The sequence below is a fragment of the Gossypium raimondii genome, chromosome 12 (assembly GCF_025698545.1).
Source record: "Gossypium raimondii isolate GPD5lz chromosome 12, ASM2569854v1, whole genome shotgun sequence".
In the NCBI taxonomy this organism is placed as follows: Eukaryota; Viridiplantae; Streptophyta; class Magnoliopsida; order Malvales; family Malvaceae; genus Gossypium; species Gossypium raimondii.
In genome coordinates this window covers 48,829,403-48,970,374 of record NC_068576.1, presented here as the reverse complement: position 1 = coordinate 48,970,374, position 140,972 = coordinate 48,829,403, and the positions used below count along the sequence as shown (strand labels likewise).

Here is a 140,972-nt window from a genome sequence, read left to right as displayed (position 1 = left end):
TTAATAGATATTTACATTTATATTAATATTTATCATTAAATTTAATTATTACGATACAATTAATTATTAAATTCAAACTAACCAAATAAAATAAATTTAATCAAATCCACACATTTTAACTTAGAAACTTGAAATTCTAACACCCACTACATTTATATGAATATTTTATTAAAATATAATATGATAAAAAAGAATATTTGGATGTGTTACTTTGACGAAAAATGATTTATGAGAAAGTATATTTTTAATATATCCATGTGTTTACTTCAGTAAAATATTTGATTCACAAAAATGACTTAAACTTTATTTGGCTTTTGAATAAAAAACATTTTTATTTCCGTCAGTTATGAAAATCAAAATTAAAAAATAGAATTTTAAGCTCTTAACTTTCGGATATAAAATTATCAAAATATTCTCATTTATATCATTCAAACTAAAAAATTTAATTGATTGTCACATTTATTTTACAACTAAATAAATACATAGCAATCAAATGTATACTTAGTATTTAGCAATCAGCATGTAATTAATAAGAAAAATCTTAATTTTCTTTAATATGGTTTATATGTTTAAATTTAACTTTACAAATAATTTATATAAATTGTTTAAAAATATTTAAATTTTATATTTTATGTATTAGGATATCAAATGATTTAAATACCATTTAAGTTAACTTATTTTTACTTCTCAGCATCATCTCTAAAATCAACATTTTAACAACAATAGATAATACATTAAACTAACAAACCATTTTTTTTCACAACAATTCTCAAAATCACTTTTGAACCTTAACAATAATAGAGAACTAGCCCTTATTAATAAAAGACAATAAACTCATTTTCCTAGAAAATGGCTTCCTCTTTGAAAAGTTTAAATCATTTTTAGAAAATAACTTTTTACGAGTAACTTAAGAAAGTCAAATATTATTTATTAATAATATATTTTAAATTTAAAATTATTAAAATATTAATCTAAAAGATTATAAATTTCAATGTTTAATCATATAATGAGTTATTAATTAAATCAATATTATTTTTATTTTAATAAAATTATTTAATGTTTACTTAAAAAGTAAAAAGTAAAATAGTTAAATTAAAATTTTATTTTGATGGTAATTTTAACATTAATAATAATCTTAAATTTTAAGTAATATTTTTAATATTTTATTGAAATTGTTATATTAATATTTCATAACAATTTCAATAATAAATGTATATTAAAATTTATAAATATTTTATAATATAAAAGATGAAGATTTTAATAATATAAATATGAATATTTGTTTTAATTTTGCTTAATTTTAATGTTTCTTTTCCAGTTTCAATGTGTCATATCCACTTTTATATATAATATATATAACTTCAAGTTAAATTTTAATTAAATATTAATTATTATTAAATCTATATAAAATATTTTTATTATAAACTAATTTTTATTTTCAAATGAACTGAAAATAAATTTCAAAAAGTTTATCAAACAAAAATATATATTACGAAAATTTATTCAAACATAAAAAATATTTATTTAAAAAAATTAATTTTTCAAAATCCATTTTCCGAACCCCTAATTTGATGACTTGAGCTCTACACTCTTACCTGCTCTCCTACTCTCGCATCCATCTTCCAACAAAACCTCTTTGGCTTCCGTTTAATCTTTTCTTCCCACCAACCTGGGTAATTTAATATATTAATTATATTTGGTAGGTCATTTAATTTAATATATTTTTATGACATCATTTTAATAAGTGTCATTCCAAATTTGTTTTGCTTTCTTCTTCATATTAATCTGAAATTTTCATCCTACAATATTTTGGTTTAAATTTCGATTGCTATCAATTGTATCGGTTTTTATTAGTCCATTTTGCTCCTATCATTCGTTACAGAATTTTTTTAATTTTTTATTTATTTTAAATTTATTGAATTGGCTTATTAACATATAAAATAGTCTGTTGAGTATGACTCATATTTCAATCAAATTTAAGAAATAATCTTCCAGTTAAATTTTGTTTTAGTCTAATTTATTTTATTGTTATTTGACTTACTTAATTTAGTTTATAAATAGGTTCTTTTATAACCTTAGAAAAACATTCATTAAATATTAGAATCCATAACACTTTTGGAGAATTTTGTGTTTACGTTTTGAGGGTTCTTTGTTTTCGGGTTAGTTTTTATCTCAATCTTTTATATTATTCGTTCTTTTTCCATTATAGTAAAATTATATTTACCCGTAGTTTTTTATAGGGTTTTTCCACGTTAAATTTGTGTGTTCAATTTCTCAATTTCTTTCGCTATATTTACTTATTCGTTACTTAATCGGGTCGATTCCCAACAAGTGCTATCATAGGTAGTTTAGTTTTTGTAGATTAGCCCATTCAGAGATGGCAACAACAAGGTTTGACATTGAGAAGTTCGATGTTTTCATAAATTTCAATCTGTCCCAAGTTCGGATGATAACAATTCTAGTTCAAACCGGCCTGAAAAAGATCTTACAGTTGTGCTTGAGAATCTAGATCATATAGAATGGGGAGAGCTTGATGAAAAGACAATATCTGCAATCCAGTTGTGCCTCACGAATAGGGTAGCAGGAGGTATTGGTGGAGAAAACCTCATCCGCCTTGTGGAAAAGGTTAGAAACTCTTTATGGGACTAAGTCTCTGGCTAACCGTTTAGTGTTGAAATAACGTCTATTTACATTTCACATGAAAGAATGTGAGCTTCTTAGAGATCACATTAATCAATTTATTACTCTTTTGAATGATTTAAAGAATGTTAAGGTTAAAATTAACGATGAAAATCAGGCTATGCTATTATTGTGCTCTTTACCATCTTCATACAAGTCTTTTAGAGAGACCCTGATTTATGGCAGAGACAAAATCTCATTTGAGGATGTGAATGGTCATTTATTGAGTAAAGACAAACTCAATAATGTGTTTGGTTTGGATAGCAAGCAGATAGGCAAGTTTTCGTTTTGGTAGTATCAAACAAGCGAGACAAAAAGTGTCATTATTGTAAGAAGTTAGGTCATGTCAAAGCAAATTGTTATAAACTACGAAATAAAAGGTTGCTGAGAGTAACGAAAAAAATGTAGCTGGTGCTAATTTGGCCAACGAAAGCGGTGATAATTTCTTGTTAGTGTCAACGAGCGATAGCTCTGAGCTTACGTCTGAGTAGATCCTAGATTCGAGATGTTCTTTCCACATATGTCCCAATAGATAATAGTTCTCCACATACAGTTCGGTTGAAGGTGGAGTTGTGTGCATGGAAAACAATTCATCCAGTAAGGTAATTGATATTGGTACTGTTAAAATTAGGATGCATGATGGGACAATTAGTACACTCTCAAATGCTAGGTATGTACCTGATTTACAAAAGAATCTCATCTCCTTGAGTATTTTAGACTCGAAAGGTTGCAGAATCAACATCGAGTCGAAGGACACTAAGGTGTCTCGTGGGCTCTCATTTTGTTAAAAGGTAAAAAGACCGACAGTCTTTATATTCTAGAAGGTTCTACAGTGACCGGTGAAATCGGATGTCCCTCGTCCGTTATAGAGTCGAAGTCAACTCGTTTGGAGCAGAGGCAACTTGGTCATAGAAGAAAAAAATGTATGATCGTTTCGTTGAAGAGAGGTTCTCTTTTGGATGCTGGTTTTGAAAAGTTAGGGCATTGTGTTCGTGAAAATCAGACCCGAGTTAGTTTTGATTTGGCAGTGCACAAAGTTAAAGGCTAGAAGTCTTCCAGCCTCTTAAGTACAAATTCGACTCAGTTAATTCCTTACATAGTTCAAGATAGGCTCATGGCGGGTTTTGACAAAGATGGCGTTATGGAAATACGAGTCAAAGTGGAGTTTTGTTGAGTATGACTCATATTTTAGTTAAATTTGAGAGATAATCTCTCAGTTAAACTTTGTTTATTTGTTTCAGTCGAACTCTGATTAGTCTAGATTATTTTATTATTTGACCTACGAATTTAGCCTATAAATGGGCTCTTTTACAACTTTAGAAAAACACAAATTAAAGATTAGAACCCATAACACTTTTGAAGAATTTTGTGTTTACGTTTTGAGGGTTCTTTGTTTTCGGGTTTCGGGGTTTAGTTTTTATCTCCATCTTTTATACTATTCATTCTTTTGCTATTATAGTAAAATTATTTTTGCTTGTGGTTTTTTATCCTCTTTGGAGGGTTTCTTAATTTTTCAATTTCTTCCGCTATTTTTACTTGTTCGTTACTTAATCGGGTCGATCCCCAATATAACTTTTTTTTGTTTATTTTGAATTCGTTTAGAGTTTAAGAATTTAGACAAAGAATTCTACTTTTACCTTCTAGACAAAGGAAAATTGAGTTTCGGTCAAAAAATCGACTAAATCACATTAATATACATTTTCCTAAGAAATAAAAACATGTAAATTACTACGTAACAATTAGTCCAACACAATATAATACAACACAAATTCTATAGACAATTATGTTTTGGTAATAGGTAAAATTGGAGTGAAGAATTTACTTGGTTTAGTATTTTGATTTCATTTTAGTAATTGGGTTAAAGTTTGATATGAAATGGGTTTCGATTTATATATTTTAAAAAAATAAAAAAAAATATTTAAAGTTAATTAATTCGATTTTGATTTTCCAAAATCAAAATTAAATTGATTTATCGTTTTACTCGGCTTTTCAAACCAACTTACAACCGAATCAACCCAAAAAAAATGAAATCAATTGAAATGATCGATTAGTTGGTTTGACCTGACTTTTACATACTTCTACACTCTCTACATGCATTGCATAACACCCTAATATACGCATGTCAAAACGACAAACCCCTAACTATAAGTATCATCCGTTTAAAAAATTGATAACAATGAGAGGTATATGGTATGAAATAGGTTATCAAACTTTTTGGCATTAACACACATTTGACCAAGTGAAGAATCTATGCTCTAGCATTACAATCAATATCATCAAGTGTTGGATTCTTTGGGAGATGCTTGAAACTAGTCTTTAACCATCTCATTTTAATTTGATGCCTTTGGAAATCAAACTTAAGGTTGGTACTAATTTTGAACACTCAATAAAGGACCTCACCTAGATTGTGGTTCTTCTCATTATAAGACGCACCGCTAACAACACTACATCTTTCATGGCTATTATTGCGTTGTTGCATGAGAGATGAAACATATTGATCACGAGTCTCCATCATTCAATTAGAACAAATATGAGTGACAACACAAAAGTAAGTTTTCCAATTCAACTAGCGTGATAAAAATCAACATTCGTCAACTAAGTAACAATTCTATTGTCAAGCAAATCTAAACACATATTACTGTGAGCTTGAGCTACAAGAGAATACTCCAATATTGTTGCATTCTCGGCAACATGTCATAAGGATTTCAATAAGTGAACAACCATTACGGTATGCTTGGAAATTAGAATTTGGAGATAATAAAGTATGTAGACTACAATAGAATGTAGAAGAGGATACTAATAAGTTTGGTTGTTTATTTATAGGTTTTAAAATTAGAGTACTTCTACGATAGAATGTAGAATAAGACTAAGTTTGGTTGTGTATTTATAAGTTTTAGAATTAGGATTTTAAAACTAAACTCGACACCCACGAGTGTCGAGGTCTATTTAAATTTTCGTTAAATTATTTTCATATTGCATTATTCTTATTCTTTAAAATATTATTCAAAACTCAATATAGTGAACGTCAAGTTTAGAATTAAATTATATTGTTATCATTTAAATTTTAAATATTTCACAAGAAACTCGACACCTACATGTGTTTGAAGTACTATAATCATTTTATAATAATTACCTTGATCTCAACGGAATAGGTGTTAATATCTTCACTCAATTCATATCCTAAAAGAAACATATTCTTAAAAATATTTATTTGAATAAATGATATTAAAAAGTGAGAAAACTAATAAGTAAGTAGTATGTATAATGTTAATCGTCTACTCAAAAACTTAATTGCTAGATAATTCTCCACACTCAACCATATATATATGAGAAAATGCAGATCCCAACTCCAATAAAACCAAAACACTTTCCACAAATAATACAAATTCTTAGACCAACTCCAATTGGTTCTTAATTTAACAACTATATTTTATTCCCATTTCTTCCCACTTACCTCCTCAATTCCACTCCAACTTCACCTCCCATTTTCTGAAAATTACTTCTCTTTCCATCACTCTAATTCATTTTCGTTTCCTCCAAGGAACCATGGAAATTTAACACCATTTCAAACCTCTCAGCTCAAGAAACCAAACCCATTGCTATCAATGGAGATTGATGATGCAGCTCCTTTCTCTGACTCAGTCACCATTGCCATCTCTCTCTCACCTTCTTCTTCTTCCTATTCCTCTTCCTCTTCTTCTTGTAGTGCTAGCGTTGTTCCTCTTCCCTTCTCTCCGCTTCAACAAACCGCCGAATCACCGCCGTTCCGCCCCCTCCTTATGTCGGAGAGTGGAGGGATGTTATCGTTAGCCGGCTGGTCTCACGACGGCGAACGGCTGAGGTTCCTCGACGCAGAAGGGAACGAGTGGGGGAATGTAGTCAACCGATTCAACCAGCTGGCCACCGTTAAAGGCGGCCGAAATGGGCATCAAGAGGTTGTGAAATGGTCGGATTTTGGTTCTTGCATAGGTGAGGGAAAAAAAAACATGAAAAGGTTAACGCTCAGAGCTACTTGCTAGCTCTCATAGCGACACGTAAAAAAAGTGCATGTGAAAGGCCGGCGGCAGATAAGCATGCTTTGGCCTTTTACTTAATATTCTTTTTTGTTTTTATGCATTTCACCGAATTTTAAGACTACACATTTTCATCTTATTATATAAAAAAGAAAAATGAAATTGATTTGGACGTAGTATTCAGTTTAATTTAAAAAGGGTTTTAATTAAAGAATAAATTTCAGTGCACATTAAGGATGGGTTGAAAATGTGATGCAGGAATGGGGGAAACGGCGGAATTTGGAAAAGAGGTATTAAGAGCAATGAGAGGAGGAAGAAGGGATTGGAAAAGGGATATCACCAAAAGTGAACTTCACAGTTATTGGTGTCGCATGACCGATCCTTGGTTGGATTCTAGGATTCTTTTATTCTTTGACCTGTAATTACCCCCTCCTTTATCATTATATATTTAAATTATTCCTTCTGAATAACAGTGATATAATTGGTTTTTGGTAATTTTCCTCAGCTGTGATAGAAATATGGATGGAAGAATTGATGAGAGGGAGATGAAGCAGGTGAATGTACTAATTTATTTATTTATTTCTTTTCTTGTATTTTCATAAATTTACAGAAAAAGACTAAAATCTTCTAACACAAATTGTATAGGTTATCTCGTTAATTTCACCTATAAATAAATTGGCAATAAAAAATAAGGAAGCCGAAGAATACGCTGCTTTAATCATGGAAGCCCTTGACCTTCAACATCGAGGCTATATCCAGGTATTTCACTTTCATCTCACCATTCAATAATATGGAAATATAAAGTAACACAATGTGATAGCCCCATAATTTTAAATTGTATTATCTTTTAATAAATTTTATCATCCCTGTCCATAACTGTTCCATTAGCTATTATTAAGCTTTATTTTATAACTACTCCTACGGCTTTAATCATTATTTGTTAACCTGCTCTTTAAGTCTAGTCTTGAATTTGACAATTGTTCACATATTGAAGTCTGGACTTTAGGCAACTACTACCACATTAGGACTTGAACTTGACAATTATTCTCACATTGAGCTTAAAATTTCAAGTTTAGAGCCTAGTTAGGATAAATAAAAGTTCATACCCTATTGTAAAATAACAATTGCAAGTCCAAAGCACGACTTGAACCAAACAAATAGTTACCTGTATTTATATACTATTAATCTCCAATATATAATATACATTTCTTGGTTAGTTCTTCAATTATTTGGATTTTTGTACTAAAATTTTGGTAAATTCATAAATTATTTAAAATTTCTAAACATTGGATGCGAAATGACTTTATTAGAAACTAAATAGAAATTATATGAGATTTTTTAATCAAAATTAATTAGTAACAATTACTTAAAATTTATTTATTAATATAGATTCTAAAGTTTTAATTTACCCTATTTATTCTAATACGTAACACTTGAAGTTAAAAATATATAGTATATATTTTAGATTATTATATTTTGTACTAAAATTTTGGTTATTTCTTAAATTATTTTAAAACAATATTATATATTAATTTAATTATGAATATTTAATTTTCTCGAAATGACTTTATCAGCAACTAAATAGTAATAATTTAATAATTTATTAAAATTAGTTAGTAATAATTATGTACAATAATTAAGTTATTATATAGATGGTAAAATGCAAATTTATGTTATTTATTGAGGAGTTGAAAACACATTACGTATTTAAATATGGAGTAGAAATGTTTATGAGACGGGTTGAGTTTTTATGTAATATTAACATTTTTATATTTGTCCTAGTTTTGTTCGGCCTGAAATATGAATTACAAAATTTATCAATGTCCACTTATATTTGTAAATGGTAAACTCAAGTCTATTTTAAGTTACTTATATTGTTTTTTAATTTACACACACATATATATACACTACATTTTAGTTAGATATTTAATAATTTTAGTTTTTTCATTTATTTAAAGTTTAATTATAGACAACTTAACATATTTTTTAATGTTTACATTATAGTATTATGTATTACTATAATTTTAATTTTTATGTATTATAAATTATATAATATATTACAAATTTAAAAAATGAGTCAAGTCAAATTAGACTCAAGCCTTGATGTTTTAGCTTAAGTCGGCCCATTTTTTAATGGTTTAATTTTTCGTCCTAAGCCTAATTTTTAAACTGTTTAAATCCTCTCAAATTTCAAAAGAAACTTCGGATTTCAGTGGGTAATTCGACCCACAGGTCAACTTGAGTGAAACTTGCATGTTATATTATTTAGAATATATATAGTTGCAAATATTTGATTCATTATTGCATATTAAGATACTATGGATAATTCTGAAGTGTGAATATTAAAATTAATCTCTACAATAAATTTAGAGTAGATGTATATATTAAATGTCATATATTTATTACTTGATTTCATTTTACTTTAATGAATAAATATGGATATATAAATTTGAATTCAAATTCATTATTTGTTATACTTTTTAATTTTTTTTTAAATAATTATTAATCATATTTAATTTGAATTTAAATAATAATACTTAAACTTAATACAAATAATAAATTATACAAATTTGAATTTAGATATTATAAGAAAATACAGATATCATACAAAAAAGTTCACAATATCAACTTTAGGCATTACAAAGTTAACCATATCGCACAAGAACTTATGATTTAAGTATTGATTTTTGCAGGCATCGGAATTTGAAGCACTTTGCAAAGCAAGCTTACCAAAAGGCTCATCAACAATTTCATATAAAAAGAATCATGGTCAACAGCAAGAGCCAATATCAAAGGCGGAGATATTGTTTCGTTCATATTGGAGACGAACATGGATTATTGGGTTGTGGTTGACGATTTGCTTTGCACTTTTCACGTGGAAATTCATCCAATACAGTCATCGAGCAGCCTTTCAAGTGATGGGTTATTGTTTATCCACTGCAAAGGGAGCTGCTGAGACCTTGAAATTCAACATGGCTTTGATCCTTCTACCTGTTTGTCGAAATACAATAACATGGCTGCGGAACAACCCTGGCCTTAACTCCGTTATTCCATTTAATGACAACATCAACTTTCATAAAGTAAGTCATTGTTTCTGCCTATTCAAAGCTTGTTAGATTTTGCAAAAGTTGATGTTAACAATTATTTTGCAGGTAATTGCAGGAGGGATAGTGATTGGTATTATCCTCCATGGAGGCACACATCTGGCCTGTGATTTCCCAAGAATTAGTGGATCAGATCGGTCTGTTTTTCGACAAACTATAGCAGCTAACTTTGGGTATCAGCAACCATCATATTTCCAGATATTGTCCACAACTGAGGTTGCATCAGGGATTGCTATGGTGGTGTTAATGATGATAGCATTTCCATTAGCCACCAAGTGGCCTCGTCGCCAGTCTCCGTCCCTTCCGAAATCCGTCAGAAAGGTCACCGGATACAATACGTTTTGGTACTCCCACCATCTGTTTGTTCCGGTTTATGCTTTGCTCATTGTTCACTCAATGTTCCTCTTCCTCACAGATAATTTAGTTGAAAAAACGGTAAGCAATAGTATGTCCTGATTTTATAACATTATTATAATATATAGCAAATGTTATGCTCACCCTAAATCATTGCTGTACTAAATATAGCAACTTCTTGTCAACTTTGAAGCATCCATGCCCCATATCTGTATCCGGTATTATGATATTGACATGGATATGCAGACATAATCCTCCAAAGATTCTAAAAGTACATGAAAACCTTGAAAAAATTATTAAATATACTGTGCCAAACATATAATCATCATATCACTGGCATCCGTGTTCGAGTAATACAGTTAGAAGCCTAGGAAAATTGATTGCAAGAGAGAGGGTAGCTAATGCAGTCAGTTAGTGAAGTATGCTATCTTGTTTCGACTCTTCATTATTCTTAGAGTACTCGTGTTTGACACCTATGACATGTATGATCTTCCAAAGACCTCCAAATATACACCCGAGTCTGAGTACATAGGAAGTATAATCTCATAGCATTGAATCCCTGTAATCTCCGAAATTGTATTTGATTAACTATGACATGAGTTGTGATGCTAAGAACGTTGTTTTGTAGACATGGATGTACATCGCCATACCGGTTTTATTATATGCTGGAGAGAGGATAACTCGAGCTATAAGATCAGGGTTTTCTGCAGTAGAAATCTTGAAGGTATATAGTTTCTATAGAACTTTTTTCTTTTTGCTAATTTTTCTTTAACAATTATTAGATGCAAAGAGAAGAATTATTACTTTCATAAAATCCATTTTGGTGTTTCTGAATTGCAATGGCAGGTAAGCTTATATCCAGGAAAGGTGTTGTCTCTCAAACTGCAAAAACCAAAAGGTTTTAGGCACAAAAGTGGCATGTATATTTTCATCCAATGTCCTCAAATTTCACCCTTTGAATGGTAAAGTACTTGATGATGCATGCTGTCATAATATTTTACAACCTAAGCTAGATGTTTCAAATGTAGAGATTAATATTCGGTTGGTTCAGTTTCAATTTTAAAAATTTGAAAACTAATTAAACCGAATTTAATTGCTTCAATCAATTGGCAATAGCTAACTTGTTGAATAACATTTCAATTTTTTTTTTTATTGTGCACCCCTCTCAATGATATTATACTACTACTTTTGGTCCTCAGGCATCCATTCTCCCTAACTTGTGGACCAGAAGATGATTACTTGAGTGTGCATATCAAAACTCTTGGGGACTGGAGCTGTCAGCTATATAGTCTCTTCGAGGAGGTAAATGTGTATATATATTCAGATTTGGGTATAAATGTCAGATATAATTATATGTCTGGTTTAGGTATATTCAATCCTTTCTAAGTTTCTATTATTTGGACTCAAGAGCAAACATCGAATACAGATGTATGTTCAATATGGATATATTCAATTTTTTTCATGTATTTGAAGAACTTTTGAAGGAATATATCTTTAAATCATATCCAAATATGTGTCAAATAAATATTCAAACATAAATACTTCGGACAAAATGAAGAGCAATAATGAAATGAACTTCACTTTTTTTTTTTTTTTCAGGCAATACTAACAGGACTAAAGCAGTATCCAAAAATATATATCGATGGACCTTATGGTGCTTCTTCTCAAGACCACATCAAGTATGATATTGTGATAATGGTTGGTCTTGGCATAGGAATCACTCCTTTCGTTAGCATCCTCAAAGATATTGCTACCCGCCTCAAAAAGTCCTCCATTAATCATGTAATAACTTCGTCTTCCTGTGTTCTTCAATACGTTCTTATGAAATTTAATTCAAGTAGACTATGTTATTCAGACTTGAATTGAGTGTTGAATACTGATATGTGTTTGACACTGATCTAAATTTTTTCATATATTTCCGAACATGACTACAAGTGTCAAACACACAGTTTTGAAAATACAAAGGGTCTAACTTCTAAGCAACATAGCAAATAAATTCTCATTCTTAGATTGACTGCAAGTGTTTTGAACATAATGTAGGCAGCTTGTGGAGAAGGCAGCCTTGAGAAAATTCCATTAAAAGCTTATCTTTATTGGGTTACAAGAGAACAAAGCTCTTTTAATTGGTTCACGGATGTCATGAAGGAAATAGCAGACGCAAACCAAAAGCAGGTTAATCTCTAGTCTCAACAGTATCCTTGTTAATTCTATATATATCATTGAAAAAACCAGATTGAACCGGTCAATTGAACTTATTCAGTAGATGACTAGTGGTCTATACGATCTCATACATCTTTAAAAAGGGGAAATCCGATAAAATAGTAGAAAACCGATTCAATCTGTAAAAATTTTAACCTTGAATCTCTGGGTCAGCTATTAAAGATCATATCTTTAATCCAAATACGTATTGTTAATTAAATAATTTGTTAGACCGATTGAACCGATGATTAAGAAGTCATACCAGTTTAACTTCCGATCCAATTTTTTTTATTTATTGTCTTTACCCTGTCCCAAATGTTAATGATAACAAATTCAGAAACAAAAGGAAATATTTTACTTAGAAGCAATCCTAGTTATTATGCTTAAACTGCGTTTGATAGAAAATCTATTTATTTAGGCTGTTGTAGAGGTATTCAATTTCCTAACCAGTGTATATCAAGAGGGTGATGCTCGGTCGGCTTTAATCACAATTATTCAATCTCTGTATCAAGCCAAGTATGGAATTGACATTGTCTCTCGAACCCCGGTGAGTATGAACTCAATTAAACTAGGTTCATATCGTGTTTCTATGCCATATTTATGTAGACTTTGACATGTTTATAATTTATGTTATATAGATTTTGACATGTTCATGCATTAGTTACTTTTTATTGTATTCATGTCATGTAATTGTGTCATGTTAGTCAATTATTATTTTGTGTTATTTATAATAAGAATCTTGAATTATTATATGATAGGTAAATTTATTAGGTTGATGTAATTAAAACATGAGATGTTTTATGATGTGAATACGGAAACAAAATATTGTAATTTAAAAGTGATAAGGTATTGCAGTTACACACACAATTTGGACGACCAAATTGGTTCAACATCTTCTCAAAATTAGCTAGAAGACATAGAGGGGCAAGGATTGGTAAGAAAACCTCAACTTTCACTATCTTAGGTTTGAATACAAGCCATGTAACCATCTATGTTACTTGTAAATTTTTACGTGAGTATCGAATATTTGTACATTTCCGAGACATCTTAGTGTATGTGTCGGTAACAACGTGGATTACTGTTTTTTATATATATATCAATCAACTGCTGAGAAAGTTGGGGTGTTTGGTGTTTGGACAGGGGTTTTCTACTGTGGACCAATGACGTTGGCCAGAGAGTTGGAGAAGTTGTGCACCAAATTCTCCACCAAAACCAGCACAATATTTGTGTTTCACAAGGAGAATTATTAGCTGATTTCCATCTTTATGGGGTTTGTTTTCTTGACTTTCTATTTCTACCTTCAATATGAATATATTCTTTTTGCAACATAACCTAGAAAATTATTACGTTAAGGAAAAGGAATGAAAATGAAAATTTTCAAATATGTAAAATAGTTTACATTTTTATATACCCAATAATCTTTTTAATTTATAATACACATCAACCTGAATATCTATATCCTAGAATTGACAATTCATGTATTTATATATTTTTATTTATCATAATAATATTTTCAAGACATTTATTTATATAAATTTAAACACAAATAATTCATATACTCTTATTGCATTCATATTATTTTTCATGTAAGTTATTGTACATATTTGAATTATATATTTTTCCTGTTCAATGATGAAATATGCACCAGATATATATGTTCAATTTTTTTGAGTCATGCTATTTTCATAGGTACTTGAAAAAATGAGGATTATTGTCATTTACTATTGAGTTCGGAAAAATACCAAAATAAAACAAGAGAAAGCTAAGTGAATATTTTATAGAGGGGAAAAATAAAAGCAGGATATATCCTTCCAATATCATTGAATTTTCAGTGTTGCATGAACCAAAAGGCTAGGTGAAACAATCGAAAAAAGTAATTTTAATTCCCAGAAATGAAGATTTAATACTGGGGGAGATTATTGAAGAGCCTCAACAAAACACTCAAAAAAGCACAAGTATAGAGAAAAAAACAGTGCACAGACATTTTATTTCATTACCGTCCGGAAAAATCTAGCAGTGAAAAATATTTGAAATTAACCTTCCAGTGCCGATGCTCCAGATATAATCTCAATCAACTCCGTGGTGATTGAAGCTTGACGGGTTCTGAAACACAAATATGGCCAAAAAAACAATCTACTTCAGCTATGAAAAAGGAATAAAAGGTAAAACAAATGTGGTTCCATGCAACATAAGTGACAACAGAATACTAATGAAGTGTATAAACCAATTCATATGAAAGTTAATGTATATGAAAACGAGGGAGGCAGGAGACCTGTTATATGTAAGAGTCAGGCGATCAAGCATGTCGCCGGCGTTTCTGCTTGAGCTATCCATAGCAGACATCCTTGCTCCTTGCTCACTACAAGCATTCTCCAATACCGCATTGAACATGACCTGGGGGAAATACAAGAATGCTTAGATGGCAAATTACAGAGACTATAGCACATTCCAGTAGAAGATAAGGTGGTTTATGCATACTCAAGATGACGGATTAAATTGCAACTGTTAGTACTTGTTCATCCAGATTCCTTAGACAAAGAGATGATAAAGGTTTTGCCGCGGCAACACTGGCCAGAAGAATTAACAACAAGGAAACATAGAGCTCTATAAAAACCATAGGAACATGACCAATTATGCTTTTATTTTTATCTCTGAAATCATAGGAATCATTTGTATTAATCTTGTCACCATAAAACAACTCTCAATGACTTAGGGTATCAATTAAATTCAAAATTCTGAAACATTTTATTTAGTCCTATAGTTCATGCCTTCATGGTATGACTTTCATGCAGAATAACAAGAAATAAGGACATTTCTTTCAAACAGCAGGGACTTACACAAGAGAACTGGAACTCAGCCAGATTTTGAAGTATTTCACCCTTTGTCTCACCACCCTCGACTTCATAGGAGTCTAGTTCACCAAGCTTTCCCCCAGATTCAGATTCCCTTTCAACAATCTATACAAATAAACACCAAATTAAAAAGAAAACAGAGAATAACCAGAGCAGCAACTAACCAGGGTTAAAATAACTATCAATCTGAAAGATTTACTCACTTCAGGTGATAATACAGTTGAGACTGTCGGCACAAATGAAACTACTGAGTGAAACTTGTTGAAGACAATCCTCAAGGCATCATACTCCACATTCTTTAAGATCTCATCAGCAAGAACAGAGACCTGAAGGTGCAAATATTTGTAAGTATGGCGAAAAGAAATAGAAAAGGTCCATAAAATGGAAATCCATCTCCATCAGAAAATTCCAGTCCATCCAAGAGATGTTAAGACAATCAATTGAAATCTACAGCATTGAAAAGAAGACAGATATTTATCAAAGACAAGGTGATTCCACAAAAGTAGATTGAAGAAAGTCAAGATTAAACTTCAAGAAAATTTGGAATTGCCGTCTTTATTATGTTAGATGATCGGAGTACTATTTAAGCTTGAATTGATATCAGTTTGTGTTAATGTTATGTTTCCCTTGGTCTAGAATTTGATACAAAAGGTCTATATAAGGTTTCCTTCCATTATTATGTTTTCCTTTAATTTACAACTCCATTCAATCAATTTTAATAGCTCCTACTTCGGAGATCAACTCAGAGTGAGAGGACAATAGCTGAAAAGCTAATATAAACATTAGCTCATTTAACTGATAAAGAACAATTATATAAGAATTTGCTTTGGCTTGGGTGAAGAAATTGCTAACCCTATATGAGAGGGCTATTAAGGCGTTCATTGTGAAAAATGAGATCTAGGATCAGCATCTGTCCTCCAAACTTCAATGCTACCTTATATTACTATTGTGTATATTATTCACATCCCAGGCCAGCAGGTCGATTGAACCTTTATGTGTATTTTTTCCATAAAAAGAGAAGCCTTGTTTTTTTATACCAACAAACCTTAATTATCTTCAATTATCACATTAAACTCTATAATTACAGGTTCTTGCCAATCATATGACCAGATTATCTCAATTTGGCACCTTCTGGGCTAAATCACAAGGAAACAGTCGACAACCAGTGCATTTACTGAAACATAAGATATTAGGTCTAAATATCCTGTTCCTGCATGACCAACAGAAGGCCTTAAAGAATGAATCGAGCATTCATTATAGCAATCAAATTTTCAACTTGCACTAAAAGGTTCTTCCATTTGGGAACTGCCGAATGCAAATGAAAGCACAGTAACAGACCTGAGTGTAGCTCAAAGGATTCTTCTGCAGCTCAGTTATGATCAACTCAATGTCCTTCTTTGAGTCACGAACCAATTGAGCCTTTGCCTTCTCTCCCAGAATTACATATTTTGTTTCTTTTTCAGGGCCTACAGAAATAAAGATATTTAACTTATAAGAAGAACCCAAAAGGCACCAAATAAGGGGGGGAAAAGATTAAAAAATAGAAATTATGAGTTCCTTTGGAGATATACCAGAGTTCAACTTATAGATCCCTTTGCTTATCTTGACTGATGTAGAGTTAATTCCACCACAGAGACCTTTGTCAGAAGAGATGGTTACAACAACGTTCTTCTTGACATCAACACCTAACAATGTCACAAGATATATTAATAAAATGAGGCTGACAAGAAAAAAAAAAGATACATTTGATACAAGTAAAACTGTAAAAGATCATTAAACAATATAGCAGAACTGCACAAGGATAAAACAAGATAGTAGGCAGGCAAAGACCCTATAACCTTATATTTCAAAAGCATGTTATTAATGGTTAATTAACAGGTTAAAACTAAAACACTTCCCCATTCTATGTTGCTCTGACTTTTCATTTTTCTTGAAGAAACCATGTCCGACACCTATGTCCAACACATTTTCAGACATGGGTATAGAGGGATATGACCCTTCAAGAACACTACATATACATGGAAAATCTTTTTAACAAATTGAATATACCCAAATTGGACACACCCATATCCGAAACTCACTCAAATCCAACTAACGTAGCACCTTTTAGATGGGGAGTATATATTTAGCATCCAGTTTTCTAAAACTTCAGTTATATTCACTACTATGCATAGGTATCATTGATCGAGCTAATACTAGCCATTAACTGATCAAGCTAGTATTGATAGGGAGTCAATGTTATAACTAATCAGAGCCTCTTTAAACAAACAAGTGCATACAAACATATTCATGATTTTATGAGAATATATTCACCTAATTTTCAAACATACACTACGAACCAAAGAGGAATTTTTAAAAGGCAGCTAGTCTGCCAAAATTGTTCTGTTATCAATCAAATATATAAGTTACATTTGTGTAAACCTTCTAGATAGAGAGGGTAGGATGAAAAACTAAGCCACTGCCCCATACAATTCAGAACATGAGCATCAGCTCAACATAAATGGAGCAGAGAACAAACTAGCAGTAAACAACTTGATAACAAACATTAAGCAAAATGCAATGAGAACACAACCAACTTCAATTGAGTTTGTTCAGCAAAGGGTACATATCAGAGGCTTGTTAGTGGACATACTGGGAAGATCACCAAGAAGTGCAGTAAATGGCTGCCAGAGGCCTCGGGAATTCTCAGCTTTAGTTTGAACTGCTCTCAACTTTGAGGCAGCAACCATCTTCATAGCCTTTGTAATTTTCTGAATATTCTTAACACTCTTCATCCGGTTTCTAACTGCATAAATAATTTATCAGAATAATAGATCACCACCCAAGTTACAAGTACAACCTTCAAAAAGAACCCGGACTGTAAAAGAGAAGGCAACAAGCAAGTATGTATAGCATCATATAAAAAAACAAAAAAACAAAGAGAAAATAAAACATATCTTACCGACTTGGGTTGAAATATAACGAACACCAATCGGACCCTCATCTCTGTCATCCAAATTAATTTATTTAGTACTTCACATCACATAAAAAAAACCCGAACATATGAATTTCATTATAAATCTTATAAGGTTCAATCAAAATTTTGATATTTTCATCTTTTTGTCCATTCTTCAGGAAAATAGAATAATTGAAAACGCCACTACCAACTGTTTAAACTTTATTTCAGATACGTATTTCATCGCAAAAGAAAAAGAAACGATCACCAGAAAATGTAAACCATTAATTTCATTACAGATAAATGAAACCATACTTACTTTAAAAAAAACGTTCATTTTTTAAAAAATGGGGGAAAATATACACAAAATTAGAAGGGCAAAAAACTCGAAAAGTACATTACGCAAAATTTTATTCGCTCGGAACAGTGAAAACTGAATCACTCCCAGACGCGAAATAGAATATCTTCCGTTTGGTTACCAGGAAAGAAATTAGGGAAACGGGATAAAAAAAATCAAAGAAGTTTGTTTTTGCCTGATTTTCTAATCATAGAACCAGAAATCAAGATAAAGGATAAATGCGATGAAAATGTATGAGAGATGATGTGGCGAGAGATCAAGAAAATGAGATCGGTACTCGTGAGTGGGAACGATAGGAGAGGATCGGACAGCGGTAATTGGACGGGGAGCAATCAGAGGGGCGAAACGCCTCCCTTCGCGTCTGAGAGCAGCCATTGCCATCGCTTACTGATACGGAAAAAAAAACCCTAGAAATCCTTCGTTGATCAGTGTTTTTTCTTTTGGGTGCTCTTTCTGAGGTCAGTGTGTTTTACTGTTATCGTAAAAATGAAAATGAAAAAAAACAGAATAATGAAATGGAAGGATTCAAGCAAACCCTCATACGACATCGTTTTCTCAATTCAAGTTGTCCGATCAAACTGGGGAAAGAAAAGCTAAATAAACAATTGGATAAACTACACTCAAGGTTACTAAACTATTAATAAGTTTTTAATTAAGTCACTAGGCTGTTAAGTTTTTATTTAAAAAAAATTCACCTAGTGAGCTCCAAACGAGAATTCGACAATTGGTATGGTGGATCAATACTTATCAACAAGTAGAAGAACATTCCTTAGATTCAAGCCGATTTAAAAATCAATGTTAGAGATTAGAGAAAAAAACTATTTGATTTTAGTTCACAGGTGACATTTAAAATTATTTCATTAAAAAGTTGAACTGTAAAAGAGAAAATTTCAAATAATGTAATGACTATTTTGTAACGTTTTGAAGCTGAATGAGTTATATGTAAACTTACTGTTAGTTTAATAACCTTAGGTGTAGTTTGCCCATAAATATTCAAATCCTAACCCGACTCATAATCCTCGAAGACAGCGGACCGTGCGGTGCAACAGAGTAAGACCCTAAACCCAACTGAACAAAGTGATAATTTTTTATTACAGCAAACCGGGTTGTCCTAAAAAAATTTTCTTCAATTGAATTTTTTCTTTTGAAGTTTAAACCCTAAACCCTACTGAAAAAAAAAAAGTGAAATTTGTTTGTAATAGATTCAAAGAGCAAAGAGGAAGAAAATAGAACTCTGAAACTTCGATCTTCAAATGGCGAATAAAAGCTCAACTTCAACCAAATTTGATGCCCCATTGTCTCATTCAACCAACAAAGCCACTCACAATCGAGATCAGTTCTTTGGTAATTAGCTGCTTTCTCCTTCCTTTTACTGCTGCTTTGCTCTGTTTGGGAAATAGAAGAAAAAGAAAGGAGTTTTACTCGTTTTACCTCGGTGCAATGCTCTGTTCAAACAGAACAAATACATGCAATTGGCCCAATTAAGTTGTTTGTGATTCATTTGATTTCGTTATAGAAAATAGAAATATAGCATTGGTTTTATAACTTGAAATAGAACATTTGTTCTCCCCCCTTCCTTGGTTTTCCTTGTTGAAGAAATGGGATTGAAGTTTTGTTTCCAATTAGTATTTTTGCAACAAGTTCTTATCTGGTCTTAAGAATGAAATGAAATACCCTTTTTTATTTTTAGTTTTTCCCGACTTAGTTTCATTGATGTCTTATAATGGGCTTAAAAAAAGAAAATGCTTAAATAATCTGTGGTCTATGGATTTCTTTTTTTTTTTTTAAATGCACTTTTATGATTTTGATATAGTATGGAGAGAGTTTGTATGGGGAGCCATTGCGGGAGCCTTTGGAGAGGGGATGATGCATCCCATTGATACCATAAAGACAAGAATTCAAAGTCAAGTTCTTCTTAGTGGAAGTCAGGTATGATGACATTCAATAATGGAACAGGGATTTACAGTTTTGGAGGGAATATCTTATATTCAATCTTTGTTTGGGGTCGTGGTAGGGGATGAAAACAGAATTTTCTACCAGATTTCTGTTTGTCTCCAGTGCTTGTTTGTTGATACATTTTTGTTTCTATTGCTAGCAGAGTCAAAAGAGCATAGTGCAGATGGTTCAAACTGTCTGGGTTGCAGATGGCTTAAGAGGTATATTCAGTCACTTAGCTTATTTTGTCTGTGGTCATCCGGTTACATTTTGCAATGATTCTAACATTTCCAATTAACTTATGCGCTCCATGTAGCATATTTGAATTGGATTTTGTGTATTGGTTCCCTTCTTTAATCATGTACTATACATCTACCATGTTACCCAGTTTGTCTGGACTGATCATATTTGTAGGCTTCTATAGGGGTATAGCTCCTGGAATTACTGGATCTCTAGCTACTGGAGCAACATACTTTGGTTTCATAGAGTCCACTAAAAAATGGATTGAAGAGTCACATCCTAACCTTGGGGGCCACTGGGCACATTTCATTGCTGGAGCTGTTGGTAAGCTGTTCCGGAACGTTATTTTCATTTAGTAATATTCTTCCACCTAATTTTCTTGCATAATAGTTACAACTATGGTATGATTAACATTCTAGTCATTGCTCACTTTCGGATCGCCCTTCTTGTTTCTTATTTTTTTTGCTCCAACTTCGACAATGAAGTGCACTTTCTGATACTAGCTGTTTCAATTTTAGTTGCTTTTGATTTGAATGAATAAAGCTTTGGAGGGCAGAACACTTTCATGTTTTATGATTTCAACTAATCAGCAATTGAAATGCATGAGTGAGCTCTGATTTCTATCTTGTAATTCTCCTTGATTTTCAGGTGATACACTTGGTTCTTTTGTATATGTTCCATGTGAAGTGATGAAGCAACGCATGCAGGTTCAAGGCTCGAGTAACTCTTGGAATTCTGCTATTATGAAAGACAAAATGCAAATGAAATCCGGTGCAGAAATGTATGGTTATTACACAGGAATGTTCCAAGCTGGGCATTCAATATGGAAAGAGCAAGGACTTAAGGGATTATATGCTGGGTAATTATTTCTTCCCTTTTATATTATATTTACTGTTAGATAAATACTTGGATTTCCACATGCAAACAAGTATGCCGTCCAACTCCAACCAAATATGCTTATAGATGCTTGATATCATATGTTCATCATTTCTGATTTGAACGTTCCTATCCTTTTGAGGATTTTATACGACCTTACATTTTAGATGGCCTGAGTTCGCTCTAGTTATATCTCCCCTCTCTTCCCTATTCCTTTTCATCTTGTGTTGTTTGGCATGTAGGGGCATATAACAGCATGTCTCCTTAAATGCTATAGTTCTCCTGGATTGGATCCGTGCAGAACTTGATTTTAACCTTACTGTTAAAGATAGTTTTCCGAAATTGGGAGTATTCTAAATTTTTGGACTATTGATGAAATTCATTCTTCTTATTGTTCCTTTTCAGGTACTGGTCCACACTTGCAAGGGATGTGCCATTCGCTGGTCTTATGGTACGAAAAGTTATTTCAGATTTATCTGCAGACAGTATGTATTTATTCTAAGTTTGCCGGTTTTGTTCTTATCTTTCAATGTTTGATAATATCATAGGTGACTAAAGTGATTATCAAGGTGTTGCCTATACAACATACCTAAAATTGCTTTGTCTTCAATTTTCTCTATCCAACCCCTCCCCCCCCCCACACACACACACATTCTTTCTCCATGAATGGATAATGAGCTCATCATTAATATTGCTTTAAGTTTGTCAGCATTTATAAGTATGATTTTCTAAATGCATAAACTAAATCACCGGGTTGATTACTTCTGTGTCTCAATTGAGGGATAACTGACTATTGATATCATTTTCTCTTTTTCATGGCCCTTACTGTAATCATTTTAGTAACAGAATTCCTATGAAAGTGTCCAGCTTATGTTCACGCTATCTGCATCTTTTAATTCAATATTAAACAGAATAAATGACCCACCATGCAGGTTATGTTCTACGAAGCCCTGAAAGATTTGACCGAGAAAGGGAGACAAAAATGGGCTCCTAATTTCCATGTTGATGGTTCTATGGAGGGACTCATACTAGGAGGATTGGCTGGTGGTATTTGTCTTGCTTTTGCTTCACCTTCTACCATGCAGTTTCCATTTCGTCCTTTTTAATGATTAAACACACAATTTATCGTGCCTCGAATACTGTGAATACTCTTATATTATCTGCAGGGTTTAGTGCATACCTTACCACTCCCTTGGATGTAATAAAAACAAGATTGCAAGTACAGGGATCATCCACAAGGTATCAAAATTGTCACATTTTTATTAATGATCTGTAGCTACAGACTTATAATTGTCTCAAACATCCGAAACTTTGTTGGGATTCATAGATTTCTAACAAGGGCAAATCTTTAGCCATCGATAACCAAAATTACCACATGTATAAAGATGTTTACCATTTGTTCGGTATCTCAGTCCCTTACTCTTTCCAAGTCTCCTCATGCTTTTTTTGGGGGGTTATGTTTAACACGCCCACTATGGTGCTATATTTGGATGTTTAACAGCTATAATGGCTGGCTGGATGCGATGAATAAAATCTGGAAAACTGAAGGCGCAAAGGGAATGTTCCGAGGAAGCATCCCCCGGATCACATGGTATATTCCGGCCTCGGCTCTTACCTTCATGGCTGTCGAATTCCTAAGAGAACAATTTAACAAGAAACTGGACGACGACAACATGCAAGAAGTCACGAGCTTGTCAATCGAGAAACCGAAATCTTCTTTTAAAGAGGTAGCTTGAATTTTCATTCAACAGTTTTTGACATCCAAAGAAAATCAAGGTTTTTGACTTTGCTTTGTTTAATGGTAATATTTTTGAAGCCATTACAGAACTAACACTAGAATTGTATACGGATCGGGCCAACCCGAATTATAATTAAATAATAAAATATTTAAATATTTTTAGATAGTAATTGGTCGGGGTTTAGCCTGCCTGATTTGAGCCTAAGAATGAAATTATTTTTGGCTCGTGGAATTCATGAACAAGTCTACTCAACACAATCTTTAAACAGAAAATTGAGAAAAGGATCTTTGGTTTGCAGGTAACGAAATTAGAGCAATGACAATTTCGAGATGCTTAATGTTTTGCAGACATTAACTAATTAGCTCCATTACTTTGCCATTTAAGTATATTGTCTTCTTGTAGTTTTCAGCCATTTAAGGAAAATAAATTTATTTCTTATACTTAAATTTTAAATTTGATTTTTTTTTTGCTGGTAAATTTAGTTAACGTTTTCTTTTTTTCTTTTTTCTTTTTGCGGATGGTATCGATCGAAATTTGCATTGGAACAAAACTTAGAATTTATTGTTTCAATTTACAACAGCGAATCAACTTTATAATTTTTTTCATAATATATTAATTATTATTTTACACAATTTAAGTAAATATAAAATTAAAAATGTTTATAAAAATTAATAAAGTGTTAAATAGATTTTATAACACTTAAAAATTTTATATAAATTTATATAGCATTTTATAAATGTAATTGGCTATTAACTCTAAATAAATAAATAAAACTCAAAAATTGCGTCAAATGGACTTATGTGTTCGATAGCAAATATTTTTATCCAATAATAAATATATAATTATATTTTAAAATAAAATATGTTTTAAAATTAAAATATTATTGTATTTTAGAAATTTAAATAAAAATATTTTTAAATTTTTAATGAAATAATTTTAAATTTAAATAATGTATACGTAGGGGAATTGATAAATGTTTGTAATTTTCTATATATTTATCTTTTAAGGCTTTATTTTTAATTTGGACTTTAAGCTTTGAACTATAGTTATTTTCTCATTTTGGCAGCTAAACATTTTTTATTTCATTTTGATATTTGAACTCTCTCGTGTTATTCGTTTTGCAGCGTAAAAAAAAATTGATCGATCAAAACGTACCACATCATTGATTACATTGTAGTTGACTGGCGATGTGGTAGGTTGACTGTTGACCGACATTAATTGACTATTGATGAACCATTGATTATTCAAAATCATTAAAAATCTTTTAAAATTGTAAAAATATATTTTAAAATGAAAAAGAAACTTGTAAAAATTATAAAATTAGTAAAAAGACCATTTAAAAATTTAAAATTTATTTAAAACTGTATAAATATATATTATTTAAAATTTATAAAAATTTATAAAATTGTAAAAAAGATTATAAAACTTGTAAAACATTATAAAAATGAGTAAAAATCATTTAAAATTTAGAATTTATTTAAAAATGTATAAATATATACAATTTAAAAATATTAAAAAGTTCTAAAATTGTAAAAAAATTTATGAAAAATCTTAGGATTTGTAATTTTTTAAATATAAAAATACTGAAATCATTAAAATTTTAAAATGAATAATACTATAAAATTACAATCTAAAATTATATTTTTTAAATTATAATAATTTGTATAATTTTGTAAAATTTAAGAAGATAGTTTTAAGAAAAAATAGAAAACAATATTTTTAGATTGTAAAAATTATAATAATTTTACAAATTTTATTAGTTTTAACTTTTTATGATTTTCAAATTTTCATATTTAAAAGTTACAGTCTTTATATATTTTGAATTTTCATGAGTTTTAAAATATTTTCAAATTTTCAAATAAATTTTAATACTTTTATAAATTTTTAAAAAATTAGAACTTTTGATATTTTTGAATAATTTTATATATTTATATATTGTTTAGATAAAATTTTAAATGAATTTTTACTAATTTTTTATATTAGAAAACATTTTTATAATTTTTAATAATTTTTGACTAGTTAACAATTGATCAGTGACCAACTTGCCATGTCATCAGTTAATGTGCCACATTATCGATCAACTGCCATACTATTAATAACATGGCACGTCCTGATTGGCCAACTTTTTTCTAAAAGATGGTTAAGCTTTTTATATCAAAATGGGTAAAGGAGTAGATTTTAAGTATCAAAGTTTATTACCAAAATGATAATAAGGAATATAATTCGGAAATTAAACTAAGAAAGGTATTATCGTCCTTCTCAGTGAAGTAGAATTGCTGTGGTTGAATAACAGTCAAATATACCAAACACTAAATACAAATTGCTTGAAAAGTGAAGGGACCTGACCTGGAAAACCAAATGGAATAGGGATCTTCTATAAAAATATTAATTATTTAAGCGAGGCTTCCTTTATGTTGTTGGGGTTATATTTAGTTTCTGTTTACGGAGAGAACCGGGTTTGCCACTGCCAAAATTTTCTTGGCCGCCAAGCTCCCACGAGCTAACCGACTCAATAACTTCATTTCTAACACACATAATCTACAGAGGAAGGAAAAGAAAGGTCTTGGGTTTCGTGGGATTCAATCGCTGATCATCCAATGGCGTCTGAGAAACGGTGTCTATATGAGGTTTTAGGTTTATCCCGTGACTGTTCTCAAGATGAAATTCGCTTCGCCTACAAAAAGCTCGCTCTCCAACGCCACCCCGACAAGCTCGTTCAATCCGGCCTTTCTCAGGCTGAAGCCACCGCCCAATTCCAAGAGCTGGTCCACGCTTATGAAGTCCTTTCTGATCCCAAAGAACGCTCTTGGTACGACTCTCACCGCTCCCAAATCCTCTTCGCCGATCGCAACACCTCCGCCAATTCCCCCGTCCCCGACCTGTTCTCTTTCTTCTCCAATACCGTTTATTCGGGTTACTCCGACTCCGGTCGGGGCTTCTACAAGGTTTATTCTGACCTTTTCTCTAAAATTTATGCCAATGAAATCAACTTCGCTAGGAAGTTAGGGCTAGGTTTAGATATCGTAAAAGAAGCTCCTTTGATGGGGAATTTAGAGAGTCCGTACGGTCAAGTTACGGCTTTTTATAACTATTGGTTAGGGTTTTCTACGGTTATGGATTTTGTTTGGGTTGATGAGTATGATGCTATGGCCGGACCAAACCGGAAATCGCGGCGCGTTATGGAGGAAGAGAATAAGAAGTTGAGGAAGAAGGCAAAAAGGGAGTATAATGAGACGGTTAGAGGACTGGCGGAGTTTGTTAAGAAGAGGGATAAGAGGGTTATCGATATGAGTGTGAAAAGGAAGGAGGAGATGGAAAGGAAGAAAGAGGAGGAGAGGGAGAGAAAGAGGAAGCTTGAGAAGGAGAGGTTGGCAAGAGTTAAGGCTTACGAGGAGCCTGAATGGGCGAAAGTCGAAGAGGAAGAAGTGGACAATTGGGATGAAATGGACGAGAAAGAAAGAGAGAAGGAAGAGTTCTATTGTGTGGCCTGCGGGAAGAAGTTCAAGAGTGAGAAGCAATGGAAGAATCATGAACAATCGAAGAAGCATAAGGAGAAAGTGGCGGAATTGAGGGAATCGATAATTGAGGAGGAAGAAGAGGAAGGGGATTTAGAGGTGGAAGCGGATGTGGAGGAGAAGTTTAGGGAGGGTTTAAGGATTGAAGAGGAAAGGGAGGATGAAGGAGAGAATAGAGTAGGTGAGCTAAGTGAGGGGGATGATGGATTTTTTTATGCTGATGCAGGGGATGAAGATGAAGAGGAGGTTGAGGTTGATAGTGCTAATGATCATGATGAAGAAAATAGTATTCTTGAAGCAATGGTGTCCGGGCAGAAAGATAAGAAAAATGTTTCTTTCAAGAGCGAGGGTATGGTTTCGCCTACAGGATTTCATGTCAAAGATGAAAGTGATGAGGGAGAATTTATGAATTACGGTAACCGGAAAAACAGAAGGAGAAACAGAACAGGGAAGAAAGAGAAGGGTAAAAAGAATAGCGATGATGCCATGAAAACTGATGTTAACGAAACTAAAAGCAAGAACGAAGAAGCTAGCGTAAGTGATAGAACACTGCATGGGGAAGAGAAGCAACTTGTAGAAGATGAGGGCAGTAGTGGTGAAAAGGATGATAAATTGGGAAATGGTGATAAGGTTTCAAAGCAACCTACTGATAGAAAAGGGAATACAAAGAAAGAAACAAATACCAAATCAAATAAATCATCTAAAGGAAAGAAAGCAAAGGTATGCTTTATTCTCCATTTTTATTGATATTACCTTCTGATGAAACCATTGCTAGTTACCTCCGTTTATAATATGTATATATGCATTGATATATGTAGTACATGGAGAGAATACAAGGAACTAAATAATTGCTTGCTTCTTTACATGCATCTGCACGCACAAAAAAGGTTTTAGTTGAACCATTAGTTCATTGCAGTATTTATAGTTAATATCATGTACATATTATTGCCACAAATAACTTCGGCTTGGAGACTTTCTTGATTATAGTAATTGTTGTAATCGTTGTCATGTGGTACAAAATTAGTTGTTAGCAGGGGAAGAATATGACATTGGAATAAAGATGGAAAGCTCGAAACAACGGATTATCTAACTAGTTCTACTAGAAACCTTTGAGCACATTTCCATAAGATAATTTCATGTACTTAATGCATTTTGTTTGGAATGTACTAGTACTAATGACTTATGCTTGTATCTCTAATTTCTTGGCTTATTGTCAAAATATGCATTCACATCCAGGCAACGGCAAAGCATTCCGGCAATGTATGTGAGACATGTGGAGAGGAATTCCAATCGAAGTATGTGAACGTTATATTTTGATTGCCATTTATTAAAAAATAAATATAGAAGCATTTGGCATCACACTTTTCATGATCGTATTGTGTTTGTGGCAGGAATAAATTACATAAGCATTTGGGAGACAGTGGTCATGCTACGTTGAAATTCCGATGATAACAATGAGGTATCCTATATCACTATTTGATTTGTTATCAAATGCAGCTAATCCAATAGTAGCATTTCTGATTTTGGATTTTATTTTTTATTTTTTCATTAAAAACATGAACATTGACCAGGTCTTGAATCGAAAGATCTATTCGTGTAAAATGTTACCCTTATTTTGAGTTCAATAGATTGAATGTGGCTTTAAACAGCCACAAAATTCTTTAGTACCCTGCTTGAAACGATATGTTCCGATGGTGTTTTCTTTTAAGTCAAAATATGCGATGATAAGTCCTTGTGCTCTTCATAAATTTGGAATGTAGTCTTTATACTTTCATTTTTAAGAATTTAGTCCCTTTATTTTTCAGATTTTAAAATTTTGATTTAACTGTCAACTCTGTTAAAATTAGTTTGTTAAATTTAGATTCATTACAACATTTTTTTTATTGCATTGCTATCAAATGAGGTTTTTGTTTTATTTCAGAATGTCAACACCAACCAATTGGAAAAAATAAAAATTGAGAAGTGGAGGAATTAAATTCCTGAAAATAAAAAAGTATAGGAACTAAATTTTTAATTTGTGAAGAGTACAGGGACTTACGGCATAATTTAACTTTTTTTATGTTCAGTCAGCAACTGTAAAGGAACGACGCTCCTGCAATGTATGTGTATTAAAGAATCAAAGATACTCGAGAAATATGCATTAAGAGTTATAACTGCAGTTTTTAGAATATTCAGAATTCGAATTCACTTGATTTATTTGATAATTAAATCGTATATATGTTTTTTAATTTTTGAATAATATTATCCGAATTTGCGTATCCATCAAATTTCAGAATTTATGAAATTAGTTTTGAAGGCAACCCTTTAAGTCATTATGGGCACATCTTGCTTCCATCAGCTCATTCGGCGCACGCGCTCTAAATCCTTTAGGTGCATCAAATTTTATAGTGCCGTTCATGTGTATGTATATATATATATATGCTTGTTTTGCACATACAATCTGCAACAATTACATATGGAGAAAGGTTCTGGAAAGTGTTCTTCAACCATTTCATTTTCAAAGTGCCGCCCTTCATCTAAATACTCGATGGTACCAGGCCAAGCATTTCGAGGCAAACTGTGATAGGATTATGTTCCGAATTTTCACAAATTGGTTCACCATCGATATGGAGTGCAACGTCAGCACGGTAAATAATCAAGTCAAACGGTGTACTTTTAGCTATATGATCAAATGAATCTAAAATGTCGGGTGGTGCAAATTAGGGCTCGAGAGACCTCAATCTTAAAACACATTCTTTATTTCATTAAAATAAACTTTATTATATAAGATTATTTTCAACAAAAATTTTATTTTCTTAAACATCTAGTAGAGATGTGCGACGCGTACGAGGATCATGACAACTATTCCATTTTTTCAAAATTAAAAATTTGTAGCATACAATAATTGAAAATGCATAATTCCAAATCAAATTTCAATCTCACCTGTACTCATTTTAAGAGTTGAATTAATTTTATCAAAATTTGATATCACAAAGAACTAATTTAATAAAGAGTGTACTTCATGCTTTATCGTTATTACTGTTATAGAAGATTAATGTAACACAAAAAATTAGCTCTACATCAAATTTGGTAATTATAATAAAACGCTGCTATAGAGTGTGACTGATATAAAAATAATTGGCTATATGTTGCTTATTTAATCTTTTATAAGAATGTTCATTTGACCATTAAGTGTCATGAATATGTGAATGCATTTTTGCAATCGTGCATAAGAAATAACCCAATTAAACACAAGTATGCATAAAGATCCAAGCATCTAAGCAAATCCCTTTAACACCAATATACATGCATATATATGTGATTGAGGAGAGGCAAATTCTATCTAGTGAAGTTGGCAAAGCTTTCTTTGTTAAAAGCCAACAAATCACTAATGAGTTGGTATTGTCTCTAATGATGGTTTTGTCTCACAATTTTATTAGCGTTTGAAGAGCCAACAATTTATAGAAGAGAAGTCTAAGAATGAAAAGTATATACCTCAAATTCACGCATAGTTATAGAGTTGTTTTTTTTTTAAATACTAACAAAAGCATGAGAATAAAATATTTTTATTAGAAGTCGATAATTCTTGAAGTGAAATAGGACGATATAATAGCTTAGGTGTCAAAATGAGACAAGATATAAATATCAAAATGGGAAAAATTAATAATATAAGAGAATAGACTCTTGTTGACACCTTAATAATGTTCAAATCATGTTGATGTAATTTATTCTCTTAATTTATAATTTTACTTTATAAAAAATAAAAAGAATAATTCAAAAGTTAATATATATATATATATATATATATATATATATATATATAATTCAAGAGTCAAAGCCTAAGCCTTTTCAATATTATTACTACTAGAATTTGTGTATCCTGGAATTTCACCATTTATTAAATTATTATTATTAAAGGATCAAAATTAAATATGTAAAAGACGTTGAATCATGCGTCATGACCTTTTTACATTTTTCTTGCATGTTTATGTAATGGTGTGACAGCCGAAAAGCAATATAAAATTTCTGGTTAAAAATATAAATTTGCCATCATACCGAAATATTGAAGTTTGCCACTGCATTATTTTGGTTAAATTTACCCCACAATTTTTAAGTGATTGAATTTTACAATTATACCTTAAATTTTATTAAATTTTGCCATAAATTATGATTTTAATTAAAGATAATTTATTTAACAAAAATATTTTATAAATATTAATAATTAATAAATTAACATAGAATTTTTATTTAACAAAAGACTTGAAAAATAAAAAGTTAACTTTACCCTTTTATAAATAACTGCTTTTATTAATTGTTGAGATTATATTACATTATTATTTTTAAATTTTTTATAAATCTTCCTTCAATTTATTTTAAATTAAAATTGAATCACAAATCAAATTTTAATGACAAAATTTGATCAAAAAAATAAAGTGACAAAATTCAAAATAAAATTAAAATATGGTTAGAATTTATTTTTAACTCAAAAGTACAATAACAAATATTAATGAATCAAAACAAAGATAAATTTTCACATTAAGCATAAAATTTTTGTAATTCTAAAAGCAAAACAAAAAACTAAGAATATAAAAGGAATAATAAACTAAGTAATACGGATTAATGCTAAGCGGTACAAAAAAGGAAGCGTTCTGATAGTGATATGGTTTTTGTTTTATCCCAAAATGATGGGTGTTAGTACTATCGCTGACTATGTGGGTGAAAATATGTGTACAGGCTTTACAAATGTATTACACTAACTTGTTCTTTACTTCAACAACACACAAATCTATCCGCCTTGTCTTCATTTCGAAAGAGCCATGTTCGAAATCCCTACCATTTTTCCACTTACCATGTCATCAGCTTCACCTGCATCTTGTGTATGAGAAACCAATGAAGGAAGCTTCTGATGTTCCTTCACTCGGCGGAAGACTCCACCAAAAAACTCCTTATTTGACCCGGTAAACACACCTATGAATGTAATTAAAATAGTACAATGAATGTTCCCTGGACAACTAAAAATGAAGAAAATATGAAGGAGAGTAGTATTCAAAGAAGAAATAATCTGTATTACTCGGACTCGTGTGAGGGTTGGACACGGATATATCCATGTTAGAATAAAATAAATTTTGAATATATAATGCCTTTTTAGTGCTGACTCTTCGTTTTTCTTCAAGTAGCAGTGTCTGACACCTTGTCAGGCAAGGGTATGGGAATATGACCCTCAAAAGACTCTTCAAATACATAATAAGACTTAAAGGAAATCAAAGATATCTGTGCTAGACGCATTCCAATATCCAACACTCACACTAAACAAACTGTTCTGAAGGGAAGCCCTCAGAAAGCTAGAGACTTACCCCACGAATCTGCATGTAACTGTTCAGATGTAAATATCAACAACTCCAAATCATCAATGTAACTTATCATCACTGAATTTTCCTTCCCCATGAGCTGAAATAGTTTGTTGTAATTCCCTTGAGATCTACATTTCCAAGATGACATGGAAGTAAGATAAGTTGAAAATCGAAACTTTAAATTAATTTAATCCATAATTTACACGTTGAAGCAGACCTTTCCATGTCTACTGGACAAAAGTATAAAGCAATGTCAAGAAGATCTAAACAACCATTCTGGAGTATATGAGAGTGAAGGTGCCACTGTTGAAGCAGATTAACCTGAAGAACTGCAGGCATTTTCTTCGAAAACTCATATGCTTTACGATGAACTCTGCATGGTGGTAGAGCCAGGAAATCACCATACAACTCACCCGTGGTATTGAAGAATTTGAAACCTCCCCTAAAAGAGGAGGGGAAAGGTCAATACTGTGAAATAAAACATACTGAAAGTAGCAATGAATGCAAACTCTACATGCAAATTGCATGCTAGAATACATATGTAGAATAGAAACTTATGAAGTTTTCAGGCTTCTGTTGTTCAGACTTCATTTTTCTCTAAAGTACCAGAGTTTTGGACATGAGCTATGAGGATACGACTCTCCAAATACATAGAAAATCGCAAACCCGTATCTGACACATCTGAGTCCGAGTAAACATAGTTTCAAGCAGTATAGGTAAACTGAGACAGACCGCTTTAGAGTTTTGATGTCATAAGCATAGAAGAGACACTAATATGCTAAAAATAACAGCATTATTGAGAGTGATGAATGCTTGTTTAAAAGCCTTTTAAACAACTATAGATCAAAGTAATTAATCCTCAAGAAATCCATGCCATTGTTCTATTATATGAATTATCTTGATAGAATTCTCAACAGGTTGAAATTTTGGGAATATAATAAGAAAGAATACTGTGCGTGCAATATCGGTAAACGGCATGCTAACTTACATCCAGGTAGGATGTAGAGAAGGAGCATGTGGTCGATATAAGGAAACCTTAAGTCGACTCCAGGTTTCTGTTTTCGGGACATCAGAGTTCTCAGGTTCAGCAGCACCATGAATGTTTTGACCTGAGAAGGAGTTTGTTTAAAGAGCATGTCAAACATTGATCAACTAGAAAAAGTTTCAATATAATCAGTATCACCACCATAACCTGAAGATGATAAAACCTGGATGATAGATGCCATACAAAATTAGAAAATCAAGTTTAGAATTAATTTTGCCTGAACTCATAATAGTTGTATGATGCCTTGATGGTGAAGGTCGGCTCGATCTCATAGCATCCTCGGTCTTAGTATGAAGAACTGTGAGCTCTTTATTAGGTAGGATGGTATCTGATATCTTCCCTTTGCAAACATTCTCTTTGTTGGGAACAAGATGGGCTCTTTCTACTGAAAAAATAACATACAATACGAGCAGATAATTTGCCACAAGAAGCTAAGACTATAATGTTAATCAAGTAGCTGACAACTGCAATATAAGTGAAGGATAAACTCAAATAACAAACTACAGCAACAGTAGCTTTATAAAAGCCAATTTGGACCACTTTATTTACTTGAAAAATCAATGCTTCTTATCATGTAGCACCATGCAGATTGAAAACTAAGCTCAAACATTGATTTGCTAAGACCAGAAATATCATCACATAAAAAGGTCTGGCATACAAGTAAATTCCAGTAAAAATTAAGCTCAAAATACAGTTACATGGAAGTCATATTGATGAGTGTTAGAAACTGAATCCTAATTACAAGGTAATAGGTATAATACATAAGATCATAACTTTACAGCTACTATCATAGAAGTTTGGAACAAAAGATTTTCACCTTTCTAACAATAAAACTTTTCCAAAGCAAATCTTGGATTTATTGTTTTAATTTAACGAAAAACACATAAACTAAAAAACATGTCAAAATGATATCAATTGAGAAAATTTCTTGCCTGCATTGGCAATAGACAACGTCTCTTTCATTGTGTTCGTTGCTTTAGAATCAACATCACCCGTGACTTCATTAGCAGCCATAACAGAAGATACTGGCTCTTCATTACTACCATACTGCTTTGCAGGTGTCCGAGAAGCCTTTTCTTCATCTTCTGCATTGGGGCATAGAAGTCAACATTACTAAGAGAGCCCCATATAAGGTGCTGTAACACACAAGAAAACGATATGATATCAAGAAAGGTCAGCTAGCTGCAATCCTTCTAAAGTGCTAACGCCTATAGTAAGGGGCCCTTTTCTTGCTCGTTAGCGCTTTAGTTTGAGGCGCTAGCTTACTAATAATATAGGGCTTTTTCAGCTTGATCGGAATCGATTCTATAATTGAATATCAGAAGTGCTACTTAGTAGTAGAAACTCGGAGAGACAGACAGAGAGGGGACTCTATCATACCTGCAAATTCCTAGGATGAGAAGTAGGCCTATTATTCATGCAAAATAAAATGCAAGGACACCATTTTTTTCATTCCTATACCAAACCTGCCAACCATGCCTATACAAGTTTTTGTTTCTTGAAAATAAAATTAACATAAAGTTCAAGTGCTTTATTTTCTCATTTTCCCAACAGGAAAAGAAACCTACATTTTTGTCAAAGCTGAAACTTTAGGAAAATAAACAAACTTGATTTAAGACATAAGGTATCATAAAGAATAACAAAAAATTGAAATCGTGTAGTATTGACTCCAGCAAAAACTCAAAATATATCATGATTTCGTTCAAAATATATTTATCATGATTTATACCAACCAACTCAAAAATACGCCTAGTCAATCACAATGTTTATCTTGCTGTATCCTGAAGAACCTACTCCAGCAGCTTGATAGAAAAGTTAAATTAAAGGCTTTTACATGATTACATCTAATGTACATAAACACACCATGTGGAACTTCTTTCATCTTTACATATTTCAACATTCTCAAGACAAAGTTTATGCAAAAACAAAAGAATTAGCAAAAAGTCAGCGAATTTATCACCTTTTGACTTGTTTGGCCTTTCAACTGAATGTTGATGCCTAATAGATGCACTGATCTGCCCACCTCGGCCTCTAGGAACGTTATCAGATCCTAACTGTAGAAAAGTAGGATTTCTTCTTACCTTTATTGGGTTATAACAAGGGCCAGCGTATTTGGATCCCATAAACACCCTCTTCGATGGAGATAGAGTGAATTTTGCAGGCACAGGTTTTAACCCTGAGTTACTATTTGAAGGAAATGCCCTTTTTGGTAACGGTAAGAGGGATGATAGCTTAATGACTTCCTCAGTAGGAAGGAACTTCACTTTCCCAGTTTCAACAGCTTTTCGCCTTTTACGTGGAACCTGTCCCCATAAGTCAAAATAAACTTTTGTAGAGGAATCCATAACATTTTCTGCCTGGCCAGAATTCAGAGAATTTATATCATTCTTCGAAAGGCATCCTTCACATATCCAATCTTCCAAGTCATCCCTCACTACAACCCTCATGCAATAGCTTCCAAAGAAAAAGAAAGAAAAGAAAACATATCAGATTCAGAACTGAGAGTTGAATAAATATAATATATAACTACACATGAAGCAATCAGTTTCAGATGTTATTATTCTAACCCAGGCAAGTAATTTAGGGTGATACTTGATAGTAGTTTCAGAATCAGATGCAGCTGATTCTGAAATGTAATTGATAAAAGTTAGGAAAAGGAAACCAAACAATCATGACAATAACATAAAAACACAAAAGGAAATAAAAGCATATCAAACATGAAAGACTCTGCTTGTTTGCAAGAATGGAAAATATTTTACTGTAATCGTTAGGTTCCAATGCCATTTTCCTACTTTATCACATAACTATTAGATTAAACATTCTTTTTTCCTTATCTGTTCTCCTCCCGAGCAGGCAAAAGCTTTAAGATCAACCGATGGTTATCATACAAATGACATCCAACGGTGCATTGAGAACATATAAGGCTTAGCATGTTTGGAAGAATGGAACATATTTTACTCTTATTGGTAGGTTTCATAGCAATTTTCCTACTTTATCATTTAACTATTAGATTAAAACATTCTTTCTTCCTTATTCGTTTATATCCCCCAAACAAGCAATGCCTTAAGAGAGTAATCGATTGATATCTTACAGATGGCGTCCCATGGTGCATTGAGAACAGCTTCTAATTAGTTCCTCAAAACCAACATCACCACATATATCACATATCTTGTCCTGTAGAAACATGGCAACCCCCTATAAGAATTTCGAAATATCATTGGCCACTTAATAACAAGCAAATAATCAATACAAATAAAATGAAGTTGAAAAAAGCTTTGATTACAATCAAAAAATTCAATTAAACAACACGGAACCTTTGCACAATCATTAGGTATTCAACATCATGTATATTACTTCAATAACAGAAGTGCATTTGAGCATTTGATATAAACCAAACATTTATAATCCCACAGTTTAACTAGGACAGCGTGAACAATGTATTTCTTTTTTTTTTTTTTTTGAAAGAATAAAATCCCATCTTTACAACATCAAATATATTTCATTGTTTAACAAGATCAAAAGGTTGACTTGAAAATGGCCACCGCCACCCAAAGAACTTTTCCTATTATTGTTTCTAACAGTACACTATAATAACAATGAACACCATGCCTGAAACCAACCATGCTAAAAAAAGTACATTGGCAACTTTTAAAAAAAAAAAGTCCAGAAATAGAGACGATGAATGGAAAGTTTCGAGGTTGTTGAGCATTGTACCAAGTGGGTTTCTCTTGATTGTCCCATGCAAGTTTCGTGGTGAGTCACACTGTATATAAATTGTTTTTTTTCTTTTTGTGCTGACTTGTTTTGAGCTTTCGGGTTTTGGGTTTTTTTATGCGTTTTCTCTGGTGGAAGAAAGAGAAAGAAAACACCCAAAGGAAGAAAGATTAGTGCAACCCCTTCCTTACAAAGGAAGAAGATGAGAAATTGGAAGAAATTGAGAAGAAACTCGGTGGAAAAACAGTGGAATCCAAACAGTGGAATCCTTTCTTTTCTACTAGTACCAGTCACGATATTAAAAGTAATATTAAAAATATTTTATTAAATAAATGAGGTTTGTGATGATATTTGTTTTTAATAGATTTGTGATAATTTTAAAAGTTTATGATTATTTCATTTCTAATATTAGTATATAAATATAATAAAGTTTATGAGAATATCTTTTTTAACTTTTTTTTTAATAAAACAATATTATGCATTAAATACCAAACTTGAAGAAATAAAACTAAACAGCTGATAGAAACGATAAAAAAATCTGAATAACATAAAAATAAAAACAAAACAAACTTCTTAAGAAAATGAAACGGCTTCCCTCTGTAATTTCATGCTCCAGTGCTGGTCACCAACGTAAATTGAAACAATTTTTTTCCCACTCTCTTTGATGACGGTGTGACTTCGTTGACCACAACCCGCTAGTGTCACGGGCCAAAGTGCAAAGCCCGTGACCATGGCACAAGAAACGCCCCATAGAGGTCTATCGATTAGATGGGGGACATTTAGCCCACAAAAACTGGCCCGATTCAGAGAACTATTGAAGAAGCCTGTCAGATTGAAGCCTCGTTGGCCCGATGATAAAGACATGGCAACTTAGGCTAATTTTGATAACTAATCTTAGAAGATAGAGAGAATCATATCTTGTAAAGATTAGATTAGATTTGATATGGCAAATCTTGTAAATCCCTAAAATCAAGGGATATAGTGAATATCGTCCATCGATGTAAATGTATCTTGACCGTCGGTTTTGGGGGAGCTCAACTATAAATAGAGAGCCTCCCCATCATTTGTACTCATCCATTGTAAGGTGAATTCTTAAGAGTAATAGAATTCCTTGAGCATTTACTCAAACACTTTGTGTGCATTCTTTCTTTGGCTTTCTGTTGTTCTTTTGTAACTTCTTTTGGCACAATCGCTTCCGCTATACAAATTGGTGCCTTGAAGGAGTTCTAAGGAATCCTCACTTTTGGGCGTAAAGGCTGACTTAGGCGAGTTTGGAGCAAACGGATCATCTAAGGCCGCACGGATTGCGAGACGAAAGGTCTAGCCCCGTGACAAGTGGTATTCGAGCCAAGTTTGAACCAAGTGATATTCGAGTTGGTTCGAAGGCACCGTTGGAATGTCGAAAGAAGTCGTTGGTCAAAGTGAACCAATGGAGACCCGTGGGAGAACCAGAAAAGCTAGTCGCTCGAGGGAAATGCTGACAGCTTTGGAAAATCGAGTGGTTAATCTCGAGGAATCCGTAGGGAACGTGAAAGAGACGCTTGAATTGGTCGAGGGACGCACGGATGGGTTTGACTCGATGGAAGAGCAACTCAGAGATTTTGTGTTGGATTCTCTCGATGCAAATAGGGAAAAGATAAAGGAATTACTCGAGTCCACTGAGGAAAAGCTGGCAGAGAGGGATGAGTATCTCGAGGATATGGTGTTAGCCATGAAGAAAGAAATAGAGGAGCTCAAGGGGGAGCTCACGATTTACAAAGCCGCTTTGAGTAATGGGATGTTGTCTTCAAGACCGAAGCAACAAGCAATGGATGTTCCCAAACCGGAGAAGTTTAAGGGTGCACGATCCGCAAGGGATGTGGACAACTTCTTGTGGGAAATGGAGCAATACTTCCGAGCGATGGGCATCGAGGATAATGACATTAAGGTAAACACTGCTTCAATCTATTTTACTGATGTAGCTCTCTTGTGGTGGCGTCGGAGGTCCACGGATGAGAAACGTGGCGGGAACACGATTGGGACTTGGGAGGAGTTCCAAAGAGAGTTGAAGAAGCAGTTTTACCCTCAGTATGCCGAGAAGGAGGCTCGGGCAAAGTTGCGTCGTCTCACGCAACAAGGAACTGTTCGGGAGTATGTGAGGGCATTTAGCGAGTTGATGCTTCAAATCTCCGACTTGAGCGAGAAAGAAGCTTTCTATTGGTTCGAAGATGGGTTAAAGCCGTGGGCAAAGCATGAGTTGCGTAGGCAAGGAATCACCGAACTTACTGTAGCCATGGCCGAAGCAGAGTTCTTTGTCGAGCTTGGTCCAACAGAAGACAAGTTCGAGTCATCTAAGCCCAATGGAAAGGGCAATGGTGAGAGAAACCATGAAGAAGATGAAAGGGGACATAGCGATGGGGGCAACAATACTGATAGTACAAGTGGCAATGGGAAACCAAGAGATGCGAAGCGGGGATTCAACGACCCAAGGGACAAGAGGAAGAGAATAAAATGCTTCATTTGTCAAAGACCACACATGGCGCGAAAATGTCCAAATAAAGTGATGATTTTGGCAACCCAGAAGAAAGAGGAGCCGAAGGAAGAGACGAAGCCTATCGAAGAGAAGACATCAAGGGTCAATTCGATGGTGCTCATTCCTGGGAAGAGGAATGGTGAAAATGGGTTGATGTTTGTGGACATCAACATTGCGGGTCAGAAGCGGAGTGCTCTTATTGATACGGGAGCATCGGACTTGTTCATGTCGGAAAAGGCTGCGAAGAAGCTTGGCCTATCGATTAGGAAATCGAATAAGAAGATCAAGATAGCAACTTCCGAGAAAGCCCCAACTGTGGGAGTAGTTTGTGATGTGGAACTACAAATCGGCGAATGGAAGAGCAATGAAGAATTCGAGGTAATCCGATTACATGATTACGATTTTGTGCTTGGCTTAAACTGCCTTGTCAAGATTCAGGCAACTCTGCAACCATGGGCCGATCAAATCCATATTGTCACCGGCCCGTCAACAAAAAGTGTTGTGCCGGTACAGCGGGATGTGAAGGTTGGGATTAAGGTGTTATCGTCAATCCAACTAGTCGAAGATGTTTCGTATGGGAGAAACATTAAATCGTCAAAACGGAATGCTACGAAAGCCCCTTCAGAAGTGTTAGTGGCGCAAGAGACCTATATGAAGCCTGCGGGATCTACTATAGAGCCGACACCTTTGGGAAATGTGGGTTGTGCATCGAGCTTCGAGGGGAAAGGAGCGATGCAAAAACAGTCGAGACGAGTAAATGCTACGAGTAAGGTACATTGCAAACACTCTGATAGTGTTTTGAATTCTGACTTGTTGGCTTGGCAAAGTCGTAGGGGCCCTTTCAAAGTTCATAAGCAAAGAGGCCAAGGAACTGTGGGCGGGACAAAGCCGAGATGTGAGAATCCAGGGGATTCCAGTGGAAACAAGTCGAAATTGGGGCAAGTTAAATCGAAGACTTCTTGCCAACAGAATGTACCAACGAGCGCAACGGTTTAAGATAAGAGGCGACGGAAGCCGAGGCATAGGTTTCGAAGGAAGGGACAACCCGTTTGCAAGACAAGTCGGGAAGAAGCCGAGGCAACGAGAAAGTTCCAAGGTGAATCAAGTCAGTGTCATCCAGAAGTCGCAACGAGGGCATTGCGAGAATGAGTAGGGGAGAATGTCACGGACCAAAGTGCAAAGCCCGTGACCATGGCACAAGAAACGCCCCATAGAGTTCTATCAATTAGATGGGGAACATTTAGCCCACAAGAACTGGCCCGATTCAGAGAACTATTGAAGAAGCCTGTCAGATTGAAGCCTGGTTGGCCCGATGATAAAGACATGGCAACTTAAGCTAATTTTGGTAACTAATCTTAGAAGATAGAGAGAATCATATCTTGTAAAGATTAGATTTGATTTGATATGGCAAATCTTGTAAATCCCTAAAATCAAGGGATATAGTGAATATTGTCCGTCGATGTAAATGTATCTTGACCGTCGGTCTTGGGGGAGCTCAACTATAAATAGAGAGCCTCCCCCTCATTTGTACTCATCCATTGTAAGGTGAATTCTTAAGAGTAATAGAATTCCTTGAGCATTTACTCAAACACTTTGTGTGCATTCTTTCTTTGGCTTTCTGTTGTTCTTTTGTAACTTCTTTTGGCACAATCGCTTCCGCTATACAAATTGGTGCCTTGGAGGAGTTCTAAGGAATCCTCACTTTTGGGCGTAAAGGCTGACTTAGGCGAGTTTGGAGCAAACGGATCGTCTAAGGCCGCACGGATTGCGAGACGAAAGGTCTAGCCCCATGACACTAGTTTTAATATAAAAGTTTAATAAATATATATGTTTACATAAGTTGTATTTTTACCTGTAATAATCTAATACTTACTGATGTGATGTGGAGTTGAATTAGTGTCGTAAATGATCTCAATACCGACTTAATAAATGAAAATATTAAAAAATATGTAAAGAATATTTTTATATTTTCACACTTTTATATAAAATTTATAAAACAAAATTTGAACTTAGGAAAAATATACAAATAATGATATTTAAATCTAAACCACCAAACATCTTAAATATTTAATTTTACCATTTCAACCTTAATTTTTGTTTCAAATGATATTTTACAAATTTTTCATCCGATCATATTTCTACGTATCAACACTATTGTTTAGGTAAATTTGCCTCTGAAGTCCCTCTATTATATGGACAGGATTAATTTAGTCATTTTATTATTAAATGAATCAATTTAATCATTTTACTATTAAAAATATCAAATAATGCCAAAGTATACCAAAGTTAACATATAATGTTTAAAAAATGACATGAAAACTATTTTTCATCTCCGGTTTAACTCCAAACAAAAATTCCATTTGCAATACCATAAAAACATTCAAAATATTAACCATGTTAATCGTAAATGTCAATTGTTGAACAATAAATGATAATTTTATTGAAATTTAGATTTCTTTGATTCTTTTTAGTAGTAGGACTAAATTGATCCATTTGATAATAGAGAGATAAATTTGATCCAATTTCGATAGCAAGGGACTTTTCAAGTACATTCGCCCTATTGATGGCTTGGTGTCACCAACTTAATAAATAAAAGTACCAAAATATCATATTTTAAATAATTAATAAATATTATAAGGTATTTTCATATTTTATACCTTAATATAAAAATTAATAAAAACAACTTAAAATTTGGAAAATAAAATGGGTAAAGTATAGAAATAGTCAATTATGTATGGTTTAAATTATGTTTTTGTTATCAAACTTTAGTTTGTTACAAAATGGTCACTAATGTTAACAATTTGCAATATTTTGGTCACTAAACTATTAACTACCACGTTAAATCATCATTCGAATGAAAATTTTAAGTCAAATTGCATATCTAATCCCTATACTATTTCATTTTCTTTATTTTCCTCATTCTTTTTCTCTTTTTACAAGATATTTGAGAAGTAAAAGGAGATAAACTTAGTTTGTTGATTAATATCATTGTATGTTAAGACTCTACAATTATAATAAAAGTACTCAAAATCAAACAATAAAATTAAATTCAAATCCAATTTTTAAAAATTAAAACCAAAACAAAATTTAATTCATCTAAAAAATTAAATTTTAAGAAATTTAAAATAAAACCTAAATCGTCAGTAAAATTTTATGTATTATATTCCATCGTTCTTACTCTTTCACCGCCTAACTTAAACAAGTTAGAATTGTGTTGGGAAATGTACTCATATTATAGTAAACATGTAACTGTTTTTTATGTATTTGAATGATAAATAAATAAATAAAATTAATTTCACATTTCACTATTATATATTTTGTGTTTTTGTCTTTCATGTTTTGCGTGCATAGCATAATTGTGACAAATAAATATTAGCTCATTGGTTATCTAAGTTAAAACTGATGATAAGTGGCACCGTAAGAACGTTTACATTGCGAGAAAGACAACTTACTTCAATAAATAATTTAAACATGTCTGTAATCTCGTAAAAGAATAAAAGTAACCATTTAATTCAAATACTTAAAAAGATTATTATGTTTTCTATAATTCCAATTGGGGAGATGGCTAGTATTGGCTATCGTAACAGTTGACTCCATGGGTAGAGACATAGATGTATTCATGGGAAGAATGATACATTGGATTGAACCAAGTTGAATTAATCTTGAATCTGTTTGTGAATTAATTCACTTGTCACATTCATGGTGTGATTTATCTAAATCCTGAGTTAGTCACCGATCATGCGTATATAACTCATGTGCTTTGATATAAGTGGTGGCTTATGCTCTAAAGATGAACAAGTGCATAGCAAGTATGTTGGGTACATGATTTGTGTATGACATGACTTTACTAGTAACAATGGAATTCATAGCTCATTAGTTAACGATATCCTCTCATTGACATTGTGTTGATTGATAAATATGGAACGTGGTCACGGGTTGCTTGTTCTCAAACGAACAATTTATCATAATCATTTGTTGACAGCGATCATATTAATAATTAAAAAGATACGATAGTGACAATAGGAAAAAATAGGATTGTATTAAGTGAACGAATTTAACTCAAAGGAATTAAGAATGTCATATAAGGGTAACACACACATGATGAGGTCATTAGACAAAACAATTGGATGAATTGCTTTCGTAAAAAGTATACAATAAGGAGTTTTCAATTATGATACTTATTGTGGACTGACTCCATGATTAAGTAAATTGCGAATTATCGGAACGATACTGCTGAACATAATTACAACTACTAGAGTCTAATTATATATGTTTGATTGGTCTCTCCATTAGCTCAACAAAAACTCGATCAGACTAAATTTAAATCAGAAGAAAATTATACGAATTTGGAACTAATTTAATTGAGTCGATTTAATTTATATGAAATTAAATTGGTCGGTCGTGAGAATTATTCAACTAGAAATTTTGATTAAAGAATTTTATTGAAAATTTAATTTTAAAAACTTTTAGTGATTTTTGGGAAAATTTTGATCAAGCATAATTAAATTAATCAAATTAATTAAAATAAATATGATATTTTTAGAAATTAATTTTCTAAGTCAAACAATTGGCTAATGGGTAATTGAACTTTAAAATTGGATTTAAGATTGAAAATTGAGATCGAGACCCAAAATTGGTTGAACCAGGCTCAATGTATGTGAAACTGGACCGACAGTTCAACCGATGGCTGAACTGGACCGATCAAACCGTCATTGGCTCGAATCAAACCAACATCATCAAAATCGACTCGGGGTGTCATGAGGGTGTTGCACCTGCGACAACATCATCAGGCATGACGGTGCCAACGGCTGCAACGACGATATTCCAGTGGTTGGCGATAGTGGTTCTTCGACGGTTGAGTAGCAGAAGAATTACACTTCTACTGGGGCTCTACCGGATAATTTGATTTCAGATTAACTATTACAAAATAATAATATTTTAATAAATTTAATATTAAAATAATTAAGTTTGATCGTAGCTGAACTTTCTAAACTCTCCCTATATAAAGAGAGCTTTGACTCATTATTTCTCATAGACTTAAATTCAAGAGAAAGTTATAGAGAGAAAATTCTCTGAAAAAAATATTTTAGAAGATTTTTAGAGATATTTTTTATTTACAACTTGGCCTAGAAGTTTAGAAAAATTGTGAAATTACCTCACTAGCAATTTTGTGGAAAATTTTCTAATTCGAAGCGAGCCCACACTCTCAGACGTAAGCTTAAGGATAACATAAAAGACTACTCGGTTGAAGCGTTTATTTTAAACGAATCGAAAAATTATAATTTTGATTAAGTGTTTATTATTTTAGATATCACAACCAAATTTTTATTTTTAGAAAAAAGTTTAAAGCTCTAATTTTCCTCTTAAACTTATTTTCTGCTACGTTTTTCATACTTGTTTTCTAACCAATTGAACCAATAAACCTAACACGGTCTGTTTTGCTCATCACTAATGAGCAAAAACTCACATCCAATGGGTGAGTTAATTTGTACGAGATGAGGCTTAAGAGAAAAGTGAAACCCCAACATAAAAACCAAATAATGGGAATTGATAAAAGGTAAGAGAACAATATATTTTTTGCGTATAATATGAGTATATTCCAAAATTTTTTAAAATTTTATTTCTTTGTACTTTTTCATGTTTATTTCATAGTTTATGTTCGGGTTTGTAGCAACCCTCCTAACTATATATTTTTAAGGTTTGAACTTAAATATTTACCTTTTAGATGAATTAAATTTTATTACGGATTCCAATTTTAGAAATTGTATTTGGGTTTAATTTTATTGTTTGGGTTTGAGTAGTTTAAAATATAATAATATCAATCAACAAGTTAAGTTTATCTCCTTTATTTCATAAATATTTTGTAATGAAAAGAAGAGAAAGTTTAAGAAATAAAAGGAAAAAAAAAGAGAAAGAAATGGAAGTGAGTGTTAAAAAAATAAAAGAAAAGAAAAAGAATTAAATTGCTTTAAAAGAGAAAAAATAGGGATTAAATGTGCAATTCAACCCAAATTTTCCGTCTAATGTAACACCCCTCACCCGACTTGTTAACAAATACGAATAAGGAAGGTCACATCAAAATTTTCAGTTACAATCTCCAACTCTTGCTTTCTTTTCTGATTTTATCGAGATTCCATATGATATCAAATCTCTTTCTAAAAAATTATATTCTTTTATTAAAATTTCAATTAAAGAATCTTAAATTCTTTTCCGAATAATTTAAAGTAATTTTATGATTTAAAAAATGTATCAATACCTCATTCATAGTATCGAATTTGAACATGATTACTAATTATTTTTAGCTTCAAAGTCTTCATGTATTGGAACCACATGCTTTTTTGCATCGTAATTTTATTGATCATATATTTAGTTTAATTTTTTCAATTTAATCCTTTCTTAAAGTATACGATACTAACTATACTTTTCCTTTGTTAACTTAATCAACTCTAAATCATATTTCTTTTTTAACATATACTTCATAATATAATTATGTATTGATATTGTATATAATTAGATATTATATATATTATAAAAAATTTCTTCTGTCTCTTGACACGCTTTTTCTACTGTCTCTTGACACGCTACTTTGGTTTTTTTTCTGTTCTGTCTCTTTTGGGTTTTGTTTGTCTCTTAATGGAAAGTTCAATGGCGGGGCTTTCTCTGGATGATGAAGAAGATGAAGTTATTCATTTGGAAAGGGAGGTGCCAAACCAAGAGATCTCCTATGTGAACTGCTTAGTGGGAGTTTTTCTTACTTCTAGTGTTGTTCATTTCCAAGCAATGAGATCGACGTTAGCAAGTGTGTGGCATCCTATAGGTGGTGTTTCAATCTCTGATCTAGGGAAGGAAAGATATTTATTTCGATTTTACTACGAAGTGGATGTGGAGAGGGTAATAAAGAACGGGCCTTGGAATTTCAATTCTCATCTTCTGATTTTCCATCGGTTGCAACAGGGCGAGGATCCTTTGTGTGTTCCGTTGCACTGGGTGGATTTTTGGATACTAATATATGATCTCCCTCTCGGATTCATGGCAGACGCAGTGGCACACCAACTGGGAAACTTCATTGGGGAATTCATTGAGTATGATTCTGCTGCTGCTCAGTTGGGGTATAAACGCATTATGAGAGTTAGGGTGAAAGTGGATATTCGGAAGCCTCTCAAAAGAAAAAAGAGAATAGCGTTGAAAAACGGTGAATCGGTTTATGTACGATTTGAGTATGAAAAGCTGACATTATTTTGTTTTTTATGTGGAATATTAGGACATGGAGAGAGTTTTTGTCCATTAAGAGTTATTCAGCCACAGTCAATAGATGTTTTCAAGTGGGATATCTCCCTACGAGCCCAATCACGAAGAAACCAATCATGAAAGAGTAAATGGATTGTGGAAGACGATGGAAAGAAACAGGCTAATTTTGGCAATACGGGATCAACGGAGGAAAGATGGAAGGTAGGGATTCCGACATCAAATATGGGATTTAATGGAGTGAATGGGGGGATTAGCCAAAAAGATTCTGTTTCTATTTTGGTGTAAGATAAAGGAAAGGCTGTTCTTAATATAAGCCCAAAGGCTGGTGTTAATACAGGCCCAGTTAATATTGGGGTGAGGACCCAAGGAAATGCTGAATTCGACGTAGAGATGGTAGCGCATGAAGAAGCCAATAGTCCAATAATGTACAGTGATGGACTTAAAAGACCTAAAATTCACCCTATTGTTTCGCGAGTTTCTGATTATGATTCAAGTGAAGCTATCGTTACTTCTTTGCAAGTACAAAATAATTCAAGATCGGCAGGCCTTACTGAACAGGCCAGCCGGGAGAGATGAAACTCCTAAGCTGGAATGTTCGGGGTTTGGGGAGACCTCGAACTGTCAATCGTCTCCGGCATAAGCTGAGAGATATAAGTCCCACGGTGGTTTTTTTAATAGAGACAAAACTTCAAGGTTGTCAAATGGAGAAGGTTAGACGGAAGTGTGGTTTTCTGAATGGAATTGATGTAGATTCAAATGGTAGAAGCGGAGGATTATCGTTAGGTTGGAATAATGACTGCAAAGTCTCTCTTCGCTCCTTTTCGAATAGGCATATTGATGTTATGTTCGATAAAGATTCGGAGGGGAGAACTTGGAGATGTACGGGATTTTATGGAGCTCCAGAGGAGAATTTACGTGAAGCATCATGGAATTTACTTCGTACCCTGAATGATTCCCCACAGATTCCTTGGGTTGTTATTGGAGATTTTAACGAAATTGTGTATTCAACTGAGAAGAAATGGGGGTTGCCGCGGAAGGAAAGGCAGATGTGTAGATTTCGTGAAGCGATGGATGATTGTTCTTTAACCGATATTGGTTACAGTGGTCAATGGTTTACTTGGGAGAGAGGACGTATGAGAGCTAATAACATTCGGGAACGCCTTGATAGAGGTATTGCGAATCAGTCTTGGTGGGATTTATTTCCCAATTTTAAATTAAATCATCTGTCTCATGCTTTTTCTGAACATTGCCCTCTGTTGCTTAATTCAAATTTTGAGTCTTATCATTCGAAGAAGTGGCAGTTTAGATTTGAAGCTTCATGGCTATTGGAGGATTCATGTGAAGAGGAGGTGAAAAGAATTTGGGCTGAGAGTGTGGGGACGGTTCCAATAAAGATAAAGGTTTTGGGGTTGGGCCTTGAAAAATGGTTTAAGGGCATTAAAAAGAAGAAGTTGTTCACAAAGAAAGAGTTGGAAAAACAGTTACTCCGACTAAATGAAGAAGTCCCTTCGGACGAGATTCTTGGGGATATTGTGGAGTCAAAGCTGCAGATTAATATGGAGGCAGACCGAGAAGAGCTTTATTAGGAACAGAGAGCTCGAGCAAATTGGTTGAAAAACGGGGATAGGAATACTCGTTTTTTTTACCAATCAACAACGGATCGGAGTAGGAGAAATAAGGTGGAAGATTTAGTGGATGGCGAGGGTAATAGGTATGCGAACAATGATGATTTATTACGGTTGGCCACTGATTATTTTACCTCTTTATTTACAGCGAAAAGTGTTGGTGATCCAAGTTCCATTTTGGAAGGTGTTGAGCCATGTATTTCCCAACAGATGAACAAGGACCTGGAGAAGGGGTTTACATACGAAGAGGTGTGTTCAGCTCTTAAAGCCATGAGTCCGTTAAAAGCTTCTGGCGAAGATGGGATAGGGGCAATTTTTTACCAAAGGTTTTGGCACATAGTGGGAGGAGATGTTGCTAATTTTTGTATTGAGATGATGCAGGGGGTGCATAATATGGCTGAAATTAATAGTACAAGAATTGTTTTAATCCCTAAGGTCAGTTCTCCACGGTGCATGAATCAATTTAGACCTATTAGTCTTTGTAATATTTTATATAAAATCATTTCAAAGATGCTGGTGAATAGATTCCAAAAGGTACTTCATGTTTGTATTGATGAAGCACAGAGCGCTTTTGTACCGGGAAGACTCATTACGGACAATATCATAGCTGCTTATGAAACTTTACATTCCATGAAGAGGAAGCGTAATGGGAGGAAAGGGTCATTTGCTTTAAAATTAGATATGAGTAAAGCTTATGACTGGGTTGAATGGAATTTTATGCTTGTTATGCTTAGACGGTTGGGGTTTTCGGATTGGTGCATTGAGAAAGTTATGGTTTGTGTGACAACGGTATCGTATTCTGTGGTTATAAATGGAGAGGTGGGTGAATTATTTTTCCCATCTCGGGGCCTCTGTCAAGGGGATCCTATCAGTCCTTATTTATTCCTTATATGTGGTGAAGGATTGTCGACTCTGCTTAGAAGGGCTGTGTCAAGGGGAGTTCTTAATGGTTTCCGGGTTAGTAGACAAGCCCCACGAATTACCCACTTATTTTTTGCAGATGATAGTCTTATTTTTGGAGATGCGTCTGCCAATGGAGCATTGGTGATCAAAGAAATTTTAGAAACCTATGCGATGTGTTCTGGTCAGGAAGTTAATCTTAACAAGTCAGGGTTATTTTTCAGTTCCAATGTTGATCAGTCTAATAGAGAGGAGGTTTGTAGGGTTCTGGGGGTTAATAGGAATCAAAATATGGAGAATTACCTTGGTCTTCCATCAATGGTGGGGCGAAACAAGCAGAGGGCTTTTAAGGAACTTAAAGAAAAGCTTATAAAAAGAGTCTCTTGTTAGAGTTCGAGATTACTTTCTATAGGGGGGAGGGAGGTACTTATCAGAGCTGTTCTCCAAGCTATTCCTCTTTATGCTATGAATTGCTTTCTGTTACCAGCAGTTGTTTGTAGGGATTTAGAAGCGGTTATGGCCCGATTTTGGTGGCAAAAGAAAGCAGGGAAAAAAGGGCTTCATTGGTGTTCGTGGAAGAAGCTGGCGGTACCAAAAGCAGAGGGTGGGATGGGTTTTCGAGATTTGGCCAAATTCAACATTGCACTCCTTGCTAAACAAGGTTGGCGGCTTTTAGAAAATCTGAATTCCTTAGTTGCGCGTCTGCTCAAAGCAAAGTACTATAGGGGTTCAGATTTTATGGAAGCCTCGTTAGGAGTGAATCCGTCTTTTGTTTGGCGAAGTATTTGGTGTGCTAAAGGTCTGTTAGGATCTGATTTGAAATGGAGAATTGGGTCTGGAACATCGGTGTCAATATGGAAAGATTATTGGTTGCCAGGAAAAGATCAACGTTCTATTTCTACAGACAGGGTGGTTGGGTTGGATTGGGTGGCTGATTTAATTCTGAAGGAACCTAATCGTTGGAATAGATATCTTGTTTATTCAACTTTTTCAGTGGAAGAAGCTGACCAGATTTTGAGTCTTCCTATTCCCCATACTGATCAACCAGATAAAGTTGTGTGGTGTAGCGAAAATTCAGGTATCTATTCTGTAAAGAGTGGTTATAAAATGCTATTGAATAACTCTAATGTAAGCAGCAACGAGCAAGAATTGTTCAAGCAGATATGGAGTTTAGAGTCTCCTTCAAAAATTCACATTTTAATCTGGAAATTTGCCCAAAATTATGTGCCTACTTTTCAAAACTTACATTACAGGAGATTGTCATCTGTTCATTGTTGTCCGCGTTGTGGCCATGGGTATGAATCTTCTGCTCATGCCGTTCGAGATTGCTTGTTTGCTGCACAAGTATGGTCTAAGTTAGATATCTAGTGGCCGAGTTCTTTGGTGAATTTTAATGAGTGGTTGAGTTGGTTGTTGAAGAATTCTGCAAAGAACAGGAAATGGTTAATCGCTGTTTCTATTTGGGCGATTTGGTTCTCTCGAAATAAATTTGTTCATGAAAGAAAGGTGCAAAGTTTGGAGGAAATTGTTACCTTCATCTGGAGTTTTGGGTCGGAATATCGTAGTAGTGCCGAGTCATTGAAGCATCATCAACCGAGATTCATGGTAAAATGGTCGCCTCCTCTGCAAGGGTGGTTCAAAGTTAATGTTGATGCAGGGGTGTCGATCGCAAATAATCGAGCAGTAACAGGCTTCATTATTAGAAACTATGAGGGTTTTATAATGGGGTCGGGTTTTCAAAGACATAATCTGGTTCTTTCGGTGGTAATAGCAGAAGCGATTGCTGTTCTTCATGGGCTTCAATTTGCCCTGGATATGGGTTTTTCAAGGGTGATCCTTGAGAGTGATTTGAGGCTGGTGGTTAATAATATTCAAAAGTCAAGTGAGGATTATTCGGAGTCTAGACCATTTACCTGGGATGTGAAGAACCTGGCTAGGAAGTTCCACTGTTGTCGATTCCAGTTCGTTGCAAGAGAAGGGAATGGAGCAGCGCATGCATTGGTTGTTGAGGGTATGCAAGCAGAAGGGGATTCATTTTGGGTGGAAGATGCGCCTTTGAAAGTTTTAGAAGTGGCTGATTCGGATCGTCGGAGTGGGCGACCTCCATAACCCATTTTTCTATTTCAGCGTTGGAGTTGAGGAATACTGATACAGAAGGGCCTTTCTCAACTGCTTTCTTATCCGGTTGTCGAATTTGGAAGATCTCTACCATTTATTTTACTGGGTGTAGTAGATTCTCACAGTGCCTGAAGTTTGCTGGTTGGAGAAGACGGTGTTTATTTGTTTTCTTTGTGTTTAATCTTTTCGCTTTCTGTTGTTTTGTTTTTTCAAGTTTGTTTTGTTTGTTTTGTTTTGGGTTTTTGCTGATGGACTTCTCATGCTTGTTACTCAGGCCCAATTGCTATAAACGGATTTATTTTTAAAAAAAAAAATTAGATATTATATATATTAACTATTAAATAGAAATATGTATTTGTGTTTGGTACAACTTTTATGGTAAGATTTTAATGAAATGTGTTTATTGGGAATGTGATTATATTTATCGTACAATTCCGACTAACTATCAAAGGAATCATTTTTATTGCTTGCGGGAAAATAAAGAAAATAAAATATTTTTATATACCAAATATTGGAATCACATATCATATTTCAACTTTTCATCGTATCGAACGTGAAGAGTTACATTCTAATATATACCAAACGTTCCACCAATAAAATTCTTAGGGGTGATCACTTTCCATGGTACCATGCTATTTTATCATAAATTTTAGAGGCTAAATTTAAATATTAATAAAATGAATTTTAATAATCAATTTAATTTGTTTTATGACTTTGCTAATTATTCAATTTTGTATATTTATTGGATAGAATCAGCAACAACAGTTTAATTCAATTTCTTAATCATTGAACATGAATTGCATCGTCAACTAGGTGTACATTTGTGTTAGAAAATAAATGCAAAGTTAAGGGAACAACCTATGATATTCCAACACATATCTGGACTTAACTATAGAAATATGAAAAATAATAATGATAATAATAAATACTCATTTCGAGCCGACACATCCAACTTCAAGGGACATAGAACTCGTGAGTTGCTTTCGACTTGAATTTTAAGTTTCATAACATGCTGTAGAAACTCTGAAAGCACTGAAATATTGAAGACAGTAAGATAAGAACATGTAACTTGGATTTGTGGTAACAGTAGCTTTGGTTCAATGTAATAGTAATGTTAGTATGTGAATGTTAAAAACGCTGAATAAATTATTTCTTGATTATTCTGAAAAGTTGTTGAACGGCCATTCGGGAGAAAAAATGCTAAATTGGTTATTCAGTAAAACCATGAATAGATTAATTTACAAGTTGAGTCACTTTTCTTTCACTATTTTTGGAGAAGTTTTAGTTTCATTCTTCATCTTTTTGCTTCAACTCATTTCGTTGAACCAAATTGGGGAGAAATTTTTTTGCAGAAATCAAGATTGCTTTTTGGTGGTAGAAAGTTGAGTTTCAAAGCAAAACACATAAAGATTGGAAAATATGTTTAAATCTTTGATAACTTTGATTTGGGTTTCTCAAAATTTATGATACTGTTACGTGAGAGGGGAGAGAGTGAATTGAAGAAGAGAAGAAATGGGGATGAATTTACCCATTAAATGATTATTTTATACTTTATATAAATATTTTATATATTGTATTATTTTTAATATAGATTAAACAAAGAATAATAGTAAATTAATTATAAAGTGATTAAATCAAGTCATTTGTTTCTTATCTTTTTGCTTTTGTCCAACAATGACTCTTTCTTTTTTCTTCTCATTTACTCAATGCGCTTTCTCTCTTTTCGGTTTACAGATCTATTAATGGGTATCTTTGTTATCTTTGTGATGGATCAACTACCGGCAATTTTTTTTTTACAAAGTGAGTAGCTCTTTGTTGACTTCTTAATCTATTTCTGTTTTGAGAGTATTTCAGAATAATAAATGATTTCATGAGTCGGTTTGTACTCGTGTTGTCTAATTTATATATATTTTTTCATTATTTAATAAGTGTACTCTTGCAGTACGCTTTTTAGTCTTACTTTTGTGAGTGATTTTTGGGTTAATTTTGTCGCCATCCTCTTTAGTTTGGTGAAGGCTCAGTTCTTTTGCCGATTTATGCCCTCCGCTTTGGACCATTTGGGGCTAATTTATTTATTGTATTAAGTGCTTACAATCGCTCCTGATATTCTATTGATGCTGAGACTGAAGCCTTTATTGTGTTGATAAAGCTTGTAGTGCATACAACGAGTGTTTGTTATTCCCCTTAAAAGAATATTATAAATTGATTAAATGAGAGAGGGTGAAGATAGAATAAGCACAAGAATAATTTATATAATAATGTTTTAATTTTTATATAAATGTTGTATATCATATCTTATTAATTAAATTTAATCTAAGGATAAAATTATCATTTTAATATTTAAAGCTTTTGATTTTTAATATTTTTATAAAAATAAAATTTTAATTTATTTTATTAAAGGGCATTTTGTCTTTCTGAGTTAGTTTTTATTTGCTATTACATATCTATTCACTTCAATCAAACTCGTAAATATTATTATAAGACTCATTCAATTTCATCCAACTTGTTATGTCTATTTAATTCTATTATAACCCTATCCCATTATTACATAATGACTATTCCATTATCACCTTATTTCATTACAGTGAACTAAAGGTGCTATAAAGTTCTTCATTGCTAGAGATTTCCTTAGTTACAAATTAAGGAGATATCCAATAAATGGCCCCAAACAGATCAAGACTAGGTGGTAAGTTTACGATGATTAACCTGGAAAATCTGTCACAGCTCAATAGGCTCCTCATTAATCCTCGGAATAAAAATTGATAATCGATAGATCTAGATTTGGAAATTGCCTCTTGATCTTCTCGATGGCGACATTTAACCCCATGCCGTAGGCTTCAGCGTGATAATCCTCAACTTCATGCCGGAATTCTTCGGAAGCCTTGAAATTCTTAAGTGTCTCCTCAGCAACCCTCGACTTTGTCATTTCAGACTGCCGCCATTTTTCTTCGGCCACAACAACTTTTCTTTCAGCTGATGCTGCCCGGTCATCAGCCTGTTTCAACCTCCTCTCTAGCTTAATGAACTGATCCTCCCATGTCCAGGCTTTTTCCTCAGTCTCCTTTAACCTGATCTCGAGCCGTTCAACCTCCTCCTCCAACCTTTGAAGCTCCAGTGTCGTTTTCCTTGTCGACTCACACTCAGCCACCGCCATCTTCTGCGATTCAAGCTCTGCTCTTAGTGCGTTCCTTTCTTCCTTCAACATGTTGATCTCATGTTGCATCTTGATCAACTTTTCAGACACTGCCATTTTCCAGGTCGCGTCCTGCCCATCAGCAACCAAGTATCCAAAATTAAACCCCACCAATTCATGTATTTTGTTGTGTCATAATCGCACTGTTATATAAATATAAATTTTGATATGCTAATAATTCATATTACCTAGATTTTGAAGCAATTGTGTATTCATGTCATGTTCATATTAGTTTTTTCATACCATTTCGTGTTTTAGTTATCACTTCCTTGCCGTGTTTAATATTGCTTCGTCTACTAAAAATGGAAAGAACAAGACTTACCTCCATTGCTAGGCACATAAGCTCCTGAGCCATGACCAAAGTATCCTTCTGAGCCACGGAATCACAGTCGTGCGGAAGAACCATTTGACTGATCAGCTTCCTTGCAAGAGCAGGATGAGTGAAAACTGATTGTTCCATAGTGTACTCCACGGATCCTGTCTGCCTCACTCCAGCATTTGAAAGGGGGAGGTTGTCTGTTGCAGTATTGAAGTAAACTGAGCTAACTGCGTGAACTGACGCTCCTGCAATGTGCCGGATATTAGACTCTGGGGAAGCTTGTAGAGGAAGGCCTTCATGAGGAGTATCTTGAGCAGGGGAGGTCACAGGAGGGTAAATCTCTTGTGACCGATTCGTTAGCTCTTTAGGTTGCAATAAATCGGTTTGTTCCATAGGTTGCAGAGATTCCTTTGACCTCTTGCTTTCGGGCAGATCCTCCTGATCGACATTTATTAAGATTGGCTCTTGACAAGGAAGACCAGACAAAGCGCTTTTCCCAGAATCTGTGGCAGCTCTTTTTCTCTGTAAGGCCCTCACTAGACCGGATGGAGACAAGCTATGACGCTGCTTTATCTCTAAATCAAATGAAAACAAGAGCATGAACTCAAATAAAAACATTGAGGAAAATAATGGAGTTGAGTATATCGACCATACCACCATTAGACACCTTCGGTTTTAGTATTGTTGAACTGATTCCAGCTTGAATTAAGGCCTCTTCCGACAACAAAACTCTAATGTCAGGTGGGTTGTTTGTCGCTGCAGCTACAAGGTCATCCAGTGATTTGACCTCCATAGCTGAAAGAGTTGGCAACTGATTTGCCGCACTATTGGGAGGGCCCCACTTCGTGTTAACGCCTAATGTGTCTCTCTCAGATGTTCGAATTATAAAAAACCTATGCCTCCAACCCTTGATGGAGCTCGGAAAACCCTCAAACAGCTTGAATCCAATCCGAGCACTAAAGAACCACCACCCCTTGTTGCTCTCCCCTGAGTGATCTTTGAGAGAGCAGATTGCACGAAAGAGGTTCACCGTAGGAGTTACTTTTTGAGAATAACAAAATGAAATAAAACAAATCAGTACCCGCCACGAGTTTGGAGGAATCTGAGTAGGAGCAACACTGAACTCACTGAGGATCTCCGAAATTAGAGGATGAAGAGGAAGACGAAGCCCGGCCTTAAAGGCATCAGCATAGATGCAAAATGTGTGTTTACATGGGAAATACGAATTTGCTCTCTCGGATGATTTAGGAAGAGAAAGATGGTACCTATTAGTGTCTATGTGATACTCCATAGCTATCTTTTCTAGATCTGACTTGGTTAAAGTGCTCGCTATCGTATTTACAGGTAAGCTAGCTGATCCCTCAGGAGAGACATCCTCACCATCCCTTTGTTGTGACCGTGAGGTTTCGATCTTTTCACCGAGCACATTAGTATCATGCGACTCCTTTTCATATGTAGCAGAAGTTTCTTCATCCAAAACAGAAATCATAAGAGTAGCCACATTAGACTATTAGGTATATAAGATATCTATTTACGGCACACGGAACTAAAGGAAGCAGTGTTCATGAATTGATTCAATTTAGAACAAACTGCATCTTTTGATTGACTAAGAAACACAAGTGATATAATGTATTATAGGCAATATGATTAAACGAAAGTCAAGCTTTGAATATAAATAATGCATAGGAACTAAATATGAATATGCAGATTCAATTGTCAGTTCCAATAAATGCTTCAATCATCAACAAATGCATGCAAATCGCTTTCTCACCTTTTAAAGTTTTTGATGTTTGGATTGCTTTCTGTGGGGTCGTAGACCAGACCTTTGAACTGCTATGTCGTACTTTTCTATGATCATGACTTGCTTTAAATTTCTTTATGGATGCCTTTGCAGAAGCAACTTTCAACCTTGTTGGACTGCTCTTCGATGCAGTTTCCATGGTACTCAACTGATCAAGACCTGAGACCAAATTTCTCACTAAATGTTCAGATTTTGTTGAAACTGATGACTTCTTCACATTCCCAACTGTGGCAGCCCCTTGCTTACAAGCAGAACCTAATATCTTTTGATTCTCAATTAACGCTTCTGGATTCAAAGTCTCAGAGGTGTTTGATTTTGAAGCCTTTTCATTTTCTTGATCAACTGGTTTGTGCGAAGGCAGGCTGGTACAGACACTTTCAGAAGTAATTGAAGTGGAAGACATAGGAACATCTTCCTCTGTAACAGACTCGGGAACTATGGCCTTGCTTAACCTACACTCTTCACAGAACCAAATTTCGGGGATAGTCAAGAGAACTTCGCGCATGCAATAGCTGAAAGCGGAGGGGGGGGGGGGACGAGAAAACAGGGTATACTTCAATGTTAGTGATCAATCTCGGGGGACCTAAACTGAGGTTTCCAAAATAACCGTGTTCGTAAAATACAACGATAAACATGGTAATCAAAAAGCAGAATTTAAAACAAAAAAGAGAGCAGTTCAAGTGAAACCAAACATAAGGCAAAAGGTAAGAATAACCGAACCCGTGTTCCTTTGCAATTTTGCACTCAAAGCAAGTTATGATATCCTCTACAAAGCCTATATCACCGCATATATCGCAAGGCTCGATCATCCTGCAAAACGGAAAAGACTGGAAAATGAGCAAAGTTTATAATATGCGTATCAAATGATTTGCTTAGCTTTGCATAGACAGTGATCCTTGTTGGCACCACAAATCGTGCAATATAAACATAACAAAAAAAGAAAAAGGGTTCCAAAACCTAAGCCATGAAATGTAATTCAAACTGAAGCACCGAACTACTCTATCAATGTCACCACTCTTTTCTGTCTAACACAACATAATTTAGAAAAAAACTAAAAACGTAACACGATACATGAACACGACATGAACAAAAATCCATATGGTTCGAATTGTTAACATACCACAATTTATAAAAAAAAAATATTAAATATACGAACAGAACACAGATGAATTATGAGGTTTATATCTAGTTAAGCTAAAGGAAGACATTTGAGTCAGAAAAAAAGGAATCTAGTAACTGAACTTCTTAAAATCAGCCAACAAATTATGGTGAAAAGTTGATCTAGCAGAAAAATGGTGAGCATTGCCAAAGAGAGCAACACAAATTGGAGGTAACTATTAAATGGCAATACGAGAAAAAAGAAGGAAAAATTAGAAAAATGCAAAGAAAGATAAGATTCAGCACTAGGGAAATAGTAACAAATTTTTTTTTTTTTAAAGGAAGAAATTTTGCAAGGAAAAAAGACAACAGAGAGTTCCGATGAAAAGAAGGAAATAAAGGAAGGGTTTAACTTTTTCTCGTTGTTTTACCAGTTGGATCATCAAGAAAGGATACTTCTTTTTTGAGTCGTCAATGGCGGAGTCTGATCATAAAACGACAGCTTCGACTGTGGGATATATAATCAAACGACAGAAGTGCTACAGAATTGCTTACAACAAAGTCAGAGAGAGAAGAAGAGTGCGAGGGACGCTTGTTTTTACAGTGTAAATCCTCTCCAAAGTCCAAAATTTTGTCCTTAATTTACGTTCAATTTAAATTCATGATATTTTTTATTTAAAAAAATAAAATACTAAAGTCTTTGATCAAATTCATTCAACTGGGCAACTTTTCTTTTACGTTCTTTTATTTGAATATAACAAAATCTAAAATTAAGTACCTACACGGGTTTTATTAACCAGAAAAAAAAAAAAAGGTTACCATATGATTCATGGGTTTGAGCCTTGAGGAGAAGTTATTTCTAGGAATAGATTTTCTTTTAAGCTATATTTCGACATTAATGGGGTTAAATTCTCCTATGGATGTAGAATGTTGGGTAATCATTTATTTATGATAAAATGTTACTATATCATTTTGTTAAGAAATTGAGTGGGTAAAAGAAAACTAATTTTTATTTATTAATTCTGTAAGAAAATTAGGAAAAGGAAGAAAAGTTAAATGTCTATTTACTTCGGTCATGACAATGTCATAAGACATCTCAAATTTTACCTAGCTTTTCAAATAATCACTTAAACGGTTTTGCAAAATATTTATATCATTATTATTCGAATGTCATGAGCGGGAAAGAATTACGAAAAAATATATTTTGATCTCTTGGAAGTTTCGACAATAATCATAACAAAACTTTTATCATAATTATCTATACAAATATATATGTTCAAATCAATTCATATAAGTATTTACACAACTGTATTGAACAATTTCTCAAGAATTTATATATGCTTCCAAAGATTCTAAATCCTTAAAGGATTTTAATATAAACTTCCTCTATACAGTGATTCATATACAAATTGTAACAACAATCATAAGACACATGTCAAAATTTTCATAAACCGCCTATATTTAAAAGTTACTATATCCACAACAAAAGAATATATTTTCATAATCATTGCTAGGGCTTTAAACAAAACTTCATTGTCTTATTTTATTTTCACAAAACTACTCATTTGTACTCCACTAACTTTATACTTTCAGACATTTGGACTATTGGTTCAGAAACTTCATGAATTTAATTCTACTTAAATTGTGTTTTTCCATTTTGACCAATCTATTCCATATCTTGTGTTTCTTGACAAATTTATTCAAGATCCTCATTATCTCTCATTATTTTAACATTGTAAAAAAGTTATCGACAACTTTTCATATTTCATGGTTCCATATTTACCGTATTGACATAACTTATTAAGATCTCTTTATTTTCATTATTTTCATTTTCAATTTCAGGTACCTAAATCTCTTCTAGAGTTCTAATAATTAGTTATGTCTTAAGTCTCTTCAGCAACATCGTCTCCACCATATGACCATCTAGATTTATTTTTTTCTTTTATAAGTATTTTAATATTTGAAACCAATTGAACTACCATGTTTTGAGCATGCATTACCTTCAATTACTCTAACAAGTTGTCCTACTGGACTTCAACTCAAATCAAAACATTAGCTGATATATAACACTTGATTATTTTCATCAAGTCAGTAAATACATTTGACAATTAAGTTGTAATAAAATGAATTATCTTCTTGAACTTCGGTTCAAATTACTTTCTCGATGATCAAAATAACAATAATTCATTTCAAGTAATTATTTGATCCAATTATTATTTCTCTCCCTAATGTTGAAAAAAGCTGTTAAATGAAAATAATAATCACCGAATCATATTACGAAATGAAGTAATGTATATTACGAAAAAAAATTTCTTAAATTAGAAAAAGTGCACGTATAAACAGTATTAGAAATGCATTTAAAAGTATATTTTCTTCAATTTTAAACTTTTAAGAGTTAAAAATGATTTAGACATTGTTATAAAATATTTTACAATTCAAAATCTAACCGTTCATAGTACCTAAAACTCGATCCATCTCACGAGGCCATACACCACGCCTCGCCACTTCGCGTGGTCACCAATGTCACACACCTTGTCACTTCATGAGGTCCTTGCAAAATGTTGCTCGTCTCATCACCTCATCAAATAAGTACGAGGGAGATCACGTGTAAGTATCACACACACCATCGACACCTCGCGAGGTGGTTCTCAAGTGAGTTGGTCCCATCAGTCCACACCACCTCACGAGGTGTCGAGATTAGAGCACGTTTTACCTAAGGGATATGTTTAAGGGTATGTATCGAGCCTAAAGGGAAACGTATCAAATGCATGAAGTAATTGAAAAAAATGTACTCCTAACACGTCACATCAGACGTGCTTTATAAATATGAGAGAAAGGAGGAGACCAAAGAGAACCTCAAGTACAGGAATGATATTTAAAAAAAAAAAAAACTTCTATTTACATTGCTGTGAGTTAAATTAAATGATTTGAATTTTTTTATTCGAAGTTTAAATAAAAAAATATTTTGTTTTATATTAATATTTTCATATAATTAAATTTAGATAACTTTTATTGTTAAATAATAATTTATAAATCCTTGTAAAAGACATGACTGACCAATAATAGGCACATCGTATCTGCATGTCCTACCATAACTTCATAAAAATGAGGTGCAAGTTTCAACCGTTCCCACCAAAAAACGCAAACAAAATTACATTTGAAGCAGATGGGACCAATTAAAATTGTACCAAAGAGTAAGCTATTTTGAAATTTTTTTTAAACAAATCGACAATAAATACAAGATTATCTTAATGTAAAATTTTTTAAATAGCATGCTATTTTGACTTGATGTAAAGTTTTATTATAAATTTTGTAATTTTTTAAACATGCTTAAAGAATGATGTTAAAGCAATTTTATGTGTAGTTAGTAGGTAAATCAGACTTATACATGCTAAATGAACAGACATCCTCTGAATAATTGAAAAAATTTGGAAGTTACTTTAACCAAACATCCTCTAAATATAACTTAAGCTGTAGACAAATCTGGCAATAATGCAAAGAACAAAGATATAAATCCAAATCCAACTAAATAGTAATATAAAACATAGGCAAGTACTGACTGAAGTAGTAATACAACCAAATTACTCAGTAAAGGATGATACTGTGGTGAGAAAATCTGTTTAAATTAATAAATTACTTGAATTCTACTATTCTAGACTAGATTTACATCAAAACATTAAATAAGAAAGATAACACTGCATATCCATCATTCACCACAAACCATGCTTTAGAAAGGAATAAAGTCCCCGTTTCCATGGAAGAAAATAACCCCCCAAAAAAAAAAAAAAACCCTTAGCTTTAACATGTCCTTAGATAAAACATCTGAATATTACATATAGGCTCATTGTTGGTTTGTAGTATTCAACCCCAAATCAGCATGAAGCCTGAAAACAGGAGGGTTGTGAAGGAAGAAATGGGTTGGAGCCGGAATCCTCCGTGGCTGTAATCAGTGTTGGTGGAGGTGGTTCCGGATGGGCCTAAGCCGGTGCCGACTCCTCCTAACACTCCGGTGGGTGTTGTTGAACTGTAGGGGGTAGTGCTTGTTGGGGTGTTGGTGCCTGGGGTCATGATGGAGGGCGTGGTGGTTGTTGATGATGATGGAGTTGTTGTCGTGCCCGGTGTTGTTGGTGTTAAGGTCGTGCCTCCGCCACTGATCCAAGTAAAAGACAAAATATGCCCGTGTCATCAAATTTTTTCATAATAACGTAATGATTTTTATCGGCTTAAATAAAAATTTGTATAATATAAATAGATGATACTGCCGACACAATTAGGACAAACATATAAGATAGTATATCGATTATATCGATTCTCACCCACAAAAGGAAGGTTATTATTTCCGTTCTGAGCATCTTCTATCATCTTTAACTTACCTGTAACTTATACTTGCAGACTCACCAGACATTGTCACTTTAAATGACTTCAATTTCCACACATTTAAGTGTTTCATTTAAAGATTTTATATAAAAAAAAAAGTATGAAAAGAAAAATACATTATTATAATAAATTAATAATATTTATTACATTTTAAGAAGTAATTTTAAATTATTTTCTAACTAAGTTTATGTCCAATTAATAATATTTTAATAATGTTGGTGTATCATCATGTAGGAAATTGTTTTGAGGAAAAACAAAAAGATTGTAATTTTAGAAGAAAAAAGAGTATAATATTTTAATAATGATTAGTAGTTTTAATAACTTTATGAATTTCTATCTTTATAACATAATTATTTTAATAACTTATTAATGTTTTCTATATTTTAATCTTTTTATTATATATTTCAAGAATTTAATTGAATTCTATTTATGAATCCAATCAAAAGCTATTTCTTATTAAAAACTTAATTAATTTTAATTATATTACAAAACTCTTTTTCATGTCTAAACCACAAAATTCAGAATAAGGATTTCTGCTTGCTATTTACCATGGTTAAAAACTTTAAAGCAAGAAAAACCAAAGAGATAAAAGGAAAAGAAAAGGAAAAAAGGTAACAGCAGTAGGGTGTCCCATAAAATGGGCGGAAGCAAAGTGTATAGTGTAGTGTAGGACAACATGTGCACAACTCTCAAGGCTTTCCATATCTCAAAGAGAAAAGAAAAGAAAACAAACCGGCTCTAATCTCTATAAAAACATTTGTCCATTTCAAAGTCTAACAATAGGACCCCCACCACCATGAAATAGGTGCTAATCACTTTTCTTTTTATCCAAATTATACATCGTCACCAAAATTCTTCCTAATTAAAATAAGAAATATACTTTGTAACATATCAAAATTTAAATATGTATAAAACTTATAAATCTATTTTTTTATTATTTTTTGTGGTGGCACATGGCAACATGATCCCATGTTACTAAAACAAGAACTCAACAAACAGATAAAAACAAAAGTTAGGGCAATAAAGAAGAAAAAAAGGTCATTCAACATTTTGGAGTAAGTTATTCTAGTGAAAACATGAGGTAGATTTGGTGTGGGATTAAATATTATACAATTAAGGTTTTTTTTAAATATACAATTGAATAAAAATAATATTAGTCTTGTAGGCATAAGAACTTAAATTATTCTATTTAGATTATAGCATCATACATCAAATTAAAGGGTAAAGGGGTAAAGATAGGTAGGAACCCTTTACACCGTTCAATCAAATAGAAAAAGGGACATTAATCCCAATAATAATAGTGAGAATTTCTTTTTCTTTTAGTAAAAGGGAAAAGCTACAATGCAATGCTACATCACTCTTTTTAACTTTACCACTTAGATGTGGAGCCATTTTTTTGAAGTTGGCGATTAGAGATAAAATGGCCCAATGAAGATGATCAAAGGTGAAAGCATAAAAAAGAAAAGTTGACAAAGCGTTGGGTTTTTGTGTTTGAATAAGCCTCATTCAAAACAGTGGATGAGTACTTAAGAAGCAGCAGCTCCAATGTTAGAAAGTTGGATGGCCATTGCACCCAAGAGAAGTAGAGTATGTGAATGTAATAGACAGGAATTTAAATTTAAACAGGAATCTCAAGAATGTGTATATAAATATATAAGCAGTTGGAATAGTTTTTGATAGGACTATATTCAAAATTTAAGTTTTATATTTGAAAAATATACTTAATAGACATGAATAGTCTAATAAAAGCAAAAACACCCCCTTTTTTGTTCAAACCTTACTTTTCTGCTTAACTAAGTGGTCCACTTTGATAAAAACTTTAGACTAAATATCTGGTTGTGGACCAACAAAATATAAATAAATATATCATAGCCCATGGTACAATCTTCACTATTTTGTTAAATCTGCTTAAATGCATTTGAACACTAATTTTTTAAGTAGTAGTAGAATCAATGTTAACATTATCATTTTATTATTATCACACATTATAAACCCTAAAGCTTGTCACCTAAAGAAGCATTTTTTGTTTGGCTCAACCACTAAAATAAGGCATTTAGTGACCTTAAACGTTAGAGAATTAATAGTCCAAATGCCCCATAAGTGAATAGTCCTAATAAGTGGAGGTACCCAATCTTTTATGTGTTGATAGTGTCAAATGCCTACTCCTTTAGTACCGCACAGTAATGCATAAAACATGAGCACTTTAAAAGGGAAAGTTTACAGCATACCTGGCACTGGAGGGGTAAGAACAGCCAGCAGAGCCTGTGAATCACCAAAGAAACATAAAGTTTAAGTTTTTTTTTCTCTTCATTTTTAAACTTTTTAACTGCCTTGGTAAAAAAATAATAAGTAGAAAATAGAGATGGATGGGATGGGATGGGAAGGGAAGGGAAATTACTAGGGTCAGTTGTAGTGATGGCTGCCGTGCCAGCAAATTCACAGGAGCCTTGACCTTGGCCTTTTTTTTGGAAATAGCTGTTAACAGCATAATTGCAATGTGCTTTAACAGTGTTGGGGTTGTAACAAGGTCCATTTGAACGGATAGCGTTACAGTCAGCACCGTTTCCACAAGCATAGTCCAATGTCTTCTGCAAGTTTCCATCACCCACACCATCTTTGCAAACACACCATTTGCCCGTCGCACCACCTGCTAAAAAATACAATTTTAGTCTCGTTTGTCCAGGGAAAAAAAGGAACAAATGTAGTCATTTTCAAAGAGAAAAAAAAAGGGGGGGGGACTGTTTTTGAGGTATTTCATGGGGAACATAAAGGGATTTTGCTAAGGTGAAGGAGGGGGTCTCAAGCAGGAAAAATACGCAAGAAAAAATAATGAATGAGGCTGTTTAAAGAAGTAGTAGTTTTGGGTTGCATTAAAAGGATTAGTAGCTTAAAGAGGAAAAATGGAAGAAAATATTACTACATATTTCAGACCAAAAAAGAAAACAGGTAAACAAGATGCACCCAACATGGGATAATATCAAATCTCTTTTATTCTTCATCTTTTAAGGGATAAAAACAGAGGAATATTTAGTTGAAAAAAAAAAAGAAGTCAAGTAGAAGAAGAAAATGAAAATATAGAATGGCTTTTGCAAAAAAAAAAAAAAAGAGCTATAATATCAAGAGCTTACTTGAGTGGCCTGCAGTGATGGCAAGAATGAGCAGTGCAAACAGTAAAGTAGCAGCCATGGTTGATAAGAACAAATTAGGGTAACAAAGGGAGAAACTAAAGCTAGAAGCTGAGGTTGAGGTAACAATGGAGGTGTCTGAGTTAGAGAAGTTTATGCGTAAGGGGAAAAGTGTGAGAGATAGCACAAAGGTGTTTAGTGTTTAAGACAAGACAAATAAACATGTAAGAGAGAGTGATAGTGGGATGAAGGTGTCCTTGTTTAGTGTCGGTTTGCGGACTGCTTTTTTCGGTTCTTTTAACTTCATTTCATACGGTTAATTTTTTTAACAACTTTGAACAACATATAATAACATAATTAATAAATATATCAAAAGTGTATAAAAATATTTTAAATTTTAAATTTTAAAAATAGATTGATTGGGTACATGGTTCCGATATCGGAAATAATTTAACTTAATTCTTATACAATTATCATAAAATAACCCTTCTACTAAAACTTTTTCCAATGGAAATTTAGCTTAATTTGACAGTTTGATTATAAATAAATGGGTAAATTATAAAAAATAATCACTTTTATTTGTTTTAGGTTATATTTTAATTATTTATGTTTAAAATGTTATGTTTTAGTTACTTACATTGTCGTTTTATTACGAAGTGAAATGTTACGTTTTAGTCACTTACATTGTCGTTTTATTACGAAGTGGTCACTTTTCTGTTAAACTCTATTGACTACCTAACGACAGTCCTACGTGACAGTCTAAATAGGTTTTAAATACTAACTTGGATGTCCAGTTGTTGAAATGAATAAGTTTTTAATTAAATAAATTTAATTTGGACTGTCATGTAAGACATTCAAGTTAGTATTTAAAATTCATTTGGACTGTTATGTAAGATTGTCGTTAGAGAGGTAACGGAGCTTAACGGTAGAATGACCATTTTGTAACAAATTTATAACGTAAGTGTCTAAAACATAATATTTCAAACATAAATGACTAAAATATAATTTTAAACAAATAAAAATAACTATCTTTATAGTTGACCCTAAATAAATTGCACCCGTATATATTATTGACAATCACCTGTGTTTGTTTTCTCATTTCTTAATAACAATAAAAACAGATGAGTATAATTTTATTTTATTAATATCTATGTCTACTATTTATACAGATGAGTATAATTTTATTTATATCTATGTCACCTTAAAATAATAAATATTGAGTATTATCGTTTCCATATAAAATATAAAGCTATATTTAATATTAATGTCAAATTTTAATAAAATTATTATATGATTGTTTCCGGCTATATAATAGATGTCTCATAATTTAATATATTTTTAATTATATTTAAAGGAAAACACATTCTATTATTTAATTTTAAATCACGCAAAGTACGTCAAATCTAAAAACCTCTCGTCTCTGCGGGCCGAATTTATCGGGGCGAGGTCTTCAAATTTCAACTTAAAGTTGGATCATTTTGTTTTTTCAATTTTCAATTTAATTTGAGAAAAAATTGAATTTCACTCGTACATCTAGATTTATTTAGGTGCTATTTAATAAAATAAGTGTTGTATTTTATAAATACTGATTTTATTTTAAATAATTTAATAAATTAATAAAAAAGTAATGAATGTAATTATATTGTTTAATAAAAATAAATATTGATTTATTTTTTAAAAATTGTTTATTTTAGTTTTAATTTTATTAATATAACGTTTTATATTATTTTTATAGTTTTGGATAAAATTTAGTTAAATATGATTTTGGATATTTTAATTTAAAAAGTATAATTTATTTTAAATATATTTTAAAATCATAAATTAGATTTAATATTTACAACATTAAGTACTGAGTATTATTCAATATCTTTTTGTAAGAAATTTTTATAATAAGTAAAAATTCAAACATTTTCTTTTGAAATAAAATTAACAACCATATTTAAAATTTAAAAATATCTTATTTTCAATTTTTATGAAATACATGTTAAATAAAAAGTGTTTATATAATTAATTCTATATTAGATTATTTGAGCTTTATTTAAATTTTGATTGAAGATTTTAATATTAATTAAAATAATAAAATCTAAATTAATCTTGTGAGTTGCACAAATAGACTCATTGAGCTCAAAATCAATTTGATAATTATCTAAAAAGTTGAATTTTTTTGAAATAAGTTTAAATAATTTATAAATACAGATATTTCAACGATATCCATCATCCAACCAAAAACCAAAAAAATTATATCAAATTAGTATATGGTATAATTATGTGCATTAACTTTGAATTGTGGTTCATATGCATATATGAAAATTTGATTTTGATTTAATTATATATATTTAAATAAATTAATACATTTATTTATTTTCATATTAGATTCATATAATTATTTGTGTATGCAATATATTAACATAACATTATGTTAACTAGATATTGTTGTTAATGATTTGTGACAATCGAATCAAAGCAAAATTTCATTTATGAAATCACACAAAATCAAAGTTCATGTATGACATTACACATTAAATCAATGTTTATATATAACTTTGATACTTATCCCATATTAAAATTGCACAATTACATAATACAAGTAATTTGTCTCTATATATAAATATATAAAATATAATTAGGCTATAACGCACATGATGTGGGTGAAATAATTGTGTAACAAATTTATAAGAATTAATATAAAAACTAGACGTGACTTTGGTTGAAATGCTAAAGTTATGAAAATGTAGATTTTAAGATTTTGGGTTCAAATTTTATCAAGTACATGTACTTTTTAAAATTGTAAGAGACAAAAATACCCCTCAAAAGTAGGGGCAATTTTAGAGGGGTAGGTAGGGCCTTGGCTCCCCAAATGGAAAAATTACTAATAAGGCCCCTTGAGAAATGTTTAAATTATAAATTAGTATATGGTCAAATTGTACTTTGGCCCTATGAAAATGAAAAAAACTTCTATTAAGTTATTTCAGAAATAATGAAATCATAAATTAATACATGATAAAATTATATTTTAACCTCTCGAAAATTTATAATTCAATTACGCTCCCTAAGAATTTCTAAATTTGCCTTTACTCAAAATTATATTTATTGCTTTATAAAATTATCGAACTTTTGATAAATTCTCCATTAAGTTGGGACCCGATCAAGGGTAAAACTAATCCAATAAGAATCTTAAACAATGATATAGATATAAGTATGAAATACATTTCAAATTTTATATAACTAAAATAATAATTTAATATCACAATAAATACAAATACAATATGAATATAGATTATTATAAAGTATATTAACACTAATTTGTTAACCCCACAAGCATGTTAAAAACTATTGTATATTTTAGGTTATATCTAAATTTTAAAAATTAAAAATAATAAACAAAAGATTAGAATGTGACATATCTACTTAGACAAAATTTGGAATTTAATTCACATACTTAAAAGTTAAAAATAAGTTCTCTTATTTTTCTTATTTAAAATCTCTATCTAATTGTTAACATTGTTAGTATTTTTCTTCTAAATTTGTCAACTTAACACGTTGATTAGGCTACCCTCATATGGACAAAAATAAACATGTTAAATTGACAAATTTTGATAGAAATTACAAACAAAGATAATTATTGGACTATAATTTTTAAATTGAAAATATAGGAAGATTGAATTTTATCAAACTTTGGATAAGTATGGAGAGTATAACATATTTTAACGCAAACAAAAATGACATACAAGTATATAACAATTTTTTAACTCTCTCATGAAATTAAAAAAAAAAAAGATTCCGCAACTAATATAATAAGTTAATGCATTTTTTGGGGATTGAGCTTGACAATTGATCTCACATAGAGGCCTAAATTCTTTTTGTTCAAGTTAGTCCCTAAACTCAATAATTATTTTCACACTGGAGCCTATTTTTATCCAAGTTTGGCCCTGATATTTCCTTAAAAAAATTTTGACCGAACAAATGTTGAAGCCCCAATGTAAGAACAATCCAGGGTGAAGCCAAAAAAATTTATTGGAGGAGCCAAAAGTAATTTACAAATATTCCATGGCCAAAATGAAATTTTTATCATTGTACTAAATCGTATTCTTACAATTTCTAAAGAGACCCTTAAGTAGTTCTACCAATTGAAGGGGACAAGGTAACTCCCAAAACCTTCTAACTCCAGCACTCGGAATAATTGTCAAATTAATTCCCATTAACCCTAAAATACGTAGAAAGGAGCTTATATCTATAGTAGTCCCATTTATTTCAACCAGGTTGGCAATGGTGCCCACATGATTCCTTCTTCTTGGCTTGCCATTATGATGTTCTTTGATCTATCATCTTTCACAATGGTACAATAGTATCAAGTACGATATAATATGAATATTTTAAAATTAATACAATATAATTTATTAATATTAAATTTTATCATAAGTGAACATTTAATATATAATTATTTTATAAGTATTTGATATATAAATTTTGCATACAGAGAAATAACAATTTTCGAAATAAAAATAATAAAATTTGAGTAATTTAATCGAGAATAATGGATAGTTATAGAGAAGTTTTAAAAAGATTCTAAAAATTTTAGATGATATAATTAAGATTTTATTTTTATTTTGAAAATTTTAATAACTAGTATTTTTATTTCCAATAATTTTTTTGAACATTCTGCTCTTTTTTATATACATAATCTTTCTCTAACCCATAAATAAAAAGATAAAAATATTTATGTAATCAATTAAGACTCAATAGGCTTATTTTCAATAATTGAATTGGACATGTATAGATAGAAATATAAAAATATGATAAAATTTATTATTATTTTCCTTTTCTCTTCCTTATTTAATTATCCTTTTACTTTTTTCAATAAATACTACTATGGCCTATAAGGTTCCTTTTTTGACCACAGATCTAATAACCCTTTGCATTTTCCTGTTTGATTTTGATCTCAAAACTTTTCCCTCCTCCCAAAGAAATTAAAAATAAATTTGAATAGCAGTACTCCAATGAGATCCGGTGATTTTTTAACAGAGTTTGGTTTTATTTTTAAAAATGGTAATTATTTAAACCAAATTGATTGAAATTTTGAAATTTTAACTAATTCATTTCAATTTTGATATTAATTGGTTTTCAGGAAATGTATATAATTTTGTTTTCATAAAAATGAAAAACATAATTGAAATTTTAAAATGAATTTCAAAATATAAAAATATGTTAAAATATAGAACTCTTAAAATAGTTTATAAATTACAAGTACTGCGAGTAGAGGCAATGATGAATAATATAATTTTGGGCAACTATAAGCCTAAAAATTAGAATTTCATTATTTAAAATAATAAGATAAAAAAGCAGCAAAGATGCTATAATAATCAAGTTAAAACAACCGCCATGCTAAATGCTTCCAAAGCAGACGATGAAGGCAATGATAAAGAGTAGACCTTTTTACAGATAAGGAAAACAAGAACACCTTCCAAACTATTCAACTTTTCTTCATGAGTTTACAAGATATTTAGAAAAAAAAGGAATTGCAGAAAATACTCTACAAAATTGGATTTAGTTGATTATCTTAGTAAGGAAAAAAGAAACCAGATATTTTAATATTTTGAAACGTAAGTATTTTTCAACGCAACACTCTTCTTTTACATTATTTTGGTTGTTCTCTCTCAACATAGAAAATAATTAAATTTAAGTTTAGCACAATAAATTTTTACCCTCAATCTTAGAAAAAAAATCATTTTAGCTCTCTATTTATTCTTTTCATCTTTTAGCTCTTAAACTTGTATTTTTATCAAATCAGCCCAAAATAGATGGATAAGTTATTTTTTAACTTTGCTAACGTGGCATATCGTAAATTTCTACATGGATGACACTTTAGCATTTAATTATTTTTTTAATTTCAAAAATTAAAAAAATATATCAAAAATATTTTAAAATTAAAAATTATAAAAAGTAATTTTTTAAAAATATTAAAATAATTAATTAGATAATGGCACGTCATCCACGTGGTAATCCATATGTATGTCATGTCAGCAACGTTTGTTGTTAACTTTTCCATCTATTTTAGGTTGATTCGACAAAAAAATGCAAGTTCAAGAGCTAAAAAAGATCAAAAATAAATGGAGGACTAAAATGATTTTTTATAAAGTTGGAGAGTAAAAAAAGTCATTATACCTTATATTGTATCCATTTATTTATTTAATTTTATACTTTAACTTCTAATATCTATAAAAATATATGGCCTTCCTTTCATGACAATGGTCCTTTTCTTTCTTTTTGACATGAAAAGATTATGGTCAAATTTCATCTTTAAGTCCTTTATTCTTTTAAGATTATATAAAGACTGGTTAAATTTCAATTTCAATTTTATATTTACTCAATTTTAAAACAAAATCTCTATACTTTAATTTTCACATAATTTGGTACCTTAATTCTTATAATGTCATTGGTTAGTATAAATGCTTTATTCGATTAAAATATTGATGTGATTTTTAAGGAATGTTAACACCATTAAAATTCTCTATTAAGTCTAAGTCCATTATGATGCCATTTTTTGTTACATGGATGCCAAATATTTTTTAATTTCAAAATGTCACGCTAGTAAATTTAACAAAATATTTATAACAGTGTTAACAAATGGACTTAATTTTAAATTTCAAAAATAGAGGTTCAATTCCTAAAATTAAAATATAAAAATTAAATTCTAAATATACAAATAGTACAAGAACTTTCAGCATGTTATAACCTTCAAATTTTTACTCTATAATTTAATTAAAAATAAATAATTAATCCAATGTGAAACCTAAGTGAAACCATACTAGTAACTATATTAAAAGGGTGTTCATTTGTTGAAACGTGTACCACCGTCCTTCCCTTTTTTTCTCCTATAAAAATGGTTAAATTTCAATTTTAGTTCCTTTATTATACTTAAAATTATAATTTAATATTTATAAATTATTTTTAATCTAAATAGTTAATATTATTAACCTTTTAATTTAAATTTTACTAGTTACACATAGTTTTCAATTTCTTTTGGGTTTGCCATACTTTTTCTTTTACATTATAAGACATTGATCAAATCTTAGTTTTGACTCTTATACTACGCTAAGACATTAGATTTAATCTATATGTTTTTTTATACATAATTTAGCCCTCTAGTTTTGTAATTCATTAGTTATTTTAAATAGTTAATATTGTTAATTATTTCAATCAAAATGTTGGTGTTAATTTTTCTTAAGAATATTATTCTAATAAAAATAATTTATCATTACGAGTTCGAATGGGTATTTTTTAAAAAATCCACATCAATATTTTTAACGTTATTTTATTGTTACATGACTACTAAGTATATTCTTTTTAATTTCAACAGTGGTAAAAATTGGACTTTGATTTTTAAATTCGAAAGTAGATGAATTCATGAAAATAAAAGTCGAGACTAAATTTTAAATTTACGAAGTGTATAAAAGCTTAGAGAATGTTTTAACCTTCAAATTCTTGGCCTATCCAATCTGATTTTGATCATATTGGTTTTGATCAATGAAAGAAAATTTTCAGTTTCATTAGGTTGAGCAATCACGTGATGAAATTTGAAAATAAAATTAATCACCAATATCTTGACCTTGGAAGGATAAATTTCGAGCATCGTTAGATATTATAATAGAAAAAAATAGAAAAAAAAGTAAAGAGAGAGAACCAAAATAAAATAAGAAAAGTAGTATCCATTTAAGAAATTTGCATCCCATTTTATATTTATTGATTAGGTAGAGAGATGAAAAGAAAAATTAGGCAACTGTGAAGTGTAGAAGCAGGTATTTGCTCTTAGGTTTATAAAGTTCGAAGGAAAATGGGGATTTTATTGGGTCTGATCTCAATTGGACTGTTTCCTTAGCGGATTTCAATTTCCAAATTCACCAAAATTAGACCCATAAGTCCCAACCCGAAACCCGTTCATTCATTTGTATGTTTTTATATCACCAGGAGGCCAATGGCGACTGCTTCGAAAGGTTCTTATATAAAACGAGACGCCTAGTCTTCCTTGGATGAAGTTTCTACTGCACAGTTAATCCGAAAAAAAAAAGGAGGAAAAAAGCAAGGGTTTGAGAAACGCACAAATTGTTGCTGCTGTGATCGTGGAAAAGAGGAATAATAAAATGTTGGTTCAGCTTCCTCGGTTGACAAATTCTTTAAGGGAACCGTTCGATATCGACCAAGCTTATCTCCAGCGCAAGATCATCCTTGAAACCCAGAAAAAAGCTATCAAGTAATACAGATGAAGTTCTTTTTGAATGCTTTCTTTATTTGCTCAGAAGTGAAATATGGAATGTTTAGGATTTGTTGTTTGTTAAAGTGAATTGGATTGAAAAATGCTATCGAATTGGGAAGTGCTGTTGGATTGAAATTATCCTGAATAACTAAAAGTAACATTTGGTTGTTGCTCTTCTTACCTTTTTTTTTTACATCCAAAGCTATTATATGTACGGAGAGAGACTTGCTTACACTCTTTCCTAAACTTTCATGCTGTATATTTCTTCAATCCGGCGGATGTATTTCATGCTTTATTCATGAACATCATAAAAAATGTTTAATTATTTGTTTAATATAAAAAATTCAATCTCTTAACTACACTACATTTTTTTTTTGGATATGATAGAAATATCATATTGATTTGAATCTTTGCGTGCACAACATGTATGATTACGCCGTTAAATCTTACCCTGGTTTGTTAAAAAATTAAAAGGTGTTAAGCTAATTAATCTTACATTTGTGTAACTTGATCCCTCATCTCTCATCTCTTTAGATATAATTGTTTATGATTGCAAAAGTAAATAATATTTTTTCGAATAATTAGAACAAGGGGCATAGATTACTTTTATACAGTACAATCGTGTTAGGGTTTGTTTTATTTTTTTATTTTAATGAATTCCTCTGCTTCTACTTTTTGCTCTAACTAAGATACAAATAGCAAAAGCAACATTTAGAGGAAGCGGAAGAGTTTTTTCTTGTCTATTTGAAAATTTCATTAAATTTGCCTATCAACTTTTCTTGCAGATGTTTTCATGGGCTCTCTATGGAACTTTAGTTTTTAGCTTCAGAAAACTCATTTTATGTTCTAACATAAGTTAAAAGCTACCTAATATTTCAGTCTAAAATTTTATGAATTTTTTCTTTTAATTGTGTAATTTAGCTCGGGAAACCCACTTGATGAGTCAGAGCTTGCAAGGAAGATAGTTCATCGATGGGAAGAAGGTAGATACCTATTTTTTTGTTTGATCGCAGTATCCTAACTACACATTTAGTGTTTTCTACATTATGTAGGGTTTAACATTATGCTCATTTTGTTGATGGGACTTATAAAAGCAGCTTCTGTAGAAGTGAGACAAGTATACAAACAGTTCATTGGGGCAGTGGTGGAGCTGATTGATGGAGATGTACCTTCTGAAGAGTTCCGTGAGGTTGTGTTGACTGCTTATCGTCTTTTTGGTGGGTCAGTGGAAGAGGGTGAAGTTGATAAAAACATAAACGAGAAGACGTAAGACTTTAATTTCTCATTGCCTTTTCCTGGTTTTTATTTATGGGAGTCAAATTAGCATGAGTAGGGGTCTCTACCAGCATTCTAATTTTGTATGCTTCATTTGCTCGGAAAAGGATCCTGTTGTCCATTATCTAATTTGTAAGTATGTGATGATAGAAGAACTGGTGGTTAAATCCTGACCAAAACCATGAAGTAGTAAAGACCTAAGTTTTGAGATAGATTTCACTTAGTTCGCTTCAAAGGTTATAATTGCAATGGTTTTTGTGGCCCCTTGCTTTGGCTTAAGTTTCTTAAGCATCAGGGGTCATTGTGGTTGAATTGGTTCTTGCAAGAAGATGAGTGAACATTGTGTTTGAACATGCCCAAAGACTGACAAATTCATAAGATATTTGGTAGGATTCTAATGTAAATTCAGACTTTCTGATTTCAGTAAATTTCATTTATTTGCAGGGTAGAATTGCAGAAAGTTATTGGTCATGGAGTTTCACATGCTAATGTGCGGAAGGTGTCCTCTTTGGCACAGAAGCTATCTCAGTCTCAACCAAGAGACAGTGGGGCCATACTTGGTTCTGAAAAGCATGTAGATGGAAGTGGAGATGATTCAGAATTTGGTGCTGACCTTGCCTTTAAAGCACCAGCCCGGTTTTTGGTGGATGTTTCTTTGGAGGATGTGGAATTACTGGGTGAGGAAAGTATTGCACCTTCTTCTTCATTTATTGAAGGATGGCATGATAAAAATGGCCCTAGAAATTATCATGGCAATACTGATAGTAGAAACTTCAATTTAAGTTGGTTAAGAGATTCATGTGAACTAATTGTTAGAGGGAGTACTTCACAGCTTTCACGAGATGACCTGGCTATGGCAATCTGTCGGGTACTTGATTCAGACAAACCTGGTGAAGAGGTATGGATTGATAATCATTCTGATCTATGCCTATCCATGTTTTTTTTGTATCTCTTGCATAACATTTATAGTATTCTGTAGATAGCTGGCGATTTATTGGACCTTGTCGGGGATAGCGCATTTGAAACTGTTCAAGACCTTTTATCGGTAAGAGGATTAATTTTTTATTTTCTGTGTTATATGTTTAATGTTCTCGTGGAGTATACTTTCTCTCTTATCTCTCTCACAAGCCCGAAAAAAGGATGCTGCTTTGGCGGAAGTCCAATATTTTTATGCTTTGATATTTGATTAACAAATTGGCAGTTTTAAGTTTCACTGAGATTTTTAAGGTTAATACATAATTTTGATTCTCAAATTAGTGGAAGCTGACCTTGAAGGATAAGATTTGTGCTTGACTACATTGATATTAACTTGTCAATTTAAAAACTTCTCTTTATTTGTTGAATGCCATTTTTGTAATTTTATTTCTTTCAGAAGTTTCCTATCTTTTTCTTAGTATGAAGCCATTACTTTCATTTATTTATTTCCCCCCTAAGCTTAACTATTTGGATAATTCTGATTCAGTCCTTTGGAGAAGTCACTTGCTGATTTTTTCCCCTTTTCCAGCATCGAAAGGAGCTTGTTGAAGCTATTCATCATGGATTATCTGTATTGAAATCTGAAAAAATGACTTCAAGTTCTCAGTCACGCATGCCCAGCTACGGGACCCAGGTATTGCTGGATTTCTGTTAGAAGAAAGTTGTTCATAAAAACACTGAATTACTGTTAGAAGTCCGTTTTTTTTTCTTTCTATTGTAGGTTACTGTCCAAACAGAGTCTGAGAAGCAGATTGATAAACTGCGGCGCAAGGAGGAAAAGCGTAACAGACGTGCAACTGAATATGGGGCTGAGAGTGACATGTCAGCTGCAAGCTTTTCTTCGTTACTTCAAGCGAGTGAGAAGAGAAGTCCGTTTGAAGATTTGATTGGATCTGGTCAAGGGTCTAATTCTGTGGCAGTAACTGCCCTTCCACAAGGGACTGTAAGGAAGCATTTTAAGGGGTATGAGGAGGTGATTATACCCCCAACACCAACTGCTCAAATGAAACCCGGGGAAAAGCTGGTACTTCTTCTATGTCAATATTTATTCTTCACCATCATGTTATATTCACAATACTTTTTGTTGGTTGGTTCAGTATTTTTCTTACAATTGCTAAAGTGGTAGAGATTTTGGTCAGTGAAGTTTATGTAAGAAGTACAAGGAATGGGCTGACAAGCATTATGGGAAAATGTTGTTATCTAGGATTAATGTTTGTTCATATTTGTTTTTATGACTGTTAAAAATAAGTAGGTACTTTCAAATATAAAATTTGACTCTAATTCTTTACTATGTTCAAGAATGGTCTCTTAAAAAATGACTTGTACATGGTTGAGTAAGTTAAGTCACCTGTGTCCTGTTTTACTCTTTGTATATTTAACACCTTGGTTGTGATGTTTCCATGTGTTTCATCTCCTCACTCCCCTTTGTTTGTGTGCATCTATTTGTGGGCTTTCATCTACTTTGATTGCATCTTTGAGCTTACTCTTTCTACGACATTCGACATCCTAGCCCTTATCCTAATTTTTATCCATTAAACATGATTTATCATGCTGGAAAAGTTATCTCAATCTGTGACCTTGATTAGAAGAACTGATAAAGAAATAAAAGAAGAGGAAAAGGATTGTGAAGCATCCAACCTAAAACCAATTGGTACTAGGTGGAGGGGCCCAAATTTACTATTAGACTACAAGAAACCTAATACTTGAAGATGGGCTAATACCTATTGACACTCCCCTTAGATGTAACTTATAGGGCCTACAAGTGGACAACCTCACTTATAGGGCCCACTTGTACGTTTGATAGTGGCTTAATGTACTTTCTTTTCTTGGTTGTGGTCAGATTGAGATAAAGGAGTTGGATGACTTTGCTCAAGCTGCTTTTCGGGGTTACAAATCTCTGAATCGTATTCAGAGTCGGATATTCCAAACCGTATATCACACTAATGAGAATATATTAGTGAGTCTTTCATTCTACAAGTAGAATTTAATATTAATTTTTTGTGTTTCTCTTTCTTTTCTTTTTCTTTTTTGTAAAAGTTGAATTCAAGTAATTTTGATGTCTGTCAAGGTTTGTGCACCAACTGGAGCAGGCAAGACAAACATAGCCATGATATCTATCCTACATGAGGTATACTCTTTAGCCAGGTCCCTATGATCTTCACTTTTGAGTTTTCTATTTCACAATTTGGCAGGGAATACAAATTAATCATTGTTTTTGTATGGTTCTTGATACACTGGATGCTGCCCATTGGTAGATGGATAGATAATATGATGTGTCTGAACTGTAACAATTACATTTTGTTTTCTTCATACACTGTGTTAGCAGTGCACAGATATATCCTGTGGGACATAACTTTAGAACTAGACTGAAAGGAAGATAAATTGTAATCAGTGGGTTTTCTTTTGCAGATTGGGCAGCATTTCAAGGATGGCTACTTGCATAAAGATGAATTTAAGATTGTTTATGTTGCTCCTATGAAGGTTGAACCCTCCATATATTTTGTCTTTTGTTGGGAGTATTTGCGACTGACTACTTGTTTCTGGTTATATTTTTAGGCATTAGCTGCTGAGGTCACATCAACATTTAGTCAACGCTTATCTCCATTGAATATGTGTGTGAGAGAACTTACTGGAGACATGCAACTTTCTAAGAATGAACTTGAAGAAACTCAGGTTGGTTGTTGATAAATTTGATGACCTTAACTTTTTTATTGTGACAACAAACATATTGAACCTAAAGGCTTTGCTTTTCCTTTTCACCAATCAGATGATAGTTACAACACCTGAGAAATGGGATGTTATTACTCGCAAAAGTAGTGATATGTCACTCTCAATGCTGGTGAAGCTCTTGATTATTGATGAAGTGCATCTTCTAAATGATGATAGAGGTCCAGTAATAGAAGCTCTAGTGGCTAGAACTCTTCGTCAGGTAATAAAGTTTTCATTGTCTCTGCTGTTGAATTGGTAACATTATGATTAACGTAGTCTGAGAGCATGTGTATGATTGCAAACTTCATCCATAAAGTAATAGTGCTTTGCCTGTCTTCTCACCTAATAGATAATGGGCTTACTGGACTAGGTCACGGGTGCACAATACTGCTGCAAGGAGGAACATTCTTTAGTGAGTTTATAAGCGAAAAAGAATAAATGCTTGTATGGAATTAATACATTGGAATCTCAGTTAAAGACTTGTGCTGGCTCAAGGAAAGTTAACCAAGTCCATGTTAGTAGTTCAAATGTTTAAATGACAACCAGAATTATCACTAGCTTTAGTTGGAGAATAAGACTGTCTGTTCTCCTTTTTTGAATTTGATGTGTGTGTGTTTATTGAACACTAATTTTATTCATCTTCCTCTGGGGGTACTTTAAATAAATTTATATGTTGGTTTTAACTTGTGGATTCTTGGTTTTTAGTAGTGTCATCATCACTTTCAGTTAATATTGCTTTTAAATCTAAATGTTTCAATTATCCTTATTTCTTTTTCTCTTTCTGTGGCAGGTGGAGTCGACACAGTCAATGATACGAATTGTTGGCCTTTCAGCTACTCTACCTAATTACTTAGAGGTTCTTTGACCATATGTTGATAGTTGGAACATAATATTCACTCTAAAATGCCCAAATTCTGATCCTTCTTTTACTTTTGAATGCTTAGCATGCCTAATGTCTTTAATATTAATGTCCAGGTTGCACAGTTCCTTAGAGTGAATGCAGAGACTGGCCTTTTTTTCTTTGATTCTAGTTATCGTCCAGTTCCGCTTGCTCAACAATATATTGGAATTAGTGAGCAGAACTTTGTTGCCCGTAATGAATTGTTGAATGAGAAATGCTATAAGAAGGTCTCTTTAATTTCTAGTAGGCTCTTTTTATAATTTATATGACTCAAGTTTAGAGTGATAATTTATTAAGTTGGCCATACCTTTTTGCCAGGTGGTTGATTCCTTAAGGCAAGGTCACCAGGCGATGGTGTTTGTTCATTCAAGGAAGGATACTGTCAAAACAGCTGAGAAGCTGGTATACCCTTTTTATTCTGTGTTTATTGTGGTTGAGTTGTTTGGCATTTGTAGTCGTCCCCTCTTTTTGTTTGTCTATTCTCTGCATACATGTGCATTCATGTTTTTGTGTTGTAGAATGACTTTCAAAGTTGTTAAAAGTAAAGGATATTTATGTTAAGGAAAAGGTATAGTCCTTGGAATCAGAAATAATTGGTTTTGAACCAGGAACTTCTAGAAACACTTTTATTAGGATATGATGACTAGCTGTGAGAAAAATTGAGGCTGCACCTAAATATTTTTCCAACCAAAACATGGTTTTCCTTTTTTTTCCAAGACTATTTATCTAAAGACATGTTCTTTTTTAAAACTTGAAGTTTAGACGAAGCCTGGTCTTCTTGTATAAATTGATACTTTTAAGAAATGCTCTAATCTGTGACAGATATTTGACACTGCAACATAAAGATATGCTATTAATAGGCACAATCATATCTCACAAATTTTTGAACTATGCAAATATCTGATAGCATATACGTCTTATAAACACATGAAATACTGCATTGGTTGGGAGATGCGTGCAAAATATATGATATGAACCTTTTACTCATATTTTTCCTTTTTCATGATTTATCCATGCTTTTTTGCGTTAACTTTGAGAACACCTCATGAGCAGGTTGAGCTTGCTCGAAAGTATGAGGGTCTTGAGCTTTTCAAGAATGATGCCCATCCCCAGTTCTCCTTAATCAAGGTGAGGAATGGAAAGGTACCTTTGTTTTCTTCACCATGTCACTCTGTTGCTTATTAAATGCACTTCTATTTCATGCATTTCAGAAGGAGGTTGTTAAGTCAAGAAACAAAGATCTAGTTCAGCTTTTTGATTTCGGAGTTGGTGTGCATCATGCTGGTATGTTACGTTCTGATAGGGGGCTTACTGAGAGGCTTTTCTCTGATGGAATCTTGAGGGTAAAGCTGGTTCAACTTTCGCTTCAAGGTTAGTCCTGTTGAATTTTATATCACCCAGTTCTCATTGAATTTTTTCATTTTCCATTTTAGGTACTTGTTTGCACAGCTACCTTGGCCTGGGGTGTTAATTTGCCTGCTCACACGGTTGTCATCAAGGTCTGTGAATAGCTGCATTAACACATCATTCATTTTACTCTACATGGCAGAACTTTAGTTGTTGCTTCATTTGCTGAAAATTGAAAGCTAGCCTGATTATCCTATGAGTCAGCTCACTGGATTAACTTGACCTTGACAATCGGTCATCTAGAACCTGAGGATAAGTGCCTTCCATTCCAGGATGTCAAAGATTGTTCTCTGCTAAGCAGATGCGGATAATAAATCATGTTAATGGCAATGGACTTCAGTGGTATTGATTTAAGAGTGACTTATGTATGCTTACCTTTTTGCCCCTTGGTTCAAAGATGAGGAGACCTCATTCTTCCAAAACTGCACTCGTTCTTTACTAGAGGACAGGTGGATATGTTTGATGCAACGTACCACCAAAAATATATTGAAAATTTGATCTCGACTTTTGATAAAGAAATTCATTTAAGAACATTAAAAAAAGGAGTATAGACACTTAATTTGGATGGCTAGATAGATACAATATAATGAGTTTTATCGCAAGATACATTTCTTCTGCTCTATTTTCTTCATTTTCTAATTTTATCCGTCTGTTATCACCCAGGGGACTCAATTATATGATCCAAAGGCTGGTGGGTGGCGAGACCTGGGCATGCTAGATGTTATGCAGGCAAATCTCGTTTCCTCTTAAGACATGATTTTACAACAGGTTAATTGTATTTTTTGACTTCTGATAGTCTGTTGAAGTTTCTTTTTAGATATTTGGAAGGGCAGGTCGACCTCAGTTTGACAAAAGTGGTGAGGGCATCATAATTACATCTCATGACAAACTAGCCTACTATCTGCGATTGTTGACAAGCCAACTTCCTATAGAAAGTCAGGTACTACATGTACTATGACGAGCTTGTGGATTTTAAAACATTATATTTGATGCATATGTACTCCTTCCCTTCTTACTGTCAAAAGATCATCTATGCATCTGAATTTCCTTCAAAGAATATCATAGAATTCGTCTGAGGTCATTGATAAGCATGTTTAGTGACTATAACATTTTATAGTGTGTAAGTTGATCTACAAGATTTGAGGTTGAGGATTTATGTCTAACACTCAGTCTTTTGTTTGTTTTTAAAATTTTCTTTTGATTGCAGTTTATCAGCTCGTTGAAAGATAATTTAAATGCAGAGGTAGCATTGGGTACTGTAACTAATGTCAAGGAGGCTTGCGCATGGCTTGGGTACACCTATCTATTTATCAGGATGAGGTTGAACCCACTGGCATATGGCATTGGATGGGATGAGGTACCTAATATTGTTGCTAACTGTATTTTGTTATTGAAATATAGCATCAGCTCTGGATACCTCCTTACAAATTTAGATCTTTATATGTTGTTGCTCTGCCACCTCAATTTCATTGGATCTCTGGTTCTTAATTAGTTGATGATAACTTGATGAATTTGTCTTTCTTTGGGTTCTGGGAATTTAAGGTTTGTGAGGAGGTGACTAGATACTTTCTTGGGATTTTAGATTGTGAGGCTGGAGATGAATGCCTTTCTTTTCAGGGGGAAGAAGGTTTTGGGGGGGGGGGGGTGTGAAGGAGAAGGGGTTTTTGTGTGATCAGGAGGAGGATGCCTTTTTGCTTGACAGTATACCTTAATTCCTTCAACTGATCTGAACATGTTTTAGATTTTTGCATGGCCTGATTCTAAAACTGCATTTTCAAGAGGGTTTCTACATAAAATTTGTTATGCTTTTATGTTTGGCAGGTTGTGGCAGATCCTTCTTTGAGTTTAAAGCAAAGAGCTCTAGTAACAGATGCTGCACGTGCACTAGACAAAGCTAAAATGATGCGTTTTGATGAGAAAAGTGGGAATTTCTATTGTACAGAGCTTGGTCGTATTGCAAGTCACTTCTATATCCAATATTCTAGTGTTGAAACTTACAATGAAATGCTGAGGCGCCATATGAGTGACAGTGAGGTAATTTTTTAGACGACTAAGATTTTACATGTTTCCTTTAGTTGATGCAATTTTCATCTCTTTTGTCTTTTGTTTCATTTTCTCTACATTGTAACTCTTGGAATTCTTATAACTATAGATGCTAATACAAGTACTGTAGATTATGGATTCTTTAGTTTCCTGCAATAGTCCATGGGGTATTGATCTTTTAATTAGGCTTATTGTCCTGTGATGTGGTTTCAACAGTTTCTTAAGACTAAGAGGCTCAATACATGACTTATTCTTTTCATATTCCTGTCATTCTGCTATTGCTATAGGTAATTGAAATGGTTGCCCATTCTTCTGAATTTGAAAACATTGTTGTTCGAGAAGAGGAGCAGAATGAGCTAGAGATGCTGGCGCGCACATCATGCCCATTAGAAGTTAGGGGGGGGCCTTCAAACAAGCATGGGAAAATTTCAATTCTCATTCAGGTATTTGCTTCTTGTTCTGCAATAATGCTGTTTATTAGTTGCTAAATGAAACAAATTATCATGACTAATGTGGTGGTTATATAATTTGCAGCTGTACATATCACGTGGCTCCATTGATTCCTTTTCATTGGTATCTGATGCTGCATATATAAGTGCTAGTTTGGCTCGCATCATGCGTGCTTTGTTTGAAATATGCTTGCGCAGAGGCTGGTGTGAGATGACATTATTCATGTTGGACTACTGCAAGGCTGTGGATCGCCAAATTTGGCCTCATCAACATCCACTCAGACAATTTGATAAAGATCTTTCACTAGAAGTATGCCCTACATGCTATTGTGAATTGATTGTTTAAAGGATTCATTCTATACCTTTTCAGTTTTTCTGATAATGCTATCTTTACTGGTTCAGATATTAAGGAAGCTTGAAGAACGAGGGGCTGACTTAGATCGTCTTCAGGAGATGGAAGAAAAAGACATTGGTGCACTGATTCGTTATGCACCTGGAGGAAGGGTATATCTTTCAACTGCATTGATTGTCTAATTCTTTTGATTGGAAAGATATCATGACTTTTCCTGATCTTTTTCTTTCTCGTGATAATGGAAGTTGGTTAAGCAATATTTAGGATATTTCCCTTGGGTCCAGTTATCAGCGACTGTGAGTCCAATAACTAGGACTGTTTTAAAGGTAATTATCCTTTGAACTATTCTTTTTCTTTTGCATAAATTTTGAAAAGAAAAGCTTTTGGATTGTAGTTTTGGGTTTGAAATTAGGGTTAATGAAAACAATTTCAATTTTCAGGTGGATTTGCTTATATCTTCTGATTTTATTTGGAAAGACCGATTTCACGGTGCTGCACAACGTTGGTGGATACTTGTTGAGGTGCTAACTTGATAGCCCTTTACTAGGTTGTTTAAGTTCTAGAGAAAGCAGGCATATTTGTTTGATTTGATTTCTCTAAGCTAGTGACTGTTTATTATCTATTTTAATACTTATGTAGTTTTTATTTGACATGGGTCAATGACCTTGCTTTATAACATCTGAGTACATCTGTTTGGAATTACAAACTAGGTTCTGTCATGCCATATTCTGGTGTTTTAGACTTTGATATCTGTCATAACTTCATTTTCACTGAATTGATCTTAGCTAACTGTTCTGAACAATGTGTAGAGTTTTGTTGCTTGTTTACATGTGTTTATGGGCACTAAAGTTTTAGAATATCTGATTTGATGGAATACTTTGGATAGGACACTGAGAATGATCACATCTACCACTCGGAGCTTTTTACACTGACAAAGAAGATGGCTAGAACAGAATCTCAGAAGCTTTCCTTTACTGTACCAATATTTGAACCACATCCTCCTCAGTACTACATTCGTGCTGTTTCTGATTCTTGGTTGTATGCTGAGGCTTTCTACACCATATCATTCCAAAATCTAAGACTGCCAGAGGTTTTTATTCACTCCTGTTAATCATAACTAAATCATTTGATCGAGCTGTGTTTGTCTTGTTTATTTCTTGACAAAAGCCTGTCTAATATAAAGTTTATGCTTCATACAGGCTCGTACCACTCATACAGAGCTTCTTGATTTGAAGCCTCTGCCTGTAACTTCACTCGGCAACAGCACTTATGAATCATTGTATAGCTTTTCACATTTTAATCCGATACAGACGCAGGTTTGCTTTAATAAATTTACTTTATGTTTTTGTTTAGCGATGCCTTCTTGTTCTAGATTTTAATTATTTTAATCTTACTTTGTTTCTCCTATTGTGTCAGATCTTTCATGTCCTGTATCACACAGATAACAATGTTCTATTAGGAGCTCCTACGGGTAGCGGGAAAACTATATCGGCTGAACTTGCTATGCTGCACCTCTTCAATACCCAACCTGATATGAAGGTATGAGCGTTGATGTTTTTATTGCCATCCCAAAGAGATTGGTATAAACAGTGATAGGAAGGAAAGATATAGGTTAAAACTAAATGATAGAATCAAAATGAGGGTTTCTTGCTAATATACCTGTTGCCGGCCAGCAGGGTCGACCAACTAAAATAAAAGGTATCTTTACAGCAAACTGCTTATGTTCTCTCTACTATGCTCATATAGTAGTTGGCATAGCCCTTCTAATTTTATAAAAGAAAGTTTTCTGCATTCAGTCTCTGGTTGAACTTTTGGTGTCGACTTGTATTCAGCTTCTGTGACATTTTTTAGTGCTCCATATCCTGAAAACTCGATGTCTGACTGCAGGTTATCTACATAGCACCTTTGAAGGCCATTGTACGGGAAAGGATGCATGATTGGAGGAAGCGTCTTGTCTCTCAGCTTGGGAAAGAAATGGTGATGATATTATTTTGAGTTTAGATGCATACATGCTGCCTAGTTGTACATATTTTTTAATTTTCACTTGCACTGATGAAACTATGTATACACTTCTTAATCCATTGGTAATGGTTTTTCTTTTGAAAGTTACTGATGTTATCTTCATGTTTTTATAAGGTTGAAATGACTGGAGATTATACTCCAGATTTAATGGCCCTTTTGTCTGCTGATATTATCATATCTACTCCTGAAAAGTGGGATGGTATTAGTCGGAATTGGCATAGTCGAAGCTATGTCACAAAGGTTACTAATAATATTTTATTCTTGTTATTTGCCCTTCTAAAGATAATGCAAATCACAGCTGTATACTATATGATAAGTTCTGGTGCCTGAGGAATAATGTGTTAAAATGATCAACAGGTTGGACTTATGATATTGGATGAGATTCACTTACTGGGAGCTGATCGTGGACCCATCCTTGAGGTACTTGTAACTGTATCCTACTTGATTGTTCTTCTTAGTGGATGTCTGGCCAACTTATGGAAGAATTTTTTTGCATCAAAAGCATAAATAAGATGTTTGACTCAAATTTTAATGACATGGGAAACCCATAGGCTTTTAGACAAATCTATTTAAAGCTTCTTCAAAAAGTGCTAATTTGTAGTAACAACTAACAAGTACTAAGTGAAATTATTCTACATTCTCATTGTATCCTTCAATAATTTACAAAATATTGGGAGAGCCATATTATTTCTTATTCATTTTTGCATTTGATCCAATTCTTTGTTACTTCTTTTATTTTAGTTAACAAAATTATATATTGTTTTATTATTTTCTCAGCTATACCTTTATTATGATTTAGCTTAATAAAATTGAGTCTTTTGTTATTAAAATAAACAAAATATTATCAAATAGTTATCTTTATTCTAAAACACTATCTGCAATAAGTTTGTCAAACATTGTTGTAGCTTCTCTTTACAACACTATTAGAACAGCACTTCTTACTAAAGCTCCAATCAAGCCTAACGGGCCTTTATTGTAGTTCAGAATGTAACTAAATCAATATTCTCAAAAAACACAGAGGGAGTACTGATATAATAGAAAACAGAAAACAAGACAAAAGTAGCTAGGAAAACAAAATGTTCTGTTTGGGCATTTGACCTATGTGCTTGGGAGGGATCATATAGGTATAGACTGTAAAAAGACTAGGAGAATACTGTTGAGAAAGATAAATTTTGGGAGAAAAGGATTTTGTTGAGAAAGAGGATGAAAGAGAATTTTTGGGAGAAAAAAGAACTTTATTCTTTTCCATGCTTTTGGCTAGTTACAGTAGCCTCTATTTATAGTTACTAAAATCCTAAAAATAGGAGACTATCACAAAGCATGATATTAGGCCCTAACAATAGCATTAGTACAAAAGGCAATAAGTACTCATAAATTATCTCTACCAACCACGACAAAAAACTATTACTAAAATATCTCTACAAAACCTCAATCGACATAATTACTCCTAAAATGTTTTCACCAAATACGAAACATCCCTTGATTTCCACGCTCCCCCTCAAGTTGGACTATGAATATCTGTCATGTCCAGCTTGGACTCGAAAAATTTTTGAGGTAATGCCTTTGTAAGAATGTCCGCTGTCTTCTAACGTGTAGGTGCGTTGACTCGTCTAAGAACTCCTTCCTCTATCTTCTCCTTGATGTGGTGGCGGTCAATCTCCATGTGTTTAGTTTGATCACAGTGAATGGGATTTCTCACAATGCTTATAGCCTGCATATCACAATAAAATTTCATTGAATTTCTAGTATATATCTGTAATTCTTTCAACATCCTTTCTAACCAGTTTCTCTCACAAATTCCATATGACATTGCTCTAAATCCAGCTTCTGTGCTGCTTCTGGCTACAACTGATTGCTACTTCGCCATGTAGTCAGATTCTCCCATGAGAAAGTGCAATAACCCATAGTTGATCTTCTTCGGTCTGTCGTGGAACTAGCCCAATCAGCTTCTTGTATACCTTTGTTTGATGTTTTCTTGAATTATAGTCCTTCACCAGGACTTCCTTTTAGATATTGAAGGATACAATACACAGTTTTGTAAATGGTTCTCCGTTGGATTGTTCATGAAGCAACTTACCATACCTACAATAAATCCAATATCTAGTCTAGTATGAGCTGAGTAAATTAGCTTCCTTGCAAGTCTTTGATACCTCTTAGTCTACTAAAAGTACTTCCATCCTCCTTTTCCATCTTGTTAGTAGGATCCATTGAGGTGTTTGCTGGTTTGCACCAAAGGCTCCCTGTTTCTTTCAATAGATCAAGAACATTCGTTGAGTGGCTGAGATACCATTGATTGTGCTACTTCCATACCAAGGAAGTGTTTGAGTTTTCTCGAGTCTTTGATCTCTGATTGTGTTGCTAGGAGTTCCTTTAGATTCTCTTTTTTTTTGGCGTGGTCTCTTGACAGTATGATATCATCTACATAGACGACAAGTACTTCCTTTTTTGCTCATGAGAATAGTTGATGAACATAAAATGGTCTTATTGGCATTGTAAGAAACCATGGTACTTTACTACCTTTGTTAATCTCTCAAGCCACGCTCACGGAGACCGCTTAAGACCATTCAGTTGCTTTCGGAGCTTGCACACCTTGCCAATGTTCCCTTGGGTTTCAAATTTTTTTTTTTGGGGGGGGGGGGGTGGATTTCCATGTAGACTTCCTCCTATTAGTCTCCATTTAGGAAGGCATTTTTAACATCTGGTTGGTGAAGAGGCCAGTCTAAATTTGTCGTCAGCGATAACAGTACTTCGACAAAATTTAGCTTGGCTAGTGCGCAAAGGTCTCATCATAGTCACTTCCATAGGATTGAATAAGCCCCTTTTCAACGAGACGAGCTTCGAGCCTATTAATGCTACCATCTGCATTGTGTTTGATTGAGAATATCCATTCTCAACCAACCGGAATTTCTCCTTCGGGCAGGTCAATAATCTCCCCTGTGCAAGTATCTAGATTCTCTGGACTTGGTTCAGATCCTTGGACCTACTGTGATGTTATATGTCTCTCTAAGTTCTCCTGGGTTTTCTGCTTTCGAGAATAGACCATCAGTTCTTTTTCCTTCACTTGTGTGGACTTCAGGCTCGAGGGGTTAGGCTTTCACTCTAATTTCACCAAGGCATATTGGATAAGCAAAAGCAGGTTAGTTCTTTTGTGTGTCCTGGAGAGTGCCTGCTAAACTTTTCCTTGCTTATCACTAGGATTCAGAGAATAATTTAATTATATACTGATGGAGTATGGAGATATCCTAGCTAGGAGATTAAGTTATCTAGGACCCTATTTAATAGTTTATGTTTGATTGTGATCTTTATGGTTGTCTAGGCCATTTTAGGTTATTTGGTTATTTATTTGTATTTTACTTCATCAAGTTAAGCTTAGGTTATAATTGGTATTTTACATTGTATTAGGGTTTTGGGTTTAATTATAAACACCTATGTTATGCTACTTTCAATTAGCGTTCGATAATTGAATTATTGACATTTTCTGGCATTTGAGTTGTGGGTTACTTCGTTCTACATTCTGTATTCTTGAAGGTTACTCCTTACAAGTGATCAAGCATAACCATTATTGGTATTTTTAATGAAGTTTATGAATTTTATGTGCTAGATTTCAGAATGGCCTATGGAAATAAGCAGATCATAATCAATGTAGGAAATCCTTGTATTCTTTATGCAGTGGTCAAAAGGAAGAATTTATGAAGAAAACATCATAAATTTTATTGGTTTATCAGAATTGACCACTTTTGTTTATTGTAAATAGAGGAAGAGGCCCAAGGATTGTAGGTTGTCATTACTTGATGGCTGTAGTAAGTCATGACAAATTAATATTGCTCCAAACCTTTTATTCTGTCCATAATTTGCATAAATGGCTTTATATGTGGGTTTCTAAACTACTGGCTACTTTGATTCTGAAATTATCTGAGCTGGGCCTGATTATGGATATGAATCATACTGAAAACGTGCTAATGTCATAATAGGGCACAGTAGAACAATATTCATTTAGTTGATTACACATGATAGGGAAGACTAGGCATCAGGCTCTTTAATCTGCCGCTATCAATTTGAGATGTCTTTGTTAATTGCAAATATTTCCTTTTCTAATTGATTGTGTCGAGTTCTGCTTTGAACTTCATGTGAACTTGTAGAGCATTATGTCAGTAGGAAATTATGTTTCCAGGTTATTGTTTCAAGGATGAGATACATATCATCACAAACAGAGCGTGCAGTGCGGTTTGTTGGGCTCTCCACGGCTTTGGCAAATGCAGGGTATGCACATTTTATGCTTCCCTCAACTTTTATCATCCCTTGCTGCATGTATTGCACCTCATGTTCTTATTATCCTTTTAAACTTAGAATATTAGGATTGTTTAAAGCTTAGCTACTTAAACTACGATGCCAATTTTAGCTACACTTTATCTTCAAAGGTTCCATTTCAGGGCTGTTGTTGCATTATTTTTCATCTAGAAGTCTGTTCTGTGAAATTATTAGTTTCTTATTGTCAACTATCATTTAAACATATCTGTCAAAGCTTTCAAATTGTTTATGTTGCTTTGCCCTCCTTTCAATGCATTTAGACCTTTACATGGAAGTATTGTTTTCTTGAAACAACGTAAATGGTGCGTACTTATCAATAGCTGTATAAGAATTTTTTTTGTTGTCTGATTCCGAAGATTTGCAACTTCCTGAATCAATTTTGACTTAGTTATCATGTACGTCTATTTTTTGCACAGTAATTCATTGGTATATCATGTGAACCTAAAGCTATTTTAGTTTATCTGGAAACCTAGGGGTAATCAATTTGTGTCATGGAAAATTCGATTTGGCTTGAATATTGACTGCCTGATTATCTCCCTTACAGTAATAGGCCATAGAGCTCTAATTTTTCAATTAGAGCACCTATACCAGTGACATATGGAGAATATTTGTATAACTTGTTACATGATAGATCCTTAATGATTCAATGAAATTCAGGGAGAATATTTGTTTCATCCACAAAGATCTCTAGATTGAGGTGGTATAATGTGATAGTTTTGAGATAAGTCTTCCCAGCCAGGTTTATTGCAGCCTATGACTTTGATAAGGGTTAGGACTGAGGTTTACAGTTCAACTAGTTCGGTTCAATTATTACTTGATCACATAAATCCTAAAATTGAAGGATAAATTTTGGAGTTCTAGGCTGCCATAAAACCCGAATAATGCAGGGGTTTGACTCATTCAAACACTTATAGCACAGAACTTAGGTGTGTTCACACTTTTACATTTATGATACCCAGGCATTTGCCCCATGTTTTTAACTACAGGTCGAACCTAAAAGTTTTAAGTTTTGGTGTTCCTTTTTCTTTTCTTTTGGCACATTTGAGATGCATCATATTTTTTTAACCTATATATTCTTTTCTTTTCTTTCAGTGATTTGGCTGATTGGTTGGGTGTTGGTGAAATTGGGCTCTTCAACTTTAAACCAAGTGTGAGACCTGTACCTCTTGAAGTTCATATCCAGGCAAGTTTCATGCATTCTTTCTTAAAGTTTAAGTTTTTGCAAAATCTGCTTGCATGCCTTGAAGTGCCATGCATGAATGATTTTTTATGAATTAGAATTGGAAAGGAAGTTTCCTATAAATTTCTTGCCAAAAAGAAACAGAAATGCAAATTTTGATTGTATTTTTTCCCAATGTCCCAGATCATCTGTGTAAAAACACTCAGAGGAAAAATTCTGTTATATTGCTACTGCTTTAGTTTACAGCTTTATAAAGAGAAAAATAATCATTTTAAAGGAAATAAATCCTAATCCCTAAGAATCAGAATTGATATCGTAATTTCCTAAGAATCGATTCTTGAGATTAGTTTCTATTTACAAGAGATCACAACAGATTTCTATCCTTAATTATAGGGATTCCAATACCATCAGATTTCTATCCTTAATTATAGGGATTCCAACACTCCCCCTCAAGTTGGAGTGTAGATGTTAATCAAACCCGACTTGCCACTAAGTTCTTCAAACATGTTTCGCTCAAACTTTTGGTTAACATGTGCGCAACTTGTTGTCTAGTAGGTAGGTAGATGATGCATACTTCTCCGAGTGTACTTTTTCTTTTATAAAGTGACGATCTATTTCCACATGTTTGGTCCGATCATGATGCAGGATTATGTGCTATCTTGACAATGACTTTGGTTGTCACAAGACATCTTCATAGGTGCGGTAAAAGGCACTTTTAGTTCTCCCATAAGTCTTTGTATCCAAACTCCTTCGCATATACCATGAGATAGTGCTCGATACTCGCCTCTGCCTTTGCGTGCTACCACAGATTGTTTTTGCTCCTCCACGTCACGAGATTACCCCAAACATAACTACAATAGCCGCTTGTAGGCGTCTATCATTAATGAAACCCGCCTCTGCATCGATGTAGACTTCACGCTTCGGTTGATAGTCTTCTTGAAGTCTGTGCCTTTACCAGGAGTTCCTTTTAGGTATCTTAGTATTCTATATGCGACTTCGGTGCTTCTCCTCGGGGCATGCATATCTTGGCTAATAACACTCACATCAAGGCTATGTGCGGGCGGGTGTGAGATAGGTAGATGAGCCTTCCTACTAGACGTTGATATCTCCCCACCGATTTCTTCTCCATCCTCATTAGTTCCCAATTTGAGGTTAAACTCCATAGGAGTTTTACCGGTTTGTTGCCCATGAAACCAACTTCCGACAAGAGATCAAGAACATATTTCCTTTGGGAAATGAAGATACCTTTTTCGACCTTGCTACCTCCATACCAAGAAAATATTTAAGACTCCCCAAGTCTTTAAGTTCAAACTCTGTACCAAGAAATTTTTCAATCTCAAAATTTCGCCGAGTCATTTCTGTTATTATTATATCGTCAACATAAACGATAAGGATGCGATTTACCCTCTTCCGAGTGCTTGTAGAACATGGTGTGGTCTCGCACTGTCCTTGAATGTAATTTACGCTAGTCATAGCTTTTGCAAATCGGTGAACCACGCTCGTGGAGATTGTTTCACCCATACAAGGACTTCTTCAACTTACACACTTGGTCCTTGTTTTCTTCAAACCACGTGGGAAATCCATATACACCTCCTCATTTAATTCCCGTTGAGAAAAGCATTTTTACATCCAATTGAGTCAAGTGCCAATCAAGGTTGGCGAAAGAGATAGCAGGACCGAATGGTGTTTAGCTTGGCAACCGGTGCAAACGTCTCGTTGTAGTCGAGACCATAAGTTTGGGTGAATCCCTTAGCCACAAGTCGAGCTTTGTATCGGTCAATACTGACCATCGGGTTTAAATTTCGTAGTGAAAATCCATTTGCACCCTACGGTTTTTTCCCTTTAGGCGCATCCGAGACTTCCCATGTTTCATTGTTTTGAGGGCCTTCATTTCTTCCATCACGGCTTGTCTCCACTCGGTGATTCAAGAGCCTCTTCTATATTTTTGGAATTTTTACAGAATCAACATTAGTCACAAAAGCTTTGTAAGACTTAGATAAATTTCCATAGGATACAAACCGAGAAATTGGATGTTGAGTGCGACTCCTTGTACCCTTCGAACTGCAATTGGAAGATAGATGGATGGTGACGGAGGTGGGACTTCGCTTGAGCAGTCCTCGGTTGGAGATGTAATTGGCACTTCTTGTATGTCGGTTTGGGAGAACGATTCCGTCGGAGTAAACTCAGTATTCTTGTTTTCCTTGATCAAGTGGTCATTGTACTTGGTGGAGGTATTGTCATTGGGAAGGACGGTGTTAAATTCTTCTTTGTATAGGGAAACAACTAAATCTGGGATAGTAGTAGTAGGATCAAAGCGGTATAATGAGGAGAGTATTAAGGGTCTCATCTTCATTAAAATCTCCCCGAAGATGAGATCTTTGCAAAGTATGGTTCATTTTCAAAGAAGGTAACATCTCGAGAGACAAACATTCGGCGCAATGTTGGTGAGTAACACTTATAGCCTTTTTGTGTAGGGGAATATCCAATGAAGATACAGGTGTGGGCTCGAGGATCAAGTTTGGATTGATTTGGTTGATGGTTATGGACAAAAGCTTTACAAATTAATATTTTGGTGGAAGATTAGGGACATGAAATAGAGGAAGGCCTTTAAAAGAGTATTTAGAGGTGTTTGGAAATTGAGGATCTTTGATGGCATTCGGTTTATGAGATAGCGGCGATGGGGACGACTTCTCCCCACAAGTATTTTGGAACATTCATAGTGAACATTATGGCTCGAGCCACATCAAGAAGATGACGATTTTTCCTCTCAGAGATCCCGTTTTGTTGAGGAGTGTCAGGACAAGAGCTTTGGTGTATAATGCCTTGGTCAGAAAGGTATGGACTTAAGACAGAGTTGAAGTATTCTCTCCCATTGTCAGTACGGAGGGTATGTATGGTAGAGTTGAATTGGGTTCGAACCATTGAGTGAAAATTTTGGAATACTTTGGGTGTTTCAGATTTTTCTTTGAGTAGATAGACCCAACAGACTCTAGTATGATCATCAATGAATGTTATAAACCATCTAGCCCCTGTAATATTTTTCACTCGGCTGGCTCCCCATAGGTCACTATGGATTAACGAAAAAGGTTGGGACTGAATATGTGGTTTTAATGGGTATGGCACACGGGTATGTTTAGATAATTGGCAAATTTCACACTTCAAGGAATTAATACTTTTATTTCGAAATAACAGCGGAAGATGTTTTTTCAAATACACAAAGTTTGGATGTCCTAACCTACGGTGCCATAACATAATAGTGTCCTCTTTTGCAGTGGATAGAGCCAATCCCCCTTGTGTACTGTTTTTATTCCAAATATATAGTCCATCATCAACTTTAGCAGTGCCAATCATCCTCCCCGATTTCTGTTCCTGTATCACACAACCAATTGCAGAAAATTCAACAAGAACATTTTCATCCTTAGTAAGTTTACTAATTGAAAGTAAATTACAGGACAAGTTTGGGACATGTAGGACTTTATCGAGAAAAACTCTCATCATTTGTACTTCTCCTATTCCAATACGGTGAGTAAGAACCGCCGACTATGCGGATTCGGATTTGTTATGACAAGGAGTGTAGGTTTGAAACAACGTGGAGTTACTCGTCATGTGATCGGGCGCTTGAATCGAGTATCCAAGGAGATTGATTATTAGATTCAAAAGCAATGTTGAGGGCAGTACCTTGAATGGCTAGAGATCCATGAGTGGTGGGAGTACCAAGTATCTTATGGAGAGTCTCAAGCTGTGTTTTGGTTAAACGAACATCAAAAACATCATCAGCAGTAGTGGAGGAATTAATTTCACCTTGAGTGATTCCCTGATTGATATTCGAGTTATCGTGATGTCTCGCCAGAGAAAATTTCATTGATATCACCCATTGGAGGACTAAACCGAAGGAATTTTTAAGAAGGGAAATTAGAGAAAAAAAATTAGGATCGAATGAATCCTAAAGCCCTGATGCCATGTAAATACACTCAGAGGAAAAATTCTGTTATATTGCTACTGCTTTAGTTTACAGCTTTATAAAGAGAAAAATAATCATTTTAAAGGAAATAAATCCTAATCCCTAAGAATCAGTAATTGATATCGTAATTTCCTAAGAATCAAGAATCGAGATTAGTTTCTATTTACAAGAGATCACAACAGATTTCTATCCTTAATTATAGGGATTCCAATACCATCAGATTTCTATCCTTAATTATAGGGATTCCAACAATCTGGTTATGATTTTAGGTCCTATAAGTACCAAAATGAGATGATTTCCTGTTATAAGTACTTGTGATAGGCATTAATTTGCTGGTGGCAGCATAAAGATGTTGTTCCATTGATGTTTGTATCTTTGATACTATAGGTGTTAAGGTTTATAGCAAATTTGAAGCTCCAATTCAATTAGAAAACTGGTCCTGCCATCTTACTCAAATTTTAGCCTGTTAGAAGGGTGTAGATACAATACAGGACTAGAATGGGCTTCAGTCACGGCTGAAAATTGAGTACAACTTTCTTCTAGCAGTTCGTGTTGGGCTCCTCAAAAAGTTTGCCTGTGCAACTTTTCGTTACATTGGAGCTTCTTAAGCTAAACTTCCTGACTTTATCTAATAATACTTGATTTAAATGCCTGGTGTTAATGATTCGTTTGCAGGTTATATATGGACACACACAAACATAGTTTTCTGTCTTTATGATTGTTACTTGATTATTAATCTAAGTTTGACTATTGGCTTACACTTAAATCAGCACCTATTGGATAAGAAATTGATCTTGAGCCAATCTCAAGCTTTTATGAATATTTTTCAATGGATCATGGACATACATGAAATACGAGCTTTAGCATGAGTTTCAATTTTTTTTATATTGATTTAATTCTACATTGCTTAGGTAGACATATATTTCTGAGAATGTGTATAGCTTGATGCAGGTGTATTAGGTAGACATTATTTTGACTGCTGAAAATGTGTATCACCTAAAATGGACACTTTCTACTTTGACCCTTTCAGAATGTGTTTGACCTGAATTTTGTGCAAATATTGGATAGGGCAGTTCTTTCATTACCTTTTCTGGTTGATATGAAAGTGAACCGGAGCTTGCATATAATTATTTTTCTATTCTGAGATATTCCTTATGGAACAGGGATATCCTGGAAAGTACTACTGTCCAAGAATGAATAGTATGAATAAACCAGCATATGCTGCAATATGCACCCATTCACCGACGAAACCAGTTCTTATTTTTGTTTCGTCTCGGCGTCAGACAAGGCTGACTGCTTTGGACCTTATTCAGGTGAGATCTGTATTTCATGTGTAATTTCTATAGCATTATAGCTTATGGCTGTCATGGTGTTAAATTTCTATGTTTGGTTGAACTGAAGTATGCAGCATCAGACGAAAATCCAAGGCAATTTTTGAGTATGCCAGAAGAAGCTTTGCAGATGGTACTTTCCCAGGTTACTGATCAGAACCTGAGGCATACCTTACAGTTTGGCATTGGATTGCATCATGCTGGACTAAATGACAAAGATAGATCTCTTGTTGAGGAGCTTTTTGCCAACAACATGATCCAGGCACTTCTTCATCACAAAGTGGTTTCTTTTTACTTAGAAAAGATAATACTTCGAATACGAATGAGTCGTCCTTTACCAAATGCAGGTTTTGGTTTGTACAAGCACATTAGCTTGGGGTGTAAATCTTCCAGCCCATTTGGTTATTATCAAGGTGAAGGAAACATAAACCATGCCATTTTCATATGCATGCTCTCTTTTTCTTTCATTATGGTTTTACTTGTATAGGAAGTCATGGAACTGTTGTCTGGTTTTTCAGATTAAAAATTTCAAGAACATAAAAGATAATTGTCTTTTGATTTTGCCATATGCCTGAGTTGAGTTCTGTCTTGAGTTTCCTATTATATTTCTAAAACTTTTCTTCATGAAAACAATTATTTGAAAATTGAGTTAGGAATGCTCTTGGACTGAGTTGAGAATGCATGTGTGACCAACTATTACTCAGATTGTAGATCTCATATCAGCTGGAAAGAAATTATTCTTTCATTTTTAGTTCATTGAACTAGGTACAATATCCCCTAATAGTCTAGTTTCTTGGGTTGAGATCAAGGGACAATTGTCATATAGGGGCTCCACTTGCTGGCTGCTTATGCAAGTGGATCTCAGCATGAGGTATAGTGGTCCTGTTGTCGCTTTAGAGATTTGACTTTACATGATGTGAGCTGAAGAAATGCATTTTAAATTCTTTTTCTTGAGATAGTTCCTTTTGCTCTGGGATGATACTGTTTTAACAAATGTGATTTTAATGACACAGGGAACAGAGTATTATGATGGGAAAACAAAGAGGTATGTTGATTTCCCCATTACAGATATTTTGCAAATGATGGGTCGAGCCGGTCGTCCTCAATATGATCAGCATGGGAAGGCAGTTATTCTTGTTCATGAACCCAAAAAGAGCTTCTACAAAAAGGTCAGGACAAAACTGACCATTTTCCTGCTGATTTGACCAAGTTCTTTATGGCTTAAATGTTTCTTGTTTTTACTATGCAGTTCCTATATGAACCATTTCCAGTTGAGAGTAGCCTGAGGGAGCAGTTGCATGATCACATGAATGCAGAGATTGTTTCTGGAACAATATGTCATAAAGAAGATGCTGTTCATTATCTTACTTGGACCTACTTGTTCCGGAGACTGGTATGCTTTTTGTTATCATCACCAAGAACAAAAAGCATTGTGGTGTGATATTGTCATGGTTTTTAGCCCACTCATTAACATGATTGAAGTTGTTGAATTTGGTGCAATACTATGGTCTTTATGTCTGTAGCTTTTGTCTAGTCCTTGCTTAGATTGAAATAAGGTATTTCTAGCTAAGAAATTCTTTGTTTATTTTTCACATGTTTTGAGCTCTCAATCCCCCATGCCCCTGTATAGCTGTCATATATGATACATCATACACATCTAGAAATGCAGCCTTTTAGAACTTCTTTCATGCCACTTTCCCTAGACCTGAACAACTTGAACCTGAATAACCTGAGCTAGAATGATTCAAATACAAATGAGCTGAAAGACAATCCAAAATGAAATTGGTTTTACTTCAAAACTGTTGAACTCAAGATTACTGGAACCTGAATTACACGAGTTTCAAACCTGAAAGACTCAAACCTGATATGCTACCCAAACAGAAACGAACTGAAGTGACCCAACCTCTAGATGGGAAGCCTCTTAAATGGAAGAAAATGAAAAGTCTTGTTTGTTTGTTTAAAAAGAAGAAGAAAAATTAAAATTTTCTTTAGTTGACATTACTTTTTTTATTTATTTACCTTTTAAGAGTTCTTAAGTTTAAATGCATGTCTCAGATGGTTAATCCTGCATACTATGGCTTGGAAAGTGGAGAAGATGAAACATTGAGTTCGTATTTGTCCAGGTGCTGAGATGTTTAGCAGCTCACCCAGCACCTTTCCTGCTGGGATAAATCCTTGTCCTTTTTATTGCTGTTCTAAGTGTAAATATCTTTTTGACAGATTGGTGCAAAGCACCTTTGAGGATCTAGAAGATAGTGGGTGCATCAAAATGACTGAAGACAGTGTAGAGCCTATGATGTTGGGAACAATAGCATCTCAGTATTACCTTAGTTACATGACTGTATCAATGTTTGGGTCAAACATTGGACCAGACACGTCTCCTGAAGTAAGTAAAAAAATGAATTGTTGACATAATTTGGCATCTCTGTTGCTACTCTAATCACTGGCTTTTGTTTTTTTTGGTTGAAATATTCATATAATAGGTGTTCTTGCATATTTTGTCGGGTGCTTCCGAGTATGATGAACTTCCTGTGCGACATAATGAGGTAATTCAATGCCTCATATTAATAGTTTTGTGAGTGAGCAGTTAAGACTTAATAGGTCAAATGACGCATAGTGGAATGCAAAATTACTGTGTGGTCCTCGCCCCCCTCCCCCCTCCCCCCCAAGTTACACACACAAAATAACATGTTACTAGTAACCTTTAATAAAAAATTTCTTTTGCATTTCAGGAGAACTATAATGAAGCATTGTCTAAGAGAGTCCGGTATATGGTGGATCAAAATCGGCTTGATGATCCACATGTCAAAGCAAACCTTCTATTCCAGGTCTGAGTTACTTGTGACTGGTTTTAGCATGATTAGAACCCCAAACTTTATTTGCTTTCCACGTTGGCATACTTGGACACGCATGCTAGTGCATCTTATTGATATGCGTATAATATATATTCCTCCATCCATTATGTATCTGTACCCTCTCTTATCTGTGGTATCCAAATGTGCTTTAATTTTCCTTATTCTTTCTAATTAAGGCCATATCTTTGGAGTTCAGGCGCATTTTTCCCAGTTAGATTTACCAATCAGCGACTATGTGACTGACTTAAAGTCAGTGTTGGACCAAAGCATACGCATCATTCAAGCTATGATAGATATATGTGCCAATAGTGGATGGCTTACAAGTTCGATTGCTTGCATGCATCTATTGCAGATGGTCATGCAGGTATTACTCTTTATATTACATATCTGATTTTGTCTCCCATCCCATAGAGAATATATGTTTGATTTTGAGTTGTTAGTGATCAACTGTAAATATTTTAGATGTTATATTACCAATGTTAGTGAAGTTTCTAGTGCCAGTGTCCAGATAAGTTTTTCATCTGATTTAAAGGGGAAAAAATGTTAGAACAGAATATTGTTTTTCTCTGTCTTTGTTCTGACATCTATCATTTCAGGGTTTGTGGTTTGATCAGGATTCAGCCCTCTGGATGTTGCCGTGTATGAATAATGAACTTGCTGGCTCATTGTGCAAGAGAGGAATTTCCACCATACAGCAACTATTAGATCTTCCTAAGGCAACATTGCAAACTGTGATTGGAAATTTCCCTGCTTCAAAATTATATCAGGTGCACTTTTTTGAGAATATAATGCTAGATATATATGTCGTATTATCTTTGAGTTACATTTTTTTCTGCTAAATCTTGTTATGATGGCATTACTTCCAAGGTTCTTGGATCCATTCCTCTCTTCTCAATTTTCTCTGTTCCTAGGGTGATATCAATAAAAATCCTTTAAATATTCCTGTGGTATATAGAGTTAGCCAGGTTATCGCCTTATATTCTAATAAATTTATTTCTTGTTCTATGTCATATATCTGATGTGATCGTAATAATTGATAAGACAAATATTAAAAGATAAAAAGTTCTGAAGTCTTGGAAGTACGCTCATATTAACTAATAATGAACCAACTTTCCTGACCTTTACTCTCTTTTGCTAAATATGTAGAAAGTCCATGATTGAATATTGACCTCTTAACTGAAAAAATATTGTTGTTGCTGCTTGGATTTTATTCACGATGTGTAGTCGTACCCACTGATTTCCTTGCTTGCTCCTTTGTTCTTTCTTTTGTCAGGATCTGCAGCATTTCCCCTGTATACGAGTCAAATTAAAACTGCTGAAGAAGGGCACTGAGAGCAAAAAGTCTCTTCAACTGAACGTCAGATTGGAGAAGACAAATTTGAGGCGGAATATGTCAAGGGCATTTGCCCCTCGTTTCCCTAAGGTAAACTGTTTTTGACATTGCTGAAAAAGCCGAATTGGATGGACCAGGAACTGGTGGTCCCAGCATTTGACTTCCAGTCTGGGTTTTTTAAACCATGGTTCTTGTTTCTTAGTTCATGTTTAGGAATGCTAACTTAACTAGATGTTCCATTGCACAGATTAAAGATGAAGCATGGTGGCTGATTCTTGGTAACACCAGTACTGCTGAACTATATGCTCTGAAGAGAGTTTCTTTCTCCGATCGCTTAGTTACCCACATGGAGTTACCATCAGACGTGACCTTGATTCAGGTATTAGGTTTTAGGACCTTTGAAATCCCCCTTAAATGATGTGCTTTTTTGCAGGCTAAAAATTTTCACATGATAACAATTGTTTACATGAATTAGTTCATGATTTTGTAGAGATGAATAGATGCATGACCTAACAAGCATCCCTGGTTTGATTTTGGAGATTGAGGTGCATATGTGCTAATTAGTAAATGTTTTTTAATACACACACTACTTTGACTCTTCATTTTTCTTTAAGTTTTTGGTTTTAGCATTTATGCCCTACAAGTTTTCTTATATGGGTGTGGAGATACGACTTTGTAAGGACCCTCAAAGTGCATAAAGAACTTGGAAAAAATTGAACCTTTGTGGAATACAAGTCCACACACAAGCATGAGTGTTTTATCCCGTGAATGTTTAAGCAGATAATAGGAAGTTACTGTTTTGTTTTGTATTGAAGAGCATGTGAACCTTTTATATTGTTTTTGGAATGATGAAGTTTGATCTTTGAATACATAATCCATGGAATTAAATCTTGTTTGTTAACAACTGGAGATTGTTCTTCCTTTCCAGGGGATGAAGCTAATTATAGTTTCAGATTGCTATCTTGGTTATGAGCAAGAACACTCCATTGAAAATCTTGCTGCATAATGCTTGGAAGTTGGGACCCAAGATTCTTCAAATTCACCATCTTGAATCAACCAACATTACTAGTTTGCTATCATGGAATTAAAGTGTAGAATGGGAAAAGCACTTGGAAGGTTGAAGGATCAAAGCTAAAAGGTGCAAAATTGAAGCTGGAAGCTAAAAATGGGAAGCTGAACATGAGCAATGTAGCCGTTTGAAGCCACAAGCCATGTGTGAGCTGATGATTCAGCAAGAAAATAATTCTAGAATTTTAGAATATAGTCAGGGCTAAGTTCTGTTATCAAGTGTACTAGCAGTATATATATATATAAGAGAGAGAGTACCCTAATGTACTGACGAAATTATGATGAATTATCAGAAAACTTGCCTTTTTATCTAAATTCTTCTCCGCTTCTCATTTCCTCCGTTAATTTGTGGAACACTTCACGTGCACAGACATTTCAGTGACGGTTATATCGGATGGTTTCTGGCCAGGTAACCACAGAAACATATCCCTTCTTCTCAAGGCATGCATACTATAGAAGTCAGGTAATCATCCTGATGATAAATGTTTTTATGAATTTATCGATAAACAACACTTCTGGTGCAGTTTGTATAGTTTTTTTCGAGACAAAATGGTATCATGCAGACTTTAACTATGATTTATGATGCTCTAATCCTCCATGTTCATGGCCATTTTAGATATGCAAAACTACACTGACAATATTCTTTTATATTGAGGTTTTTGATGATGTTTTCCAATGGTGAAATTCTTTTCACTTAGTTTATTATTACCCTAGTTAAAATTAATTTCAGTTTCATTAAATATTATATTTTGGAGGTGACAGTGCACAGATATCTTCGATAACTTTCTACCATTATTGAAAATTTGAAAGATTAAAGTCCATGTCACCAAAATGTGGAGTGCTATTAATTTTAGAAGGATAATGAATTCATTGGATTAGATTTTGATAATGTTGGATGAACATGTAGGTCACGTTTAGTAAAAAAATTAGTGTCACCTAAATTTTTTAAATTTATTTTAGGTAACAAAATAAAAATTTATAATTTAAATATCCATCATAAATAGTTCGGTTATTCAGTTACTCGGTTAAAATCAAAATGGGAAGTTTATATGGCAGTTAAAATCACAAATAAGTATAATAACAAATTTGATCTTCAGCTTTTACATATTATATCAATTTAATCATAATTTTAAAAATTAATCCTCGAATGATTTTAATTTGATTCTAATCTTAAAAATCAAATAAATATATAAATATATATAAATATTTTCAAAAACATAATAATAGATTTAAAAATAGATAGATATTTTCAAACACTGATAATAAATTTAAATTGTATATTAATATTAATATTAAGTAAAAATGATTATATTAATATTAAATATTAAAAAAAAAAAAAACCTCTCACTCCGTCCCTCCCCCCTCACCCACCAGACCTCTATTTTATCCCCACCACCACTCTCCCCTCCCTCTCCCTCTCCTCATTGGCTGAGCAACGAGACGCATGGTGAATTCTCTCTGGAACATAATAATAGCACACCTAAAAGCAGGCTGATGAAATAGTAACTTGAATGTAAGAGAAGATACATGGAATATTCATATATCAAAATAGGGCAAATTTCTCTTCAACACATCTTGAGTAACATGAAAAAAAATCAGCATTTTAGACAACATTGTCAAATCCCCAATTCTGGAACATTCAAATTTATCTGGTAATTGACTATTAAAGCTCCTAAAAGTTTAAATTTTGGTCAATTTAAAAAACAAATAAGGCATATATTTAAGTATAACTAATCATAGATTGGGTCAAGCCGGGTTTGAGTCAAATCGATATAAAATTTTAGAATCATTTTCTGGGCTTGACTTATCCTAAAAATGGGACTAAAATTTTGTCTAAGCTCGGCCCAGATTAAAAATACTAAACCCGAGCCTGACCCGGTCGCCCGTATTTTTTTATATAAAAATAAATTTAAAAAATATAATGCATCAAATATACTAAAAATATTAAAATAAATATTTCTCAACAAATTAAAAATATATTAAAAAAGTCTTTATGCTTAAATAACACTAAATAGTTGCAACTTAATAAGAAAAAAGCCTCTACAATAGTAGCAAAATTAATAATAAAACAACAATTATACAATACCCAAATAATAACAACAAAATAGTAGCAATATAATAGCAAAAGGACAACAAATAGTACCAGAAAAAAGTTTAGGCTAATTCGGGCAGGGCCCAGGCCAAAAAACATTGCCCGAGGCTTGGCCCGTTTAGAAAAAGGGCCTTCTTTTTAGTACAAGCCTATTTTTTCGGCTTATATTTTTGTCCGAACCCTCACACTTTTTGAGTAGACCTTCGGGTCTGAGTGAGTGGCCGACCCATAATCAAGTCTACCTTTAAATGACGAGAGAAAGGGGTGCCTTGAATATGACATTGAAGTTCAAGGACCACACAAGGATTGAGTTCGACGATGATGATTAGGGATGGGAGAGGTCTAGAAGGGAGAGGAGGGGAGGGTTTTTATTTTATTTAATATAAATATTAATATAAATTTTAAATTTATTATTATATTCTTTAAAAATATTTATGTATTTTTATATTTTTAAAATTTTTTAGAATTAGGATTAAATTGAGGTTATTTGTAAAAGTTAAGGGCTAAATATGTCATTATACCATTTTTAACTGCCACATCAACTTGTCGTTTGTGATTTTAACAGGAGTGACCAAAATGACCGAACCATATAACATGGGTGCTTAAATTGCAAACCTTTTATTTTAAGTACTTAAAATGAATTTTTTTATAATTAAGTGACTATTTATATAGTTTACCTTAATTTATTTTTTACTAAACTTGACTTACTCACAACAAATAACTTAATCTGATAATATTAAATATTGTATTAAGGGTAATTATTGTATAACTAAGTGATATTAAAATAGTCACATGTTCTTATAAAATAAAAGATAGCAAAAAGATATATAATATCTTAAATTTGCTTGTAGAGTTTTTTTATTTAAATGATAGTGTATAAAGTAATTATTTTTGTATTGATATTATTAGTAATCTGTAATTTCCATCTAACCAAATAAAAACTTTAATATTTAAATTTCATTATTAATGTTGCATTTAAAATGTTCAATATTATTTAAAATTTATAATATGATTAAAATAATTAAAACCTAATTCATATTAAAAACATAATATTATATACACTTAAAAAGGTATTTAATAACTAATGTAAAAGTGATAGAAATAATTAACCTCACAAAATTAAGAAGAAAAACAAAAGAAAATTAAATTTTACAGGAGGCCAAAAGTCAATTTTCATCATAAATTTAAGTAATAATAGATTATGTTACACCCACGATATAGGTAAAAGAATATATTTATAAAAATTTTGTATGAGAAAAAATAAAGTTTTTTTTAAATGATAAGGTTGAGAAAAGTGTCTTGTGATCAAATATTACTAATTAAATTTTAACGCAGTTGGTATTGACATTATTGTCGGTGAAAAATGACATGAACTCGAACACACTAAAACGAGTTTAGGATTGAAAATAATTATGAATAATTTTAAACATTTTATTAAGAAAAAAACATGAAGAGTGAATATTTTCTAAATTTATTTCAGTGTAAAATTATGTAAAAAAGTAAAAACCACATTATAAAGTTAAAAAAAGAAAGAGTAAGTTTTTTATATTAGTGTTCAATTTGACCAAAATTGACAAGCGGCACAATAATTATTGCCACGTGTACTTCAGATCTGAACCAAAATTGTGATGGTAGATGTTCTAAGCTTCATTTTTTAATCACCCGGTCAACGATACATTTTCGGTGGAATTTAACGGTAATTTAGTTAATGATTAATTGTAGAATTTTAGGTTGCAACAAAATTCTAAAGCATTAACTCCAATAATTACAACAACCAATTAATTAATTACTCTTCCATGAATGTTTCTCAAATAAAGAGTCTTACCTTTCAGCAATGGAAGGTGATATGAAAAGTAAATGCTTTTTATCCTTATTTATTTTGGTACATTTTCATCGAATTTGTTATGCTAGGAGAACCCAGTAGGAAGGGTCAAAGTTTTTCTTACCATGCCAAATAAGAGCATTATTATCATAAAATAAAAGAGCCCTGTAAGGTCTAAATTAATATGAATTGAAAATATTTTAGAGGATCGCTGTTTTACCTTTGATATTTGGAATAGGTCCTTCGCCTCTTAGTAATACTCTTTTTGGAGAATTTTATAAAATTTAAATAAATAAATAAAAACTATTTTCCTCTCAAATGATTGGTTTTCTAAAATCAAATCATTTTTACTTTTAGAAGTTTAGTCATTTACTTTTTAAATTTTATATTTTAATTTTAATTTTTCTTGTTAAATTTATTGGTGTAATATTCTGAAAAAAAAGAACTCATTTGGCAGACATGCAACTAAAAAATAACCCTCGGATGATGATCCTAAATTTAAAAATAATTTTAACAACTTTAATAATCGAACTTAAATTTTAAAATATGAAAAGTAAAAGAGTTAAATTCCAAATCAAAGAAGAGTATAGAAACTTATTGTAACACCCCTTACTCGACCCAATATCGGGTCAAGATATCGAGATGTTACATTCGTTATCAAAACAACTACGACCACTCTAAATTGATTGAATATTTTTATTCATAATATTAGGCTCATAATACATTTAAAATATGATTTATACACTTATCCTAGCTTAACACGAGTTTACAAATGCTCTCAAGGTGGTCAAAGATAGTTTAGGGGTCAAAATTTAAAGATCCAAACCATCGAAAACTTGTCGCGACTACATTGAAACGACCCGACTTTTAATGACATCGAAAAAAATTACTTTTATTTCTTTTTCTACATCTTTCCATACAAAAATTATTTATCATCTTTTCTTTATTATAGATTTCCTAATGCTATTTAATTAAGCAAAAATCACATCATCATGCAGGCTTCTATTCACTCTCAATCTCATCCACTCTTTTATTTATTTTTTTCATGGTCAAATTACTCTCCAAATCCTTCCTCTTTTTCCAATGCATCAAATTCAATTTTTTCTTATTGCTAATTTTTGCATTATACCCAACGCGTCTTATATTTTTACAATTTAATCTATTTCTTAAATTAATTTTCCTAAATTGAAAAGTTTTTCTTATTTCTTATAATATTCGATAATCTTTTTCATTAATATCAATAATTTTATTTTATCTATTTCGGAAATTTCTAATATGTGTCCCCAATTAATATTATTCACATATTGAGAGTGTGGAGATGATACACTTTGTACTTTAATTTTATTTATATTCTAAAAGAATTAGAATAAAATAATTTAGGCAGGAAAATATTTTCCTGATTTTACGGTGTTCGGAAGCTTGAAAATATTTTACATTTAGAAAATGTTTTGCAAGACGCGGTTAAAATGAATGGGTTATAGGAAAAATGTCTTACAATTTTATTTCTGCAAGACATTTTTCGGAAAATCTTCCTCCCCTCTCACCATATTCCTTCTTCTTCCAGGTAACTTTCCTCCTGCTACTTCTTCCGTTCTTCATCTTTTATTTTACCAAATTTCTGTAAGACATTTACCAAATTCGTCAGCGAAGACAAAGTCTGATTCATCGAAAGAAACAATGGCAGAGCCTTACATTGAACAAGTAGAGTATCTCGACGTTCTCACTAAAACCGGTAAAAAAACCGGCGTTTCCAAGCCCAGGCACGTCCCTTCATTCTTGTCCATTTCTGGATTATCTGTTTTTGATCTTTCAACATAAAGGATTACTTTACAACCGGCTCTTTTATTTATTTTCTATACTGTCTGTTGCTTACTCTTTGCAGAAATCATGTTTTTGCAGTTATCAAATTGGAAAATTATAGGACAACTTAATTTAAGCTATACTTGTTATTTGCAGCTTCTGTAAATTGGGTTTGTTAGAACCTTTGAGATTAGTTAAGCTGGTTCCTTGCAAATGGTAGTAATAGCTTAATTTGTTGATTTGGTTTGTAATTTCTTTCAATGAACCCCTAATTTTTTTGGTACTCAATCTGGATTATAGAACTGAAAGTTTTCAAGTGTGTGTGGGGAGGGGCGGGGGGGAGGTTGCTTATGCTCCTTGAAATTGGAACTGGGAATTGAAAACTTGCAAGCTAGAGCTAGGGAGGCATACATTTGATATAAAATATTTCATTTTGAGTATTATTGTGTGCTAGAGGTTGCTTATGATTTCTGTTCTGGCGTTTCTCTATAATGGTAGTTTCTTGATATGTAACTCATTGTGATCTCTTTGCAGGGGAGATGTCCATCGAGATGGGGATTACCATAAAGCAGTCCATGTTTGGATTTTTGCTGAGAGTACACAAGAATTACTTCTCCAAAAACGTGCAGACTGCAAGGACTCGTGGCCAGGGTTGTGGGATATCTCCAGTGCTGGCCATATATCTGCTGGTGACTCATCGCTAATAACAGCACAGTAAGTGAATCCAATTTCACAAGTCTTCAGTGCTGCTTCTTTCATAGGGCATTTGAAAAACTGTTCGGTCTTTAATCTTTCTATGTGTGCCGTGCACAGATATTCTCCCCATGTTCTTGTTTATCATTGCTACTTTCTGTTGTTCTATATACTTGCTAGATTTGGTTAATACATTTCTTTTAAATATCTAATTGATAGTTTCCTAACTGATGGTAAACCTAGTGGTTTCTAGATGGCCAAGAAACCTTTTTGTTCGGAAGGAGTGAAGACATCTGAGTCTTTTTTTTCTTTTCTTTCTTTATTTAAATATCTTATTGTCCATTCCTTTGTAGTAACTTTCAACACAAGAAATTCTTTGGAGATCAGCATCCATTGATTTTCTTTTTACCTTGTTGGCCCATTTTTTCCATCGTCTATTACTTGGTGAACATATTATTGTTAGAAACTTATCCCTTTTTGGTTGATCTAGTGTTAAAACACAATGCTTGCTAAATATCTTATTTGTTCAGGAGGGAGCTTCAAGAAGAACTAGGGGTGATCCTCCCAAAGGATGCATTTGAGTTGATATTCGTTTTTCTTGAAGAGTGGTTAGTTGATAAGATCTTCTTTTGTTTTAGTGTAATTTACTCTCTTCTTGGAATGTAATTGGTGCAGCTGATCAGATGGCTATGATGCTTTTTTGGTGATTTTGGCAACATTTTCTCTGGTTTTGTTGCTTTGCTAGAACCATTGGTGCATTAATTTCTGATGCTAGTGCCGTCTTACTAAATTCAAGTCTGTTTTGTGTTCATCAGGGTTCAATATTTTCAATAAACAATTAGCATTTGGCATAAATTTACTCTGAAAAATGGTGTTATATTTTTCATTGTAAGTTCATAGTTGTATTGACTTCCTTTTTCTTAGAGAAGAGTGTTTTGATTTATTGTTTTTCTGAGGTATGCTGCATCAATCTTATGCAATGATAAGACCATCTAGACATTAAGATTTCACCTAGGTCCTGCATCACTTTCAATTTATCATTATTACTATTATTATTCCATGTTTAGTTTCTTGGAATTTTTGTTTAATTGATGAATCTCAATATTGTTGAGATGCTTAAGTGGTTTTGTGATGCTTTTAGTTCCATTTTGACTTAACATATTCTGTTTACATTTGATTGCAGTGTCACAAACAATGGAAAGTTCATCAATAATGAATACAGCGATGTATACCTAGTAACAACTCTAGAGCCAATTCCTCGAGAAGCCTTTACACTTCAGGTAAGGAAGTTAATAATTATTCTCAGTTGAAAATTTCAACCCATTCAATGTTATTTGATTATATATAATAAGCAAAATTCTGTATTTGTTTTCCATATCAAAGTACTTTCATTGTCCAAAAATTTTTGAGATGAACAATAGTCAATAACAGTCGGAATTATGATTCAAATTTTCATGGATTTTGTTTTCTACTGGTTTTCTGGTGGAGTATGGATTAATTTTCTTGATATTCCAAACCTGTCTACAGTAGTGACAAAGTTGACTACAGTGAAACATCTGGTGTAGGTATGCTTTATCATCTCAAGTTTAAACATTGCTTGTACCGAATGAACAAGTGGAATTCAACTAGATCTTAAGCCCTGTTGAAAAAACTTCTCTGCATGTATTATTCTGATGTTTCCATGGTTTAGAAAATGTTTTCATGGTTTCTGAACTTATAAGTACAAGTTACGATGCATGTATCTGGTTTCGTTTTAAATACCTTCTTTGGGTATTAGTTGCATCTTGTGGTGAATGAATTATTTTATTAACAGATCCCATTTACTGTAGTAAGTTCTGAGCAGGGAGAAACATGAGTGCACTCTTTTAGAATGGCTTGCAATTTGCAAATGATCAATAGATGCTATATTTGGTTTAGATGCTATATTTGGTTTTGCATAAACCGAGGACTAAATAGTTGTAGGTGGGGATAAAATAAATGAATTCTACAAAACAAAAACGTTTTTAACTTGATGACTCCATTTGTGCAGTAAGGGAGAAAAAGACTGGACAAGAAGAATTGGCAATGATCGTCATTTAATCTGCATAGAGGATCCGTTTGTGGTATCTCATGACCTTGGTCGAGTGATAGACAAGTTCAGCATTAAAGTTCTAAGAGGAGTTTGAACGAGTGGCTGATGTAATGCAGTATGATCCAAATCCTTGGAAAACACTCTTTGAACCTTACGTCCCTGGGTAACAAAACCTTGTCCAAGTGTGTTAGAAAATCAATGGTTAAAGCTATTTGGTTGGTTTTTGTAGTTTGTGTGCTTTGCATCCCCCATAATCTTCAATTTTGACCTTTTGAGTTCACATCTATTTTAAAGAAGTTTAAGCTTATTATATGTAATCAAGAAAAGAAATTTCCTAACATTTTATGGATGGATGTTAAACAAGTTGTAATTAATTGATTGATAGTGTATACAAAATTCCTCTATGATCCAAACATATTCATATCAAATGAGTGTGTTATATCATATTTGTGTCTTTAAGTGAAACAAACAAAAGTCTTATTATATATATATCTAATAAATCATTGTAATATATGTAAAAATAATTTAAAATATAAATTTATTAATATATATATAATAAAATCAATTAAACAATGAAAAGATAATAAATTTTTAAATATAATATGTTTAATTTAAAATAGCTTTTATGAAATATTTTTAAAAATCTGTCAAATAATAAAAATATTTTACAGATTCATTCAAACACCAAAATAATAAATCATTTCTAAAAAGAATAAATTATTTTTCAAAAATTATTTTCTAAAAAATATTTTAATGGCAAATAAACGGAGCACTAGTATAAAATACAACAAACAATTGAACTTTCTCTATCTTTAATGAATAATAAAATAAAAATTATTGAAGGAAAAAGACAGAAAAGCTGATCCGCCATTTTGGTAGTTGGCAGGCCGCGCTTATCAGTCAAAACACATTTATAGCGAGATGGTTACTCGATATCGACGCTGTCCTCCATACGATATAACAATATATAGAAAAATAAAAACAAAAAGTTAATTGGCGGACAGCGTGTGGAGGATAGCGTGGATAGAAAAACAAGTTGATTCTTTATAGAAAAACAAAAACAAATTCAAAAGCACAATCGATTTGCATAACTCAAACTAAAAAACAATTATAAAAATGTCCATAGAGAAAGCTAGGATTAAATTTGACTAATTAAAAACATAACTCAATAAATAAAATTTAAAATAAATACTCATATTTTAAATAAAGCTAAGAATTATTTAAATAAATATTCATATTATATAATTAAAATATGTCACAAATTCTTGTACTATTCAGAATTTAAAATTTAGTCCACATACTTTTATTTCGAGCTAGTCTTACTTTTTAGATATTAAAATTAAGGTTCAGTTGTTTGCATTATTAAAATATTTTGTTAAATTCATGTTCATTATAACATTATTTTTAGTTATACTGAATATCAAGTATTTTTATTTAAAATGTGACATCAATAAAATTAACAAAAAAATAACAATATTAATAATTGGACTTGATTTTTAAATCCAAAAGTAGAGAGATTAAATTCTTAAAATAAAAGTACATGAACTGAATTTCAAATTTATGAGGTGTACATAGACTTATGGCATATTTTAAAATTTATACTACAAAATATTTATTATTAATATATTTATAATTATAATAAATATTTATTATTGAAATATTTATATTGAATATTTTTCAATAATATATGAATAATATTATCTAAATTTATTTTAAAAATTTATTATTAAAATAAAATGAAAATTTAATTAATATATTAAAAATAATAAATTATATTAATAATTTATTATATGATTCGATATATTTACAAGAAAAATGGCTTATTTTTATTGACTTGTACGTCATTTTCTGCTAACCAAACTATTTTATACGAAACAAACACAAGAGAATGCAAAAAACATTTTCAGGAAATCATTTCCAGTGAAACAAATGGATGTTTATTATAAAACCTTCATAAACAAAACTTGAAGTTTTGGGGTGAGGTGATTCATTTAAGGTTTCTTTAAATAAAAAAGAACGAGTCGTAGGGGTGTTCAAACGATCGGTTCGATTATTAATCGAATCGAACTAGCATTAATCGAATTAATCGAACTGTATAATTCATTAACCGTTAATCAAATCAATTTTTTTAAAATAAATTAAATGAACCAAAATATTTCGGTTGATTCAGTCGATTAACTGAATAAATCGAAATGTATATATTTTTGTCTTTTGGTTAAAAGAAGTATAAAACATATCAAATATATATATTGAAATTAAGTGAAATATATTTATTGATCTTAAAAGTTAACCGAATTAACCAAAATTTTATGACTTGAAAAACTACATAATAAAAACACTACATAAGTCTTAAATTAATACATAATATTAATTATTAAGTTCGATTAATTCGGTTAATTATTCGATTTCGAATCGAATTAACCAATAAACTAAATTTCAAAAAGCCATTAACCGACCTTCGACACAACTAAGTTCAACCACCGACTGATTAACTAAATAAGATCGATTTAATCGATTAATTCGGTTTTAACCAAAGTTTGAATACCCTTAAGTCCTCCTCACCATGAAACGACAACGTTTTCAATAAGCATGCTTTGATAACCTTGGCCTTGGATGCACCATCAATGGCGCCGCACGTTGTAAAGTCAACCCATAAGCTTCCTCCATGTCCAGCTTCTCAGGCATTAATCCATCAGCCAACTCCCACTCGAAAGCATGCGCTAACGTCGCTGTCAATAGTTGAACCATGCGCAATCCCAAGCTCATTCCGGCACAGATTCTACGCCCGGCGCCGAACGGTATGACCTCAAAATCATTGCCCCTAACATCAGCGTTCGGCCTTTCGCCGCCGGGCAAGAACCTCTCGGGCCGAAACTCAAGCGGGTTGTTCCACTCGTTAGGGTCTCGAGAAATGGCCCATACGTTGACCAAGAGGGTGGCGCCCTTGGGGATGTGGTAGCCGTTGATGTCGCAGCTGTCGGAGGCCATACGAGGGAGGGAGAGCGGGGTGGATGGGTGGATGCGGAAGGTTTCTTTGATGACGGCTTGGAAGTAGGTTAGATTGGGCAAGTCCAAGTCGGAGACGAGGCGGTCTCGACCAACGACTGAGTCCAATTCTTTACGAACTTGAGCCATGATGTTGGGATGCCGAATTAGCTCAGCCATTGCCCACTCAACTGTGCTTGAAGATGTATCAGTTCCTGCTGTGAACATGTTCTGCAATAATCATGTCCAAACAAGTTAGTAATATCAAAGTTAATTAATATACTTCAACCCATATTGTTATAAGGTATTCGTCGTCGACGTCCTGGGTTTCGAGTAGTAGAAATTGAAATTGTTTGGTTGTGGTATTTGCGTGGAACTAATTTGTTTGTACTGAAAAAATGTTATTTTACTTAAAAGTTTTTTCTAAAAATAACCAATAATAATTTTTAAATAATAATTTTTTGAATATTTAAAAATAAAAACAATACTAAATTATTATTATTATTTTATTATTATAATTCGAATTGTATCACTGTTGGAGTTGATTATAAAAATTCATATTATTCAAACCCAACCCAACAGTAAGCTCATTTTACTTTTTAAATAAAATATTTTAATATTTTATAAAAATTAAATAAATTTTATTTAATCTATATTATATTTAAATTACTAATTAAGATAGTATCATGAGTCAATTAGATACTATTCACAAAAATTATTCTATTTAAAACATAAAAAAATTATTATTAGGAATTTTTATCTTCTTATATAGAAATAATTTTAATTCACAATAAATTCATAAATAATTAAATTTAGAGAAAATATTTAGTATATTATCAGTTAAGTTTTAGACTCTACAAATAAAACAAAAAATTAAAAATATCCTATAAAGATATAATAAAATATATAACAACTTTTAAGACACTTATAAAATAAAATAATAAACTACCTAAATACAAAATATTAAGTCTTAAATTTAAATTTAAAACATCAAAATTCACAAAATTTCAATTATACAACAACCTCGTTTACACTTTGTATAAACTTTTAGCTCAAATAGTAGCTATGACGAAATCTAATTTGAATTATGTGAGGACCCCCAACTTGCGGGTAGCCTAAAGCTAAGATACATGTTATATTATATATAATATTTTAATAATAAATTTGTATATTGATTTTTATATTATAATATTGCAATTAGGTTTTATCCAATAATAAATTTATTATGAGGCAACACCAACTCAACTAAGAAATAATTTTTAAAAATATATTTTTATGAAATAAATTACGTTAATTATAGAATTTTTTTTATTTTTTATATTTGTATATAAAATTAATAGAATTTAAACTTAAAATTTCATATTCTTAAACTTTTAATTCTAAAACTTCAATATATATAAATTTATAAAAATATTTTTTACATAATATTTAGTCACTATCTAGACAAAGGGAATCTCTTTCTTAATGAATTGAAAGCAGATGCCATTGAAAGAGAGTTCCCAACATAATTTAATGTTCGTAGTGCCGACAAATTATAGAAATGACGCATGACATCATTTAATAAGCAAGCAAAAAATCACATTAATTATTTCAGAGTCTAGTAGTAATTAAACAAGTGTTGCTTCTACCATCCACTTTGCTAGTGGCAGATAACTTTAAAATTTAGTGAGAATTTTTAAAAATTTTGATAAATCTAATTAACATTTTTAAAAATATTTAGAGGTTTTATGAGATTAAAAAATTGAAGAGTAATTGAAATTTTAAAAGTTTTCAAGAGTTTAATAATATTTTTTAAATATTAGAGGGCCTAATTATTTTTAAAATTAAGGGTATAATTACAATTTTAAAAACTTTAGTTGGCCTCTGCACGTTGTGGTGTTATATTACATAATAAAAACATTTAAAATACAATTAGATTTTGTTATACTTATATGTTCATATGAGTGAAAATAATTATACAATATATTTATTAAGAATTAACATAAAATCAAATATTACTTTAGTCTAAATGATAAAGTTAGGAAGGGTAAGTTTTATATCTTGGATTTAAATCTCATGTATTTTTTATTTTTATATAAAATATATATTTAAATTAATATTTAATAGTGCCTTAAAATAAGGGTCTTTTGGCAGAGAAAAGTAAAGTATAACATATGATATATTTTGCATCAACAAAATAAAGATATAATTATAATAATGAGTATTATAAGATATAAATTATAGTAAAATAAACAGTTATAAAATTTATATAATATATATTTATTAATATAAAGTATTGGGGATAGTATAATATTAGATTTATTATATGATATAAAAAAAGTAATTAAAATTAATATTTTGAAATTTATATAAATGTAGAATATCTGAAACTAACTAAATAAATAAATCATTATGAAAGAAAAGGATTGGAAAGTGGAAAGTGGAAAGAGTACCAAAAGTAATGCTTTGATCTCAGTGTCGGAGAGCTTTCCACCTTCAGCGCCATCAACATTCTCCAATGAAATCAACGTACTTAAAAAATCCTTGTGTTTCACTTGCCCATTACTTTGTCGAGCTTTGGTTTTGTGTTCTTCAAGAATGGCACTCAAGAACCTATCGAATCTGTTATGGAGTTTCTTCATTTTAGCTTGCACCCCTTGCAGGTCCAGCCATTCAAGCGCCGGAATGAAGTCGCCGATGTTGAAAACCCCGGCTAACTGCATCAGCTCCACCACCATCGACTTGAACTCATCCGCTTCTGGATCGGAGCCTCCACTGCCGTCTCCGAACACCCTTTTCCCCATCATCACTTGCCCCAGGGCATTCACTGTGCATACGTTCAAAAGTTGCCCTAAATTCACCTTTGTTTTAGCGCTTGCCAAAGCTCGTACCAACACTCTTATCTCCTCCTGTTTGCAAATCATATCCATGGTTTAATTAAACCCTATTCACATCCTTAAAGTATAGTGAAGCTTTATAGTATTCCCTAAATTCGGATCTTAAATAACCGGGGGGGGGGGGCGCCTTAAGATCTATGATAATGATAAAATTGAAGTATAGTTTAGAGACAATAATAATGATAAAATACTATAGAGTAATGAAATAAACCTCGCGAATCTGTCTAAAGTCGTCCAAAGCCTTGCCGGAGAAGAGATGAAGGGAGCTGATTTTACGTAGCAGCCGCCACCTCGGTCCGTACGGCGCAAACACAAGGTCCTGATAGTTGTAAGCCACATACTTGGCGCCGGCATTCGGTGGGCGGCTGGAGAAGTTAGAGTCATGGACTTTCAAGAATTGAGCCGCCATGGAGGCGGACGCTGCCACCACAACATCCACGAACCCCAACCTGAGGTGCATGAGAGGGCCGTAGACTTTGGCCATGGCGGCTAAACCTTGGTGAGGCACAGGGCTCATATGTGGCAAGTTGCCAATGATGGGCCATGGTTTAGGACCAGGAGGGAGAGGCAGACGGCGGCGCTTCCTCGAGGTAATGAAAACGAAATAGAGGAAAACGGCGGAGAGAATAGAATATAGAACAAAGGAGGCCATGGATGTTTGTTGAAGTTGGAAGTGGTGAAGAAGAAGAAGAGCGGAGAGTATTTATATAAATTAACAGGAAAATAATAATTCTATAATAATAATAATAATAATGTAAAGTTAAATGTGAGGAGAGAATTATCGAAGGGAGCTTTATTGATTGGATAACAATAAGTTAGCTATGGTTTGAAAACGTGGGTTGGGGGATGCGATCGGTGAGCACGTGAGGCTGGTAGGTAACACTAAATATGGAGAACCATTGTTTCACAGGCGAGAACGGAAGCTAAAACACACGATTCATCATTCAAGGCCACTCTTATGCATTAGAGAGGTATTTACTAATTTTATCGCTATAATATGATTTTAGCTCCGTACTTGCATTTAATTCGACTCATTGAATCTTAACTAAAAAAGATTTTTTTTACTTGTAAGATCCAAAAGCCCTAAAGTAGGTGAATTGAATGGACTGAAAATTTTCCAAAACTGTTTGGTATTATTATTTTTAGGTTTAACCCACATTTTTAGTCCGTCAAGTATTTATTTTTTAGTTTAGTCCTTAAAATTCTCTTTGCACGTCAAAAAACTAATGGTTGAGATATCCAACCAATCATATACTGCCACATTACACAGTTGAAAATTCTTAATTTTCTATAAAAATTACAAAAAATTATAAAATATATTAAAAATACAAAAATTATAAAATTACAAAAACAATATAAAATGTAAAAAAATTACTAAAATTTGTATCCCTATTCACAACTAAATTGACTACCTCCAAAAAGTATACTGAAGCTTTAGTATTCCATAAATTTGGATCCTAAATGAGGGGGACCATTAAAATCTCTCTGGACATACTTTCTTTTCCTATAATAATTGTGGTATAATTTAGAGATATTTACTAAAGCTTGAACATGAGATCATTATCTTGCGAAAGTATATTATCTACAATATAATTTAATAAATCAAATTTATAACTGAAAAATTTTTAGGTGATAAATTTAAATATTTTTTTAAAATTATTTAAATAATGAAAAATAATATTATTTTTCAACATTTAAATAAGTAAAAAACTTTTCTAAATTATCAACTAAAATAAACTTACAATTATAAATTCTAAATGCGAAGAATACAAAAGCTAAAATATATTTTAACCCTTAGAAAAATTCATACAAACCCAACACTGACGGGCAAGCTCTTCATTTTTATTGGCTTCTTTCGTCAACCATTACCATGTCAAACCAAGTTGAATCTTTGTAATTATGCATTTACAATCTTTGTTAGGTTTATAAAAATTTTAAATAGCATTTTTAATAATTTTTCACGTTGACATTGTTTCCGGCATTTTCAAATCTAAAGGATGATGCTAATCTGTTAAGGCCGGTGAGCTTTCTGTCTTTTGTTATAGATGCCGAAAGAAGAAACTTCTAGTGATATACTTCCAGAAAGGGCCTTTAGATTATGTCAACCTTCAAGTTTAGTTTAAGGCAAACCTCAAACATGTTAGTAGTAAGAGTCTATAACACCAAGTTTTCACATTATGGGACAGAAAAATAATAACTTGCCTGCAATTCTTTTCCTCAAATTCTAGAGCAATTACTTTTCTGAGCTCAACTTAATTTGGAAGTCATATATAACAATTAACATTTAAACCTTAAGTTGTCTCCAGCAGTGTTATATAACTCAGTGAAGTAAGCAGCAAGCTCAGCTCCAACATCCTTTCCAGCCACCAAAGTTGTGTGTCAATAGTTCATTGTTTGAGGATACGATTATTTCCCCCTGTGAAATCATAATTGCAATCAAGATTAAGAATTATAGTAATTGATGTTCGAAACAATTTAATTATCACAGTAAATAAGCATAGCCCGTAGTTGTTTGAAATGAAAATTTTTTTAGCCCCGGCAAGGCATTAGTAAGTTCAGAGCCAGTAGGTTGTTTCACCGAAAATAATTTATGAAAAATACCTCCAGCATTTTTCTGCATTTGTTTCATGAAAAAACAGCTCAACAGTTTTCCTTGTAAATTGATTCTCCTTTTTTAAAAGCGAAAATCATTTTTCAAGAAAGAGCTCATTTATAAGTAAATTTATTTTGATGTAAAAATTAAATTGAATCATGTCTAATATGATTATATTAATAATAGATTTTTATTTTAATTTTCAAAAGTAATTAAAATATTAATATTAAATATTGTAATGTTCGATTAGTAAACATACATATTTAACTATTTATATTTAATAATATTATAAATAAATAATAGATTTTAATAAATTATTTAACATTATGTTTTTGTTTTAATAATAAAATTTAACAGATAATAATTTTAAATTTTAAATACTATTATTGATATATTCTTGAAAAACATATATTAATATTTTAATAATAAATGTTTTGTAGCATAAAATATGAATATTTCAATAATATAAATATTATGTTTAAATCATGCTCAACTTTATTTATTCCTTTCAATTTTAATGTATAACTATCTACTTTCATGTATGTAATATATATAATTTAAATTAAGTTTTAAACAAGCATTTTATTATTAAATTTATAAATGATATTAATTATTATTAAATATTGTCTTATTATAAAATAAATTTCAATTGTCAAAAAGAAATGTTACTATAATATTTTGTAACAAAAATATTTATGTTATCTTTTTCAGTAAAACAACTTTTACAAAATGATTTTAGTGAAATTTGTCAAACAATTTTTTTTATGTAGAATCATCCAGAATAAAAAATTATATGTATCAGTTTTTTTTCAAAAAGTTAATTCACTTTCCAAAATCATTTTTCAAGGTTGCGCGACAACCACACAGTGCAATGCAAATAATAACCACAAATCTTTCCTACCAAAGCAGGAACGGGTCGATCGGTTATCTAATGTTTTTACACAAGGGAAAATAGTTTTAACATAAAAAAAATTTTTGCTCCCCTCTGCTCAAAGAAATCATGTGAACCGTTAAAATTATCAAATGAATTTAATTTACTACCAACTTATGTAAGTGTTCATCATTGCGGTCAAAAAATACTTCGAGAAATAAAATGTTCATTTTAAGCAATAAAATAAAAATATGCATTTAAATAATGTTTAAATTCGTTAATTTTATGATATTTTAGTAAGAATATAAAAATAATTTTTATAACTTTTATTAATATTTTGATATATAAAATATAAATTTTAAATTCTTTTAAGCAATTTATATTAATTATTTCTAAATTTTAATTTGAATATATAAGCAATATTTTAAACATTAAAATATAACTATTACAAATTTAAATATATAATATTATATATTTGAAATAAATTTCAATAGGAAATTATTGTATACTCAATATAAATATTACATAAAATACATTGGATTATAAATAAGGGTTGAAAATGTCATTTTACTCCAAAAATGTTTTCCCCAAACACAAAAATATTTGGGTTCAAAAACACACTTTTCAGAAGCAATTTTGACTTCAAAAGTTGTATGTTCAGCATTAATTTTCAAAAACACTTTAGAAAAACAATGAAAAAAAAAAGAGCCTAATACATGCTGAAAAATCAATATTCCTACCAATAGTCGCATAAAGATCTATGTGCGCATTTGCGTCAGTGCATATGTCCAGAAAGAGGGGTGAGAGAAACTTACTGTAATCTTGTTTCATTCCTCATCACTATCATAAACAACTGCCATGCGACGATGTGTGGGAGCTTTTCTAGGAGGTGAGTCCTCATCCGACTCGATTCCCTTGCGCTTACTGCTGCCAACAGACTCCTTCACTTTTTGCCTAGGCTCCTGCAAAATAATCAAGATAATAAAATTCATAAAACTCACAACACCATATAATCGATGGGGAAAATTATTTCCAGATTTACTTGTCATTAGTAGCCATGCTTCTGCATAAAAAGAAGGTATTATTTCCTCTAAAGAGATAAAAATATCGAGGGAAGGTGTGGTCCAACCAAAGCAACACATACAAAGAATCATCTAATACTGATAAAAGACGAGTTCTATTGATCATATTCTGCTGCATATATGTTCCACGTTGGGGATATTGATGATATCTAAATGTTCACATTTCAATCTTCACCATTTTTCAATCCAATCACAGACGTTTAAACATCACCAAACAAACTTAGACACCCGTAGTAACCATTTCAGATGTCCCAGCACAGTCCAAACTTGCAGCCATGTTAAATGAACATGCTAATAAAAACTTCACTCTTCCACTCAAGATGGTAACTGTAATGCTTATAGTGGTAGTAAAGGGCCATAGAGACCTCAAATTTTAATATCTAGGAAGAAGCCTTTCCATGCAAGCACATATGTTTTCTAATAAATCCAAAGACTTCCCCAATAGCATCATGTCTTACAACTTGAATAAAAACCTTGTTTTTGAAGGATACTATGTCATTCAGTAAGAAAACATAATCCAACTGTTTAGATTCATAGCATGCAAAAGCATATATTCTTTCAATTTTCTGAGTATCCAACCCATGTCCTCTTTTTGGCGGGTTGGGATCCCATCCATTACTTTCCAATACATTTAGCAGCACCATTAAAATGTGTAGAACCCATCTATGAATTGTCAAAGTCATACCTTTAAATGGTGATTAAAGTTGTATTGGACAAAAATGGACATAAAAGTAATGGATGGAAGCCAAACCCCTTTTTGTCCATATCGAATTCAATGCATGGCATATGCGAGTAGAAGAATGTATAGCTATCAGACCAATTAGGGACATCTTAATATCACAAAATCAGCAAAATGAATTGTGGACCCAACAGTTCACGCAAGTATACGCTACTTGAACTTTACCGGCCATTCATTTAGAGAAGCTGTCTAATCGGTAACATTTAATCATAGAATACAGATGTCAAAGGCATACAGAAATCACTTGTGTTGCATATGCAGCACTGAAGATAAGCATCTGAAATCCTTTTCAGATATGGTACATGAATTTTATGCTCAAATATAAAGCATGGAGAACTTGTTGAAGAGAAGAAAATAATAAATACTTACCTCAGCTTCCTCTTCCTCCTCTGAAGCTCTGTTAGCGTTCGCATCTGCCTCTTCATAGCGCTCTTCCTCTTCCTCTTCCTCCGATTCTTCATATTCTGGCTCCTCGTCCTCAATCCTATTGTGTGCAGACCTCTCATCTTCTTCCCCTTCAGTTTCATACTCAGACTCCTCTCTGTCACTTTCAGAGAAACTAATAGGCCGCCGAGATGATTTTACATCTGATACGGATGACTTGCGAGGGACATCCCTGTAACCCTGCGACTGGTAATCACAAATAAAATAAAAACATACAGTCAACAAATTGCAACAAAAACAATTTCCTAGGAATAAGAGTGAAAGTACCTTCTTGGCATTCATAATGCGTTTTTCTGCCCGAGCTTCTACTTCCAAGTCTTCCTCAAAGCGGCGGCGAGAGCGACGAGAATCATTATAATCCATTTCATCATCCTGATAAAATAAATTTGAAAAACATGTGTTATTCAGTTTAGAAAGTATGATTTAAGGATATCTAAAAGGAACAGTTACACATGCTCAAGAAATGAAGATTGCTGCAGGTTTAGTCAAAATTAAAAAACAGCTGATAATTATCAATATAAGACATTCCAATATGTATAACATGAAAGGTAATTTCTAGACCTCATCAAGAGCACCCTCCAGATACCCAGTTGAAAGTTGACGCTTTCTTTCTACAGTTTGTGTATACTTTCGGTTCACCTTTTCCCTCTTACGATTCAGAAGAACATTAGCTCTGATTGTTTGATTCTCAGCCTGCAAAATCACACACAAAAGGGAAAAAAACATTTAAAATTCCTGTCACTGAGAAACAACTTGCACCGAATTGTAAGATAAGCAACTAATTACCTTCTCCTTTTCCTCCTTCTCCCTTTCTGGATCAACATCAGTAATGCAATTCTTAACCTTATAGACTTTTTTATGATGTGAATCAACAAGAGCAGTCAACAGCCGATGAGAATTCGATGACAATGATGAGGGCATAAATCTCATCTTACTTAAAATCCTTCCTTGAGATTGAAGAATTCCCTGCAATTACCACAATTAAAGCAGTTACCAAGTCCAGTTTGAATTTAAGCATTGTTACAAGATCAATAATAATAACAGAAACAGCAACAGCCACAAAAATGAGAATGTTACATTGATTTCATGGTAGAGCCAGCCTTAGGAGTAATACTTAAAACCAAATAATAACCCCATAGACTGCATGGAATGAGCAGATAATAGCCCAAAATCAAGGTTCTGAGGCCAAATTCTGTTCCTACTGGACCTATCCTACCAAACCAATTCCAAAATTGAAGCAAGCTTCCTACACAAAGATGGCTGGAACTGCAATAGCATATAGTGGAAGTTGACTATAAAACTTCCATACTCCCCTTTTTCCCCACAAAATACTTACACACAAAATATACTCGCATATATCATATTCACAGAATGTAACTAAAAATATGCATTTCAACCTCAATACAGAAGCTCATGTTGAGCTATTAGCAATATATATAAAATAGTTCACATACCAATTAACACAACAGAGATATTGTCAAAAAGGATACCAGGAGCCATAGATTTCATGTCCAAGACAATGTACAGATAGAAATAGCTGTGGCATTTCAATATGCCACATTCTTTTACTTCATTTTTAAATCATTCCTTATGATCAGTGGACCTTTAACTCTAGAGTCTAGGAGGCTTTCAAACAGTTTAGCATATTAGGTCAGCAGCTGTAATAAGATGACAGTTCAATTTGACAATTATGATATTATGGATTACTAGATGCATAGACTTGACATTCAGATCACTCTCGAGTAGCCATGAGGAACTTCCATTTTTTTTTCTGTTAAGTTCTATCCTAGTTTATGACAGAAAAAAACAGAGATAAACAACAGAAAATGAAGTAAATAATATACACGTGACCTTGAAGCTTTTGTTGATCCATTTCACATCTCAGAAGCATTGGTCAGAAAAAAAAAAAAGAGCAAAAGAATTGAAGATATTACACTTCACAAAACCACATCAAATAGGAGGAAATAGTCACCTTCCCATGTCGGAGAAAAAGGTGTGATTGATCATGTTGTGCCTCTTGTACAGATATGTCAAGAACTTCATTGCCAATTAACAACTGTAAACTACCATCTGACCATCTCACAAAGCGAGCATTGCTTTCATACTACATACAACAAGAGGAAATATAAGAAACCCTGCTTGGTTAAGAAATTAAGAGATTGATAACAGACCATAAAATTAATTCTGACAACGAAATAAAAACAACAAATATAGTTAAGGAAAAAAAAAGAATCTAACTATAGTGGTGGCTAACGATCACCCTACTCACAGTTTTTGATTAACTTTGTAACCATCCCAAACTTACAGCACATACATGCAATAAATAGATCTCCATTCTTTTCCAGCATGCTCAAATCAAATCACCAAAAAGAAGGGGGAGGTGGCAGAAATTTACTCACTGAAGTTGTGCCATCTTTCTTTCTGACGGTCCTCCAACGAACAATATTGTTCTCCAACCTAATACGTTTTTTTGAGCCAGACTCATCTGTTACAAATGTATCCTCCTCAACATATGTCTTGGGATCAAATGGTTTTGGGTCAATGCCCATTATATTTGAAACTTTGATCATGTTCATCTGCAAAAAGAATGACAGAAGTATGAAGTCTAGCCTCAAGCGCTTAGAATGTGCTTGGTTGAAAAGAAAAGTGTAAGGAAAGAAAATAAAAGTGATGACTATTTTACATCCTAATGCATAATAAAAAATTTGGAATGATAAGAGGACAGAAAATGAGAGATGGATGTATGTTAGTTCAAAATTATGCATTTTTGAAAGGCTTCATTTTCTTTCCTCTAATTTTTCAACTCTACCGAACAATGAATGGAAAGGAAATTAATTTTTCTTTCAATTTTTTCATCCTTCCTACCAAGCACACCAATAGAAAGAAAAATTTTATTTTCCATCTTTATATGTTTCTATTCTTTCAATTGTCTATCCTTCCAATTTTCTTTCCACTCTACCAAGCAAAGCCTTAAAGTAGTAATGACCCTCAAAACCTCCAACGCACTTCAACTGATGCTTCCATTTGAAATAAAAATGGCGTAATGTACCAAAAATCCAATTGAATAACGAAACAATTTCTAAAATGTCACTAACTATAAGAAGATATCCTTAAGATGATGCTAAGTTAGATTTTTTTCAAGAGAGAGCATAGGAAGAAGATAAACCTTGGTTGGATGAGCTGGAGCAGGACGAAATGGAACCTCCAGCTCCAACGGGGGACCAACTGGCTTCTCTTTTTGTTTCACCTCAACATGCTCATCATCTGACTCATAACGAGCATCTTCATCATGCACCATATCTTCAAGTCTTGGACTCTTCCCATAGCTCCCTTCCTCTTCCATAGGAGATCTCTAAGGGACAAAAGAATTTACATCATCCTTCTAACATGACCACAGGCATACTGGAACTTATATAAAGGCAAAAAAGAAGAACCATATTGCGTTTGACACATGATACTCACAATTTCCTCTTGCTCCATATCATGTCGAACTGCATATTCTGCTTCTTCTTCTTCTTCATCAGAAGCACCAAATACATCACGAATTTCAGCAGCTGAATGTGAAAGGTGAGCTGGATCCTTCTCCTCCTCTGGTGACTTACTGCCATTAAGCCAATTTGGTAGAACAGTAAGTGCAGGTCATTAAAGACAATAGTACATCCAAGGAATCATTATTATATAAGGTTTTGCATCAATTTTTTCTGTTTCAGTTTTAGCAAAAAAAAAAAACATACTATTTACATTTTAGAGAACATGTAATACAATGTCAAAGTACCAAGTACTGCACACCTAATAGGCAAACAACATATAGGAGAGTAATAATAAAAATTGAACAAATAAAGACAAAAGGAGACACAGGCAAGAACGCACAGCATGAGACTGAGTAAGGGAGAGAGCAAATTACCTCAAGCTTCTAGTTTGATCAACCTCTTCATCTTCGTTATCATGATAATGGTTTTCCTCAGACCTTTCTGACCCACTCTCAATTACTTCCCTTCTCCGGCTAGTCACTACCCTCTGACCATAGTCTTCTTTTTCATCACTATCTGTCTCTTTTGCCTCACTTTCTTCCCTTTGATCCCCAATATCCACTTCTTGGGAGCTTTGTACTCTTTCACCCTCACTTTCTCCAGGATCAGGTTCTAAATCTCGTAGGTCACCATCACTCTCCACTTCTGCCTCACCATGTCCCTCCACTTCAGCTTCACCTTCGCCTTCACCCTCAGGCTCCATTGCACCCTCAGCTTCATCCTATATGCAAAATCATTAAACAAGTTAACTTCAAGCAATTCTACTTCTAATCACGCACAAAAAACGTAGAGAACTCCATAATAGCAGAAATTATCTAAGCAAACTAGGATCAAATACCCTGAGGCTATTTTAGGTCTTTCCAGACCCCACGAAAAGGAGAAACTCACAACCGGTGAGAACACCAATTTATTCCTTTCTAGACTTGAATTTTTTTGTATATAATTTAAACTCAGAGAGTAACTCTAAATAACAGCAAACATCTTGGCAACAGATCAACCATTCTGAAACTTGCATTTCTTTTTCATCCAAGAAAAGGGGAGGAATAAAACTGGTGCAAAATATCAAATTATGACATTCTAAACTATAATTTACTTAGAACAAAATCCCCCTCCAAGGTTCTTGTACTGAGCGTACTTGGCCCTTAATAAGATGATTTCAGAATCGCATTTGTATTCGGAATACAAATTCCATAATCAAGAGGCACAAATTGGAAGAAGAAAAAGATCAAATGAGCAGCTATACACAATTTCCGAAACATTAATTGGCAAATTAAATGAACCTAAATCAACAATACAACAATGATCAACTTATTCAAGCCTAAGCTCGGCATTATCCAGAAAAAATCAATCTAAAAAAGATTGCATTAACAATAGGGTAAACCCATCCTCTAAGTTAAAAATAGTCATCGAACCAAATCAATCACTTAGTAGCGAAACCTAAATAAAAAAACAATTACTGTCCAATTAACATTCGAAAAAAGAAAATAATTAAAAAAAAAGCACGATAGAAAAAATAAAACCTAACGATTAAAGAAAGTAAAAAGAATTACAGAAGCGTAATTAGGATGGGGATTTGATTCATGTTCGGAATCGATCTCTTCATCTTCCTCCGACTGATCGCCGAAGAGGTTTTGCATCATCTCGTGTCGCTTCTCCTCTCCCATCGCTCTTCTTTTCTCCTTCTCTCTCGCCCTTCGATTGAATGAATTCCTTGGCTCTTTCACGCTCGAAAGCAAGAACTAAGAGTACTATTTTTGTTCAATTTTTGCGTTTTTTATTTTTGGTTTTATTTTTGTAGTACATAACTAAATACGTAAGCGGGCCTGCGGCATTTTATAGCCCCTGGGTTTCGGCTTATGTTAACTCCCGGTCACAGCATCTTTGCCACGTCATCGATTTCCTCTTTAGAGTGCCATCCGATCGATCATGAATCGGACTGGATAAGGCCCAGTTCGTAATCTAATATTTTGGTCGCCTGACCCGTTGGGCCTCTAAACTTTTTTATCTTCTTAATACTAAAAACTTGGTGAAAATAGCCTCGCACTCCTTGTATTATCAATAAGGGAGCAAACAAGTCCCTCTATGAAAAAAGAGAGCAATCAAGTCCCTTTACTTTTAAATTGGAAGAAATTTAATAAAATTGATAATGGTGTTAAAAAAACCATCCAAACTAATGACGTGTTATGTGACTTTTTTATCAATAACGATGTGTCATTAACGATGTTGACATGGACCTAATAAAAATTAATGTTTTAATATGAGGTGGAATTTAAATTAAAATACAAGTTAAAATAATTTTTCTACTTTTATTGCTCCTTAAGTTTAAAAATAATCAACTTAAATAAAATTAATAAAAAAATGAAAAGTTGAAAACACAACCCTTAAAATTGAAACCAATAAAATAATTAATGGTCTGTTTGATTACAAGAAAATGTTTTCCGTAAAATGATTTCGGAAAATGTTTTACTTTTCTGTAAATGATTTACTAGAAAATATTTTCTGCTGTTTGATGATTTCTGAAAATATTTTCCGAAAAAGTTGTTTTACATATATTAATATATATTAATAAATTTTTATATTTTAAATTGTTTTTACATATATTGCAATGATTTATTTATAATAATACTCAATTATTAAGCTATAATATTAATCGTTATAAATTGAAAAAAACTAATATCAAATAAATTATTTGTAATTGTGTTAAAAAATAATTATTGAATAATTAAAAAAAAGTTACTGGAAAATCGATAAACAGAAGTAGTTTTCTACCGGAAATGAAGGAAGGAATGAAGGAGGCGATAAAGAGAAGAGCATGGAAAATGTCTTACGGAAATTGAAAGGGTAAGACATTTTCCCTTGTTTTGGAGTTCATTTTCCAAATGGAAAATGTTTTCCGCCAATCAAACGCTGGAAAAGTTGGAAATGATTTTCCGGAAAATCAATTCCGTCAATCAAACAGACCCTAAGTATTGAAAAAGAATCGCATGTGCTTGAAACAAAAAGAAAACCAGAAAAGTTTTCCAAACATAATCATTCAATAGGATAACATCGAAATAATATTCCAAAAACACAATTTCATGGGGAAAAATATCTCAAAAAGGATTAGGGTTTGAAACGAGTATTAAAACAGATTAAAGAAAATCAAATGAAGTTACTAGTTCTTTGCATTTGATTTCTATAATTCAATCTCCTTTTTTTTCCCAAACTAGTGAATTATGCGATTCTTTATTGGAATCGTAATTCTTTTAATTCTTTTAATTACATTTTGATTAATTATTTTCTAAAGTTACGAGTATTATAAAAAAAATTTTACACTCTTTTTTTCGAATTTTATGTTATATTAAAAATTATAATTTATTACTTTTTTTCTTTAACACCGTTAATTATTTTACCAATTTGCTTCTATTTTAGAAATATAAGGACTTAATTGCTTCATGTTTTAGTAGGACTTGTTTGCTTTCTTATTGATAATATAAGGACTAGAAGGGCACTTTCACCCTGAAAAATTATATTTTGCTTTATATTTTAATTAAAATAGTACATTTGAGAAGGTCTTTTTAATATATGTGTATGTTAGAATTGTGTAACCCAAATTCTAAGAGATTGGTTGTGAGTCAAGTTAAACAAAATATATATTCTTTCTAGAAGATTTAGTATTTATGAGTATAATATATTTAGCATTTATTAGCATAATACATTTGACTTTGATTAGAATTAGGTTTTTCAACTTATAAATAGATGTAGTGAAACTCTTCTTGTAATCATTCGAATTTGACATATTGAATTTTCTTCTTATTTTTTTCCGAAAGGGTTTTCATGTAAAAATATGTTTGTTCTTTATTTTTATTTCACTTTTCTTTGCGATATATTGTCATTACCGACGTTTTATTTTCACAATGTATATATTCTAAGATGAAATTGGATTGGATATATGAAATTTTAGTAATTCAAGTTTGAATAAGTTGGATTAACCATTCAAATATGATTTAAATAAAATTATTTTATCGATATAAAAAATAAAATTATTTGACAAATATTTTTATCCTTTAAATATTAAAAAATAGTCAAAAATGTTGTTGCTTAATCATGACTTTATCAGTAACGTGCAGATTTTGAGAACTTGTATTTCTCACAAATTTAGATTTTAATTATTGTAATTTTATTTTTATGAATTTTGTTTCTCTATTTTTAAAATTTTAAAATTCAGGTTTAATTATTCTTTGTTACTAAAATTGTTGGTATAGTATTTTGAAAAAAGTACTCACTTGGTAGTTATGTAACTAAGAAATTCATGTATAGTTTTGAGATTTATCTCAAATCGTTATCATCCTATTTCCTCTTAAAACTATTTAAAAGCTTTCTACTCTAAAAACAAAGGTAAACTACACCATTAGTCACTAAATTATGAATAAGTTTTCGTTTTAGTCACTTAACTAAAAAAGTTACAATTTAGTCATTAAACTATTCGAATGTTTTCATTTAAGTGATTGAACAATTTAAAAGTTTTTATTTAAGTCATTGGGCTATTAAGTTTTTTCAGTAACCTCCAAGCGACGATTCGATGATTGGTACGGTGGAACAATACCTAATATCAATGAGTAAAATAATATACCTTAAATCCAAGTTGATCAAACGGTCAGCATCGAAAATTAGAGAAAAAAAGTTGTTTGAATTTTAGTTATTAGATTTGTGACGTCCGAAGCTATTTCATGAAAAAAACTGCACTATAAAAGAGAAGGGAAAATAGTTTTTAATTGGTGTAGTTAATGCGAACAAAAAAAAAGCAATAAAGCATTGGTTTTAATAGCTAGTGACTTGAATAAAAACTTCTGAATAGTTCAATGACCAAATTATAATTGTTTTTACTTAAATGACCAAAACAAAAACTTATATAGTTTAGTAACTAGTGGTATAATTTACCCCTACAAAAAACCTTTTAGAAGTTGTTTTATATAGGTTAAAATATGTCATAAGTCTCTATACTATTCACAATTTCAGAATTTAGTCATTGTACTTTTATTTCTAGAATTTAGTTACTCTACTTTTCAGATTTCAAAATTCAAGTTTAACGATTAACTTATTAAAATTACTTTGTTTAATTGAGTTCATTACAATATCACTTTTTAGTTACATGGCTACCAAATAAGGGTTCTTTTTTTTAATTTTCAAAATGCTATATCAGCAAATTTAACAAAAAATAACAATGTTAATAATTAGACCTGAATTTTAAAATTTAAAAAATAAAGAGACTAAATTATAAAAGTTAAGTGTTCCTACCTTAATCAGGATTTCATCCTCTCGATATGGAGCAATTATGGGAGCCCCTTACAGAACGCGACTCCTTCGGAAAAAAAAAACACAACGCAAAGAAGATGAAAGATGTACAAAATCTTTTATGTAGATCGGACGGCCAAAAGTCTAGACATCCTCCAGCGTGGGCGCCACTACCAATTGATTCTCCACGTGTCCGAATCTCCTTGCAGGAACACCAAATTCCATCTCTACCCGCACTTACCCATCTACTTCCCATTCTCCCAAACCAAACATGCCTCGTCCCTTTCTGGTTTCCTCCTTCCTACAACCTCCTTTCTTTCAGCTTCGACTCCAAACCTCACCTTCGGTTCCGAACCTCAATTTTGACCCTCCGGTAGTTGAAAATTTTACACTATATTGATCACTTTATCACTCTCTCTCGAAAAAAAAAAACCAAAATAGTTCTCTCCATTTAAAAGTTTCATTCGGATTCAAACCCTAAAAAATTTTGATGTTCTTCAAGGATCGATTATTCGAACTCCATTTTAAAGGCTTGTTCGCTTAACTGTAAGTTCACTTGTCATGTTGCTCTCCCTAGGACCCCTAATACGTTTTTAACACTGAGAGGCTGAATATATGCTAGGGCAATTACTTATATTGCCTTTTTATTTTTGGATAGCAATTACATGTTTCTTTTTCGTTCTTTTGTGGCCTTGGTTAGAAATGTGAGTTTTTGGACATGGTTTTTGAGTTTTAGGGCCTGTTTGGTTGCCAAGAAAATGGAGGATGCGGGGCATTTTTTACCGAGGAATTACAAATTTTAATTTCAGGAGAAGTTGTAGCAGTTCTTTTTTTTTTGCTCTTTAAAAGGTTATAAGCTTTCTCATGTAAATCTTTTCTGTTTTTTTCTTTAATTTGGTTCCCTACATTTCTAATTAGCAGTGGATTTGTGTTTGTACTTCTCTTGTAGTATTTGGTTTGGCTGCTTCTTAAGCTTATCTTTTAGCATTTGGAGTCCATTGAGCTTTACATGGTAGCTTTTGATGCTTGTTTTTCTTAATGGAGGTAGCCTTTTCTTTTTCTGTTGATGGCTGCTATCCATTATTCCATATTTCTATTTTTTGGTCTACCAGACTGCCAGCTTCTTATATATACTTTTAATTTAATGATTAAGGAATCTAACTTTAATTTAGCTTCACAAATTTGAAGATTGTACCGTTTCATATTGAGTATCGAGGATGCAACCTAAATTGATAAGGAATCAAGGAAAAATGGTGCCATTAACAAAAAAAATAAAAATAAATGTTAGGTTGTGATACAGCATCTTCTCTTTTATGAAAAGTTCATATTTAACTTGTATGTCAGTAGACTTACTGTCAGCATGCTATGCACTCCTGTATAGGGGAATAGATTTTGAGAATGATCCATGGAGTAGATATTGAAAAGATGTTTGGGATCTTGAGAATGATCCATGGAATAGATTTTGAAAAATTGCTTCAAGAAAGAAGCCTTCTTAAACCACACTACTGTGATGCACCATTCAGGGTGTATGGTATGATGCAAGAATGTTGGGGGTTTTTAAGTTTCTATGGGGACAATCCTCTTAAACAACATTAGTTTGGTGCACTATTGATTATATTGAAGTTTCATACAAGAGAATAATTTATTGCATATCTTTGTAGCATCTCATGGTTATTTTATTTCTACGGAAAGGAAAGAGATATGCACCTGGAGTTTCTCTTTTATAAGGAAATGAAAAATATGTAAATAAACTATTCCTTTTTTTCTCCAATTTAAAAGTAATTCTAACATTACTCTTTTTATCCATGCCGAACTAATATAATATTTAATATAACAATGACTTTGATCCATGCCGCCTTTAAAATGCCAAGCATAAATGCGTTGCTCGAGAACCGATTAGTTATAAATTAAGTCCCGATGCTTTTCATATTGTCAACAAAAAATGGTTGTGTATGGTGTTGAAGGTGTTCATAGTCATTTTTAATAATCCAAGATTAAAACATACCTACATTTATTAATGCTTAGTTTATATGATCTTAGTAGAAGTGCCAAGATTTGTTCCATCTAATATTTGCCGTCTGCAATTTGATATGTTTGTTGGATGCTCCCTTTTTGGGGGATATTTTTATACTTGTTGGTGCACCGTCCGTTCAAAATGAAGAAAAAGGTGGAATAATTTTCACCATGGGGTTGCTGGTTTAACTTTTGATTCCATGAAGAGATGATATGTTGGGTTTATGCATGCAGGATATGGTTGAGTTTCAAAACGTGGCAACTGGGGTGAATTTTAAATGTGTGGAAGAGGTTTGTTTCTATATTACACTTGGATTTAAAGAAGGATTCATATTTTTGTGTGCCCTGTAATGGAACTGTGAAAAGTTAAACTTAGTTCTTGCTTCTGTAGGTAGTAATTTTGTTCTCACAAAATTTTAGCTGCTGAGTATTTTCGGCTTGTATTATCTATGCCTGGCAACGAAGTTGGTGACAGTATCCATAATTTCCTTGGCCAAGAGAGCTTGTCCCTGGGCCAGCATCACTCACAGCTCATTGACAGTACCTGGCCTGGCTTAAGTAACAATCTGTGGGTCGAAAGCCAGAGACAAGTTGGACCCCTTGTTTCTAGTGTGAAGAATTTGAGTGTACATCAGTTAGGTAAGGCGTCTTGTTTGTTTAGTTTCTACTAATGTTACAACAATTTAGTAATACAACTTTACTTGTCTAAAACACAGTTTGGCTGGCATAATTATATTTTCTTTTGGGATTAGCTGAGTTTGACAGGGGGCATACTGGTCAGACTTCAAGCCTGCAGCATGGGCTGAACTTCACACAATCTGGTATGAGGTCTGAAATTGCCAGAAATCACTCGCAAAATCAATCATCAATTGCAACTGGCTATATGCAAGTGCATCAGGGTTTCCAGGCAAGGCAGAATAATACAAACTTTTTGGGAGTGGATACAGCATCTAGATGCTTGCCAGTTCTTGATTCACTTATAGAAAGTGGCCCTGATCTTCATGAGAAAAATTCATTGAGGTTGGAATCTACTGCATCTCCCGTTAATTACGACTTTCTTGGTGGGCAACCGCACGTAAATGGACAGCATCCTGGCATGATCCAGCCTTTACCGAGGCAGCAATCAGGGATGACTGGCACACAACTGCTACAGCAACATTCTATTCTTAAGCAAATGCAGGAATTTCAGAGGCAACAATTTCCAAATCCTCAGCAGCTACAAGAAGCAAGGCAGTTGAGCTCTATGAATCAGGTTTCATCTTTTGTAAAACAAGGATCAGGCAGCCTTTCTCCAGCTACAATCAATGGTGTTCCTGTCCATGATGCTTCAAATTATTCTTTACAACCTGAGCTTATGACATCAAATGCAAATTGGCTGCAGCATGATGCCTTTTCAGCTCTGCAGGGATCATCTGGTGGATTTATGTTTTCCCCTGTGCAAAGCCAGGTGCGTTTGATGGGTTTGGATCCTCAGCAGGATAATCAATCATTTAATGGGGTCTTTAACGGCAGTGCAAGAGGAAATCAATATCAATATTTGTCTGTCCAAATGGATAAGCCTTTATTACAGCAGGTGCCAGCTAGCAGTAATTCCTTTCCAGGTAATCAGCATGCTATGTTTTCAGACGAAGTTGGGTTGCAAGATGGAACTTTGCTTTCTAGACAGGTTGATCTGGGTAAAAATTTATTTGGTGCTGCAGCTGTTCAAGATTTAAATAGTGTATTTCATTCAGAAAACTTGCAGCAAATGACTATCCAGCCAAAAAGTGCATTGATGGAATCTCATGGGAGGCAAGAAGAACATCTTGGTCCATCAGAAACATCCCTGGAAAAGTCAGCAATTCAGGCTGTGCACTCTCAGAATGTCGCTTCACTAGATCCAACTGAAGAAAAGATTTTGTTTGGTTCAGATGACAGTGTGTGGGATATCTTTGGAAAGAGCACCAACACGAGCGCAGTGTTGGATGGTACAGATTCTTTTGGGGCATTTCCTTCTCTGCAAAGTGGAAGTTGGAGTGCTCTTATGCAGTCTGCTGTAGCAGAAACATCCAGCAATGATATAGGGGTACAGGAAGAGTGGAGTGGTTTAGCTTTGCAGACTAGCGAACCTCCTAGCGGAAACATGCCATCATTAATTTCCAATGATGGCAGCCAACAGCAATTGCCTGGAGTTGATAACAACTTGCAGAATGCCTCAACAGTGAACTTTAAACCTTTTTCCATGTCTATGGATGCCAATATCAATCGTGATTTTGGTAGTACTCTTGGGGTTCAGCAATCAGGCGTCCAGACTGCAAATGAACAGACTGGGAGAATGCATAATGATTCTTGTCAGAGGTTTGTTCAACAGTTAACAGAAGAAAGAAGCAAATGGTTAGATCGCAGTCCTCTTGAAAAGCCTGTAGCTGAAAGTGCCTCACTCTTTGGAAATGTTGCACACTCTCCTGATGTGCAAGCAAGTGCAAAGAGCATTTCAGGCCATCAAGGCATGGCCTTATTTAATCCTCATGGTCAGCCTCACAATAAGCCAAATGATTGGAACTTCATTGAGTCTGCATCACGTAGTGGTGGGGCTGTATCAAATAGTCAGGATATTGAAAGCTCATCTCAACCTTCTCAGAGTAGTGATCACAAGGGTGGCTTGTATGAGGAGAGAGGCCTTGGTTCTGATCTTGATCATCCTCTTTCTGATGTTAATATTGGACCAGGGAATGTGGATTCTGGCTTGGGAAGCCCACAAGTGAATGAAGGTTCTGGTCTGGGTAATGTTGCTGCAGTAACAGATTCAAGAACAAGAAGGGTCACCAAGGAAAGCAGTCAGCAACTTCCAAATGGGCATAATCTTAATCTCTGGAAAAATATTGATTCTAAAGTAAACTCTGGACCAAGCAGGACACCGGCAAATTATCAGCAAAATCTTGATAAGAGCCCTCTATCTTTTGATTCATCACGAAATAATTGCTTGGAGAAAGGATTGTCTGAAGCAAATATGTTGGAGAACTCTAATGTCAAAGAAACTTCAAATGACAGTTTTCACTCGAACTTATCCCAACATACCTCCACTGGTGGCATTATAGGCAATGGCTGGTTGGATGCAAATGATCCACTGGCAGGAGAACAGAAGTCATCTGTTCATGTTAGTTGTAAACCTTCTGGAGCCTACAAATTTCAGTATCATCCTATGGGGGATCTGGATGCGGAGGTTGAACCTTCTTATGGAACTAACAATCTCACACATATGCAAGCAATAGCCCAACATGTTTCTCAAGGATTCAAAGGTCATGACCAAGGATATTTTGTGCAGTCAAATTATACTGTACATGCTGCTGGCAAATCTACAGAAACTGAGAAGGTTATTTTATTTTTGCTGTATATGTGAATAGCGTGAAATCCCCTAGTCTTTCTCTCTGTCCTGCCCTGCAGAAATTTACTTTATCTTTAGAATAATAAGTCTGTAGAAGACTAAACATTCTCTTCCTCTGTTAGGGTTGTATTCCTGGCATTCAAGTAGAAGAGATGCCTTCAACTCCTGGTTCTGCACCTGACAGATCTTTTAATTTCATCCCAAACAAGACAGCTTCAATTAGGTAGTTGAATAATTGTTGTTCTCAATTTATAGCTTGACTTGAATTTTTTGGTTTTCTCAATTTTAATTGTTGATGTAACTTATCTGCAAGAAACGTTCATTTCAGTTTTTAAAACAATTATATTAACAACTTACTCATAATATTGATATTTGAAATATGATTTTTTATTTGGTAATGCTGGCTCTTCTGTTTTCCTTATTTTTAATGTTGTGTTGATTTCCTTAATTTACCTTTTGTTGTTCTTTGAATATTCTAAAATTTGGCAGTCAAAATATGCTGGAGCTTCTTCAAAAGGTTGATCAACCTAGGGAACCTGGTACTGCAACGCACTTAAGCTCTTCTGAACGCAATCAATCATCTGAAATGCCAGATGCAGAAACTTCTGATGGGTCAGTAGGCCAGTTTCAGCACAATAGGCCCTCTGCTTCTCAAGGTTTTGGGTTACAGCTAGGTCCCCCATCTCAAAGGTTCACCATTCCAGACTGGTCAATTTCATCTCAAAGTTCTCCACAAAGAGTTAATTCTCTAAATTCAGTTCACATCTCTTCTGAGGCAAGAATTAAGGGTCATACCTTAGTTGGTCCAACAGCTTCTGTTCAGTCACCTCATGGAGAATCCAATGGAGATAGCAGGAATAATATTGCACGAGTCTCTGGTCATACCAACTACAAAGCCTCAGAACATAATATTGTGGGCAATGTTTCTGCAGGTTTTACGTCTGATTATCCTTATTTAGGATGTCATCTTCAATGCCAGCATGTTGTTGATGTGGGTAATCAGGTAATACCAAATAAATTTGTTAATGCAGATTTTAGTGGGTTGACATGTCAGTCAAAGCGGATTGATGACTCTTATGAGAGAGCTCAAATTAGTCAATTGGGAAGGATATCAGCACCTCGCATGCCAAAAAGTGCTACGGATGACCTTTCTTCTTCAGAGACTTCCTGGCCAAGTTATGGCACCCAAAACAATGCAAGGGTTACAGACCAGCAGTTTCCAGTGTTGGAGGCTATGCCAGCTTCCCAACCTTCAGGAGGTGCTTTTACCAAAATGCCTAATGTATGGACCAGTGTTTCAGCTGCTCAACATCTATTAGGAGCTCAGTCTTCTTGGGCCTCACAGAATTTGTTGAAGCACCAGCAACAGTCAAATGGTAACTCAGAAACAACTCTTCCTGGGGAAAAGAAGCTAGATGATCAAATTGCCTGGGTAGGAGGGAATGGTGCAACTGAGTTCCCTGCAGGATCTGCTAAACCACAGAACTCTGGTAGAGAAGAGCAACCAGCAAAAGGCCAGCAGTTATTGCCAGAGGCTGATGCCAGCCAAAATCCTGCAAGTATGCAGAGAGACATTGAAGCTTTTGGCCGTTCTTTAAGACCAAATAATACTGTACATCAGAACTATTTGTTGTTGCATCAGGTGCAGGCCATGAAAAATATAGAGATTGATCCAAGTAATAGGAGTGTCAAAAGATTTAAAGGTCCAACTCCGGATTCTGCTTTGGATGCTCAACAGAAATCTCAAGGTGCAGATCTGTTACCTTATGGATCCAATAATATGATGAGAGATGCGTTAATGAGTTCTTCTATAGTTCCTTCTGGAGATTCTAAGATGCTAAACATGTCGTCGGGCGCTGGAGAATACACTGAGAGACAGTCATCTGCTAATGATACACTGGCATTTGTTCAGAATGATTCTCTGAATTTCAACAATGCTAATAATTCAGCTGGTTCTGATTGGAGAGAACACCCTCAGATCAGACCCCAGATGGCTCCATCCTGGTTTGATGAGTACGGGGCATTTAAAAAGGGGCAAATGTTGCCTATTTATGATGCTCAGAAAATTGCCACAATGAAGGCTGCAGACAAAGGATTTATCGTTGGTAGGCCTTCTGATAATTTGCATGCTCTTGATTCTAGTGAGCAGGTTAATGCTGCTGATGCTAGTCAGCTGGATGGTACCCGGCAAAACTCAAACCTCATGCCAATAGCAATTGGACATATCTCCCGTCAGTTGCTTCCTCCCGGTATTCCAAATCAGAACTTGATTGTTATGAGAGCAAAAAAGCGTAAAAGTATGACATTTGAGCTTGTTTCATGGCATAGAGAAGTGACACAAGGTCGTTCAAGACCTCAGGACATCAGGTATTTGGAATAATTTTCCAATTTGCTGCAATTTTAACAGCACATGTAATATATGTGTCTCTATATGTGTGTTTATACTATATCAATAACCAAAAACACAAATATTTCCCAGTAGCAATTTGCTGAAATACAGAAATTAGTTGCTTTCTTCTCTCACTTTCTTTATGCTTTTTCTCTTCATTGGAATTATGTTGAGGTTTTCTTTTGATCGCAGTGCGGCTGAAGCGGGATGGGCACATGCAGCAAATCGATTGATTGAGGTGTGTTTGGTGTCAAACTACCATACTTGATCTTAGTTTATTCCTTATTTGAACTACGAAAGTTCTCATTTAAGGACATTGATCTTGATATCACAGGCTGAAAACGAACCTGAAATGATTGAAGATTGGCCGCCTGTGCTTAGATCAAAAAGAAGGCTTATCTTGACAACACAGCTTATGCAGCAACTACATTGTGCTCCTTCAAGAGCAGTTCTTTCTGCAGATGCTATCAAAAACTATGAGACCGTGGTCTATTTTGTTGCCAGATTAGGCTTAGGAGAAGCATGCAGCTCAGCATATATATGTGAAAGTGATACAGCTGTTCCTTCTGAGAGTGGTAGCACGTAAGAACATGTTAATTATGTTTGAAACCCGTGAATCCTGTTTTTTACTGTCAACTGGGGATTGTTTTTCTACTATCATACTGATGGGTTTTTTTTTTTTTTCTTCTGCTTTTAGCCTCCCTGAAAAGCTTAAGAAGAGAAAGCAGTCCATCTTAAAGGCTGCAGAACAGTTTGTCATCACTGCAAAGAAGCTGGAAAATGATTTACAGAGGTAACCCAGGTCAAGTTTTTACCAGTATGTTTTATGCATAATATCTCGTCTTCAAATTTTTTGATATACTTGCAAGTTATGTATAAGTTGGAAGCTAGGTTTTGCTCTATGTCACTATTTTTAATTACATTATATATATATATATTTAAAATCCTTTGTTTGCCCCATGCTGCTCCCGCTATTGGTTTAACCCTAAGCAGCTGTTGTCATGCTGGTTGTCTTCTAATGTTCCTCATTTTGTTATGTAGTCTGGACAAGAGATCCTCAATCTTGGACTTAAGATTGGAATGCCAGGATCTAGAGAAGATCTCACTCATCAATCGTTTTGCCAAGTTCTATGGGCGGGGACAAGCTGACAGGGCTGAGACCTCATCGACCTCTGAAGCAATTGCTAGCCCTCCCAAATTTTTCATCCAGAGATATGTTTCTGCAGTACCGATGCCTAGGAATGTTCCTGATAAGGTACAATGTCTTCCACTTTGATGATTAGCTAATTGGTTTTTTCCGGTTCAAGAGTTGACTGGATACTGGCTGACTTATAGGTGAAATCTTCTGAAGATTTCTTAGCTGTAAATACTATATAATTGTTGTAAATATAGATTGGCAGCTGTAGATTATTTTTCCTTATCTATGTTCTTTATAGTCTACAAATAGGATATATATGATACTAATAGACTTTGTGTGGCAATACAAGTCAAAAACCTTTTTGCATTCCCTCTTTATTTTGGCCCAATTGTCATCAAATCCCTCATGCTTTTGGTGGTCCATTTTCTTATAATTGAACCACACAAATGGAGATGTAGAAGAATGTGCATCTCTTCGTACATTTCTGTGTTGGCCATTGATGTCATATAGACCTAGCAATTCATGTTCATGTTTTGTTTGTATATTTTTCCATGATATAATCGTTTGAAGCCATTTCATATTTATATAAATTTTGATACATTAATAATTCTTATTATACATTTTGACATTTTTGTATTTGTGCTGTGTTTGTGTTCATGTTTTGTGTTTTAGTTATATATTTTTTCATGCCGTGTTCATTATTACCAAGTCCTTGTGCCTCTGTTGAGCTATATACATAAATCTTGAGAGAAAGATGAGCTGCTCCTTGGTTTTTGGGTAAGAAAAATGGGGAGAAACAGAAGCTCGTTTTGATTTTTCAAGAAATAGCTGAATATTCAGGTAATGAAGTGTATTTATTATAGTAAGGCCTTTGGATTCCATCATAAGTGGATGGTTTTTTACTTTTTTTTAACGTCTTCTCTTATCACAATTTGTTTGATGACCACAAGTCCAATCTTTTGATCTATTATTATCACTTTTGATTCTGCTATGATAATTGAATAATTAGACAAAGGCAAAGGTGAACTCGGGATTTAGTTAGTTCATTTAATAATTATTTCTAAAAAAGTTGACTGTTCAAATTTTAGCATTTACAATTGTTATTTCATTTTCATGGCCTGAGATATTTGTATATATGTAACATGTTTGTATATTTTGTAATATCATAATCAAGTTTAGGGTATTTGTTATTTATAAAATGCTGGATCATATATATACATATATATTAATGATTTTGGGATATTCATGAATTGTGTTTTCTAATGGCTTCATGTTTTCTTATCTATATTTTTGGTCATATCATGTTTTCTTTTCTTGCTGCGTCTAATATGTTCTAAAACTACTATTTCTTGTACTACGAGAGCCAAACATTCTTTCGCTCATAACGTTAAGGGTGTAGGTTTTTTTTATTTACAAATATGCTACCCGGTCGCATTCTAACATAAATGATGGTGGCATTGGGGGAAGAATTCGAGTTGCAGTACGAAATAATAAAAAAATAGAATGGATTTAAATTAATACCAACATGTGATATTGTATTTTCAGGTACAGAAATTAGATTTATAATTTTGG

General features: G+C 33.1%; 12 protein-coding genes across 29 annotated transcripts; 6 read left to right on the top strand and 6 right to left on the bottom strand.

Moving 5' to 3' along the window:
- The first annotated feature begins 6,032 nt into the window (after nt 1-6,032).
- Nucleotides 6,033-13,754, top strand: LOC105764715 (respiratory burst oxidase homolog protein A). 2 transcript variants are annotated; one of them, XM_012583422.2, is made up of 14 exons: nt 6,035-6,648; nt 6,951-7,110; nt 7,198-7,246; nt 7,338-7,451; nt 9,386-9,772; nt 9,845-10,231; nt 10,779-10,874; nt 10,997-11,112; nt 11,350-11,452; nt 11,750-11,932; nt 12,191-12,322; nt 12,768-12,896; nt 13,205-13,283; nt 13,490-13,754. In XM_012583422.2, exons 1-14 carry the CDS (start codon nt 6,285-6,287, stop codon nt 13,597-13,599), a joined length of 2,409 nt encoding a protein of 802 aa, XP_012438876.1. In that variant the 5' UTR covers nt 6,035-6,284; the 3' UTR covers nt 13,600-13,754. The 2 variants fall into 2 exon arrangements, 1 of the variants encoding a protein (XP_012438876.1); XR_001124693.2 differs by lacking the exons at nt 13,205-13,283; nt 13,490-13,754 and having other exon boundaries at nt 6,033-6,648; nt 12,195-12,322.
- A 368-nt stretch (nt 13,755-14,122) lies between these two features.
- On the bottom strand, nt 14,123-18,983 carry LOC105764714 (ATP synthase subunit gamma, mitochondrial). The gene is made up of 9 exons (XM_012583420.2): nt 18,772-18,983; nt 18,143-18,186; nt 17,834-17,986; nt 16,773-16,886; nt 16,540-16,667; nt 15,405-15,527; nt 15,187-15,306; nt 14,622-14,743; nt 14,123-14,452 (listed from the first exon to the last, which is right to left on the bottom strand). The coding sequence occupies exons 1-9, from the start codon at nt 18,873-18,875 to the stop codon at nt 14,383-14,385; spliced, it is 978 nt and encodes a 325-aa protein (XP_012438874.1). The 5' UTR covers nt 18,876-18,983; the 3' UTR covers nt 14,123-14,382.
- A 540-nt stretch (nt 18,984-19,523) lies between these two features.
- Nucleotides 19,524-23,714, top strand: LOC105764713 (uncharacterized). 3 transcript variants are annotated; one of them, XM_052624938.1, is made up of 11 exons: nt 19,524-19,544; nt 19,697-19,838; nt 20,308-20,423; nt 20,590-20,650; nt 20,844-20,993; nt 21,318-21,528; nt 21,951-21,996; nt 22,478-22,592; nt 22,712-22,784; nt 23,047-23,272; nt 23,583-23,714. In XM_052624938.1, the coding sequence occupies exons 2-11, from the start codon at nt 19,748-19,750 to the stop codon at nt 23,601-23,603; spliced, it is 1,110 nt and encodes a 369-aa protein (XP_052480898.1). In that variant the 5' UTR covers nt 19,524-19,544; nt 19,697-19,747; the 3' UTR covers nt 23,604-23,714. The 3 variants fall into 3 exon arrangements, with proteins under 3 accessions (XP_052480898.1, XP_012438872.1, XP_012438873.1); XM_012583418.2 differs by lacking the exon at nt 19,524-19,544 and having other exon boundaries at nt 19,562-19,838; XM_012583419.2 differs by lacking the exon at nt 19,524-19,544 and having other exon boundaries at nt 19,564-19,838; nt 20,593-20,650.
- Nucleotides 23,715-25,705: 1,991 nt separating this feature from the next.
- Nucleotides 25,706-28,466, top strand: LOC105764712 (DNAJ protein JJJ1 homolog). Of its 2 annotated transcripts, XM_052625479.1 has the most exons (4): nt 25,706-27,519; nt 28,036-28,094; nt 28,191-28,258; nt 28,371-28,466. In XM_052625479.1, the coding sequence occupies exons 1-3, from the start codon at nt 25,882-25,884 to the stop codon at nt 28,246-28,248; spliced, it is 1,755 nt and encodes a 584-aa protein (XP_052481439.1). In that variant the 5' UTR covers nt 25,706-25,881; the 3' UTR covers nt 28,249-28,258; nt 28,371-28,466. The 2 variants fall into 2 exon arrangements, with proteins under 2 accessions (XP_052481439.1, XP_012438871.1); XM_012583417.2 differs by having other exon boundaries at nt 28,191-28,466.
- A 2,899-nt stretch (nt 28,467-31,365) lies between these two features.
- LOC105764711 (uncharacterized) lies at nt 31,366-37,149 on the bottom strand. 3 transcript variants are annotated; one of them, XM_052624861.1, is made up of 9 exons: nt 36,889-37,149; nt 36,266-36,369; nt 35,135-35,628; nt 34,107-34,259; nt 33,392-33,559; nt 33,118-33,238; nt 32,347-32,502; nt 32,133-32,257; nt 31,366-31,746 (listed from the first exon to the last, which is right to left on the bottom strand). In XM_052624861.1, exons 1-9 carry the CDS (start codon nt 36,913-36,915, stop codon nt 31,580-31,582), a joined length of 1,515 nt encoding a protein of 504 aa, XP_052480821.1. In that variant the 5' UTR covers nt 36,916-37,149; the 3' UTR covers nt 31,366-31,579. The 3 variants fall into 3 exon arrangements, with proteins under 3 accessions (XP_052480821.1, XP_012438869.1, XP_012438870.1); XM_012583415.2 differs by having other exon boundaries at nt 32,347-32,571; nt 36,889-37,148; XM_012583416.2 differs by having other exon boundaries at nt 32,347-32,571; nt 36,266-36,348; nt 36,889-37,147.
- Nucleotides 37,150-53,783: 16,634 nt separating this feature from the next.
- Nucleotides 53,784-58,330, bottom strand: LOC105764710 (uncharacterized). Of its 3 annotated transcripts, XM_052625647.1 has the most exons (7): nt 58,134-58,330; nt 57,325-57,414; nt 56,575-57,116; nt 55,932-56,270; nt 55,458-55,844; nt 54,807-55,378; nt 53,784-54,556 (listed from the first exon to the last, which is right to left on the bottom strand). In XM_052625647.1, exons 2-7 carry the CDS (start codon nt 57,411-57,413, stop codon nt 54,032-54,034), a joined length of 2,454 nt encoding a protein of 817 aa, XP_052481607.1. In that variant the 5' UTR covers nt 57,414; nt 58,134-58,330; the 3' UTR covers nt 53,784-54,031. The 3 variants fall into 3 exon arrangements, with proteins under 3 accessions (XP_052481607.1, XP_012438867.1, XP_012438868.1); XM_012583413.2 differs by having other exon boundaries at nt 55,458-56,270; XM_012583414.2 differs by lacking the exon at nt 58,134-58,330 and having other exon boundaries at nt 55,458-56,270; nt 56,575-57,063.
- A 2,882-nt stretch (nt 58,331-61,212) lies between these two features.
- LOC105764709 (PLASMODESMATA CALLOSE-BINDING PROTEIN 3) lies at nt 61,213-65,456 on the bottom strand. 2 transcript variants are annotated; one of them, XM_012583409.2, is made up of 4 exons: nt 65,208-65,456; nt 64,478-64,729; nt 64,308-64,341; nt 61,213-61,852 (listed from the first exon to the last, which is right to left on the bottom strand). In XM_012583409.2, exons 1-4 carry the CDS (start codon nt 65,263-65,265, stop codon nt 61,564-61,566), a joined length of 633 nt encoding a protein of 210 aa, XP_012438863.1. In that variant the 5' UTR covers nt 65,266-65,456; the 3' UTR covers nt 61,213-61,563. The 2 variants fall into 2 exon arrangements, with proteins under 2 accessions (XP_012438863.1, XP_012438864.1); XM_012583410.2 differs by having other exon boundaries at nt 64,478-64,726; nt 65,208-65,454.
- A 7,531-nt stretch (nt 65,457-72,987) lies between these two features.
- LOC105764706 (DExH-box ATP-dependent RNA helicase DExH14) lies at nt 72,988-101,939 on the top strand. Of its 2 annotated transcripts, none has more exons than XM_012583406.2 (49): nt 72,988-73,452; nt 74,377-74,438; nt 74,553-74,721; nt 75,175-75,628; nt 75,710-75,775; nt 76,235-76,339; nt 76,427-76,729; nt 77,546-77,662; nt 77,774-77,833; nt 78,115-78,186; nt 78,262-78,378; nt 78,473-78,634; nt 79,205-79,270; nt 79,390-79,542; nt 79,634-79,717; nt 80,369-80,443; nt 80,527-80,658; nt 80,749-80,814; nt 81,386-81,451; nt 81,540-81,662; nt 81,930-82,079; nt 82,544-82,756; nt 83,053-83,208; nt 83,300-83,524; nt 83,617-83,718; nt 83,812-83,892; nt 84,007-84,087; nt 84,453-84,656; nt 84,766-84,882; nt 84,983-85,105; nt 85,454-85,543; nt 85,703-85,828; nt 85,946-86,008; nt 89,760-89,848; nt 90,989-91,079; nt 96,201-96,350; nt 96,439-96,630; nt 96,716-96,781; nt 97,382-97,537; nt 97,618-97,761; nt 98,424-98,491; nt 98,589-98,754; nt 98,852-98,914; nt 99,101-99,196; nt 99,420-99,587; nt 99,820-99,990; nt 100,497-100,646; nt 100,804-100,935; nt 101,485-101,939. In XM_012583406.2, the coding sequence occupies exons 1-49, from the start codon at nt 73,343-73,345 to the stop codon at nt 101,560-101,562; spliced, it is 6,273 nt and encodes a 2,090-aa protein (XP_012438860.1). In that variant the 5' UTR covers nt 72,988-73,342; the 3' UTR covers nt 101,563-101,939. The 2 variants fall into 2 exon arrangements, with proteins under 2 accessions (XP_012438860.1, XP_012438858.1); XM_012583404.2 differs by having other exon boundaries at nt 74,550-74,721.
- A 5,030-nt stretch (nt 101,940-106,969) lies between these two features.
- On the top strand, nt 106,970-110,515 carry LOC105764708 (nudix hydrolase 3). 4 transcript variants are annotated; one of them, XM_052624701.1, is made up of 6 exons: nt 106,970-107,102; nt 107,189-107,298; nt 107,873-108,052; nt 108,562-108,639; nt 109,215-109,311; nt 110,061-110,515. In XM_052624701.1, the coding sequence occupies exons 1-6, from the start codon at nt 107,025-107,027 to the stop codon at nt 110,061-110,063; spliced, it is 546 nt and encodes a 181-aa protein (XP_052480661.1). In that variant the 5' UTR covers nt 106,970-107,024; the 3' UTR covers nt 110,064-110,515. The 4 variants fall into 4 exon arrangements, with proteins under 4 accessions (XP_052480661.1, XP_052480660.1, XP_052480662.1 ...); XM_052624700.1 differs by having other exon boundaries at nt 106,985-107,102; nt 107,184-107,298; XM_052624702.1 differs by having other exon boundaries at nt 106,994-107,102; nt 107,223-107,298.
- Nucleotides 110,516-112,445: 1,930 nt separating this feature from the next.
- Nucleotides 112,446-116,709, bottom strand: LOC105764705 (flavonoid 3'-monooxygenase). Its single transcript, XM_012583403.2, has 3 exons — nt 116,175-116,709; nt 115,520-115,975; nt 112,446-113,318 (listed from the first exon to the last, which is right to left on the bottom strand). Exons 1-3 carry the CDS (start codon nt 116,613-116,615, stop codon nt 112,683-112,685), a joined length of 1,533 nt encoding a protein of 510 aa, XP_012438857.1. The 5' UTR covers nt 116,616-116,709; the 3' UTR covers nt 112,446-112,682.
- Nucleotides 116,710-118,036: 1,327 nt separating this feature from the next.
- LOC105764704 (protein LEO1 homolog) lies at nt 118,037-127,023 on the bottom strand. Its single transcript, XM_012583402.2, has 12 exons — nt 126,773-127,023; nt 125,597-125,943; nt 125,155-125,293; nt 124,859-125,044; nt 124,092-124,268; nt 123,665-123,796; nt 122,479-122,658; nt 122,254-122,385; nt 121,960-122,064; nt 121,618-121,878; nt 120,243-120,389; nt 118,037-118,379 (listed from the first exon to the last, which is right to left on the bottom strand). Exons 1-11 carry the CDS (start codon nt 126,884-126,886, stop codon nt 120,255-120,257), a joined length of 1,908 nt encoding a protein of 635 aa, XP_012438856.1. The 5' UTR covers nt 126,887-127,023; the 3' UTR covers nt 118,037-118,379; nt 120,243-120,254.
- A 3,762-nt stretch (nt 127,024-130,785) lies between these two features.
- LOC105764703 (uncharacterized) lies at nt 130,786-139,766 on the top strand. 5 transcript variants are annotated; one of them, XM_052624682.1, is made up of 12 exons: nt 130,786-131,042; nt 131,233-131,345; nt 131,446-131,540; nt 132,744-132,800; nt 132,901-133,148; nt 133,262-135,861; nt 135,996-136,096; nt 136,363-138,240; nt 138,455-138,500; nt 138,597-138,844; nt 138,960-139,055; nt 139,304-139,766. In XM_052624682.1, exons 5-12 carry the CDS (start codon nt 132,959-132,961, stop codon nt 139,536-139,538), a joined length of 5,394 nt encoding a protein of 1,797 aa, XP_052480642.1. In that variant the 5' UTR covers nt 130,786-131,042; nt 131,233-131,345; nt 131,446-131,540; nt 132,744-132,800; nt 132,901-132,958; the 3' UTR covers nt 139,539-139,766. The 5 variants fall into 5 exon arrangements, with proteins under 5 accessions (XP_052480642.1, XP_052480641.1, XP_052480643.1 ...); XM_052624681.1 differs by lacking the exon at nt 131,446-131,540; XM_052624683.1 differs by lacking the exon at nt 131,446-131,540 and having other exon boundaries at nt 131,227-131,345.
- Nucleotides 139,767-140,972: the final 1,206 nt, after the last annotated feature.

What these genes read in the sequence shown, in the direction of transcription:
- LOC105764712 (XM_052625479.1), top strand. Translation starts at nt 25,882, where the DNA reads ATGGCGTCTGAGAAACGGTGTCTATATGAGGTTTTAGGTTTATCCCGT. An exon ending in CTAAAGGAAAGAAAGCAAAG is followed by an intron (nt 27,520 to 28,035) that starts GTATGCTTTATT and finishes ATTCACATCCAG; the next exon opens with GCAACGGCAAAGCATTCCGG. An exon ending in GGAGAGGAATTCCAATCGAA is followed by an intron (nt 28,095 to 28,190) that starts GTATGTGAACGT and finishes TGTTTGTGGCAG; the next exon opens with GAATAAATTACATAAGCATT.
- LOC105764704 (XM_012583402.2), bottom strand. Translation starts at nt 126,886, where the DNA reads ATGGGAGAGGAGAAGCGACACGAGATGATGCAAAACCTCTTCGGCGAT. An exon ending in CCCATCCTAATTACGCTTCT is followed by an intron (nt 125,944 to 126,772) that starts GTAATTCTTTTT and finishes TTTTGCATATAG; the next exon opens with GATGAAGCTGAGGGTGCAAT. An exon ending in ATATGGAGCAAGAGGAAATT is followed by an intron (nt 125,045 to 125,154) that starts GTGAGTATCATG and finishes TTTGTCCCTTAG; the next exon opens with AGATCTCCTATGGAAGAGGA.
- LOC105764711 (XM_012583415.2), bottom strand. Translation starts at nt 36,915, where the DNA reads ATGGGACAATCAAGAGAAACCCACTTG. An exon ending in AAGGCCAAACAAGTCAAAAG is followed by an intron (nt 34,260 to 35,134) that starts GTGATAAATTCG and finishes GCCCCAATGCAG; the next exon opens with AAGATGAAGAAAAGGCTTCT. An exon ending in TCTCTACATCCTACCTGGAT is followed by an intron (nt 32,572 to 33,117) that starts GTAAGTTAGCAT and finishes CTCCTCTTTTAG; the next exon opens with GGGAGGTTTCAAATTCTTCA.
- LOC105764710 (XM_012583413.2), bottom strand. Translation starts at nt 57,413, where the DNA reads ATGATCGAGCCTTGCGATATATGCGGTGATATAGGCTTTGTAGAGGAT. An exon ending in AAAATTGCAAAGGAACACGG is followed by an intron (nt 57,117 to 57,324) that starts GTTCGGTTATTC and finishes CTCCGCTTTCAG; the next exon opens with CTATTGCATGCGCGAAGTTC. An exon ending in ACCGAAGGTGTCTAATGGTG is followed by an intron (nt 55,379 to 55,457) that starts GTATGGTCGATA and finishes CATTTGATTTAG; the next exon opens with AGATAAAGCAGCGTCATAGC.
- LOC105764706 (XM_012583404.2), top strand. Translation starts at nt 73,343, where the DNA reads ATGTTGGTTCAGCTTCCTCGGTTGACAAATTCTTTAAGGGAACCGTTC. An exon ending in ATGGCATTGGATGGGATGAG is followed by an intron (nt 82,080 to 82,543) that starts GTACCTAATATT and finishes TATGTTTGGCAG; the next exon opens with GTTGTGGCAGATCCTTCTTT. An exon ending in TTAATCCGATACAGACGCAG is followed by an intron (nt 84,883 to 84,982) that starts GTTTGCTTTAAT and finishes CTATTGTGTCAG; the next exon opens with ATCTTTCATGTCCTGTATCA.
- LOC105764705 (XM_012583403.2), bottom strand. Translation starts at nt 116,615, where the DNA reads ATGGCCTCCTTTGTTCTATATTCTATTCTCTCCGCCGTTTTCCTCTAT. An exon ending in ACTTTAGACAGATTCGCGAG is followed by an intron (nt 115,976 to 116,174) that starts GTTTATTTCATT and finishes ATTTGCAAACAG; the next exon opens with GAGGAGATAAGAGTGTTGGT. An exon ending in AGATCAAAGCATTACTTTTG is followed by an intron (nt 113,319 to 115,519) that starts GTACTCTTTCCA and finishes TGATTATTGCAG; the next exon opens with AACATGTTCACAGCAGGAAC.
- LOC105764703 (XM_012583400.2), top strand. Translation starts at nt 132,959, where the DNA reads ATGCCTGGCAACGAAGTTGGTGACAGTATCCATAATTTCCTTGGCCAA. An exon ending in AACAAGACAGCTTCAATTAG is followed by an intron (nt 136,097 to 136,362) that starts GTAGTTGAATAA and finishes AAAATTTGGCAG; the next exon opens with TCAAAATATGCTGGAGCTTC. An exon ending in CTGGAAAATGATTTACAGAG is followed by an intron (nt 139,056 to 139,303) that starts GTAACCCAGGTC and finishes TTTGTTATGTAG; the next exon opens with TCTGGACAAGAGATCCTCAA.
- LOC105764714 (XM_012583420.2), bottom strand. Translation starts at nt 18,875, where the DNA reads ATGGCAATGGCTGCTCTCAGACGCGAAGGGAGGCGTTTCGCCCCTCTG. An exon ending in ATCCTTTGAGCTACACTCAG is followed by an intron (nt 15,528 to 16,539) that starts GTCTGTTACTGT and finishes TTGCACCTTCAG; the next exon opens with GTCTCTGTTCTTGCTGATGA. An exon ending in CAACTGTATTATCACCTGAA is followed by an intron (nt 15,307 to 15,404) that starts GTGAGTAAATCT and finishes TTATTTGTATAG; the next exon opens with ATTGTTGAAAGGGAATCTGA.
- LOC105764708 (XM_012583408.2), top strand. Translation starts at nt 107,009, where the DNA reads ATGGGTTATAGGAAAAATGTCTTACAATTTTATTTCTGCAAGACATTT. An exon ending in ACCGGCGTTTCCAAGCCCAG is followed by an intron (nt 107,299 to 107,872) that starts GCACGTCCCTTC and finishes ATCTCTTTGCAG; the next exon opens with GGGAGATGTCCATCGAGATG. An exon ending in TCATCGCTAATAACAGCACA is followed by an intron (nt 108,053 to 108,561) that starts GTAAGTGAATCC and finishes TTATTTGTTCAG; the next exon opens with GAGGGAGCTTCAAGAAGAAC.
- LOC105764709 (XM_012583409.2), bottom strand. Translation starts at nt 65,265, where the DNA reads ATGGCTGCTACTTTACTGTTTGCACTGCTCATTCTTGCCATCACTGCA. An exon ending in CATCACTACAACTGACCCTA is followed by an intron (nt 64,342 to 64,477) that starts GTAATTTCCCTT and finishes GGTGATTCACAG; the next exon opens with GCTCTGCTGGCTGTTCTTAC. An exon ending in TCTTACCCCTCCAGTGCCAG is followed by an intron (nt 61,853 to 64,307) that starts GTATGCTGTAAA and finishes TACTTGGATCAG; the next exon opens with TGGCGGAGGCACGACCTTAA.
- LOC105764715 (XM_012583422.2), top strand. Translation starts at nt 6,285, where the DNA reads ATGGAGATTGATGATGCAGCTCCTTTCTCTGACTCAGTCACCATTGCC. An exon ending in ACAACATCAACTTTCATAAA is followed by an intron (nt 9,773 to 9,844) that starts GTAAGTCATTGT and finishes ATTATTTTGCAG; the next exon opens with GTAATTGCAGGAGGGATAGT. An exon ending in TATATAGTCTCTTCGAGGAG is followed by an intron (nt 11,453 to 11,749) that starts GTAAATGTGTAT and finishes TTTTTTTTTCAG; the next exon opens with GCAATACTAACAGGACTAAA.
- LOC105764713 (XM_052624938.1), top strand. Translation starts at nt 19,748, where the DNA reads ATGGCGAATAAAAGCTCAACTTCAACCAAATTTGATGCCCCATTGTCT. An exon ending in GTACAGGGATCATCCACAAG is followed by an intron (nt 22,785 to 23,046) that starts GTATCAAAATTG and finishes GATGTTTAACAG; the next exon opens with CTATAATGGCTGGCTGGATG. An exon ending in CGAAATCTTCTTTTAAAGAG is followed by an intron (nt 23,273 to 23,582) that starts GTAGCTTGAATT and finishes TTTGGTTTGCAG; the next exon opens with GTAACGAAATTAGAGCAATG.